This window comes from Globicephala melas, chromosome 15 (assembly GCF_963455315.2).
Source record: "Globicephala melas chromosome 15, mGloMel1.2, whole genome shotgun sequence".
In the NCBI taxonomy this organism is placed as follows: domain Eukaryota; kingdom Metazoa; phylum Chordata; class Mammalia; order Artiodactyla; family Delphinidae; genus Globicephala; species Globicephala melas.
Window position 1 is genome coordinate 852,838 of NC_083328.1, and position 135,120 is coordinate 987,957.

At 63.6% G+C, this 135,120-nt stretch overlaps 5 protein-coding genes and 1 long non-coding RNA gene across 12 annotated transcripts in view; 2 read left to right on the plus strand and 4 right to left on the minus strand.

The window, feature by feature from the left end:
- Window positions 1–6,572: 6,572 nt before the first annotated feature.
- Window positions 6,573–10,877, plus strand: LOC132593519 (uncharacterized). The gene is made up of 2 exons (XR_009559118.1): window positions 6,573–6,699; window positions 10,591–10,877. It is a non-coding gene; the product is annotated as an uncharacterized lncRNA (long non-coding RNA).
- A 19,297-nt stretch (window positions 10,878–30,174) lies between these two features.
- Window positions 30,175–50,733, minus strand: MICALL2 (MICAL like 2). 3 transcript variants are annotated; one of them, XM_030849586.2, is made up of 17 exons: window positions 50,395–50,733; window positions 42,562–42,610; window positions 40,290–40,431; window positions 39,263–39,420; window positions 38,490–38,602; window positions 37,518–38,291; window positions 35,613–35,878; window positions 34,644–34,737; window positions 33,641–33,795; window positions 33,053–33,217; window positions 32,427–32,491; window positions 32,218–32,317; window positions 31,998–32,088; window positions 31,811–31,884; window positions 31,146–31,260; window positions 30,729–30,775; window positions 30,175–30,376 (listed from the first exon to the last, which is right to left on the minus strand). In XM_030849586.2, the coding sequence occupies exons 1-17, from the start codon at window positions 50,535–50,537 to the stop codon at window positions 30,282–30,284; spliced, it is 2,646 nt and encodes an 881-aa protein (XP_030705446.1). In that variant the 5' UTR covers window positions 50,538–50,733; the 3' UTR covers window positions 30,175–30,281. The 3 variants fall into 3 exon arrangements, with proteins under 3 accessions (XP_030705446.1, XP_030705445.1, XP_060141193.1); XM_030849585.3 differs by having other exon boundaries at window positions 32,218–32,341; window positions 50,395–50,732; XM_060285210.2 differs by lacking the exon at window positions 50,395–50,733 and adding an exon at window positions 47,360–47,490 and having other exon boundaries at window positions 32,218–32,341.
- Window positions 50,734–59,890: 9,157 nt separating this feature from the next.
- Window positions 59,891–88,671, minus strand: INTS1 (integrator complex subunit 1). Of its 3 annotated transcripts, none has more exons than XM_030849584.2 (47): window positions 88,322–88,671; window positions 87,450–87,740; window positions 85,011–85,207; window positions 84,785–84,922; window positions 84,378–84,537; window positions 84,127–84,232; window positions 83,843–84,029; window positions 83,613–83,758; window positions 83,375–83,516; window positions 82,942–83,118; window positions 82,269–82,377; window positions 81,567–81,687; window positions 81,066–81,143; window positions 80,305–80,462; window positions 79,573–79,669; window positions 77,226–77,317; window positions 76,987–77,047; window positions 75,733–75,930; window positions 75,343–75,472; window positions 74,907–75,086; window positions 74,672–74,821; window positions 74,105–74,284; window positions 73,923–74,027; window positions 72,744–72,911; window positions 72,556–72,667; window positions 71,495–71,656; window positions 70,648–70,794; window positions 70,250–70,348; window positions 69,881–70,005; window positions 69,259–69,513; window positions 68,628–68,787; window positions 68,247–68,387; window positions 67,907–68,081; window positions 67,691–67,817; window positions 66,835–66,965; window positions 66,254–66,341; window positions 65,935–66,161; window positions 65,593–65,716; window positions 64,518–64,651; window positions 63,938–64,130; window positions 63,292–63,419; window positions 62,899–63,011; window positions 62,077–62,190; window positions 61,136–61,206; window positions 60,678–60,769; window positions 60,406–60,515; window positions 59,891–60,227 (listed from the first exon to the last, which is right to left on the minus strand). In XM_030849584.2, exons 1-47 carry the CDS (start codon window positions 88,377–88,379, stop codon window positions 60,112–60,114), a joined length of 6,573 nt encoding a protein of 2,190 aa, XP_030705444.1. In that variant the 5' UTR covers window positions 88,380–88,671; the 3' UTR covers window positions 59,891–60,111. The 3 variants fall into 3 exon arrangements, with proteins under 3 accessions (XP_030705444.1, XP_060140776.1, XP_060140775.1); XM_060284793.1 differs by having other exon boundaries at window positions 69,929–70,005; window positions 83,843–84,034; window positions 84,126–84,232; XM_060284792.1 differs by having other exon boundaries at window positions 83,843–84,034; window positions 84,126–84,232.
- A 16,505-nt stretch (window positions 88,672–105,176) lies between these two features.
- Window positions 105,177–116,498, plus strand: MAFK (MAF bZIP transcription factor K). Of its 2 annotated transcripts, none has more exons than XM_030849598.2 (3): window positions 105,177–105,317; window positions 113,054–113,133; window positions 113,970–116,498. In XM_030849598.2, the coding sequence occupies exons 2-3, from the start codon at window positions 113,098–113,100 to the stop codon at window positions 114,402–114,404; spliced, it is 471 nt and encodes a 156-aa protein (XP_030705458.1). In that variant the 5' UTR covers window positions 105,177–105,317; window positions 113,054–113,097; the 3' UTR covers window positions 114,405–116,498. The 2 variants fall into 2 exon arrangements, with proteins under 2 accessions (XP_030705458.1, XP_030705459.1); XM_030849599.2 differs by lacking the exon at window positions 105,177–105,317 and adding an exon at window positions 108,103–112,403.
- Window positions 116,499–118,854: 2,356 nt separating this feature from the next.
- TMEM184A (transmembrane protein 184A) lies at window positions 118,855–127,710 on the minus strand. Its single transcript, XM_060285019.2, has 10 exons — window positions 127,689–127,710; window positions 126,651–126,870; window positions 125,813–126,100; window positions 123,103–123,268; window positions 122,503–122,593; window positions 122,321–122,396; window positions 122,121–122,212; window positions 121,197–121,366; window positions 120,528–120,725; window positions 118,855–119,800 (listed from the first exon to the last, which is right to left on the minus strand). Exons 3-10 carry the CDS (start codon window positions 126,020–126,022, stop codon window positions 119,541–119,543), a joined length of 1,263 nt encoding a protein of 420 aa, XP_060141002.1. The 5' UTR covers window positions 126,023–126,100; window positions 126,651–126,870; window positions 127,689–127,710; the 3' UTR covers window positions 118,855–119,540.
- Window positions 127,711–134,694: 6,984 nt separating this feature from the next.
- Window positions 134,695–135,120, minus strand: part of PSMG3 (proteasome assembly chaperone 3) — a 1,977-nt gene continuing 1,551 nt past the window's right edge. For both annotated transcript variants that reach the window (XM_060284673.2, XM_060284672.1), the window contains exon 3: window positions 134,695–135,120. This exon is cut by the window's right edge and continues 70 nt beyond it. In XM_060284673.2, the coding sequence (XP_060140656.1) occupies window positions 135,038–135,120 (83 nt within the window). In that variant the 3' untranslated portion in view covers window positions 134,695–135,037.

Here is a 135,120-nt window from a genome sequence, read left to right on the forward strand (position 1 = left end):
TAAAAGGAGAGAAGAAGCCAATGGCTCTATACGAGGTTTTCATAATCACCGGAAACTGGAAACAACCAAACGTCCGTGTGCAGGAGGATGGATAAATAAGCCGTGGGGTATTCGTGCCATGGAATACTACGCGGCAGTGAAAAAGACCACGGCTGCCCACGCCCGATGGACGGGTGTCACCGCACAGCTCTGAGGGAAGCAACCTCACAGGCATTCCATGCAGGGGGTCCCAGGACAGGCCACGTTTGGTGGATTCACTGAGCTGCTCACCCGGGAAGCAGACACTTTGTGGGATGTGGCTTTTTTGGGCTTTTTTTTAAGCAGAGAAGGGTTTACAGAGAAAAGATTTCCTCTCACTCTGTCCCCAGCCACCCAGTTCCCCTCTCGCAGACAGTTAATGTCGACACTGCCCTAGGGGTCCTTCCAGAAACGTCCCGTACACGTAAGAGCACGTATGGCTCTGCAGGTGATCGTAATGACGACTGAGTCCTAGAGCAGCCAAGACCCCCGCAGCTGCCCACGCTTTAGGGAGTCGCGGCCCCCTTCACTAGGGACCTTCGCACGTCTGTGAAGGCTTACAGAACAACGCACAAATATAAATGCACACAATTGGTCCGGGACAAAAGTATAAAGTTGAGCACACATGTTCATTCTGTCAGATTCAGCCAGCACCAGTCTGGTGCACTAACGGCCCCGAATGGATGCAGCAGGTGTCACTTAAAGGACCTGGGAAATGCAAATCATAACCTCGGTGGGATGCCGCCTCGCCCATCACTAAGGTGGCTAAAGTCAAAAAGATAATAACAGATGTCCGTGAGGATGTGGAGAAAGTGGCGGGAATGTAAAATGCTGCAGCTGTTCCTTAAGATGTTGAACACGGAGTTACCGCACCACCCAGTACTCCACTCCCAGGTGTATTGAACTGAAGCCACACATCCACACGAAAGCTAGTATATGAATGTTCATAACGGCCCAAGAGTGGAAATAACCCAAATGTCCGTCAGCTGATGATGGATAAACATGACGTAGCGCCTCCGTGCAATGGAGTATTACTCAGCCATAAAAAAGAACGCGGCTCTGACACCTGCTACACCGGGAGGAACCTTGAAATCACGATGCTCAGTGAAAGAAGCCAGCACAAAAGGTACATGTTGTGTGATTCCATTTATAGGAAAGGTCCAGGATCGACAAATCCATAGAGACGGGAAGTAGATTAGTGTTTCCAGGGCCTGGGACGGGGGATGGGGGCGAGTGGGAACTGCCTGCAATGAGGATGGGGTTTCCCTTAGGGGAGACAAATATGTTTTGAAATCACACAGCGGTGAGGATTGCAGCGCTCTGGGAATGTACTAGAAACCTCTGAACGGTACACTTTAGAAGGTGAATGGCATGTGAATTACACCTCCAAGCTGTTCAGAGATGCCAAAGAAGGACCCGGCTCTTGGGCTGCAGGCGCCAGGTGGGGTGAAGGCTCCGCTCCGGAGCAGGCGCTGGGACCACCCTGAGCTGGGGCACCAGCACAACGGCTCAGTCCTGAGTCCCTGCAACAAGCCCCCCGGAAGCACGTCCTCCTCGGGGGACCCCCTTTACAGTGGGGTCTGAGGCCCTGGGAGCCGGGGTAAACTGAGTCAAGGAGAAAAGGCGCAGACGGGGTTTCCAAGAGGCAGGCCGTCTGGGGCAGTGAATTTTGCACCTTCGGGAGGAAATGGCAGCGAGCAGGGCCTGGGCGAGGGGGGTCGTCCTTGAGGGGCCCGACGAAGAAACACTTTCCATTATTCATGGATTTTCCAGAAAACCTGAAAGTCCCGCTGTGGGTCGTCCATGACAAACTGTCTCCAGAAACGTCTCCCAGAATCCAGCGTGACTGGCGGAGCCCGGAGAGAAACGAAGAAGCAGGTCTCTTGTCCGAAAGCAGGAAAAGGCGACGCTGGAGGGCCAGCAGCCACGGCTGCTCGACATTCCACGGCCTCCCTCCTACTCGTCAGAAACGCTCACGATGATGCAAAGAGATGTCAGAACATTTTTATTGTAGTAAAATACACACAGCCTACAATTTCCCACCTTAACCTTCTAAGTGTGGAGTTCAGGGGCACTAAGCACATTCACGTGGTTGTGTGGCCGTCACCACCGTCCACCTCCAGAACTTTCTCATCTTCCCAAACTGAGACTCTGTCCCCGTTACGCACTCACTCCCCCTCCCCCTCCCCCAGCCCCTGGCACCCACCCCTCTGCTTTCTGTCTCTGTGACCCTGACTGCTCCAGGGACCTCGTAGAAGTGGGATCGCACAATGTCTGTCCTTCTGTGTCTGGCTTATTTCACAGAGCATCACGTCCTCAAAGTTCATCCACGCTGTAGCAGGTGTCAGTTTCCTTCCTTTTTAAGGCTGAGTGATATTCCATCGTGTGATGGGCCATGTCTTGTTTATCCATTCACCCACTGATGGACACTTGGGTCACTTCCACCTTTGGGCTGCTATGAAGATAGGCACAGAAGTATCTCTTCAAGTCCCTGCTTTAAGTTCTTTGGGGTGTGGACCCCAAAGTGGAATTGCTGCCTCATATGGTGATCCTATGGTTAATATTTTGAGGAATCGTCGTACCGTGTTCCACTGTGGCTGCACTGTTTTACATTCCCGCCAGCAAGTGCTCCAACCTCTCTGCATCCTCATCCACACTTGTTATTTTCAATTTTATTTATGTTTTTTACAGCCATCCTAACAGGTGGAAGGCGGTACCTCACTGTAGTTTTGATTTGCGTTTCTCTAACGATTAGTCATCCTGAGCAGCTTTTCATGTACTTTTGTCAATTTGTGTATTTTCTTTGGAGAAATGTCTATTCAAGTCATTGAATAAGAATATGAAATTTTCTATTGCTCATGTGTTAATTGGGTTGAGTTTTCTGTTGCTGTTGTTGAGTTATAGTTTTTTATGTATTTCTGGATATTAACCTCTTATCAGATACGATTTTTCAAACACTGTCTCCCTTCTGTGGGAGCTCTTCATTCTACTCATGTTCTTTGATGTACAGAATGTTTTCATTTTGATGAATTCCAACTTGCCTACTTTTCCTTTTGTTGCCTGTGCTTTTGGTGTCATCCCCAAGAAATCATGGCCAAAAAGGTATTCCCATTTGCTTTCTTCTAAGAGTTTTATAGTTTTGCTGTTCTGTCCAGGTCTTTGATCCACCTTGAGTTAAGGTTTGTACATGGTGTGAGGCAAGGGTTAGACTTACCCTTACCGCAGGCTTTGGTGTGTGGATCTCCAGTTTTCCCAGCACCGTTTGTTGAAAAGACTGAAAGACTGTCTGTCCTTTGCCAGTTGAATGGTCTTGGTACCATCGTGGGTTTTATTTGTTATTTAACGTCATTCTAGGTAAAAAAAAAAAAATCTTTTTAGATTTCAGTTATTATCATGAATTTTGTCACTCACCTTTATATTGCACAATGTCAATTTTAAATGCAAACATAAGGACATTTAACTCATATGCAAAACCACCACATAACACAATTCGTATTTCCTCGCTCATACATCATGCGTGTTCTTACCTGAACAGTGGGCTGCGTTCGTTTGCCCAGGATGGCTGCCGTCCCCATGCTCTCCCAGAACCTTCCCGGTCAAGTGGCCGAGTCCATGTCCCCTCCCGTTGAACCTGTGTGGACCTCAGTGGCCGCTCGGCCAGCACCACAGCGACTTCCGAGGGAAGGTCATAAAAATGCCGAGCGCTGCCACCTTGCTCTCTTCAAAGCCAATCACCGTGCTGGGAAGGAGCCCTGACATGGAGAAGAACCAAGAGCCCCGCCCACACCTCACATGTGAGGGCAAAGTAAACATCTGTTACTGTGTGAAGCCACTAAGTTTGGGGATGGCTTGTTACACAGCAATGCGTAACTGATGTACCCACCAAGGACTAGGCCCTGGGACACTCCGGCATTGCAGCCACTGCTGTCCCAACAGAGGCCAGGGCGGGGTGGGGTGTGGTGGGGGATACCAGGAAGAAGTGGGAGGATTCAGGACAAGCTTAGGAGTAGGGTCACCAGAATGGGTGGGATCGAACACGGGAAGGTGGGCAAGCTGCAGTCCTGGAGGGCTGTGAGCTGGGCGGCGGTGGCAGGGCTATTGACTGAGCTGTGGCGTGCTGGGGGAGGACAGGCTGGGGACGGGGCATCTGGGATGCACTTTGGGACACCCCGAGGGGCAGCCAGCTGGCCATGTGGGTCTAGGGTCTGTGCCTGGGAGGTAAAGGTACGAGTCAGGGTAACTGAAGCTGTGTGTGTGGGCGAGACCCTGTCCTTCCCAGGCAGTTACGGGCTGAACTGTGTTCCCCTCCCCCTAATTCATGTTGAGGCCCTAACCCCCCAAACCAGAGACTGTGACCTTATTTGGAAATAGGGTCCTTGCCAATGTAAGTAGTTAAGATGAGGTCCCACTGCACTGGAGTGGGGGTGGTCTCCGATGCAATGACCAGTGTCCTTAGCAAAGGGGACATCTGGACACAGACATGCACTGGGAGAGGCCATGTCAGGGGAAGACAGAGATGGAGCGACGCATCCACAAGCTGAGGAACATTCGAGATGGTGGGTCCAGCAGCAGCAGCAAGGGGAGAGCAGAATGTCCAGGAGGAGCCCGGCCCGCAGACATCTCCATCTCAGACTTCAGCCTCCAGAACTGAGAGACGACACATTTCCGTTGTTCTAAGCCGCCAGATTTGTGGTTCTTGGTTCCAGCAGGAACGATCCTGGCCTCAGGGTCCCATCTGTCGCCTGGGGGCCGGGGAAGGAGCTGCGCGGTGGAAGCTGGCCTGGTATATCCCCAGCGGAGGCCCTCGGTGGGGCTGCTAGGCCCGTCTCAGCACCTTGAGCCTGGAGCACAGCCGTGTGTCCAAGCAGCACCCTCCCCTCCCCCCAGCAGACAGCACAGCAGCCCTGCTGAGCGCCAAGCTTCCAGGGGCAGACTAACGTTGAGTGCTTCACACATGCTTCCAACATGACGACACACAAACTTCTATTCATCCTTCAAAACCCAGCTCAGGAGTCACCTCCTCCACAAAGCCTTCCCTTCCCAAACTTTGGGAGTTTGGCAGCAACTCTCAAAGAGAGGGGAAGACCCCCAGCCTGCACGACCCACCTCTTACTTCCCACTGTTGGCCCCTAAACAAAGGGACAGAGCAACGGAAGGTCTTCCCAAGCGGCTGTGAGCCCCCAAGAATCTTGTTCATCTCTGTGTCCCAGCACTTGACACAGGACCTTGCACACAGTAGGTGCTTAATAAATGCTTGTTGGATGAATGAATGGACAGATGTTTGGTCCAGTGAAACTGGACTGAGTCTCTTACTCTTAAGGAGACGAACAAGTCCTCACTTTGCTAAATACAAGGAGAACGTGGCTGGCTGGCACCCTGCTATGGGCACCTGCTGTCCACCAGAATCTCAGGGGGAATCCAGGAGGGCTTCCCGGAGGACGCGACACCTGAGACCACTCTTTGAAGCACAGGTTTGCCCTGCCTGAGATGAGGAAAGGGAGTGAGGTGGTGGGCGACGAGACTGGCAAGGGGAAGCAGGGGCTGCCCAGCGCCCCCATGACGCCCCACACTGGCAGATGCCACACCCCACGTTGCAGTCCTCACCCTCCCACAGGCCCCATCCTCAAAACCCTGGAGGGTCACCTTTGTGTACAGCGAACAGGGGCCTCTGGGAGACAGAGGGCTGTGAGTGTGGGCAGGGGGCCTCTGGGCCTCCCGCCAGTCACCCTAGATGGGGCTGCTCTCCTGCGTGACCCTGAGCTTGGATGTCCCCAAGCTCCCCTGCGACCTCGGGTGACCCCTCTCCCAGCTCTGGGCCTCAGCTCACCGCCCCCCTGCCCCCAGGCCCCATCAACACAGGTCACACCTACACCCTGGTCACTTCCCCCAGCTCAACCTCTCCACCCCCAGCAGGTTTGCCCTCACTGCCCTCCTTGCCCCCAGGCCTGCAGCCTCCGTCCACCCGGAACACAGCATCAGGTGGGCGGGAGACGGCATCCCGGCTCCTCCGCAGAGTCTGTTTGTTTTCATAACCAATTCAATATTTAAGACGCGGCGAGCCGCTGACTGAGCTCGCGGGCTCCCCCTTCCTTTGTCTCCACTCCCCTCCGCCCCTGCACCTCCTGACAAACCTAGCGGTTCTGATGGAAAATTCATTAGTGGTCGGCCGCCCCCCCTCCCCCCCCCCCGCCCTCCCGCGTTCCCAGGCAGCTCCGCGCCTGATGTGTCAGCCTCTCCATCCTGATTATCTAGAGACGCCAATTTCAAAGAGACATCTTAATAGTGATGTCAACGAATTAATTAGATGTGTTAATGAGCTAAAAGCAACCCAAATTAAATTAATGCAGTAATAAGCGCAGACAGCAAAATTAGCTCCAATTTCTCTAAATGATTCTGAACTGTACACAACACCTCATCTCGCTAGAACATTACCATCCCCCAAAGCTAATCAAGAACCCGGCGCAATTAACTGCGTAATTACAAACAGGCGCGTGCACGGGCAGGCGCACACGCACACACATGCGTACGCGCGCACACACACACGCGCGCGCGCGCGCGGAGGATTCCGCCTGGGCCGGCCTGGGGGTGGTGAGGGCTGTAGATCCCCCCCAAATAGCCCAGGTCACCATCCCCACCCCCATCCTTCATGGATCTGGGAGGCTCAGCCTTTCCAACGCGGAGGTGAGTGCTGTGGACAGTGTCAGGTGTCTGGACCAGGCCAGGCAGGGAGAAGGGACAGCTGGAGGGCTCCCCCAGCGCCCCTGGGCATCTGCCTGGTGGTGGGGGGGGGGTTGGCCAAGGTGGAGGAGGGGCAGGGGAGGGAGGGAAGAGGGAGGAGGGGGCCGTGTCGGAGGCAGAGGAGCAGGGGAGGGGCAGCACGAGCTGAGTTGTTTATTGCTTGCATCAGAATCTGAGTTGCAACTATAAAGCTAATTGTCCAGCCCGGCTGATTTCCCACCGGGCAGGAAGAGCTGCTAATAGCTTCCAAGCCGCTCAGGTACCTGATTAGCTGTAATTGCTGCTGGATACGGGAGAGGGGTGAGGACAGAAGTGGAGAAGGCGGCAGGGAGGGGGAGACAGGGTGTGGGTGCGGAGTGAGGCCAGATGGAGGGCGGGGCCGGGTGGGAGGGGCCAGGCAGGTGCAGGGGGAGGGCCGTGGCCAGAGGAGGTGAGGGAAGAGGCAGAGGTGACTTGGGAAGGGCCGGCCCCCCAGCAGCCTCTCTGAGGACCACCCCCATGCACACACCACGTGTGGGCCCAGGACCCAGAGCGGGGGATCGGAGCAGGCCCAGAGCTGTACACAGTCGGTGCCAACAGGCGGGGGCTGGAGCAGCTGCCCCCACGGGCACGGGCTGGCAGGCGGCTCAAGCAGGACCCCCACCCATCTCCCACCCTCCCGCCTTTTAGAAGGGGGAGTTCAGTCTCCTTAGCCAGGGAGCTTCTTGTTCATTTCTGACCGACCTGGGGAACAGCGAAGAGCTGATTGATTAGCCCCGCCCATCACCGCCCAGCTCCCCCCACCCCGGCACCCCGCCCCCTGGAGAATGGCTCTCCCCAGAGCAGGGCAGCGGCGGGGTCCCCAGGAGGACCGCACATAGGGGTCGGGGCAGGGGGCCGAGAAGCCCTATTGGCCTACAGGCCGCCTCTTCCCCGGGCAGGAACCCTCCTCTCCCTCCCGCCCTGTCCTTCCCTCCTCATTTCCTGGGTGTTTTTCGCTCACGCATTTGTTTGTTTTTCAGCTTATTGATTCACTTAAAATATTTTCATCTTGCTCCAAACTAGAAGGAAGGTGACATCACCTCATTAACCCCCCGGCGGCCACAAACTGCGCCCCCCCGTGGTGGCACCCCCCCCCCGGGGGACCAAGGTGACTGTCACTCCCCTGCCCTGGCTGAGCCCCTGACATGCGCACTGTTGATGGAGCGCCCTAGGGGAGCCTGCGCACCTGAGGGCAGAGGACAGGCCCCGGGAGGTGGCTTCTGGGGGAGGGTGTGGGTTAGTGGGGTGCCAGGCATGCATGGCAGGACAATGGGGGGCTGCCGGGGCTCCTCATGAGTCCCAGAGCCAGGCCTCACCCCCTTGGCCTCCGCTTTCAAACCTGCAAAATGGGGGCATCACAGCCGTGCTTTCCAGGAGCAAAAAGGCTCAGGGTCTTCAGGGCCAGAAGACACGGCTGCCACCCGAGGCCACCCGGGCCACATGTCCGCGGATGAGGCGTTGCGAAGCACTCATGAGGGCAGGTGGGTCCGTGCCCACCTGGCGTCGGAGTGTGTGGCCCCCACGGGTCCAAATTCCCAGCTGGGGCCTCGCTCCATTCTACAGGTGGGGAGAGTGAGGCTGGGGGCCGGGTGGGTATTGCTCAAGGTCACACGGGCCCTCGGCACGTCCCCCTCCAGGGCTGAGTGGTCACCTTTGGCGGTTGTTTGAGGATTTTATTTCCCAGCAGCAAGAAAGGATTGTTTTGCTCGGCAAGAGTTCCAATGCGTTTTCCCCTCTCTGGGCAGGGGTGAGTCCCAGAGCCCGCCCCGGGGTGAGGACATCAGGGGTGGGAGGGGCTGTGGGCAGGTGATGGAGAAGGGGCGGGGCCACATATCGGCCAGTCAGGTGGCTGGAAGTGGCAGCCGCATGGCCACGCTTTAGCCTCCATCCTCTGACACGGGCAAGTGGGCTGGGGGCTTCTGTGGACGGGGAGAGTCCTGTCGCATCGCCCAGGTGCAGACAGGTGCATGTGTGGGCCGGCCGGCGGGCCTCGGGGAGCCTGGCGTTGGCGTGTCGGTCACACACCTGGAGGCCGCCCAGGCTCCCACAGCCCACGCCAATTAGGAACTCACTTTACATTATTTTAATTTGTCTCTGGGGCCCTGGAAGGAAAGTCATGCGATTATTATTATTATTATATTTTGGCTGGAAATTGCAGCCACCGTTATATAAATTACATATAGTTGAATCCACCAGTTTCTTTTAAACCACCATGTTTTCCCCTCCCCAGCAACGGGCAGCTTCTCCTCACCACTCGCCTCCGTGCCCCTGGTGAGAACTTTCTGGCCCTGGGAGGAGGGGGGAGGCCTGCAGACCACCCGACCGCCTCACCCACAGGGGACAGGGGGCTTTGAAATCCAGCCCTTGTGGGTCTGCCCCTGCGGCACCACTGCTCGCTGTGTGACCTCGAGCTAGGTGCCTACCCTCTCTGAGCCTCAGTTTTCTCATCTGTGACAGCCTCTGCCTCAGAGGGCTGGCGTGAGGTTTAAAGGCAATAATGTCTAGAACGCCCTCGGGGTGGTGCCCACGGGCAGGATCCTGCTGGGAGAACTCGGTGTCCAGCCACCCAGCCCGCAGCACGGGCACCTATTACTGGGGTCTGTTTTATCAGGCGTGGGGGACACACAGACTCAGAAATGATTGTCCTGAAAGAAGAAGTTCGTGTTATGATCACAGAGTCCCCTGGAAACAAGAGGCCGCACACAGAGGGCCACGCCAGGAAGCTCCAGGGTCAGGCAGGAGGCAGAGGCAAGGGCACTTCGGGCCAGGGGCTGTGTCCCGGGTTGTCGGGGAGCTGCCCGGAGATGAGGGCAGGTGGACCGTGGCCGGGAGGGTGCCACCCTGTGGGGAAGGGGGTGGGGCAGGCTCTGCATTAGGTGTTTGCATCTGAAAACACACTCTGGCCGGTGAGTCCTAACAGTGTCTAGGACTTGGCTGACCCCGGGGAGGGCTTAGCAAGGCCCCGATGTCAGCGCACCAAACATACAGAAAATAAGAAAACACAGTTAGCACGATGGCATGAAAGTGATGCCAGTGACTGATCCCTCTGTGAGGGCTGAGAGAGGAGGCTGCCCCAGAGCACAGGCGGGCACGCCGGGGCCCGGGGGAAGCCACGTGCTTCAGGCCACCCAGGGAACGGGGCAGGGCCCGGCGAAGACCAGCCTGGGGTGGCCTCAACCTCCTTGGGCTTCGGGCTGTTGGGAGAGAGACGGGGGAGCCTGCTGGTGGGTTGGATGTGGGTGGACGCAGGCCGTGTTGGTCTGCGTCAGGGTCCCACGAGGCCGTATCTGTGGCACACGGGTGCATAGCCAGGGCTCCATGAGCACTCATTCTCTGGGTGACCTTGGACAAGCCCCTGCCCCCTCCAGCCCTGTCTCCCTGTCCACACTGCGGGGGATGCCATGTTGGGTCAGGGGCTAGTCTCTCAGATGGCATGTGCCCCTCACCCTGGCACCCTTGCTTCTGGGAACGTATCCCACGATGCTCTCGGACACGGGGCCCAGGTGGTGCCCCAGCTGATCCCCGCACACCCCGTCTGGCGGTAACCGCCTGGAAACGACTCACAGAGGGGCTGGTGGGCTGGGGCTACAGACAGGACCCTGTGCCGGCCGGCAAGACGCAGGACGGACGCTGTCACCGTGGGGAAAGGGGGAGGTCAGCTTTATTCCTCATACAACCACAGGGTGCTTCTGGGTACAAGAGACCGCGGGCGGGCCTGGGATCCGCAGCGAAAGGGAAACTTACTTGTCAGCCCGTCCCTTCTGTGCCCGAGATTGTTTTTCACCATGTACCTGTGTTACTTTCTTTTTAAAGAAATTTCAAGCACTTCTAAGTGTACATCCAAGAAAATTGAGAACATTTGTCCATGCAAAGATCTGCACACGGGTGTTCAAAGAAGTGTGACTTACAATAGCCAAAAGGTGGAGACAGCGCAAACGCCCATCACAGGATGAGTGGGTAAACAAATGTGGTCCATCGACACCGGGGAATGTGATTCAGCCTCAGAAAGGAAGGAAGCACTGACCCCGCTACAACATGGATGAACCGTGAAGACGCATACACAAAAGTGAAAGAAGCCAACACAAAAGGACACATAACGCCACTTACCAAAAAAGTGTCCAGGGCTTCCCTGGTGGCGCAGTGGTTGAGAGTCCGCCTGCCGATGCAGGGGACATGGGTTCGTGCCCGGGTCCGGGAAGATCCCACATGCCGTGGAGCGGCTGGGCCCGTGAGCCATGGCCGCTGGGCCTGCGCGTCCGGAGCCTGTGCTCCGCAACGGGAGGGGCCACAGCAGTGAGAGGACCGCGTACCGCAAAAAAAGAAAAAAAAGAAGTGTCCAGAATAAGCAAATCTACGTAAACAGAGAGGGCTGGGGGCTGGGGAGGAAGGGGAGCGGGGCTTCTTTCGGGGGGGCTGTGACGGTGTTCTGGGGTCAGGTGGTGATGGCCACACTGCTGTGTGCGCACTGAAAACGCTGAACTATACGCTTTAGAGAAGAGGGTTGTACCGTACAGTGTGTGAGTTTCCCAGGGCTGCTGTAACAAGCACCGCAAACTAGGTGACCTGAAACCACAGGTGCTGGAGGCCAGAAGCCTGAGCTCAAGGTGTCGGCAGGGCCAGCCTCCCTCCACACACTCGAGGGGAGGGTCCCGACTTGCCTGCTTGCCTCCTGGGGGGCAGGGGGCATCCTCGGCTAGTGGCCGCATGGCTCCAATCTCTGCCTGTGTGTTCCCGTGGCTTCCCCGCTTCCTGGAAGGACACCAGTCACCGTGTTTTAGGGCCCACCCTAAAGACCTCATCTCAGCTGGATTACCTCTGCAAAGACCTTATTTCCAGGCAAGGTCCCATTTACAGGTACTGGAGGTTAGGACTTCAGCATGTCTTTCAGGGGTCACAGTTCACCCCACCACGTGATTTGTATCTCAATAAAGCTGTTATTTCTTCTAGAAAGTTTTAAACAATAGAATATAAAAAGAGAGAGAAGAAATATATCCCAGTGTAGGGGCACGGAGCCTGAATCAGTGGGGAGGTGACCTCACAGGGCAGACGGGACACCCCGCCAGGGAGACCTCTGCCACCCTGGGCTCTGTGATAATCTCTTGAATAACTTTCCTGAGAACAGCAGCAGTGATAACCGCATCCCTGGCCTGCGTCTTGGTCCCGCCTCCTCCTCTGCCCTGAATCACCAGGCCTTCCTCTAAGGTCCGCCCCTGCCCTGCCCTTGAGCTCTGGCCCCACCCACCCCTCCTGGCTCTTCCCTCCCCTCCCCCCCCCGCAGGCCTGTCAGGCGCCTATGTCCCCAACTTGTAAAGTAACAACCTGTCACACGCACAACCTCTTTGCACCCAAAATGTTCTCTGATCTGTGTAAACTGCAATTGAAGCTGCAGCACTTGATATTAATATCTTTTGTTTGTGTGTCAGGTTCTGCAGAATCTAATTAAGGCGTGTTCTCTGCGTATCCGGGGTGTTGGAACAAGTCCATGGAGTAGACAATGCAAGCTGTTGACCTGCAAGATAAACTGTGCTTGCGGAGGATTTGGGGGTGGCGGGCAGGGGGCACACGGCTGTTCTTTTCTGCTGGGGCACCAGCCTCCCTGCCTACGGGTCACCCCTGTGTGTGGGTGGCAGAGGCATCTTCACTGGGGGGCGTTTATCACAGCAGCGGTTTTCTGTGTGTACTTCTGTGTATACACACGTGCACATGCACAGGTGCACGCGCATATGGGAGCTAGGCCTCCCTGGCCGGGCAACTCCTATCTCAACAGCCCTCTCCCTGCGGTGTCTGCGAGGTGCGAGTACTGACCCATTACACAGATGGGGAAGCCGAGGCCTGTGATGCATGTGTTCGGGTGGGAGCTCGGCTGACTGAGCAGCCACTGGTGCCAGAGCAAACCCACGTCTGGGAGGGCTGGGCCTGGGCTTGGACCAGGTCAGGTGAAGACACCCAGCCCACCCTCCAGCACAGGCCCAGGTGAAACTGTCATCCCTCCTGGACAGACGGGGAAACCGAGGCCCAGAGAGGGCAGGGGCTTGCCCATGACACACAGCAAGCTGGTGGCAGAGCTGGGCCCTTCCTGACCGTGCGGCCCACAGCCTGGAGGCTGAACATAAGTGTCCATCAGTTCGAGGGCAGCTTTGGGACCCCTGGACCTGAGGCCCTGACCCCATGTGCGGTGACCTTGGCCAGCGCCCGGCCCACTGCGACTTCAGTTACCCCTCAAGGGGTAGGAAGGGGTGAGGAGAGCATCACAGCAACGCGGCCTGCCCGCCAGCCTGCCCAGGCGGCGCCCAGCGGGGGTGAGTGCTTGGAGCTGCCGTCATCACTGCTCCTGTCCCAGCTCAGGACCTGCCTGCCCGCCGGTGCGCCAGATAGAGTTGTTCGCACCAGGTTGGGGTGGGGGGCATTCTTTGGGCTTTCCTCTCCCCGTCTGCAAGATGTACAGGGGATCCCAGACTCTGAGTGCCCCGAACAGAGAAAACCAGAGGCCAGGTCTGCTGAAGTCCGGGGGGGAAAGACTCCAGGACCCGGGATGCAGGTGGAGGAGGCCACCCCGACGGGGCACACGGTGAGGACAAAGGCCTGCAGACAGCCTGAGCTCGGGATTCAGGCCAGAGCAGGTGTTTGGGTGAGAAAACCAGTGTGACCGTGCGCTGCGCGGGTCTGCGCCCGTGTGTGCATGTGTGTAATGCATGGACAGGCACGCGGCTTACGTGTGCATGCAATCGGGTGCACGCAGCACCCGTGTACCTCGTGTCCGGCCGTGCACGAGGAATACCTGCGTCGCGGACCCGGCAGGGCCTCGCCGCCCGCGTCCCTTAGGAAACGCCGCAGCGCCACCTGCCGGCCGCGCTCCGGCCCGCACAGAGGGCGCGAGGCCCCGCCCACCCGAGGCCCCGCCCCCACCAGGCCACACCTCCCGGTGTCCCGCCCCTGGGGACGAGGCTCAGGAGGCGGCTCTGGGACCCTGACCCACTGGTGCCTCGGAGAGGCGGGCGCCTGGGTCTGGGCTTTTGAGGTCCCGGCTGAAGTGGGGACAACTGCGAGGATTAAACGCGCACCAGGGGGACAGTGAGCGCACCGCCCCGCTATGGCCCCATTTCACAGATGCGGAAAACGTCACCCGCCAAGGTCCCACGGGGGACGAGGCCGAGCGGGCTTTGAGCCGGCAGCCTGGGTGCAGTGTGCATTCAGCCACGACCAGCAAACTGAGATGTATTTGTTAACTATTAACTGTTAATGAACCCATTCGCCCTCACACCGCTTTGTAGAGGTATATGCTGGCAGCCGCTTCGGGAGTGAGGTGCTGAGAATTGCCTGTATCCGGAAGTGACCTGGCAAGACTCACCCCGCCTTCTGGGCAGCCTCCAGTACCTGACGTGGGCAGGAATTTGGGGAGCGGGCGGGAACAGTAGGATTTCAGAGCAAAGTCAGTAGCGCTTGACCCCCTATAGGCCTCGGTTTCCACACTGTACAGTGGGGTGGGTACGGGGAGCTAGAATAGATATTTTCTCAGGTTCTGTCCCTGCGGCTCGCCCCCCACCCCCAAGGCAGTGCAGGAGGCAGGAATCCATGAAGGACTGCGCTGGTGCGGGGACTGGGGGTTCAGGCGGTCTATCCCCTGGCCCAGCCCCCCGAGGGGTCCCTCCCGACGCCCATGGCTGTCCCTGACGGGAAGTTTGAGCGCCTCTGCGGGCACCTCCTGCCCAGGGCCCCACCCCCTCCAGCCCCCTCCAAGGAGGAGGCATCTCCGAGGGTACGGGGCTGCCAGGGGCAGGTGGCGTCGCCCCGGTGCCAGCCCAGCTGAGGTCGCCAGAGGAGCCGGCAGAGCCTGCCGCCCCAGAAAACCTCTTCCGAGTGCATGGGCGAGCCCTGCACAGGGCGGGGCGGGGGGCGGGAGGTCATGCTGGGGAGACCCTGAGGGGGGGGCGGGGCAGCTGCCGGCCTGGCTCAGCAATGTCCCTGACAGGCTTGACCTTGGGCAAGGCCCTCTGCCTGGCCTCCTCCTTTCCTGGGCCCCAGGCCCGTTAGCCGAACTCCCGCCCACCAGCTACCGTGTCACTCGGGGCCCCAGTCACACACACCTCCATTCACACCACAACTCGCTGTGTGGCCTTAGGCAGGTCGCCTCACTGCTCTGAGCCTCAATGGCCTCATCTGGAAAATGCGCTGACACCTGGGCTGGCTCTGGCCAGGGTGTGGGCCCAGAACCAGAGCCTGGAGCAGAGGAGGGCAGTTCTGCAGCCCCGGGTCTGACTACAGCAGGTCTCAGGAGGCCCCACCGTGCACTGGTGCAGCATCGGATGCAGGTCACTGCTGTCCACTCCGTCCTCACAACTGGCCCAAGAGTCAGGCCAGAGGGCCTTCATTCTACAGGCGGGAAAATGGAGGCTCAGGTGCTGCGACTTTCGCAAGGAAGTGACGAGTCAGCTGTAAGCGGGACTCGAAGTGGATCACTGCACCCCATCCTCAGGCCCAGGGATCCCCCAGTCTCACATCTGGCCTGGCCCGGGTACTGGACTCTGGGACTCCTGGAGAGAGGAAGTCCACACAGTTTGCAGACGCTTGGAACGTGGCTCCTCCTCCCAGACAGGGGCGCAGCTGAGCCCTTCAGCCCATTTTATGACAGGCAGCCCAAGGCTGAGGCAGAGCTGCGGGGGAGCCCAAAGTGTGCGTGCCTCTGAAGACCACCGCCGTCTGGACACAGCATGGGCGGCACGGCCACCCGGCCCCGCTAGCACCCAGCACGTGGCACACGCGGCCCCTTTCACCACGGTCACATCCCCACACCGACGCACAGGCCCCTCTGGGGCCCCAGAGAACAGGAGGAGCGGAGAGGTCGGGCACCTGCTTTCCTCCATCCTTGGGTTCAATCCCCAGCCTGCTCAGGGCAAGGAGGCCTGACACCAAGGGCTCAGAACTAATGTCCCTCCAGGCTGTAACCATTTGCCCAATCCCCCTCACACACACACGTGCACACACATATGCACACAGGTGTGCCCAGCTCACACCTGCCCACCCACCCACCACACGTGTGCCTGCTAGGCTGAGCTAAGTCAGGTACCTACTTTTGTACGTTCAGACACTGGGCAGCCAATATAACCCTACAAACACCCACTGCAGTTGCTGGATGGATGGAAGGATAGATGGGGCAGGAGGGACAGACAGATGGACAAATGGAAGAGTGGCTGGTGGGTAGAGAGACTAAAACTAAGAGCGACCGAGTACACTGCTCACACCCCCTTGTTTCCCGGTGGAGATGGGTTACTCGGAGGCCTGCTATGAGCCCATTTCGTAGATGAGGCAACAGAGGCAGGAGGTAGGAAGTGACTGGCACAGGGTCATACAGCGAGCTCTCAGTGACGCCCAGGACCTGGTCCTCAGGGAGGCACCTGCCTGGCCTAAGTGGCACAGGTGGTGTCAGCACCACAGCCACGCAGATCCCCTGAGACCACAGATGGGCACCCACTCTGGCACCTCCGGCAGTCCTGTCCCGGCGGGCCACCTCCTCCCGTGGGCCTGCATGTCGGGCCTCAGTGACCTGAGGACCTGCCCCACCCACGTCTCTAGAGCCCCTCTCACAACATGGGCCAGACACGAGGGGCTCAGAATCAGAGCACGGTGGGCTGAAGCCCGGGAGCTCTGCCTGCCCACGGCAATCACAGCTCAGCGTTACGCGGGAGCTGGTAACTAAACACTTGGGCGTCGTCAGACACCCCAGCACCGTGCCTGATGAATTAATTACGGGAACACTACACCCCCCACTTCTCAGCCTCCCCACTGAGTGTGGAGTGGTAGCCCTGAGCTCTCAAGTGGGGGAGACATTCTAGGACAGCAGATCCCACCCTCACGTCCTCCACAGCCCTCCGCAGGCCCCCTCCCGCCCCCAGCTCCATCAGCCACCCACGCCCATCCCAGCGCCCAGGCCAGAAACCGAGGTCCTCCTGGCCCCGCTCCCCATCTGCTCCAGACTCAGCTCCGGAGCCGCCCACCTGCCCCTCCCCTCACCGTCCTCTGGCCACCCCAGCCCCTCTCCCCGTCCCCTCCCGCGCCCGAGTCCCGTCCACCCCACCCTAAAGGGCCGGGACGCAGCCGCTGCCCGCACTGGCTTCCTGCTCTCCCCCACACCTCCTCCCCAGACAGCCAGACTCATGTTCTCAAAGCCCAGATCTGATGGTGGGAACCTTCCTCCAGAAACCCAGAGCCGCAGTCTAACCACGGGAAAATAGACAAACCCAGATCGAGGGGCGCCCTGAAAAATACCCGACTAGCACCCCTCAAACCTGCCAAGGTCCTCAAAAGCAACGACAGTCACAAAACAAAGGAGGCCAAGGAGACGTGAGGACGAGATGCACGTGGGACCCTGGAATAGAAAAGGGATTAGCGAAAACGAGGAAACCTAAGTAGAGCGTGGGATTAGCTACCAGGAAGGTACCAGCCTGTGTGTCTCAGCGCTGGCACCCACCGGAGTGACGCAAGGTGTTAACATGAGGGGGAATGGCGTGCGCGTGCGCAGGGACCCTCCGTGCTGTCTTTGCAACTGCTCTGTAAATCTAAACTATTGTAAAATAAAAATTTGTTTCAAAATGAGAGAGTGTACGTACAAGGGATCTGATTAAAGTGAGGTGAAGTGTTCACAGTTGTTTAATCTTGGGGTTGGGTCAATAAGGATCTATTGTTTCCGTGTGCTTGAAATGTCTCATAATCAAACATGTAAGAAAAAACAAACCCAGATCCAATCTGTCACCCTGGCCTGACACCCTCCAAAGTCTCCCTTGAACTTTAGGATTAAGTGCAAAATTCTTAATCCCGCCCACAAGACAGACCAGGACCCTCCCGTCCGCCACTCTGCCCCTGACATCACACAGGGCCTGGCCAGTCCCAGTGTCTGGCCACCTGAGGTCATGCGGGACCCGGTGCCTTCCCTTCCGCCCAGTTCTGGCCCCTGGACCAGGCTCCCCATCTACAACTCTGGCAGGTTCAGCCTTGGCAGGGAGAGGTCACCTCACTGGACATCACTGGTTGAGGTTCACGAAGCCCTCCCCACCCCCAGGCCTGGGTCTGGGGGCCACCTGTGAGGCAGGCATCGTTCTCCCATTTCACAGATGGGGAAGCTGAGGCTGCCCAGTGATCAGAGGGATGTGGGCTAGAGTCCAGAGTCTGTCCCCCGGACCAGGGCTCTCCACCACACTACCCTCCCGACGTGGTTTCCCACCTGTGAAATGTTCCAGGGGCCATGAACACAGCCTCCCGCCCAGCCTGGGTGGAAGAAATTGTCGGGCCCTCGTGTTCTGGGCCCTGTTAACCTCTCCCCTCTCGGGTGAAGGACACCGTATTAATCAATCGATCCATCAACTGATTAATTAAGCAAAAACTTCCTGCGCACCTAGTATGGGCCCAGCCCTGGGGATACGGCAGCAGCAGATCAAGGCCCTGCCATCGCAGGCCTTGTGTTCTGTGTCAGGGCGGCGGGGGACAGTATGCAAGCACGCACATGATGTACTGACTGGAGGAGTGTGACCGGACACAGGAGGGAGAGGGGATGCGACGTCATGGGAGGGTTCCTGGGAGACCCCCCCGAAAAACCAAGACCTCCCTGGGGAGGTGAGGGAGCCAAGCAACGACTCCAGGAGGGACATCCCAGGCTGGCAAGAGCAGATGCAAAGGCCCTGAGGCAGGAGCTCACCTGCCCTCGCTGAGAACAGCAGAGAGGCTGGAGCTGCTGGAGCAGAATGAGGGGACACGAGGAGAGTGGTGAGGGCGGCTACTAACCCCAGGGCCTCCTGGGTGAAAAGCCCCCCAGGAGGACAGCGGTGGTCACAGGCCACAAAAGACCAGGCTGCTGGAGTCTAAGGACTGGCCAGCTGGTGAACCCTGGGTGTCATGGGCACCAGCCGCACCAGGCCCATCCACCAACTTCAGAGGTGCCTCTGGTCTGGTGAATGTCCCCCCCTCCACCAACCCCACCACAGGACTGGCAGGGAAATGGAGGCCGGCAGGGGTGGGACAGGAGGGGCGGCCAATAGTCTTCAGAGTCTGCACAGCCCAACTCCCGTCGTACCAAAGGGAAACCGAGGCCCAGAGGCATAAGACCTGGCTCAGATCCCTCAGAAACTCAGAACAAGCTGCTGGGACTAGCTCTTGGGTCCCCTGCTTCCTTGGCCAGGTGTGTACAGGTTGGTAGGCAGGTGCGTGGCTTACCTGGTGGGCGGGTGTCCCAAGGCACAGCAGAGTGTTTTGGTGGGAGAACTTGGCCCTGTGAGGCCAGCTGGGCCCACCTTGAAGCCACTTGGCTTCAAGAAAGGGACACTGAGACCCCAAGAGGGCCTGCCCCTTCCTAAGATGCTCCAGTGCACCTGGGTCAGCTGGTCCCCCATCTTCCTGCTCTACCGCCCGGGCCTGGGGCTGCGGCCCACCCTGGATTCACCCTGCCCCGGCCTCCAAGGAACAATTTACCTTTCAGAGCCAGTCCAAGATATTAATTAAGATAAATCTACCTCAATTTTGAGATTCTCTTATCATGTAATTTATCAAAATTATGTTAATTATTTCTGTAGGGCAGCAAAATTATTACCTCTTTTGTGTCTGATTTGTATTAATATTCATAATTTAATAATTCAGCATCCTGGCCATCTGGTCCTGGAGCAGCTCCCTCCCCTCCCTCAGTCCCAGTCGAAGGGTCCCCACCGCACCCGCCCAGTGTCCCTGGGGCTAGACCTGCCCCTCCCCGCGCCTTCCGCCTCCAGCCCGGTGGCCACTGCCCCCCCACGCACACTGCCCCCGGCCCGCCCGCCCCCAGCGCCCGCAGGTTGGAGCGCAGGTACTGCGCACACGCCGCCACCCTCGCCTGGCAGGTGAGCCAAGCTGAATTGACATTTTCCACACTTTGTGAGTTTTACACTGTAATTTGACATAATTAATGCCTACATTACTGCTGATAATTTAGCTAGTTAATTAAACTCGGAGGAGATAATTAAGGAAAGGCCACTGCTTGGATTGCTAATTGTTTTTGTCATTATTTCAGGGGCCGACAGCTGCCGGCTGAGTCATCCTGTTTTGTCAGCTGACGGGTCATGTGACACAGGGGTCCCCGGGGGGACCCCACTTCCAGGGGAGGGAGGCACGCAGCCGGCTACCTGGCTGCTGCCTGGAGCCCCGCCAAGCACTGCTGGCCAGTCCCGCCCCTCCCCCTCCCCCTTCCCCTCCTCCCCTCCCCCTTCCCCCCTCCTCCCCTCCCCCTTCCCTCTCCTCCCCCCTTCCACCTCCCCCCTCCCTCTTCCCCCCTCCCCCGCTCCTGTCGGTAGTGACAGCCACCCCCCACACCGAGCCCCTGCCTGAGAGCTGGCCTGGGGTCACTCGAAGGTCAGCCTGAGCAAGCCGGAGGAGGTTGGGGGGACCCCTCGCAGCCCCACATCCGAGCCCAAGGGCTGAAGTGGCCCTGGCAGCACCCCAGCCTTCTGCAATGGTCAGATAGGAGGTAGGACTTCCTGGGCCCACTGGAAGTCAGAGTAGATTATCCCACATGGCAGAGAATGACGGGGGATTGTGGGAGCAGGGGAGGGGGAGAGAGGACGGTGGGGAGGGGCTGTGAGCCCAGCTCTTTGACATTGATGGGGTGGACGGAGCTGGGTCTGGAGAAGTTCTCTGACTCTGCTCCAACCCTCCCAAGGCCCCATGCCACCCACCCACCTGGTGGCAGGTAGGTCTGAGACCAGAGGAAAGGGGGAGCTGCTGAGCTCCCCACCCCGCCACGGGCCACACTCCCTGGGACCAGCCGACAGCACCTCCTGCATACGGTCACCTGCACACAGAACAGCATGGGGTGTATCACTGTCACCCGGGGTCTCCATTTTCCAGGGAAGCCAGGGCCCTGCTCGAGGCCACACCACAGACCAGATACGGGCCCTGTGGAGGGCGGGAAGCAGGACAGACATCGAGTCCAGAACCACACTGTCCCGGATGGGCTGGGACAGCAGCTCTGCCGCCTGAGCGGGCCCTGAGGGAGTGTGTGAGTGTGCATTCAGGACCAGGTCCTCATCTTCCCGGGCTCACAGTCTGGGTGGGAGCACACACACGCAAGGGGAAAGGGCAGCTCCACGCAGCTGGGCACCCCTAGGGTGCTCAACTTGGCTATCAGAACATGCAAGACAGAGGCTCAAACAATCCTGGTTTATTATCCCTCAGAACAAGAAGTCTACACGTAAGAAGGTTCTAGATTGGCTAATTCAGGGCTCAGCGACAGCCACGGGACGTCAGCTAAGACCCAGGACGCTTCCCTGTTTCTGCCCTGCCAGTCCCTGCTTGGTGGCCATATCTTCCCGCATGGTCCCAAGCTGGCTGCTGTGGCAGCGTGAACCTCAAGTCCCACCACGGCGCCCCACATCCCAGAAGACATCCAGCAAAGATGGGAGGGGAGCAGTGTCCCCTCCCTAAGATGCTCCAGTGCACCTGGGTCAGGTGCCCACCCTGGGTCAGGAGGCCCATTAAGACAATGATTTGTCTCTTAATTGCGGAGAGGCCTAGACACTCGAGGTTTTCTGCTGAGCCTCCTACTTCCTTTCCGCTATTGGCAAGAGCTGTAACTTGGACCAAAGGAACTGGCTTTCCTCTCACAGCGAAGCTCCTCTGTGCAATGCTTAAGCAGTTTAGACGCCTCGCCTTGGACAGAAGTGCTCTTTTAGCAAATCCAGAACATCCTCCCTTCGCTTTCAGGTTGGCCGCCTTCACCCCAAACTCACCTCTCTCGTATGACTTACCAAAAGCCACAAGAAGTAGTCCATTAATACCGATATTCTGAATATTTTCCTCCTATTTTCACAGCCTTGATGAATTTGTGGTCTGGGATCCAAGGTACCACAGGTAACAGCTGTATCTAATTTTACGTGAGACCATCACCACGATCACCAGCTTCCCAACCGGCACAGGAGCCTCACTGCCCGGTGTGCGCTGGCCCTCCCTTAGACAATTCCACATTTGAGGTTCTGTTAGTTGTCACACCCCCACTCCTGGAAACAAATTCCAAATCATCCACAAATATCAGAAAATCTGAGTAAAAGTTTAAACAGAAAGGGGATTATTTTCCCATATGTGGTGGGTTGAATGGTGCCCCACCCCCCGCAAAACATCATGTCCACCCAGGACCTCAAAATGTGACTTTATTTGGAAACGGGGTCATTAGGGCACACCCTATGCATTGTGACGGGTGTCCTTGTGAAAAGGAGGCATCTGGACTCAGATGCAGACGGGCTGACGGCCACAAGAAGCAACTGGAGGGAGACAGCCACAAACGAAGAACACCAAGGATTGCTGGCAACACCAGGAGCTGAAGAGAGGCCTGGGACAGACTCTCCCTCACAGCCTTGGAAGGAGCCAACCCCACCGACACCTTGGTTTCAGACTTCTAGCCTCCAGGGCTGCAAGAAAATTAATTTCTGGGTTTTTCTGGCCGTGCCGCACGGCTCGTGGGATCTTAGTTCCCCGACCAGGGATCGAACCCGGGCCCTCGGCAGTGGAAGTGCAGAGTCCTAACCACAGGACAGCTGGGGAATCCCCAAATTTCTGTTTTTTTAAGCTACCAAGTTTGGGGTATCTTGTTTTGGCAGCCCTAGGAAATTCATACACCATAAGAAATCCAGAGGTAGGGAGGTTCTAGGACTAGCTAATTCAATGATGTCGTGAAAGACCCAGGTGTCTTCAATGTTTCTGCCCTGTCATCCTCAACATATCAGCCATGTTCCCCCTCATGGTCACAAAACAGCTGCTGTAGCACCATGCATCCAGACAGGTATCATCCAGCAAAAAAGAGGGTGTGTCCTCCTGGTGGTGCCTCCTTTACTGGGGATGAGAAGGGCCGTGATTGGCTTGTATTAAATATGATTCATTTCCTAGGGTTGGGGAGGGGGCCATTTCTCCTGAGCCTACAGGACGGGGTGGGGTTGGGGGAATGACATCCAAACAATATAGGGAAAACCAGCAATGTCTGCCATCATGCACACCCAGGGTCCTGGGAGTGAGTGGCAGACGAGACTGCAGCACACAGAGGCAGGAGGGGAATGTTGTGGGGTCTCTGGGGGGTGGGGAGAAGGGGGTAGAAATAGGTCCCCTGTGGGTGACTGGGCAGCAGACCCTCAGCCCTGCCCACTGCAGCCTAGTCAGAGCTCGGCTTTGGGCACTGGCCACCCTCGCCGCCAGACAGCGTGGCCCCTGGACCCCCGGCACCATCACTCACACCCGCCCGAGGGAACCACGAAATCATCCGTGTGTGTCTCTGGCTCACCTTCAGGACTCAGGGCCCATCTGGGTCCCACAACTGCCCCCGGGTGCCGGAGAAGGCGGGGAGGGCCTGTGGCCTCAGCAAGCCTGGAAATTATCCTGTTAGGGGTTGCCTCGCCTCCCAAAAGATATGCTGAAGTCCCAACCCCCACAAGCTATGAAATGGGGTCTTTGCAGGTGTGATTGCTCAAGATGGGCACACGCTGGACGGGGCTGGGCTGCAGTCCGATGACCGGGGTCCTTAGAAGAAGAGGGGAGTCTGGACGCAGACCCACAGGGAGAAGAGGGCCGCGCGAGGACACAGGCGGGCGGGAGCGAGGTGGCCGTGAGCCCTCAGGCAGAGGCAGCCCTGCCCACACCTCAACCCTGGACTCCTGGCCCCCAGAACTGGGAAAGGATAAACTTTCCCTCTTGTAAGCCCCCCAGCCTAGGGTGCTTGGTTACAGCTGCCCCCCACCCCGGGACACTCAGAATCCCAGGACCCTGCGGCCTGCGTGGAGGCCTGGATGCAGACGACACTCCCCAGTGCCTTTGCAGCCCGGTGCGGCCACGCCGCGAAATTCTGAGTAGAGAGCACGTCACGCTGAGCAGCCCTGGGTGGGGTGGGGGTGACCGGAGCTGCCCCCACGTGTTCCCCCTTTCGCTGATCACGGGGTTCCCACCTAAAACTGCTCCCCAGCCAAATCTGAGCTGCAGCCTGAACCCCGCTCCTGACCCAGGGCCCCGCACAGCTGCCGCCGCATCCGTCCCAACCCCACTCACCCTGCTCGCCTCTCCTGGGCTGTCCTTTCCCGCAGAGCCCCCTCTGGGACTGCAGCTCCCCGAGCTCGCCCTCCGTGCGCCGAGCCCTCAAGGCAGGAGCTGGCCTCTGGTCTGCGGGTGAAGCCCGGTGCACGGACGGACGTGCCCGTGACCTGCTGCTGGATGAGCAGGGCATGGCGGCGCGAGCCCCACACGGAGTCTCCCCCGCAGCAGGCGGAGGTTTCTCCCCCCGGGGCGGGGGTCTCGGCACGAGGGTGGACTCCCTGGAGGGTAGCGGGGAGACCCCGAGGGTTTCAGCATCTGGGGCAAGCTGGGAGCGCGGGGAGACGCCCAGAGGACCAGGGGAGAAGAAAGCTCAGAGTCGGGACACATTTTGAGAGAAAATGGACAGGGAGTGGACAGAGCGGGGTGGGGGCGGGGGCGATGGCAGCGCCCACACCCCCAGAAGCGATGAGGAATGAGGGGACACGGAGCTGGCACAGGCGGACACCCCAAAACTGGCAAACAAGATCGTGATGAGCCGCTGACGTGGTCAGTAGCCCTGCCCACCAGAGAGAGAATGCAAGCCACGATCGCAAGGGCCGTGTGTATGATTTTGAATTTTCTAGTAGTTGCATTTAAAAGAAAAGTAAGAGGGACTTCCCTGGTGGTCCAGTAGCTAAGACTCCACGCTCCCAATGCAGGGGGCCCAGGTTGGATCCCTGGTCAGGGAACTAGATCCCACATGCCGCAACTAAGGATCCTGCGTGTAGCCAACCAAATAAATAAAAAAAAAATGAGACGAGATTAGTCTTGATGACATACCTTAGCGAACCCGATATATGTGAAACGTGTCCATCTCAACATGTGATCAATATATGATTCTACAAGCGCGCTGTCACATCCTTTCTGGGGGCTCAGTGTTGGAAAGCCGCGTATCCCCCACTCTGAGGACGCGTCTTACCTCGGACCGGCCGCACCGCAGGTGCCCGATGGCCACACGTGTTGCGCCCGCTGTCACCATCCCCCAGGGCCATCTGAACGCCGCCTCTTCCACGGACTGACAGGGAGGGGCTCTGGCGGACCTCAAGGCTGCAGCAGAGCATCTTCTGCTCCCAGGAAGCCCAGCAGACCAGGCCCCGTCCTCAACGTCACACCTATGTTCGCCCACCAGCCCACCCTCTGTCCCCCAGCCCTGGGGACCTTCCTTCCTGGACTTCTGCCCTCCTCCCTGTGCCCTCGCTGGCCCCTCGGCTTGTCCCTCACTGTGCCACCGATTCCTGCATCTTCCCACCCCCCGCCCCCGTCCTAGACACAGCATTTTACAGCTAAAACTGCCCCCATCCCGAGCGGAGCCTCGGGCCCTGACCCCAGCCCCCCTCACACCCGCCACGCGCTCACAGAGGGTGTGGGTCCACCCCAGGCGCTGGCCCCAGAGCCTGACGCCTCCGCGCACCCGTCCTATCACCTCATTCCAGAAAGTTCTCCCTCATCAATAAATGAGAATAGAAATGGCCCATATGGAAATATTGTCAAAACCACTGATTAAGTTTCACACAACCAGTGCGAGAGCAAACGAAAAGGTTTAACTTTTTCATTTAAGGAAAGAGGAATCTGATATAATTTCAATTTGTGATGAGATAAGATGTCCTCGAGTCTGTGTTTCGATTGGAGTTTACATCCTCGCGGACTCCGTGAAGTGTCAGCTGCAGGTGAAGGTGGGGGGACGCTCGTTATTAACAGCGTAACGGGCCGGGCGTTCACGCCATCGCCTTCATCGGCATCTCCTGGGCCCACCCGAGAGACCTCGTTAGCGCAGAGCCTGAAACTCCGGCCTGGGACGGGAGGGCTTGGGGAGGCACCTAGGTGGACCCGCAGAGGGGCTCTCAGGACCTGCCCCGGCCACCTGGGCACAGGCCGCTGCTGGGGGGGAAGGTAGGGGGCGGAGGCCCAGGGTAGGGGGAGCCCAGAAATCAGAGCTCCTGACTTGGGGGTGGGTGGGAGCTGAAGCACCCTGGGGGGTGGGGGGAGGTCCCAGTTTGCAGAGGCAGCGCGCAGGAGGGCGGGGTCTGCAGCGCAAGCCTGGTAGGAGGAGGGGCTGGGAGCCCTGTCCTCTGGCTGCACCCCTCCCGGGGGGTTGGGGGCCTGCTGGGCCGAGGGGATGCAACCACCCCGAGCTCACGTCCACCACCCACTGCACAGCTCCGGGTACGCGGGCTCCAGAATGCCGTGACCTGACCGCACGGCCCCAACGCCCCCTTTGGGGCTTCATGAGCCCCCAACCACTTGTGTGCACGCCCCTGGGCCTACCCCGCGTCCACCACGGGCAGGGACGTCCCTCCCAGGGCAGGACAGGCCCAGCTCGACCCCTGGGCGCCCTCTGTGGTTCGGCTAGGAAGGCACAGCAGCCCTGGGCTCAGTGGCCCAGGAGGGACCTGGTGGGTGGGAGGAAGCCGGGTCACACCTCGATGTGTCACGTAGAGACCTGGGCAGCCCTTTCTTTCCGGGCCCCCGAGAGATGCTGGGATGTGAAGACATAAGACCACACAGAGATTCTGTTTGTGGGGCGACTGTGGCTCCCGCCCGCACTCAGCCACACAGGGCTCCTCCCCTGGGGAGCTCCCAAACGGGAGGGGGCCCTCGCTGGGGGAGTCCAGGCTCTGCTCCCCGCACCTCCCAGACGGAGGCCAATGACACCAAAACCCAGGCCCCGCCCATGCCCCTGCTTCCCGGGGGGCCAACCCCTGCACCCCCAACCCAGTGGCCCCCCTCTGCCAGCTCTACCCAGCCAAGGACAGCCCTGCTGTCCCCTCCTCCTCCTGCATCTGTCCTTTGTGCTGTGTGACCCAGGGAAGGCCCTTGCCCTCTCTGGGCCTCAACCCTTTCCTCTGGGAAAGGAGGGGAGTTGGCTGGAGTGTGGGCACAGGGAGCTCAGGTGCCATCCATGGGAAGGGCCAGGCCAGCCTCAGTTGTCACAGACCGAGACCACTGCCCTGTGCACACCCCCTGGCCTCCCCCCAGGCCCTGGCTGAGGGGGGAGGCTGGGACCAGCCAGTGGGGGATGCAGGGGTGAAGGAGGCAGGTGGGGACACCCCCCGGGGTCTCACAATTACTTACAGCCGCTGGGGCCTCCTGTGCCCGCTAATCCCCGCTCCTGGCCAGGGGCCGTGTCAGATGGGGGTCGCCTAAGGGAGCCCCTCTCTCTGACGCTCTGGGGGTGGGGGCCCACAGGCTGTGCAGACCCCTGCACAGGTGCGGGGTTGACAGCAGGTGGAAACTGAGGCCGGGGACGGGGTCGCGGCATCCCGCGGGCCAAGCTCCCTCTGGGCCTGGGAGGCAGGGCCACCAGCTTTGAGATGTCCCAGAAAGCCCCGGAGCTCTTGAACCCCTTCCCGCATCCTTCCCGTCTCTCTCAGGTCCAAGCGGGGTGGGAGGGGCCTGCTGTGTGCCCTCCCACACCCCGTGGGCGCTCTGCCCACCTGAGCCCACGTACTTCTCCAGCCCCGGTGGGCCGCAACCACAGCAGGTCTGCGCCCGGCCCGGGGTTCAGGCAGGCTCTGTCCCCGGGGTCTATGAACACCCAGCAGCATCGCTATCCCCCTTCCCAGGTGAGAAAACTCGCGGCCGGAAAGGCCGGCCAAGTGGTCCAGCGTCACAGCTTGAGATGCAGGGTTTCATTCATTCACTCAGTCACTCGCCGGACAGTGTGCTGAGCTCCACCGCGTGCCAGGCCCCGTCCCGCGAGTGGGGGACACAGCCCAGCTCCCTGACTGGGGGACGTGGGGTATCCATCTCCAAAGACAAAACCCCAAAATTCCGAAGGTGACCTCCAAGTGCTGCAAGCGGCCCAGGCGACGGGCAGTCCGGGGCTCAGGGGAGCCTCTCCGAGGACAGGCCTGTCTAAGGAGCCAGGCTTGTGGACGGCGGGGTTCCAGGCGGAGGGGCAGCGAGGGCAGGGCCTGTGGCACGTCTTCCTGGACCGCGGTGGGCCGCAGAGCAGAGGCAGCAGTGGGAGGCCAGGGTGGAGGGACGGCGGGAAGCCGGCCAGCTTCCCCGGGGCAGCCAGGAGCCCCTGCTGGGTCACCCCCCACCCTGAGTTCCCAGCAGCCCAGACCCTCCACACGGCCAGGCCTTAGTCCGAGGGTCGCCTCTGCCCTGAATGTCCTTCAGTTCAGGCCCCAGGCCCTCGGGGCTGCAGGGTGTGTGTGGGCGTGAGGGGCGCTGCCCAGGGAACGGCCCTCCCTGAACCCCCGCCCGGACCCCGTCCACAGATGGGAACATGGCTCCTCTGGGCCATGTCTGGGGAAAGGCCCTGATACATATTAAGCACCACCTGTGCGCACAGGCGGGCTCTCAAAGCCCCAGGAACCACTCAGCAGACAGGGGCTTGCGTCCGGCCGGGCCCCCACTCGGTGCTGTGCCCTGCTGTGCCCGGCACCCCTCTGGGGTGTGGACCCCCTTGCAGTTGTCGGGGTCCCTGGGGTGGGTGAGCACTGGCTGATTCTCTTCCAAGTTGGGGGGCAGCAGTGAAGCCAGGCCCCACCTGTACCCTCAAGGGTGGTCCCATGGTCCCCCCTGCCCTGCCCCCTGGCTGAATGGACGTTGCACGACCTGGGAACTCCCCTGCCCCTGAGGACACCTCCGTGCTTGTCTTGCCATGACAGGGTTGTACGGGGCGTGAAGGCGCTGGGCCCCCGGTGGACAGCAAGGACACCCTGCTGGCGGCTTGGGGCCTGAGGATGTGACCCCCAGAAGGGGCTCTGCTACCCTAAGCCCACCCAGCACCCCCGGGGCGGCCTCTGGGGTCTCAGGGAGCAGCCGTGATGGAGGGCAGCGTGCGTGTCCCCAGCAGGACCAGCCCCAGTTGCCCACAGCCTAATGGGCTGGACAATACACGGTCGGTGGCATCCTCCCTGCCCTGTCTTTAAGATGCCTCGCACACCCCAGCCCACCCGGGCTCCCAGGACCACGTGGAGGGCGCAGCCCTGGGAGTGCTGCAGGCGGCCTCGTGCTCCAGTCCCATGCCACAGCTAACTTGCTGTGTGACTCCAAGGGGGTTGCCTTGCCTCTCTGAGCCTCAGTTTCCTGATCAGTAAAATGGAGCTCCTTTCCTTAGTGGCCCTCTGCTTCCCCCTGGTGGTGAAGAGGCCACATTGCCGCAGGTCCCAGGTGGGGCATGCCTGGAAGGACAGCGTGTGGTGGGGGGCCGGGGTCTCAGCTAAAGGGTCAGGCAGGCTGGTCCAGGCCGCCCTCCACGGCCCTCCTCCTAACACGCAAGTCCCACCAGGGCCTCTGCTCAGAACCGCCTGAGGAAGGAAGCCAAGCTGCCCCACCTGGCCAAGTCCCTGCACGGTCCAGGCCCCCTGACCACTCAGGGCCACCCATCTCCCTCTATCACCCCACCCTCTGGGGGGGGGCTCACTGTGATGGAGGGCAGCAGGCAGTTTCTGAGCTCCTCCACCATCACTGCTGGTCCAGACACAGCCACGTGACCCCATCAACCTCACAGGCAACAAGCAACCCACCGGTCACCAAAGGCTCAGAGAGGGCAGGGCCCTAGCCCAAGGCCACACAGCCGAGCAGCACAGCCATGACTGTGAATCCATCCCCACGCCAGGCAGCTGCCCTCCTTGCCCCAGATCACATCCTGACCTCAAGTTCCAAAAATCCCCACCTGAGCCCCTCCAACACCCAGTAAAGGAAGCAGGAGTAGTGAGAGCTCCTGGGGCCCAACACACTCGGCCAGGACCTCCCAGCTCTGTCCCTAGCAGGCCCCCCGGGTCAGGACCCAACGGGACCACCACGAAGGGCTCTGCAGTGCAGGCAGCACAGGAAGACACAGCGACAGCCGCCGTACACAGGTGAGGAAGCTGGCGCCCGGAGGGGAGATTACTCTGCAGGTCTCCCGAGGGTGGGGGGCAGCGCTGCTGAGGACTCAGGGCTGGGCCGCAAGGAGACTCTGCTCCCTCAGTCCTTCCCTGCACGGCTGTGGGCCCCCACCAGAAGTCGGGAAGGGCGGTGGGCCCCATTCCCTTGCTGGACGCCAGGAACTCGGTCCCAGGGCCCAGCTGGCCTCCGTCCTAAAGGTCAAAGTCACAGATCTTGACTGCGATCCCCACATGGGGGCAGGGCCAGCACCGACTGCAGCTTCCACAGACCCGCCCTGTCCCAGTTCCTGGAAGGCTCATGTCCAGCCTGTCCATGCAGCCAGGTCAGGAACGGCTAAAATGCCCGTGTCGGAGGGCCCGAGCCAAGCCCAGAGAGTCAGCGTCTTCTCAAGGCCATGGGCACATCCACGCTGGTGCAGAAATGGAACGTGGCCAAGACCCCTGGGCTGCCCAGGAGCACGTGACCACATGGGAGAGGGAACCCAGGCCACATGGTCAGTTTCTTTATTGAGGCTGCTCTGACCCCACAGAGAGGGTGGTGCAGGTCCCACCACCCACATTCCTACCCCACCCGCGTGAGGGTCCTGGAGCCCCACCAGGCAGCTACTCGGGGGTCCTGCTTCTGCTCTTCGGGGCCCAGATGCTGGACAAGCGGAACCTGGGCTTCTTCCTCTGCTCCCCACCACTCCTCTGCAGGTCTGGGGGACAGACACAGATGGGTCACTCGCCCACCTGATGGCCAGTGCCCTGCGGCCTTCCCTGCCACCCACAGAGCCTCCCGGGCCCCAGCAGAGCCCAACCCTCTGCCCTCCCCGGGGGAACCACCGTGCGCCTGCCCTTAGAGTGTCCACTGGGCTGGGCACGGCTGGAGAGCAAAGCAGTCCCCTCACCCTGACCACAGGGCCATCCGTGCTTCTTGGATCCCTCAAGCAATGGGGAACTCACTCCCCTAGGGTGAGCCTGCCATGTGGGTCCCAGCACCCACTCCTACAGGAGGCCCAACTCCCCCGGGGTCCAGCCCAGCCCCGACCTCCCACGCCACCCAGTCACCCATCTTCCGGATCATGTTCTGCAGCATCTCGTCCTCCTGCTGCTCCCTGAAAGAGAACGGGCCGTGAGGACCACGCCCGCGGTGGGCCTGAGCCCACCCAACACCGGGGCACCTGCCCGCTCACCCGCCCATGAGCCACACACTGGCACCACCCTCTCCCCTCCCAGGGCAGGTGCCTGCCCCCTCGGGGCCCAGCCCCTCAGCAGTGGCCTAGGGACAGGAGGGGACTGGGTGCACAAGAGGCTGCCGGGCAGGGCCTGCCCTCGGCCTCTGGCCCCACCTGCAAGGTGTACGTGGCGGGGAACCCCCCTCCCGATGGGCTCCGCCCTCCCCTGGGCCCCAAGGCCCTGCCCTCCCCCGGGCTCCGCCCTCCCCTGGGCCCCAAGGCCCTGCCCTCCCCTGGGCTCCACCCTCACCTGAGCCGGTCCTCATCCAGGAGGTCGATGATGTCACTGCGGTCATTGACGGTGTTCACGTACTGGTTCAGCAGGTCCTGCTCCCGCTGCCGATCCTGGGGGGACTTCAGAGCCTCTGCGGGGACAGCTGGCATCAGCCGGAGCCCTGCTGTCCCCACCCTGCTCAGGGACACAGTGACCCCACTCCCCAAGGGTCAGGCTCCTCCACTGGAGGAGGGGGTGGGGTCTTGGGGCCTATGGTGGGCTCTTGGCAACGCCGGTTGAATGAATAAGTGAATGTATGAATAAGTGAGTGAATGAATGAATGAGTGAGTAAACGAACAGCCGTATCAGAGACTGGGCACTCACTACCCGCCCCCTGCACACATTAACTCAGTCCTCACAACAGCTGAAGGAGGCGGCGCTAGAACTGCCCCCCCTTTGCAGGGATGAAACCCAAGCACAGAGAGGTTGAGTGACTCAGCCAAGGACACACAGCCAGGAAGTGGAGGAGCTGAAACTCCACCGCGGCTCGAGAGAGTGTGCCATGATCGCCTCCTCCTGGCAGCCACCCGTGAGAGGGCCTTGGAAAGCCGCACCCGTACCCGCCTCCTGGGACTGAGCCCCCCTCACACTCCCTCCCACCTCCGCCGGCCTGGGCTCCACACTGGGTGCGGGGGACGCACCCGGCTTGGCCATCAGCCGGCGCAGCTCCCCCTCGATGTCCAGCTGCTGCTCCTCCAGGCGCTGGTCCCTGGCCCTGCCGAGGTGACACGGATGTGAGCCCGGCCCGGCCCGGCCACTGGCCTCCCCGCGCCAGACAGGCCCATGCGGGGAGGAGCGCTTTCCGGAGGCCTCAGGGGAACCACTCACTTGTACATCAGCTCAGACTCCAGCCTCAGCAGCAGCTGCTTCTCGTGGATGAGCCGGAACCAGTCCACCATGAGGGCGTCCTCCGAGGCGTCTGCGGAGAGGGGCTGGCTGGGCACGGGGGGGGGGGGGGGGGGGGGGGGGCGGGCCTGCGCGGGGGCGGGGCCGGGCCCAGGGTGGAGCTGGCAGAGGGGTTTGCGGAGGGGGCCCGCCCGGGGCTCACCCTCCTCGGCCGCACGCAGGCGCTTCTCCAGCTCCACACCCCGGAGCTCCAGGGCATCCAGCTGCCTCTCGATGTCCTGCACCTGCCGCTGGATCTCCTCCTGGGGCACGTAGTCAGGGTGCAGCTGGGGATGAGGGCGTGGTGAGGGGGTGGGGGCGGGGGGCCCCCGGGGCTGAGCCCCTCACCCACCTGCACCCTAGCCTACTCACCCTGACCGGGGAGGGCACTGACTTGCCAGGCGGAACAGGGATGCCGGCCGGGCCCGAGGGCCTCCCTGGAGAAGGGGCAGGACAGGCCTCTTCAGGCACCGGGCCCAAAGTGACCCAGGCGTGGTCTGGAAGGGGGCCCGACCCCCCACCCAGCCCCATCCTCCCGAGACAGCCCCTGCACCCCGGCTCCCCTGCTGCACCCGGCAGGCCCCTGGGCAGCCCCGGCTGGTGTCCAAGGGGCGAGAGCCCACAGACAGACCCAGGCCCCGTCCCCGAAGTCCCTGTGCCCACCTGGGCCCCTGCCCTCCTCCAGGTCACAGCATCGGACACCCTGCCAGCACCCAGGCCACCCTTCCCACCAGCTGCCCGGAGCAAATGCGCCATCGTCGCCGAGCGGCTGCGGACTCGGGCACCCGGAGGCGGGTGAGGCCTCTGCTCACCCTGAAAGGGCCCGGGGCGCAGCCTCCTCCAGGTGTGCGAGGCTGCTCGCCCCCAGGCTCGTCTTCCCTCCATTCTAGGCTCCGTGGGCTCCTATACATCCTGCAAATCCCCGCCGGGCACATCCTCCTAGAGGAGCCCCCTTCATCTGCACTCCAAGCAGGAACCGGGTGGCGTGCTGGGCTGACCTGGTTCACCCTGGGGAGGGGCTTTCTCCTCCTTCTTCCGGCTCCAGGCAGGGGCTTCCTTCCCCGAGGGCTCCGGCTGAAGCCAGCTGCCAGAAACGTCTAGGCTGGCAGGGACCGCCAGCTTCCTGCGGTGGGATGGGGACTGGAAGGGGGAGGGGGATGCAGCTGCCCACGGGTGGGGGACAGAGTCACATGTCAGGTCAGCAGGCCCGGCGCCCTCCCCCCACTGCTTCCCTGAGCTGGGCCCCCCCAGAGGGGCACCAACACGGGGGTCAGCCCTCACAGCCACATCCTGCCCGACGGGAGGGGTCACGTCCACGGGCAGGGGAAGGGGCAGAATCCTGACCCTCAACAGCACACGGGGAAACGAGCCCAGTAGGTTGGTGACCTGTGCAAGGACGGCTGAGTGCTAAGAACAGACACGCACAGTCACGCACGTGCACAGGCATGCACACACGCATTACACACACCCACCCGCCAGGACCACCAGCTCCCCTGGCCAAGCAGGGCCACTGCCCCCAAGGAGAGGACCACCTAGACCCGGGCTGTCTGGCTGGGGACGGCTGGGGGGCTTCTGTCTGGCATTACCTAGGAGGCTGGCCCCGGCCGGGCCTGGTGTCCTGTCCACTCGCACAGGTGTCAGGGTGATGTGGACGCCCCCCTCGGAGCTCCCAGAGACCTTCTGGGGTGCATGACCCGCCCTCGGCTCTCCCAGGACCTGAGGCTCCTTCAGCTCCAGAGCCCTGAATGGAAGGCAAGAGGTCGGGGGAGGGGGGACAGGCCGCCCAGCACCCCGGCGCAGACAAGCCTGGGGGACGCATGCCAGCCCGAAGGAGGGGCCTCGTGGTGCCCCTCGGGCTCATGTCCCTGACTCTCCCACCTCCTGGAGCACAGGTGCATGTTGACAGATGCACCTACATCACAGGGTGAGCATGTGTTCAGGTACCCACAGCCGATGCACACATGGGCACCGGCCCCACCCCCGCCTGGGACCCTGCGCATGCGTGACGGACCCCCGCGGGGCACACAGGGCAGCCGCCACGCACAGCGGACCCGGACCAACGTGGGCTCAGTCGCCTGTGTGACCCCAGCGGCTGTGACCTCATCCACGGAAGGCTGCAGTGGCCTTCTCTCCCTCTCCATCCTGAGCTTTCTGTGGGGGCTGTCCCCTCCCCACAGCGAATGGGGGTCCCAGCCCAGCACCGGGGTCAGGCCTCGTGGGCGCACACCAGCGAACGTGCTCGCATTCCCCAGGGCCTCCAGACTGGTTCAGAGCAAGGATACCGAGGGTCCTGATGGACCCTCCCTGACTTGCAAGTCCAGCTACACGAGGGCGCTTGGCCTGGGTCACTCAGGCCGGCACGAGCTGGTTTCTGCTTCTACAGCTGACACGCACGGCGAGACGGGCACACAGCCCTGCTGTGGATGTCAGTTGGTGGGGGTGTGTGTGTGTGTGCTGTCACTCACCTGCAAGCACGTGTGAAGCGCCTACTGTGCCAGGCCCTGTGCTTGCCCCGGACACAGGCTCCTGTGTGTACCAACCCACGGCACGGGCATAGGTCCAGCGCCCAGCAGACCACCCACCGCTCACCTCTCAGCGGGGCTTTTCTTCTCCACGGGCTTCAGGCGGGCCCTCCATCCTGCTGGCCCGTCCTCCTGGCCCTCCTGGGGGCTGGCACTCGGGCCTGGGTGGGGGTGAGGGGGGGGTGGTCTGCTGGGAAAGGCTGCACCTCCCCCACCCCTTCTTCCTGCTGCCATCCCACCCTCAGGTACCCCTGTGGCCAGCCCGGCTCCCGGGAAGGAGCCACTGGCTGAGCTGGGGACAGGACTCCCCGCTGTGCTGTGTGTGCCTGGGGGATTCAATTCACTGTCCCTCTCTGGGCCCCAACGTCCCCTGCTGCCAAACAGGCAAGGGTACGGCGGTGAGCCCCAGGGATGCAGACCAGCTGTGTGTGGGGCGGTGACGACCTGCAGGCCTCCCTGGCGCAGGGGAGAGTGGCCTCCAGGCTGGAGGCTCAGCCACGGGAGAGCGGGAAGAACGCTTTGCGTGCTGCGTGCTGCCAGCTCGGTGATGCCACGGGTGCCCCTAAGAGACAGCCCCAGCACCCAGCAAGGACCAACTCTGCAGTTCCTCAGAAAGTGTCCGAAACAGCCCAGGGCCCAAGGCCAGGGCAGTCAGGGGGCTTCAGGGCCTTCAGAGCACAGGGCCACCGTCGCCAGGACAGGGCAGTGACGACAGACGCACACGGACAGCGGCGGCAAACCCCGCAGGAGAGGGGGGACTCCACAGAGTGCGGCAAAGCGGGAGGGCAGCACGCGTGGGCACCGGCCCCACCCCTACCGGGCGCCGTCACCAGGGAACAGCGGCGTGGCAGGGGCCGGGCCACGGGGCGTCCGGCGGGCGGGTGATGGTGACACAGGGTGACGCATCCCCAGGCGGGACCCCGGGAGCCAGACTGTGCGACAGCAAACCGCAGGCCGGGGAGCAGAGCGGCCGCGACGCACGGCGACAGCCTGGGTGCGGTGACCCCAGCTCCGCCCGTGACGTGGGGGCCCTTACCCTCGGCCCGCGGGGCCTCCGGCTTCAGCCTGGAGCCAGCACCTGCCCCGACGGCCCCTGAGGGTGCACAGGCTTTCCTGCCCGCCTGGGGCGGCGCCGACACCCGCGAGATGCTGCCTGCGCTCCGGGGGGCCGGCGGCGCGCTCCTCGCGGCGGGGCTAAGGGCCTGCGGAGACGCCGACTGTGGCCGCGTGGCTGCTGGACTTGCTCCTGGCCCTTCGGACCTGGGATGGGAGTTGGGCGCAGGGCCGGTGGCGAGGGAGGGCCTGTGGGTGAGGGCGCAGGTGTCGGGCATGGCTGCATCCGGAAGCCCCCCCACGACCCCCAGGCAGAAGCCCCTCGGCCTCCCCTGGCAACTGCTCCCCAGTGCCCACCCTCCCCTCCCGGGGGATGAGACGGGCTGTAGGCAGACGTCACCCTCCTGTTCAAGCCCAGTATCGGCTGACATTAACACCCCCCCAGACCCACCGCGCCCAGGGCGCTGCCGTGGGGTCTGCCCCCCGGGGCCTCCCTCCTCCACCCACCCGCCTGCCCAGGAGCAGCTGGGCCTTCAGCATGGAGGCCGAGCTCCATCCTGAGCCACATCCAGGAGGCCCGCACACGGCCACCCTGCGTCCCCCCACGTGCACACGGCCACCCTGCGTCCCCCCACGTGCACAGGTGCAGGAAGTAAGGCTGTCAACAGGGCCCCCGGGCACCTCCGCAAGCCAGGGCAGCTCCTCCGGGTGCCCCGGGCCCCTTATGCGACCAAGTTCTCTCCCCCTGCTCCTCCCCCATTCCAGGCTGGGCTCCTAGGAGGGGCTGGACTCCCAGGGGGAGCTGGGCCAGATGCGCCCCCAGGGAGCACTCCCAGCAGAGTCCTTACACACCCTCACTCCCGACAGCCTCGGACAGCCCTCAGCGCTGGGGTGGCAGGCGGGCCCGCTGTCCCCCGCCCTGTGCCCTCCCTGGGAGCCCCTGGCACCACCCGCTGGCCCGGCAGGGGTCACAGCATCAGCAGCTCCTCGCCGGGAGGCCCCCCACAGGACAGGCAGCACGAGGCAGCGGGCGCAGCCCTGTCGCCAGCCCGGTGTGGAAACGTGCTGGGCGACTGTAGCAGGGCCAGTGGTGTCCCCCCAGATTCCCACCCCCCGGAAGCTCAGGGTGTGACCTGATCTGGAAGCAGGCTCTTGGCAGGTAAAATCAAGTTAGGACGAGGTCACCCTGGACTAGGGAGGCCCTGACACCGGAAACAAGCACGAAAAGGAGAGGACAGACGCACAGAGAGGAGGCCGTGAAGACAGAGGAGACGCGAGTCGAGGGCCGCGGGCGCCCCCAGGAGCTGGAAGAGGCAGAGGGAGCCCCCGCGGGCCTGCGGAGGGAGTGGCCCTGCCCACAACTGGAGCTCCGACTTTGGGCCTCCAGCTCTGTGAAGGAATAAGGTCCGCTGTTCCAGCCACCCAGGCTCCGTGCTGTGTCCGGCAGCCCCAGGACAGCAGCACGGCGACCCGCCTTCACCCCGTCACCCCGTCAGCTCCGTGTCCATTGTGCAGAAGGCACGAGGCCCTGGGCAGCCCCACCTGGGGGGCTCGGCCCACCCCCAGCCTCAGTTTCCTCATCTGTGAAATGTGTCCTCACGTAGGACTGGGTGTGGCCAGGCCCCGGGCGGCAGCGTCACTGCACCCGTGCCCCCAAGCACGTCAGGCCGGCTCTACAGTGTACAGCCGTGTCCCCGTCCTGCCGGCCACCTGGCACTCCGCTCCCTTGTCTACGTCGCCACATCTCCCAGATGAGGACACTGTGGCAGGGCACAGGCAGCCCCGCCGTCACACAGCCCCGCAGGGCCAGAGCCCAGAAGCCCTCCCCGGCCGCCCCAGCCCCTCTGGCCTCCGGGCTCGCACCCCCTGCCCCTCCTTCTCCACCCACCTGCCGGGCGCCTGAGCGCCAGCTGCCCCCAGCTCGTGGAGGGCCTTGCGGAGGAGGGTCAGTGCCTGTTCCTTGCTGCCGTCCCTGGAAGGAGCGTCCGCCACAGCTGGGGCCCCGCCAGCCGGGCCAGCGCGGGGGGCGGCTCCAGGCGTCTGGAAGAACCTCTCCCGGGCCTGCTGCGTCCTGGAGGACGATGGGGTCCAGGCCGGGGCGCTCGCTGGGACTGGAGACGCTGGCCCTGAGCTGAGCTTGGTCTGAGGGGCTGCCCCTCGGGGGGCTACCCGGCCTTGTGGTGTGGCCGGGCGAGAGTCCCGGGTACTCGGGGTCACGGCGGAACGAGGGCTGCCTGCCGGCGACGACCACCCCGTCGGAGAGCTGTTGGTCACGTGAGTGCTGGCCTTGCCACCCACGGGGCCCACCGAGAGCCTGGCCCCGGCTGGGCTCCCCGCGTGGACGTGGGAGCAGGCGGTGGCTGGAGGGTCAGCTGCAGCCAGCGGGTAACCTTTGGCAGCCGGGCTGCCCACCGCGGGCTCCCACGCGGGCGGCCTGGCCTTTGGCCCTGCGTCTCTCTGCCCGCTCGCCTCCTGGGCCTTCTTCGGGGAGCCAGGGGTCTTGGAGTCCATGGACAGGGCTCCAGGCCGCCTGGGGGCCAAGCCCGGCAACGTGGGGCCAGCAGAGGCGGTTCCAGGGTCGTGGCTGGAGCAGACGAAGACGCCGGGCTCTGCTGTGGCCTTGTAGGCCCCCGAGTGCAGCGTGTTGGAGCACTGCTTACACCTGGGGTGGGCGGGGAAACCGGAGGGGCTCCAGCCACAGGCATGTTCACTCCCGCCTCCCCAGGGCAGGCACATGCGGATCCCGGGTGCCCTCGTGCGGGTGGCGCTCACTCAACGAACACCTCTTGTCCCAGGCTCCCCCGGGGCCCTCGTCAGGGCTGCTCAGCCCATCAGCGCGCGCACGCACACACGGGCCCACCTGAAGCAGCTCCGGTGGTACAGCCTCCCATCTGCCAGGTGCCGCTGCACAAGGTGCACGTGCTGCCCGCAGACGCCACAGGTGCTGCTGACGGAGCCGACCGCGGCCTGGCCCTGCCGGGGGGAGCCATTGACAGGCCTGCCGCACCTTCCCTCCTCACAGCCACCCCGTCAGATTCCACCGTACGGACCGGAGAGCGTTGGTCCCAGAGGAGGCCCGTGCCCAGGCCGCCGGACTCTGCGTGCAGGGTCTCCAGCCTGGCCCAAGGGCAGGGGGCTGGGGGCTGACTTTGGGGGTCTCCGGGGGCCAGGAGACAGATCCTGGCCCCTCCTATTCCCACCCCAAGGTGCAGAAATCCTACCCAATCCCCAGCGCCCCGCCCCAAGTCATCACCCTGTCCCATCTCCACCTCTGAAAAGTGGGGCAACCGTACCTCATTTTGCAGGGCTGGCCTGGGAGTGAAAGACATGCCCACATGCTCTCCTGGCCCTACGGGGTGGGGGGTGGCCTAGGCAAGACACCCGCTCGGGGCCCTACTTGGCCTTCGGGGCCTCCCTGGCCTCGGTTTACCTGTCTGTACAACGGGGATCATATCCTGACCACCACTTGGGGAGCCAGTCCAGGGGGCAGCTGAGGCTGTGTCTGGGACCCGAGGGGACCCCACCCCACCCTGGGCACTGTGGGTTAGGGACACACTCAGGCCCAAGAGCCCCACTCAGTAGAAGCTGGTGGAAAACCCAAGAACCAGAGGGAGGGCGGGCCAGGGCGCTTACAGCCTTCCGCTGGACGGTGGGGTTTGTGCTGACCGGAGACAGCGGCTGCCCCCGGGCTGGGGTGGGCGAAGGCCTGGCAGGTTGGGACGGGGCCTTCTTTCCAGACGGTTCCTCACTGGCGTCTGACAGGGGCCTCTTCACGCCGGCCATGCCCCCAACTGGCACGAGACATACAGGGTCAGGGGCCCCGGCCCCGCAGGCTGGCTCTGAAAGACTCGGGGGCCACCCCTGGTCCAGGTTCCCTGGAGGCGCCAGTGCCCAGCCTGGGACCTGGAGCAGGGGGTGGGTATGGGCGGCCCCTGCTCTCTGGGGTCCGGGGAGGGGGGAGGGGTAGCCCCAGCGAGCATCCATTCCCAGCAGGGGCCTGGCCTGCCCCACCTCCTCCCGTCCCCTCCCCTCCCATCCCCTCCCCTCCCCTCCCCTCCCCTCCCCTCCCCTCCCCTCCCCTCCCCTCCCCTCCCCTCCGAGAGCCCTGATCAGAGGTCAGGGAAAAGGCACTTTGTTTCTCCACCAAGTAGGGCTCTAAGGCAGGCTGGCCGTGTGCCCAGAGCGATTCCGGGGATTTCTAAGCCCGGGTGAGGCGTGTTGGGCCGGGGCGGGGGGCTGGCGCTCAGCTGCTGGTACACAAAGTGGCTGGAATGATGAAGCCAGGCCGGCCCCTCCCCTGCCCGGCCTGCTCTCAGCCACACCCCGCCAGGGCCAGCTGACCGTCAGCACCACGTGGGGGCCCCTGTGGCAGGGCCTGGGAGCCCACACGGGTCAGCCACGCCGCCCGAGGCAAGAGCTGTGCGCACAGAGAGGGAAAGGCGGGGAGCTGGCTGTCTGCCCAGCGGACAGGGAGGCGGACGGCTGAGCCTGCTCCAGCGGGGGCAATGGGAGGCCTGGGGCCTGGACCCCGCTTTTCACTTGCAGCTTTTCACCTGCAGCAGGACGTGGAGGAGGTGGCGGTACCCGGCACCCGGGGCAGTGCTGGGTGCGGGCTGGAGGGCCGGGCGCGGACCGAGAGGGAGGGCCATGCAGGACTCACTGGGGGAGCGCCCGTGGAAGTAGTTGTAGTACTGGGACACGTAGGTCAGGATGCTCAGCCGGTCGGGCACCTTCAGGGCCACCATGTCCTCGGCGTCCAGCAAGGCCGGGATGCCCAGCTGCTCCTCAGCCACGCGGAAGGCCTGGGGGGGCGTGGTCAGCGGGTGGGCTGGGAGGCCCCTCCCCACCTCGGCCAGGCCACCAGCTCCCACCCCACCCCCGGAGGGAAGGTGGGAGGGGCCCGAGGCAACAGAGCCACTTGGAGCCCAGAAAGGTCTGGGTTCAAGGTTCGAGTTCTGCTCGGCCCGCATGGCCTCCCTGACCTCGGTTTACCCGTCTGTACCACGGAGAGTACAGCCCAATCACAGGACTGAAGGAGCTCTGGGGCCCGTCCCGGTGGGTCCTCGGTAACAGCAGCTGAGGCCGCGGCCCGGTCCTGAGGGGGCCTTGCCCAGCTCGGGCTATTTGCTCTGGGACTTCGGCCCCAGGTCACCGTGGAGACCCCCTCAATGGCCCCCACACCCGTAAATCTGTATGGCCCCGGCCGACACCGACCTTACAGGTCAGGGGGCAGCTTTCTCCATGGGAGGAGCCTTCCCCAGCCCAGGGGGACACCTGTGTCCTAGGAGACAAAGCCCGGCGAGGGACACTCACTGGGCAGGGGGTGGGGGTGGGGGCGGGGGTGGGCTCCCCGCCCCAGGGGAGGATGCAGATCTCTGCTGCTGCTTCTTCCCCGCCCCCGCCACAGCTGATTCCTCTGCCCCGACTCTGCAGTGGCCTGTGGAGGCTCCTCCCCGCTCCCCTCCCTCCCTCCCCTCCCTCCCACCCATCCCCTCCCTTCCCTCCCTCCCTCCTCCCCTCCTCTCCCTCTCTCCCCTCCTCTCCCCTCCCCTCCCTCCCCTCCCCTCCTCTCCCTCCCTCCCCGCCCCTCCCCCCCGTCCCCTGCCCTGCCAGCCCAGCAGGGCTCCTGCCTTCACACTCTAGCCCTCCGCTAAACTACCACGACCCCCACCTCAATCTTTGTGCGTCTAAGACGAGGCCCCTGGGCTCCCAGACCCGCAGGCCCCAGCAGTGACCACCCCGCCACACTAGGATCAAAGCCCTCCTATTGCCTCTGACTCCTTCAAAATATCGACTTGGCCAAAAAGTTCGTTTGGGCTTTTCTGTAGGATCTTATAGTAAAACCTGAACGAACTTTTCGGCCAACGCAATATACCCAGAAGCTGGCCCCTCCGGCTGCCAGCGCCGGCCCCCTAACCCCACCCTGCTCTCTGCACAGAGCCTGTGGAACCGGAGCGCTCCTATAGCACAGCAGCCTTCAGAGAAGAAACCAAGTCCCCCCACACCCCAGCCTCCTCTCTCTGTCCCAGCCTCCCCCCCCCGCCCATCCACCCTCTGTCCCAGCCTCCACCCCAGCCACCCGCCCCTCTGCTCCTGCCGCACCCACAAGCTTGGTGCCCTCCAGCCCGAGGCTTCACCCCTGCAGCCCCCTCTCCTTGTCTTCACCCAGCGTCCCTGCCCCTCACCACGCCCCCACCCCACCTCTTCCCTGCGGCTCCCGTTCCTGCCCACACGCTAGCCGTGCTCAGCGTGGTCCGACGACCCTGTCACGGTGGACGCATCCTACTCTGAGCCATCCACGCATGGCTCGCGAGTGCCTGAAACGCGGCCAGTGCAGCTGCGGAACTGAATGTGTCATTTTATTTCATCTCAGTTAAGTTAAATTGAACTTCCACTCGTCAGCGCGGCGGGTGCTGCCCCCAGACTCGCAGACCTGACGGGGGTGGGCATCCTGCTCACGGCTGCACCCCAGCAGGGACCACAACGGAAGCGCAGAGAACACGGGCCAAGTTTCTGGGCATCAGCCCCGTGGGGTCATGGAGCTCATTTTGCAGGGAAGCAGGGGCCGACTAGGACTTGAACCCAGCCAGCCTGAGAGCGGGTCCATCCCAGGACCCACCCGGGGGCCCTGCCGCAGAGCCACCTCTGAGCCTGCTCTGCCTTGGGTGGGAAGGAGGGTCCGGCCCTCCCCTCCCCTCCCCACCGAGAGAAAGAGGGACCAGGAGGCCTGGCTACGAGATCTGGGGCTATTCTGGGGAGCTGGGGTTGCCCAGCTCGGGACAGGCTGTAGAGCCCAGCGGCGAGTGCCCGGCCTCCCCCTGCCCATCTGTGGGCAGCAGTGACTCCGCGGCTACCCCGGGGGAGGTTGTGCCCACTCGGGTCCCTGGGACACGGGCTGGGGATGGCGCAAACCGGGCTGAGAAGGCACTCACCAGTTTGTTGTTCTCGTAAATGTTTTCCTTCCTGAGGGCATCGAAGTTTCTGGAAAATTAAAATACAAGTGTTCAAAGTAGCTCAGGGTCCAAGAAGGGAGGGGCCACAAGGGCCTCAGAGGTCATCTTGCCCAAAGGGGGAAACCGAGGCCAGGGGTGGAGCAGTGAAGGTACGAGGTCACACAACGACCAAGAGGAGGGTAGGGCTGGGCACCAGGCCTCAGGTTCTGGCCTGGCTCTGGGCCCGGGGATGCCGTCCAGCACCTCCCGAGACCTGGACCCCAACGGCCCCCACAGGCCCCCAGCTGCAGACTCCACCCCTCGCCCTGCAGAGGCCGAGCCCCACCTCTGCGCCGCCCAGTTAGGTGTAGCTGGAAGCAGGCCCTGGGTGGCCAGCTCAGGGTGGGCTGCTTCCCCCTGGGCAGCTCACGGGCCTGGTGGGTCACGGGAGGCCGACGTCCTGGGGTTGAGGGGCTCCTGTGGGCGGAGCTCCACGCTGCCCACCGGTCAGGGCGAGCCGGGCCCTCGTTCCACTTCCTGGTTCCCACTACTTGCTTTATTTACATGAGGCGCTGCTGTGCTCAGCTCCTTAAAGATACCAACTCGCACCCGCGGGCGCCGTCAACGCCCGCCTCTCGCAGATGAGGCGATGTGGCACAGAGAGGCTCCGTGACTTGCCTGAGGCCACACGGTGGGAAAACAGGCCCAGAGCAGGGCCTCGGCCCCAGCGTCCAGGCGTTTGGGGGTCGAACGTGCCCACCAGGTGCCCAGCCGTCCTCCCGAGGGGGCAGACCCTCAAGGCTGAGAATATTAGAGCCCCCGGTGCCTCCCACACACGCTTGGCCATAGGGGTGCAGGGGCCCCCGGCCCGGCCAGAATGGTAGGCCTCCCCGGAGAGGCCAGGAGCACAGCGATCGTTCCGAAAGGAGGAGAAGCCCAGCGCCAGCTCCAGGCCGGTCCCGGCACTCCACACACACGCCCCGCACAGCACACCCTGGAGGACGCTCTGACCGGAAAACACAGCCAGACCCCAGCAGGCGGCCGGCTCGGCGCGGGACGTTCGGCTACACGGCCCAACGCCTTCGGGTGGGCTGGTTAGATACAGATCTGTCTGTCTGTTCATGTGCTGGGCGGCAGCCTTGCCGCTTTGGGGTCAACTGGCTTGTTCCGGAAGCCACGTGAGACAGGAGAGAGCTGGGGGCGGGGCAGGGGGGCCACATCCGACTCAGCCCGGCCGTGCTGTCTGACCCGGGCGGGCCCCCTCTTCTCTTGGGGCCTCAGGGGCCCCGTCTTACGAGGGTGACCACAGCTTCTCGTGGTGAACTCGAGGGCGCTGGCTCAAGGCCGGGCAGGTGGCAGGCAGAGGGGGAAGGGGAGACCTTGCGGCCACCTGGCCTAGGATGGCCCGGCTCCCAGCCCTGACCGTGCACTGACCCCACCTCCCTGACCCTGCGACACCCCCGGGAGGCCTATTACACAGATGAGCAAACTGAGGCTGGGGCAGCGGCTGGCCCCTGGCCACACATTGGGGGTGGGAGGAGGACAGGGGCTGCGGTTTGCCCACCTCCCGCCTCAGGGGCCCCATCGGCCTCCAGCTGCTGTCCATCAACCTGCCCAGCTCTTCGGGAAACCTCCCAGTTTCCGCCTGGACCACCTCCCAGGTAACGTGTTCCAGATGTGAGACCACCCCAGGAGAACAGAGGGCGCTTTGTGCCCGGGACAGGACGGCGGACAGACCCGTCTGCGGGGGACAAATGACCGGAGGAGTGGGCGGGTGGGCGTGGCAGCCCGACACCCAGCGACGGCCATGGGCACGTGGAGTGGCTGGGCTCCGTCCGCCGCCCCGGGGGCTCTCAGCCGTGCAGGCCCCTCCCTCCTCAGCGACTGGGGTCTCGGGAGCGCCTCTCCCTCCCTCCCCCACCACCCCTTTGAAAGCTCAATCTCTTCTCCAGACCTGCCCAGGGTCACTGACCGCAACGGCCGTGTCCTCAGCAAGATGCCGGCGCTGGAGGGCAGGATAACAAGGTCTGTTTTGTCTCCAAACAAGGAGGAGAAGGAAGCCCTCTGCCCCCCGCGGTGGCCTCGGTCCCCCCGGGGGCCGCAAGATCTTGCGATCTGGGGCAGCCAGCTGCCCCCAGCGCCCTCTCCGCCTGCAGACCCCAGCCCCCCGAGCAGGGTCACAGGCACGATGGCCAGAGGGTGCAGAACTGCCCTGCCACTCAAGTTCAAGGAACACAACCCTTAGCACCAAAGCCAAGCCGCCTCCCAGGACCCGCAAGGCGCCACGGCTGGGCCGGGCTGCCCTGGCCGGTCCCAGGACTACCACGCCCCTCCCAGCCTGAGCTCCCCCCGCGCGCCCCGGGGCCTTGGCTCGCTGCTCCCTGTGCCCAGAGTGGCCCTGCCCATCTCCCGAGGCCGGAGCTCGGAGGCCAGCGGAGACGGGCGAGGGGTCAGAGCTGCCTGGCAAATCCCTTCTGAGCGCCAAGGAGGGGCCCGCCCGTCCCCGTCAGGAAGTCCACAGGACCAGGTTTCCGCCAGCAGGCGACCCCCCGGTGGGATGGGCTGAAGTGTCCCCCAAAAGAGGCCCGATGGAGTCCTAACCCCCACGACCTCAGGACGTGACCTTATTTGGAAACAGGGACTTTACAGGATCAAGTTAAAGTGGGCCACTGGGGGGCCCTAATCCAAAATGACTGGTGTCCTCACACACAGGGGAAATTTGGACGCAGAGATGTGCAGAGAGAGAGGACGAGGCAGAGGCCTGGGGAGCAGGCAGCGTCTGCACACCCAGGGCGGAGGCCCCAGAAGGAACCAGCCCTGCTGACACCCGCCCTGGGCTCCTGGACGGAACGGGTGGAAGACTCCTTCTGTCGTCTCAGATGCCCATTTGCAGGACCGTGATCAGCAGGCCTCGCGGGCTGACACCTCGGGCTGACCTCAGGGAGGTGGCCGGCTTGCGTTTAAGGCCTCGCGGGATCAAACTGCGTCAGCACCTTCGTCCAAGAACCTGCGCACCGGCGGGCGGGGACCCCGGGCACCTGCCCCAGGTAGATCATTTTTTTAGGTGAACTCCTGTATTTAAAATCAGGTGTGCTCTGCTCCGACCCCACGGTACCTGCCTGGGCCAGGCACACGGCTGGCACTCGGAACGCTGCTGAGGAGGTAGTCTGTCCAGGGCTTGCTGAGTGGGGGGCCGTCGGGTCCATCTGTTTACCCTTTCGGCACCGGCCTAATGAATGAGCTCACTGGGTCTGTGCGCCCTGCCCTGGCCGGCGCCGGGCCTGGCTGACAGAGCCCGAGGCACGCACGGCCCCTCCCGGCCTGCTTCCCGCCGGCCACAGCTGACCAGGGCTGCTGACCTCCTCCTGCCCCCAGCGCCTCGGGGGCTCTTGGGAATGTGTACCCCCTTCCAAATTCCTGGAGAGCTGACCTCACGCTGTTTATTTCCTGGAACTAAATGCAACTACATGGGGGTGGGTGCTGGGACTGGGGGCGAGTGGGGTGCGGGGGGAGATGACAGAAGCCCAGCCTCTTTTCCGGGCATCCCCAGCACATCTGGAGTTAATCCCACCGGGAAGGGCAGCAGAGAGGGAGAGTGAGAGACAGACAGACAGACAGAGAGGCTGAAATACAGATGGAGGGAGACATGGGTACCAAAGTGCCCAGAGATGAGACGGGAGAGCCCACAGGGCAGAAGTGCGAGGGCGACGGGGGGGGGGGGAGGCGGGGCTCAGGGACAGAGACACCAAGGCAGACACCCTGCAAGAGGCCAGGGGAGAGGGAGGACAGAGCCAGGGAGGAGTGGACGGAGGAGGTACCCGAGGCGAGGCGGGGAGGAAAGGGCCCCCCTGCTGTAGGCCTTCCTCAGGCTGGCGCAGACCCCGACCCCGACCCCAGGGCCCAGCCAGGAGGGGTCAGCCCGGGGCTCCTGCCGTGGCCTAAGGGGGAGTCATGGGGGCACCGGGCCCGAGCCCCTTCGCAGCCACAGGCCCTCAGGCCAAGAACAGAGGCCTCTGTCCCCAGGCGGCTTCCTGCTGGCCACGAAGCCAGCGTCGGGGGGAGGCCAGCCTGTGCCTGGGGCCCAGCCCCCTCTGCTCTGGCCCAGAAAGCAGCTTCTGGGTGCGGGCCTCCGGGGGTGAGTCTCCCACGACGGGTGCGTCTCCAAGAGCTGCCAGGGAGCCACCCCCAACTTGTGGCCCAGCCTGGCGGGGGCCCCAGAGCTGCAGGGAAAGGTCAGGTCACCCCCCACGGGACTGAGGAGTGGGGGAGGCCCAGCGAGTTTACACAGAACCCACTTCCTAAGCCCCGACCCCTCCGCGGCTCCCACAGAGGGCCGGGCTCCAGCACCCCTCCCGCCCCAACGGCCCTGGAGAAGGAAGCCCAGCCCCTGCCTCTGGGAAGGGCTGCGGCCCTGGCCCTGGCGTCTGGCCTGCCCACCCTCCTCCCACCCTCCCGGCCTCCTGGAGCTTCAGTCCCTCCTGGTCTGGCTAGAGGGGAAGGAACACTCCAGCCCCACAGGTTTACTGCCGGGAGCAGGAAGGCTGTGTTTGTTTCGAGCGGTTCCTGCTCTCACCTGGCTGCTGGGCTGCTCAGGCGGATGTGGCGTCACTGGGGAACCAGACCCTGCGGGCGGGTGGGCCCCTCCAGGCCCATCTGAGAAACCCACAGCTCTGGGGTGGGCCTGGCGGGCCGGCCAGGGGCGGGGATGGGCCCCTACAGCTCTGGGGTGGGCCTGGCGGGCCGGCCAGGGGCGGGGATGGGCCAGGCGGATCCCTGGGTGAGCCTGAGACCCGCACACCTGTTCGTGTCCCCGGTGGTGTGGGGCAGGGGGGGCGACCACTGCAGGGCGCAGGTGAACTCGCAGATCCCGGTGGACAGAGCCATTAGGAGGACAGCCAGGCAGCTGGAGCTCCCACCCGGCGGGCTCAGCGCCCAGCTCTTCCTTTCACGGCCGCTCCCCTCCACTGGGGGCCAGGAGGAAACAGGCTCACAGGAGCAGAGAAAGGGAAGGACTTCCTGGTGGCGAAGCTAGGAGACAGGGAGACAGGATGTCCACTTTCCTGCTGCCGGAGGGTCTTCACAGGATGGGGGGGTGGGGTGAGTGTCGCCGGGTCTGAGCTCGGGGGCTCCCCCGGGAGCACGGCCACCCCACGAGGTTCCTGCGTGTTTCCTCCCCCCGCGCAGCACTGGGGGCCGGTGGGGTGGCTCAGGCTTCTCGGTGCGACCACCCCTCCCCCAGCCACCAACTTGCCCAGAGGCATCGCCGGGACCAGAGGTGGCGGAGGGGTATCTAAGGCATAGACACAGGCCCGTGACATGGGCCCACACGCACGGGATTCGATCAGCCAGCATCTGAGGAGCCCCTTCTGGGCCCCGCCACGTATGGGAGCCTGACTGGTTCTCCGCAAACTGAGCGCCTTAGAATAACAGACGTTTATTCTGTCCCTCCCAGCCTGGAGACCAGAAGTCTGACATCAAGGTGTGAGCAGGGCCAAGCTCCCTGCGGAAGCTCAGGGGCAGACTGTGTTCCTTGTCCCTCCCAGCCTCTGGTGGCCTTCCCTGACTGTGGCCACGTGCCTCCATGTCCGCCCCCGTGGCCTCCTCCTCCCCTTGCCTGCCGCTCCCAGGCACCTGCAGAGCCCTCACCTGGCAGCAGCGGCCGTACTTGCTGGGCCCCAAGCAGACCTCCCTTATCCACAGACCTCCGACTGCGTGCTGTCAACTACCGAGCACTTGTCACGAGCCAGACGTCATCCAGGCACCGGGGACACAGCAGTGAACAAAGCAGGCAGACATCCCCACCCTCTGGAGCCGAAAGTCCAGTGGGGGCAGGTGACCAATGGCCAAGCCGGCAGTGAGTGCGATAGCTCACTGCCGTGTGCGAGGGTGCGGCCGCCTCCTCCCGAGTCTTCCCTGCCCAGCCTTCACCACCTCGGGAGCTGCCTGGAGCTTCTGTTCCTTCATCTGTTTGCTGTCTGTACCCAAAGCGTCACTCCCTGAGGCAGGGGCCAAGGCCACCTGGTACAGCACACAGTGCTGCGTATACAGCAGGCACTCAATAATGGTTATGTGAACTGCTGTAAGACACCAGCTTGTGCCAACATGTGGACACACCCACATGTGCGTGCCTGTGATCACCCGCGGGCAGTGCGTGCTGGGACAGGTGCGCGCGCGCACACACACACACACACACACACACGCCTCTAACCCCAGCACAGCTGGGAACAGATGGAAGCTCCCAGGGCTCGGAAAGGCCCCAAATCTCCACTTACACCCGCGCGGCGTCCCGAGGTGCTGGCCTGGCAGAGGGCGGCACCCTCCTTCCCGCCCACGGCAGGCTTCTCCCGCTGACCCGGTGCGGGCTGCCTGGGGTCAGCCACCAGCCAGCCTCCCGGGGACCCTGCCTGCCCCAGGCTCCGCTGCCAGTCCGTCTCCCAGTCTCCATGACCCCGCGCCCCGGCCCCCCACAATCAAAGCTCAGCTTCGGGTGTCCAGAGGGGAAGCGCGTGCTGCCCCGACATCTGGCTCTGAGGGCAGCTGAGGCGAATCGAGGCAGGGAGCAGAGAGGGCTCCCCACATACATTTCACCACCCCAGGCGGGAGGAGGAGAACCCTGCAGGCCTCTTTCTTAAGACTAGCTTCCCCGTAGAGGGCGGCGCTTGGGGACGGTCCCTGGGGGTACAGCGGACATCTGGGTGCAGGGGAGGAGCCCCATGTGCCAGCCCTGGCTCTGCCGGACATGCTCTGTGTCCTGAACAAGGCTGTCTCCTCTCTGGGCCTCAGTTTCCCCGTCTGTACAGCAAGAGGCCCAAGGGCAGCATTGAGAAGGTGCTGCCTCTGGCTGCTCCCAGCCAAAGCCCTCCCTGGCAAACACGCTCCACCCACCCCTGGTTCCAGCCAGGACTTCTCAGGGGAACACTTTTAACATTTAACAAACAGCATACTTTTTCCAGGAGGCGTCTTCCAAGGACACCCTTCCTGAGCGTCCATCCGCCCAGCCCAGGCACCCTCCCTGGCAGCTTTACTCATTGTGAATTCTCACGAGGCAGGGGTGCCAGGGCCTCACAGCACAGAGCTGTCCCAGCAAGCCGGGTCCCAGTCACAGCCAAAGAGCGTTTGCTGAGTGAATAACAGACGGAGCGGGTCCAGGGCGGGGACAAGATCTGGCAACAAGGCAGGGCCAAGCTCCCAGCCTCGACCCCTAGACCCTCCGGGGGGAGACGACCTAGCCCCCTCCCCTCCCCACCTCCCAAGGCTCCCATCTTATGCCCCATCACCCTAGGGTAAGGAGGCCCGGCCAAGAGGACCTGGGGGGTGGGTGTCTCAAGCTTCCTGCTCTGCATTGGCCCCTCCCCCACAGTGACCCTGGGCTGCATTCCTAAAGGTGCCGGAACAGGCTGGGGAACGGCCAGTAAGTACCACACAGTAAGACCCGCGTGCCCCCCAGCCCCTGATCTGGCAGGAGGTCCCAGGACCTCCTGGGGATCTCAGAGGGCCCAGAATATGCTGGCCCTTTCCCAGGGAGACCGACGGGGAGGGCTGGCTGTGGCCGGAGCCCAGGACGCTGGCCTGAGTCATGGACTGACTAAGCCAGCGGGGGCGGCCGGACGTCCTGGCTCCGGCCCAGCTCCACTTGGTGGCCGGGCAAACTGAGGCCCTGCAGGGGCCACGGGGCGGGCGTGCCTGCAGGGTCCGGCTCCGCTCGGCCCCGGAGCGTCCCACCAGGCCCGGGCCGGGAGTTCTGACCGCGGCCCATTGCCCCGCCCCCCGTCCGAGCAGCCCGGCCTCAGTTTCCCCGCCGGAGGCCGGCGCGCGGGGAGCGGGCGCACTCACATGAGGTCGGGCCGGTGGCGGTGCAGGATGGCGCAGAAGGCCAGGCCGTCGCGGAACGACGTGGTCATGTTGGTGATGCTCACGTCCCGGTAGCCCTCGCACTGCTGCCGGCACCACTGCTGCAGCGCTGTGATGGCCGCCATGAGGGCAGCGGCGTCCGCCCGGCCGGCGCCGGCGCTCCGAAAGTGCGCCCGGGGGCTGCGGCCCGGCCCGAGCCCGGGACAGACGAGGAGCCCGCCTCAGAGCGCCGGGAGGACTACGAGCCGGCGTGAGCGCGCCGGGAGTCAGCCCGCCAGCCCCTGCCCCCGGCAAGGCCGCGCCTCCGCCACCGCAAGGCCCCGCCCTCCAGGCGCCGCTCCTCCCTGCCACGCCCCCGCCACACAAGGCCCCGCCCCATCAGGTCCCACTCCTCCTGGCCAGGCTCCGCCCCGGAAAGGCCCCGCTCCCGAGCCAGGGCCGGCCCAGGCCCCACCAGGCCAGGGGAAGGCTCCCGCCTCGAACAGGCCCCGCCCCCTATAGACCACGCCCAAGGCCCCGCCCGCCACTCGCCTCCCTCCCTCCCAGGGGTCCGCGGGAGGCTTCAAGACTGACTTTCTTTTCAAAGCCTGCGCCACCCCACCCTCCTGGAGCAGTGCGGTCAAGGCCACTTTACAGACGGGGAAACTGAGATCTGCCCGAGGTGCAGCCGGGCAGGCCGGCCGGTGGCCCCCACCCCCGCCCGGAGCGCAGCAGTAACGCCCGTCGCATTTCTGGGCTTTGAAAGGACTTTCCCATCCGCCCTCTCTTGCCGGCGGGCATGTGAATCTCCCGGATTCACGGAAGAGGCGGCGGAGGCTGGGGAAGGGGCACGGTGCCCGAGGTGGCCCTGCGGCTGGGGCAACTCCCTCCAGGAGTCTCCCCGCCTGCGGCCTGTGCGCACGGGCTGCTCCCTGGGCCTGAGGCCCCTCGTGGTTCTTGGTGTCCCGATCTGTTCCCGTTTTCCACTTCGAGCATGTGACCCAAGTCATTACAGAAGAGTACCTCTTGTGGGAACCCCAGTTATTGGGCTGCTCCCCTCCACATTCTCGGGGAAACCTGTCTGTGGGCATGGGACAGACAGCCAGAAACACTGACACCAGACAAGTGAAGTGACCCCGCCCACCCGGCCGCAGGCGCAGGGCTTGTCCAGACAGGGCCTGGCAGGAGGGAAGGTGGGCCTGGCAGGCGACAGGGTGGCTTCTGTGCCCACTCGCAGGAGCGGAGACAGTCTTCCAGTCCAGAGCCAGCCAGCTCTTTCCTGCAGCTGGACCCTGTGGTGGCGAGCCCCCCGTCACAGGGGGCAAGCAGGTGCTAGACAGGGAGCCGCTGTGACCTGGGACTGTCACTGGATGCTGCCCTGACCTGCTGGGGTTTCCCGGCTAGAGGACAAAGGGCAATGTCCTGCCAGGCCGGTTGGACTGGTGGCTAGTCCCAGAACCAGGAGCCAAGTGGGTTTTCCTGACCCCCAGGGCAGCATTTAGGAGAACTGGAAAAGCTGGTGAGGTCGGGTAAGGCCAAGGTCAAGAAGGGTGGGGGGGGTCGGTGGTCACAGGGCTGGACGAGAGGCAGACAGGGCGGGGGGCTCAGAGTGGAGAGGACGAGGTGGCCAGAGCTCTGATTCTGAGGAGTTTAAGCTGCACGCTTGCCCCCACTGGCCACCACGTGGCCACCTCTGGGGACAGTGACTTGGAAGGCGGCATTTGTGGTGATGTCCCCATCAGCACCTCACACATAGCACATCCTCTGCCGGCCCTGCTCCTCTCCAGGGCCCCCCAATCCAGGACACCCCCAGCCTGCCCACTTCTCCCCACTGCGGCCACCAACGTCTTGCCCCTGGCCACTGGCCAGTCTCCCTCGGCTCCCTCCTGCCCTCTGACCACCAGAGTCCACCCCTCCCCAGCAGCCAAGGGATCTTTCTAGAAAGCCAGTTGGACAAGCCCTTCCTTGCTTGGCCTCTGCAGCGCTCTGAATGAAGTCGTCTGGGCCCCTTATCACATCTCCAGCTGCTCCCTGGCCTGCCCTGCCCTGCTGGCCTCAGAGCCTCCACCCCTCTTGCCGCCTGCACTCAGCCACTCCTGGTCCTCCCAGACCTCCAACCAGCCCCACCCACAGCCGGCCCATGGCATCCTGCCAGCTGCTGGGGCCACAAGCCTGGGCAAGCTCCTTGGCCCATGTCCTCTCACTGCCCACATCCCATCCTGCAGGAAGCTGACCACTGCCACCACCTCCACAGCCACCAGCTGCTGTGAGCCTGGGTTTCTACAGGAATCTTCTAACCATGGCTCTGCCTCTGGCTTGCCACCTGCAGTCTATTCTCAACACAAAATCTTTGATGACCACGGGAGCCAGAACTTGCCCTGCCACTTCTCCAGCCCCTCCTCCTCACAAGGAAAGCACTGTCCTCAGCATGGGCCATTGTTACCTCTCCCATCTCCCCTCCTATGGCCGCCCCAGGACCTCAGCACTCGCCATTTCCTATGCCTGGTCCGATGTTTCCAGCCTCCCTTGCAGGTCAGTGGGGCTGTTGTGGCTGAGTTCTGGCCAATGGAGGTGACGGATGCACCTCACACTCTAAATCTTCCCCGGTCTGCTGGCCGGAGGCAAAGGACCTACTAGATGATGGGGCCACAGGTGGACGAGCTTGGACACTGCAGGGTCAGGCAGAAGGTCATCACTGACCGGGGACATCCAGATTGGCCTCTGGGTGAGTGAGAAATGCAGGCTGGGTCCAGTTGCTGGAACTTTGGGACCTGTTTGTTACAGCAGCTAGCATTCTTACCCTGACTGATACACATATACAGATAAACGCAAAATTGCCCCTGTGACAGTGCTCCAAGGGGCACGCCATGCCATTAGATGGTGAAGAAGGGGCCCTTGTCTTGGTCCAGAGGCCGGAGATGGCTTCCCTGGGGAGGGGACATGAGAACTGAGACCTGAAGGGTAAGTGGGAATTGGCTTGTCACAGAGGAAAGGGAAGAGTGTCCCAGGCAGAGGCCCTGCAGCAGGAGTATCCGAGGAATGGAGGAACTGGGCAGGAGGCGGGGTGCGGCTGGAGAAAGGGTCGGGAGGGCTTCTAGCATTTTCACACCCATTTTCTCACTTAATGCTTAAAGCCACTCTTTAAAAGTGGGTTGACGCTACCCATTCTGCAACTCAAAAAATGAGGTTCTGAGGAGAGAGGAGACCAGTGGATCAGCCAGGCAGAGCTGGGACCTAGGACCCGGCATGGTGGAGGGCCCGAGAAACCCGGGTCAGCCGTGGGCCGCTGCCCTGCCCGAGTGGCTGCCGTTGTCTGGGTCAGAGCTTCCAGGCCGGGTGGTCTCAATTTCCCCCGCTCCTGCTTTCCAGCACGTGTTCAGACCCCTCGGTGATGATGGGGGCCCCTCCCCGGGAGGAAGGCTGGCAAGGACATTGCTGGGGACCCAAGGGAGGATCCAGACCAGGGCAGCACTGATTTGCATCCAAAAAGCCAGCTCCTGGAGGATGCGCCGCCTACTGGGCCCCTAGGATGGTTCTTGGTGGTGGGAATGGGCACGACACCTTGGAGTGGTGGGGTGGGGTCTGTAGACCCTTCAACTGGTAGACTGAACCCCAAGTAACAGATTTGACCAAGGCTGATGGCCTGAGCTGGAACATAATCGGAGGCGCTTGTCCAAACACAGCAGACCTGGCGGTGCCCTGAGCCTTCAAGGCAGAGCAGGGAAACCAGGAGAGGCAGTGGGGGGGGGGGGGCGAGAGAAAGAAGTGGGGAGGCATCCACCCATGCGGCCCTTCCCACAGGACTTCTCAGAGCCCTCATGCCCTCCCGTGCACCGTGACTCCCAAGGGAGCGGCCACGCTACACAGGGGTTCCCAAACTGACTTGCCCACCTCTGCAGAACCTCTGCTGCGGGGGTGTCTCGGGAAACGAGTGCCACACAGAACAGAACCGGAAGCCCTGGCTTGTGCAAAAGACATGCTCGGACTCCAGCGGGCAGGTCCGGGTTGGCAGCCTCGCTCAGCAGCTTCGCCCTGTCACCCTCACTTCTCTGAGCCTTCACAGCAAGGTGGGGGCCCTCATCCCCAGCAGCACCAGGCTGAGCTGTGGAAAGGCGGCTCCCTGCCGCAGTAACAGTGTTACCTAGCCAGGTAATTGGGATCGATGCCGCCTGTCTTTACATTGATTGGTCTGGACCAGTTAAGGATATCATTCACGTCCCCATCGCACCCTGAGCACCTCACCTTTAATAAGTAAGGGGAAAAGGTAAATAGTGCTATCTACGTTTGGTTTTCCTCAAGCTCTATCCATGAAAAACAATTAATTTTCATGGCCACTGTGGTTGTGAGAGGCGGATGCTGGAGGGTGGTAAGCAGAGCCCCCCTGAGGGATGCCAGCCCCTTGCCGCCTGCAGCGGAACCAACTTGGGGGGTCACGCTGGCTTCACAGCAGAGCATACGAGGGGTGTCCCCTCATTCCCCGGTTCCCAAGGCCATGGTTGGGTCAGCCAACGGCTCACGCAGGCGGCTGTGGGCGCCCGCACCGCAGGCAGGAGGGAGCTGGGAGCTGCGACGCCCCATTTTAAGGGGCCACCCGTTAATTAATTAGGCCCAATGAATAATGCATGCCGCCTCGTGCATATGTATACGGCGCGCTATGGATGGTATACGTTCTAGTCCGAACACCTCACAAATAATTCACAACCCACCCCTTCCCCGGGCTCCGGGGGAGCCTGGCCGGTGCTTCGGCTGGGGCTCGTGGGTTGCTTCCAACAGCCAAATTTTACCTTTCATTATAAATGGCTTTGCTGGGCATGTCGGTAACTTTTACATTTCCATCCACTTTATTATTAATGGCTTTCCCGGACTGTAGCAGCCCAACGCTGCACGCAAGGCGTTATAAATATTTGATCCGGCATCTATAGTCGGCCATTTATCATTTATAACGGGTTACAGAAACATTATAAAACATTTACTGCACACTTACAGATCATTTTCGGCTACCATGACGATGTGTTACAAATACATTATTAATCCTTCTCACGCCATTTATAGGAACCTTTGTAATGGGGCCTGGCCCTCCTGTCCCATTACCAGCGCGCAGGGGCTGGCAGGGGCGCCAGGGAGCAGGACCAGGGCGGAAGGAAGCCTGGCCCTGCCTCCAGTAGCTGTGTGTCCTTGGCCAGATCACAGCACCTCTCTGTTCATAAAGCAGGTCACGTGACAGGCACCCTTCACTGAGCACTTCCTCCGTGCTCACGGTCCCCTGAGACTCAGGCGTTATTTTCACACCCCTTTTACAGATATGGAAGCAGAGGCGAGTGGTTTGCCCAAGGCCACAGTCAGGGAGCACTGAGCTGGCCTCAGAGCCCTGGGGTGCCTCCAGAGTTACCTGCCCCAGGTCCGGGGGTGAGAGGTCGGTCAAGGCTGCCCCTGGCCTTGAAAGGAGCAGGACTGGCAGCCTCCAGGGGTGGAACACAGAGACTCGGGGTGAGGGCACCCGGAGTGGGAGGACCCAGGGTGGGTGGCCTGGGGCGGGGGGACCTGCGCTCTGGCCTCTGACCTGGTAGCTCCCCAGCTCCTGCCGCCACGTGCTTTGCCATCCCAAAGGTTCTCCTGGCTCCCGCTCTAGCCTGTGGGCGCCTGGAGCGGCGTCTGTGATGTGGACCCGGGATGAAGGGGTCCAGGGGGTCTTTGGGACCCAGCGTCTCGGGAGGCCCCCAGGAGTCTGGCCCAGATGTGCCAAGCAGCTGGCAGTCAGCAGCTGCTTCCTCCATCACAGGGGTCAGTGGGGCCCTGGGCTCTGCAGCCAGGAGTCCCGCCCCATCCCACTCCTCTCCCTGCATGTGGCCTGTGACCACTCACTGGACAAACGGCCGCTGAGCCCCCCAGTCCCCTCCAGGCCACACTTTATACCCAGAGGGCACAGACAGGAGACCGGGGCTGTGGGCCCACCACCCACACGTGATGAGAGCCCTGGGCCCCGACGTAAGCTGACAAGCTGAGTCCTCACCTGGAAAACTCCTGCTCACCCTCCAGCTCCTCCTCGATCCTCCACCTTCTTGAAATAGCCCTTCCCAACTCCCCCAGGCACGAGCCTTGTAGGGTCTGACCTCTGGTCCCCCTGGGGGCCCAGCCTGGGCCTGGACTGGGGAGAGGGCTCCAGGGTGAGACCCGGACTCCAGTTCTGTCCACCTGTCCTCCTTCCCCAGGGAGGGATGGGGCGGGCAGGCTCTGGGAGAGCCCTCAAGCCACACCTCTGCCTGCCAAGACACCCGAAGTAACCCCACCGCGGCCTGGGTCAGAGTTTTAAGTGGCTCTGAGGGAGGAAACCGGGGAGAGGGGATGGTCCTGGTTCAGGACCCCTGGGCAGTTCTACCCTATGTGACCTTGGACAACTAACTGGGCCTTACTGCCTTCATCTGTGAATTGGGGCCATAAGCCAGCCCTCCCAGGGCGAACGTGGGGGCCCTGGTGCTGGGAACCCTCATGGGGAGACCTGGGGGCCCTGGGGCCCCAGCTGCCCACGCCTCTCTGGCCCTCTGCCCGGCTGCTGGCTGTCTGGCCTGTTTGAAGGTCAGGGTTCACCCCTTCCCAGGACTGAAAGTGAAGGAAACAGGCGCGCTCATCACCATGGCAACGCCGCACCTGGTCCCACCCTTCCCCACCTGCTGACACTGGTTGACGGGGTGCCCTCTGATCCTCCCTGGGGGGCCTCCCCTCCCCCAGAGCAAAGGGGACTGTGGGGTCCGGGCGGGACGCCTCGTTTTGTCAGTGGGTGAGCGCAGTCCCTCTTAACAAGAGGGAGGCTGAGGCCCAGAGAGGGGAGCTCGGCTGCCAGGGTCACGTGCCAGGACAGGAGCCTAGGTGGGCTCCGCCCCGCCCCCTCCACCTGTCCTCCTTCCTGACACTCAAGGAGCCCCTTCCCCAACCTGACCTTGGACGGGTCAACTTCCCAGGCCTCGCAGGCTGTGAGCCAGGCGAGAGCAGCCCCTGTGGAGAGCCTGGGGCTGGGGGCTGGGGAGGGACACACGGCTGACCTCACGTCTTCGCCCCGGCCCCCCCACCCGACCCCACCCCGCTCCCGCCAGGTCCGGGGCTTTGGGCTCCTGGAGATTGGACTTCGCTTCCTCCCTCGCCTGCTCTGCACACCCCAGGCCAGGCAGACCCCGGCTGGATTGACAACTCCAACCTCCCAGCGTGGCATAGAGCGACAAACTGAGAACACACAGCGCCTGCGGGGAGAAGGCACCTGACCCTGGGTGCCAGAAGCTTCCTGGAGGAGGTGCCACAGGAGCTGAGAGCCGAGGGAGTGGGAGCTGGCACAGGGGGCAGGGAGGGGGGAGAGCAAAGACCCTGTGCAAAGGCCCTGTGGCAGGAGAGAAGTGGCAAGCTTGGGCTTCGCAGTGGACGTGGCTGGGTGCTGAGCTGAGGCAGAAGAGTTGGGATCCAGAAGGTTCTACCTGCTGTGCTCCTGTACCTTGGGCCTCCCCGCCCAGCAGCCCAGCCCCACTGCGCTCTGCGGGGCACAGGCTCCGGGTCAGGCCCACACAGGGAGCTGGCACTCCAGCTCCCCACTCACGCTGTATAGACAGGAGCAGGTCAGGTGGCCTTGACCCCGAGGGGGCTCACCCGGCCTCCACAAGCCCACACTCACCCCACACACATGCACACCCACGCCCCTGCCCGCCATCCACTGGGCCCCCTGGGCCCCTTCTCTCCGAGGCCCTGGGCTGGGCGCACCTGTGTAAGATGGAGCCGGCCGGATGGTGTTCACGGCAACGGACACCATCCGAGGAGCGCTGCCCTGCACGCCCGCTCTGCCCGCGCCCTCCACGCACCACCGCCCATTCCCACGGGCCGTCCCCAAGGGTCCCGCTGCGTCCCCCCACCTGCCTGGCAATGCTGCAGCGCCCAGGCTGGCAAGGGCGGGTTCCGTGGGTACCGCCCGCAGCCCTGCCAGGATGTCTGCCTTTGCCCGCAGAAAGGTGGAGGGTGGTTGGCATCCCCGCTCCCCCAGAGCCAGGCCGCGGCCCACCCCCAGGTTCCCCCAGGCCTCGGCCCTGACACGGGTGGGACTGGGCAGGAAGGTGGTCCAAGGGCTCTCCCAGAGCCTGCCTCTCTGCCTGCTGGGCCCTCACACAGCCCAGTGTCACGGGTGAACTGCCCCAGCCCCCAGCCTCCCAAACCCCAGGGGGCTTGTGCGCCCCTAGCTCTGGGTGAGGCAGTGGCACTTTGGGGCATGCGGGTGTCCCAACAGCTGTCACCCAAGCCCAGATGGGCAGGGCCGTGGCTTCCTACGAGTGGCATAGCACTTCCTGGTAGGGCACCCAGGGCAGGAGGCAGGAGGGGGCCCTTCGGCTGCACGTCCCTCTCTGCAGGGACTGCAGTGGGGCAGGAGGTGCCAAAGGCCAGTTCCACGTGCCCCTGAGCAGGAGCCACACGACGGGGGCCAAGAAACAAGCCAGGCGGGACAGGAGGGCCTGGGGCTCCACCACGGAACCGGCAGGATCTGGGTACCGAAGGGCTGTCGTGCGCGCAGCGGCGTGGTGGCCGACCCGTCGGGCTCAGGGGAGCAGGGAGGCTGGCAAGGCCGGGGCCGACCAGGGGCCTGTGGGGCTAGGGGCACAGCGCTGCCCCTGGTGGGCATGGAAGCAGTGACCACCCCCCACCCAAGGGTCTGTCCAGCCTCAAGCAGGCGGGACTGAAGAGCCTGGGTCTGTCTTTAGCCTCAGCGCCCCCTGGTGGCCCCAGCTGAGGAGCCGGGTAGACAGGGACCCTGCGGGGGGGAGGGGGGGCGCGCACGGGAACCCGGGCGCCAACGGGAGCAACGGGAGGGAGGGGTGGGATGCCATCTGCATCCAGCCTGGATGGGGCTGGGACGGCATTGCCCCGAGAGACGAGGACACTGGCCTGGAGAAACCAGTGCCGCCTGGGGGGACCCCGGGGCCCTCACTGGAGGGAGCACTGCCCCCTGCCCTCCGAGTCCCCAGGCCAAGTTCTGGGGCAGAGCCCCGCCCCTGTCCCCTGCCCCAGCACCGCAGCTCCGCGGGGGATGCGCCCCTCGGTGGCTGCACTGAGCCAGCCCTCACCCCGCGGCCAGCACGCGGGGGGCTTCCTGGAGCGATGCCCGAAGCTGAGGGTCTCGGGGAGCTGAGGTCCTTTCTGACTGCTCTGCCGACACCCAGCGAGCCCCGCTCCCTTCGGGAGTTGACGAGGCCGAGCCCGTGGGCAGAGAACTCAAGGGCAGGGGGCACCCGGGCACTGTCAGCTCTCCCCCAACCCCGATGCTGCCTGAAAGTGGGGAGCTGGGTGGAGGGCAGGGAGGAAAGGCCGAGACTGTGCCCAGCAGGCGGGCGCCCTCCTGTCTCCAGATGGACACTGCCACATGCCTGCCCAGGAGCAGGCAGGCTGGCCGGGCCCTGGGGGCAGGGCTCCAAGCTCCCAGGTCCCACTCACTCCCGGGGTCTCCAAGGAGGCAAACCACACAGGCAGCAGCATCGCGGAGTTCAAAACGTTTCATTTAAACCCAGCCCCTCGTCTCGACCCGCTAGGATGTCAACATCCCCTCCCAGCTGGTCTGTGCCCCCCGTCACTCCACAGGTGGGACAGCTTCTGGGGCAGACGGCGCCCACACTGCTGGCCGGGGTGGCTGGGCGTGGGCTCTGAGTACTGGCCCTGCCTGCCTTGGTGCTCCCGGAGGAGACCACCAGTGGACCCGGCTCACATCACAGCCTCCATGTGCAGGATCCTCAGGGCCTCAGAGATCTGGGCGCTGGTGTCCATCTGGCCATACATGCCCACCAGGAAGGCCCGGTGCAGCAGCACGGCTGCGTGCTCTGGGGACAGACGAAGACCCTGTCAGGCTGTGCTGCCCTGACATCCTGGCCGCGGCGGCCAGGTCGTCAGGCAGCTCTCAGAAGTGGAGCCTCTGGTCTTTCCCCAAGAGCCCGGCCCCGGGTACCGAGGCCTCCGGGGGCACCGGGGCCTGGGTGGGTGGGGTCGGGGCAGACTCACCCTGGCAGAGGAGGGTGTACTCCGGCAGGTTCCGGAGGGCCGTCTGCGCTACTTCGAAGTCCCGGCTGCCCAGGCAGTACATGAATGTGGGCAGGAAGTCGGCTGCGATGCTGGAAGAGCCACGTGCTCAGGTTGGCACCTCCCCCCGTGCCAAGACGGCCAAGGCCCCGACGCCTCCCCAGAGCCCCGCACCGGGCCCCACCGGACAGGAGGAGTGGGAGGCCTGGCCCAGGGCACCAGGCGGCCCGTGGTGGCAGGTGACGCCGGCTCACCTGGGGTTGCTCTGGATGGAGCGCAGGGCCAGGCTGAAGGCCAGGCTGCGGCAGGACTCCTCAGCTGAGCTCATCAGCCGCTGCAGACTGGTCTGCGGGGGCGGGGGCGGTGTCAGCAGGGCCACCCTCCCGTCAGGGGACCCCGCTCCCTAAGCCTCCAGCCCCCTCAACACCCCCGTCGCTGGGCCCTGGGACCTCGGGACCCATGAAGCACACAGGAGGCCCAGCGCAGAGCGGAGGAGCGGCCGCCTCAGTTCTGGGCGGGACTGAGCATCTGGGACGGGGCCGCAGTCAGACGTGGCACCCGCCCCAAAGCCCAGCCGCTGCGGGCTGAGCTGGGTGCCCAGCAGGAAGGAGTGTGGGGGCGGCGTCCCTGTTCGGGGCCCAGCATGCCTTTGCCCTCCCGCCCCAGCCCGACACGTGTCCCAGTTCCTCCGGGCACATGGCAGCTCCCGCACCGAGAAGAAGCCCAGGATCTCGGGTCTCCGCCGGGACATCTCGTCCACGTCGCTCAGAACCTCCAACAGATCTAAGACGGGTAGAAAGCGTGTTGTTGAGGGCCGGGCTGCAGCTGCTGGGCTCGGGGGTGAACCTGTCCCCCACACAGCCCAGAGGTAGGAGTGGTGGAGTCCTGGGGCCAGAGCCCGCTGCCCCACAGCACACCTGCCGGGCAGGGACCCTGGCCCGGCCTCAGCACAGGCTCTGGTGGAGGGACCTGGTTCTACAGGTGTAGCACGGCTGCTTGTAACGTCAGCGCCACTGCCTCCTGGAGCTTCCACAGCATCCCTAGTGCTTGCTCAGGCCAGGGGGCCCCCAGCACCTTGGGACAGAAATCACTGGGGGTTCCGCTGCCTTCCCAACTACCGAGCCAGCGACCCCAAACCGGAGGTGCTGGTCGACCAGGCTTTCAGAGGTTTCTGAGGGGCCCAGGGATCTGCATCTGCACCACGCTCCCCGGATGTCTGCCCCGGCTGCCCCGAAGCCACACTGCAGAAACATGGCCCTGCCCCTCCCCGCAGGTGGCCACCCAGGCCCTCGGCTCCCCCGTAGGGGACCAGGGGCTGTCGGCCAGCTCCCCGCCAGGCCCCTCTTCCTCGGTATCTACGGGGACTCCAGGGGGCTCCCCAGCGCCAATGGCCAGCAGAGGAGCCGCCCCCAGTCTCCAGCCCCGCTTCTCCCTCCGACCCCCTCTCTACCCACCCCTATTCCCACTCTGAGGAAAGAGTCCAGCCCCTCCCGGGACCTGGCAGGGGCCCTGCTGTCTTCTGGATGCCCCCCCACCCCCAGGAGAAGCCTGGACGGCCAAGGGCCGCTGTGGGACCCAGGATGCTGCAGGGACAGAAAGGGAGGCCACCACCCACCGCGGGGCCGACGGGGGGAGCCAAACCCCCAGACTTACCCTCGACCGTCTGGCCCCGGGAAAGCCTCTTCACATAGGGGGCCACTTCAGCTGCGGTCAGAGGGGTGAAGAGGGAGACGCTGAGCAGAGGCAGGGGGCCAGCCGAGCCCTCGTCTGCAAGACAGGAGGCCAGTGCTGTCGGGTGGAGACGAGGACGGCCCGCCCCAGGCCACCGTCCAGAGGGCCCCAGAGCCCCGGACACACTCGACACCGAGGCCGTGGGATCCATGTGCGTAAGCGAGGGGCAGCCTCGCTGAGCAGCGCCCGGAATCATACCAGACCCCCGAAGATGCGGCCCCTGCCCTGGGCTGAGCACGGTGCCTGGTACACAACGGGCGCTCAATAAATGTGCTGGAACGACGAGCTGCTGGGAGCTGCCCGGGAGGCGCGGCACTGCTTGCTCGAGCCTCTCACCCACCACACGGCGTGTGGCCTTCCCTGCTGCCCCGGCACACGGCAGGTGCTCAATAAAGGCGCCTGCGTGCCGAGCGCTGTGCTAGGCGCGTCCGTGGACGGCCCAGAGTCACACTCGACGCCAGCGACTTGGCAAAAGCAGGGCGAATGGCCGTGAAGGGCCCTGGGCCCCGGGCACTCGGCCCGCTCACAATCCACCGCACGCCCGCTAGACACAATGCTGCAGGGGCCCCCGGGTGGGCACGGGGACAGAGAGCAGAGGGGCCTGGTTGGTCCCACAGAGGGCAGGTGCTGTAGGTCTCGCTGGCCACAACACGACTCGGTGCTTTGTGCGTGTCACGGCCCCAGGGCCAACGATGCCCGAGGGACGCCCAGGGCAGTGCAGCCCGCAGCCCCGGCCCCACTCACCCTCGCCCTCTTCGTCCAGGCCGCGGTCGGCCCTGCCGTCCCTGCTGGGAAGGCTCAGCCCCGCCAGGAGCGACTTGAGCATCACCAGGTCACTGCTGTCGAAGGACAGGTCACTGGGGGAGCAAGGTTCTCCGTGAGCACCATGCCACAGGTGGGAGGCAGGCAGGGCCCCGTGGGCAGGGGCTCAGGAGGTGCCCCGGGGGCCGAGGGAGGAGGAAGCCAGCCCAGAATGACCCCGGCGCAGACCCAGCATCAACAGCCCTGCTGCCCCGGGCCCCGGCGCCGTGGGCAGTGTCCACCCCCGCCAGCACGCCCCTTGGGAGCTCTCAGCCCTGAGCACCGCCACGACGGGACCCTGGCCGGAGAGGAGCCGTGCCAGACGTGCACACTCACTGGAGCGCGTCGGAGTGTTTCTGCAGGAAGGCGATGGCGGCCGGGGCATTGCAGGTGATGTACTTGTGGGTGAACTGCACGAACTTGCTGATGAAGGGGGCCAGGTGGCGGGAGGACTTCCTGTAGTTCTGCAAAGGGAAGCGCGAGGGGGAAAGCATCCAGGGCCTGAAGCATCCCGTCTTGCCCACGTCGCTCCCCCTGGAGCCCCACAGTACACCCTGGACACCGCCAGCACGCCGCCCTCGCCGGGCGCATGTTAAGGTCCCTAAGGGTCAGGAGCGGCCTTGTCCCTCCTGAACCCTGAGGAGCGTGGGGTCTCCCCAGGCACGTGAGCAGCTGGGGGCCTTCCCCGGGTGAAGGTACCAGACAGGCAGGTGGCCTGGCCGTGCCCGATGCAGCCAAGGGCTGTGCCCTCACCCAGCCGCCTCAGGTGGACAAGGGGACGGACCCTCAGTCCTGGTCAGGAAGACCGGGGCTGCCAAAGTCGTGGGACCAGAAGGGGCACGAGCTGAATGGGGAGAGCTCAGAATGGTGGAGGGAGCAGGCAGGGCGAGCAGGGGCACCGGCTGACAGGGGCACAGGGAGAGGGACCGGGCACCCGACCCCTGGGGACGCCCGGGTCCCCGAGGGTGGGTGGGGCACCCACCAGCAGCAGGCGGAGAAAGGAGAGCAGGCAGTCCCATAGCGCCCCCTGGTGCTCGCTCTGGAACACGTGCGGCTGCAGCAGCTCCAGGATGCCCAGCACGTGCAGGAAGAAGGTCAGGTGGCTCTGCTGCCGGAACTCCTGGAAGTTGAGGTGGCTGCGGCCGTGCAGGAGGGCGGCGATCATGGGCAGGTGCCTGGGGGCGACGTGTGCGCTCGGTGGTCCTGGGCCATCTCCCCCGGCCCCCCTCCCCGCCCCCCGCTCCAAGGGCCGACATCAACTTGCACTTGGAGACCACCCGGAGCCCGCTAACCGCCACCGTGATGTCCTGGGCCACTCACCTGACCCACCCTCTCCCGCGTCCACCAGGCCCCTACCCCCGAGACTCAGCTCAGTCAGGAAGCAGCCGAGGCCCTGGTTGCCCGTGGCGACACCACCACGGTGTCCGTCCACCCGCTCTTAGCCGCAGAGCCTGCCTTACAGGAACGCCTGGTGTGGGAGCCGCTCCAGGCTGGGGCGGGGAGGGCACCCTGACAGCGAGCTGTGCCCACTCGGGCTGCAAGTGGGACAGGCCAGGCGGTACCTGAGCAACAGGATGGGGTGGGCCACAGCCAGCTTCCGACAGGCCACGTTGGCATCGGCCACTCGGTTCTCGGCCGCCCGGGAGTCACTGGTGTCCGCGAGGAGGGTGACGAAGCGGTGAATGAGGCCGTCCAGCTGGGAGGGACGGGGGTGGTCAGAGCCGGGGCCGCCTGCAGCCCTCGCACCCTACCTGTCCGCCCCCCGCCGAGTCCGCCGCCCACCGCCGCATGGGCTACGATGGGGCTCCCCGGGCAGTGTGCGGGCACCTGCTCCAAGGCCCCCGGACCCCAAGGCCCTGGTGTGGCCCCTAAGGACCTGTGCAGCGACCCAGAGTGTTCCCCCAGTGCCTTCTGCTGCTCCTGGGGCTCAAGAGGCTGTGGCCAGAGCTCCCAGCCAAGCTCAGCACGTGGTGTGTGAGGTCACCCTCTCCACACAAACAGGATAAAAGCCCCGTGTTAGCTTGGACGAGAAAAACCAACCTTACTGATATAGCATAATTCCAGGTGTGCAAAACAAGTAACACACGAAAGTGGAAGGAAGCACAACTGGAAAAACATCAACTTCCCTCCCCGTCCCGGGAAGCAGGGCAGGCGGCAGATCCGACTCCAGGGTCCAGCCCAGGGAACACGGGCAGGGGGCCCACCAGACCCCCCTTCCCCCGCCATCACCCAAGGGAGGTGAAGGCAGATGCCACGCAGACCCGCGCACGGAGGCCCCACGCTGGGCCAAAGGCCAGCGCCACGGCAGGCAGCCAGGAAGGGATGGGGGTGCTGGGCCGCATGCAACACCGTCACACACGCACCACGCGGCCTGCTGTAGTCAACGGTCCCTTATTAGGGAACGCGGGGGGACACCCACTCTCCTCTGCTCCACACCCAGAGAACTTCTTGGAGCAGGAAAAGATCGTTTCCAGACCCTTCGAGAGGTCGGACAGGCGAGGGTGGCAGGGCAGGCTCTGCCCTCAGACGTGCCATCGGCACTCACCAGGGGCCTCTTCTGTCTTTCGATCCGAGAAAAGGCATTTCTACCTCCCAGTGAAGGACAAAGGCGGCCCCAATGACCCCGTAGGGCTTTACCCTGCAGACGCTGCTGCCGGCGGCCCCTTCGCTGTGCAGCAGGACGTCAGGCACAGGCACCCGGAGGTCTGGCCGCTGCAGGTAGAGGTGCACGAGCAGGTCTCGGCAACGCCTGCCCAGCACGCTGCGAGAGACCAGAGACCAGACTCGGGGTGGCTGCGGGACCGGGGAGCCGCTGTAGCCACTGCGTGCAGAGCTGGCGTGCCAGGCCCCTCAGCCCTACCGCACCCCCACTGGCGGCCTGGGCTCGCTCCCACGGTGCTCACGTCTGAGCCGCGGCCTCCCACCACAAGGGCAAGGGGACGGGCGGGGGCCCCGGAGCCCGGCGTCCAGCACCCTCACCTGTCAGCCCACTGCGGGATGCAGCTCGTCAGGTGCGCCGTCACCTTCCTGACGCCCTCATCGTCACCGCGGCAGCAGCTGAGCAGCAGGGGCAGCCGGGCCTGGAGAAGGCTGCAGGCGCTGGCATCCCCGTCCTGGCTCCTGGCCTCTGCCTCCGCCAGGATCAGCTCCGCCAGGCCGATGAGCTCCGGGGCCTGGACGCGCAGCACCAACTCCTCCCGCCGCTTCTGCAGCCGCACACCGCCAGTCAGGCCCGGGCGCGTCTCGCCACGCCCGCCCGCCACCCCACCCTGCGGGCAGGGGACGCCCCAACACCTGCCTGAGGGGTGCGCTGGTCCCTGCCCTGCCAGATGCGAGGCATGTGGATGCAGGCCCAGAGAAAGTCCAGGGAGGCCGAGGGGTCGAACCTGGAGGCGGCGGGGCGGCCTGGCTGAGCACCAGGCGCGTCTCCAGGCGGGGGGGGGGGGGGTGGGGGGGTGCCCAGGTCAGCCGTCAGGGGACGCGGGCCGCCCCACCCGACCTCTCTGCAGCTCACAGTGGCAAAGCTAAGGTTGGCCCCGCCCCGCCCCACGCTTGCAGCCGCGCACAGAGGCCCCTGGCACCCCCGCAGCACAGCACGGACGCCAGCCATTCACACGACCGGAGGACAGTGAAGCCGACTGTCTGCCTGCTGGTCACCCGGGGAAGGGACACCGGGCCAGGCAGGAGGGCCTCGGTCCCTGAGGACGCCGGGGGAAGGCTGCTGGATCAGAGCCCCCCACCGAGGCCCCCGACACTGCCCTCCAAACTCGGCTCCCGGAGGAGTCTGGGCAGGGCGGCTGCCGCGGGGCACCCCAAGGCCCACGCTGCCTGTGGCAGGAACAGACCTGCCGGTGGGGGACAGAGGTCTGGGGGACTCACCTCTGCTCCCGGTTCTTGCCCAGAAGGATGTGGATACACTGGTGCAGCGTGGACCAGTTGGACTGGTGCGTGAGCAGGGCTAAGAGGTAGGGTCGGAAAGACGGCACCTGCGGGCCAGGATGGCCTTTGCCCTGGGAAGGGAGGAAACCTGGGATGGTCCCCGCCGGGCTGACGGCTCTGCCAGGTAGCGTCAGCAGGTGACAGCCCACGTGTGCCAGCACAGAGCAGAGGAAGGTGTCCGTTTCGGGGCAGATCCGAGGCTCCCGCCCGGGAAGCCACCCAGCCCGGCCGGTCACTCTGCAGATTAAGCACGGGCTGAACCGAATCCACTCCTCAGAGACCAGGAGACACGCGAGCAAAACCCTGGGTGTGGGAACACCTGGGCAGGAGGGGGGCGCGGGAGCGTGACCGCCGCTCTCAGAAGCGCAGACCCACCAGCGTGCGGCGGGACCACGGGCAGGGGACGCCCAGCCCCTCCCCGGCCATCTGGTCAGTGTTTCCTCACCTTCCCCGCGGCCAGATGAGCTGGGGGACCCCGCCACCCCCGCAGAGCCCTGACATGGGCTCCAACCCCTCTGAGGACCCCACCCCCCGTCAGGGGGTGCTGAGCTCCACTCCCCCCACCGCCTCGTGCCCTGTGAGGACCTGAGCCCACAAAGGACCCATCCACCCACCCCCCGCCCGCCTCCGTGGCCAGATCTGGCCAGCTGTGGTGACCCACTCAGAGAAAACATGGGACCCGTCTGGCCACTGAGACTCCGGCATCGGATCTGCTGGAACTGACAGAGAGCCAGCCCCACCCTGGGGCTGCCGGGCGGACTGTGGGCCCAGGGCGCCGTGCGCGAACGAGGCCCACCTTGCTGCTCTGGGAGAACAGCAGCCGCTGCTGCAGGTCAGGGCAGCTGCTGATCACCTCGGGGTCCAGCATCTCCAGCCAGTCGACAAGGAGCCCCGAGCAGGGTCCCAGCCACACAGCCTCCAGGCTGCAGGGAAGGTGGGGTGGGCTCAGACGCGGCCGGCCAGGGCCGCCCCCCGCTCCCCCTCCCAGCCGGCCCCCGCCCCGCCGGCTCACCTGCAGCCGTCAGAGTCCTGCTTCCCCAGGGCCGGGGGCTCCCCCTTCTCCTGCAGCAGCAGTGAGCTCACCACGGACACGGGCCCCGAGGCCGGGAAGGCGGAGGCAGCGGAGAAGATCGCGGCCAGCAGCTCCTCCAGGTGAGGCGACCTCATGGCAACCAGACCCCGGAGGACTGAGGGTGGGGCAGAGAGGGCCCCTGTGTCACTCCAGCTCGGGGGGCCACCGGACGTGAGGACAGAGAGCCCCGCCCCTGGGCCCTGTTCTGGGGGCGCCCAGGAGAGGGACCTGCGTGCGAGGCAGCGAGGCGGGGTCTTTGTGGCGCCCGGGGCCCAAGTACCTTTGCTGATAAGCTCGGGCTCCACGTCACACCCCTCCCCAGACTTGAGGGTGGCCGCGATGGCGCGGATGGTGGAGCTGACCACTTCCGGGTCCCCGCGGAACGTCAGGGCCTCTGCCAGGTGCAGGAACCCGCTCCGCACTGCAGGGGAGCGCTGTGTGACCCACGGGACTCCTGCCAGGGGTGCCGGGCAGGCGACTCCCCTCGGTTCCCACACGTACGCTCCCCCCTGGGGGGCCTTCCCAGTGCCCCGACCCCCAAACCGCTGGGCCCCACTCACCCTGACGCCACCCGGGGCCCATCTGGGAACAAGGCCCCGGTCCCCCCGACGCGATGGCAGAGAGCCCAGGACCCCCGCCGGCACCATTGACCCTGCCTCACCATCGCTGATCCGGCGCCGTGCCGAGTACTGGGCGGCAAACAGCTTGAGCTGGGCCTGCAGAGGCCCGGCCTCCACGGCGGGGCTGTCCAGCCACTGCAGGGTCTGCACGAGCACTTTGAGGAAGCGCGACGAGAAGCCGGTGTCCTGGGGCACACAGCGCTGGGGACAGCGCAGCACAGCTCAGACAGGGCCAGGGCCGGGCGGAACCATCCCGCCTGCCACAGCGGGGGCCCCTCCAGCGCCCATACCCACAGCCCATGAGGGGTCTGCTGTCGCCTGTCCTCACAGGGCTCAGAGAGAAACGACCAAGGAGGTAGCACACACGTGGGCACGCACGGGGGCAAGTAAGGCGAATGTGGCAAAACTACCGAAACCAGGTGGCGGACGTGCTGAAAGCCCAGCACGCTCCTGCCCTGCTCCCGGGAAGCTTCTGTCACAGAAGCGGGGGACGTACCCCCAGCTCCGCAGCAAAAGCTGCGTCTCTTCACTTAGGGGCAAGAGCCGGGGCCCGAGCAGGCCTGGCCACAGGAGCCCCGAGCCTGGGGGGCGGGACGGGGGCCTTGGCCACGCGAGGCAGAGCCCGGGCGCGGGGACTCGGGGAGTGAGGCGCAGGGCTGTGTCGGGGCCTACCTGGTACTGGCAGAGCTGGCGCATCAGAGGGCAGGCGAGGAAGTGGTTCTGGTGCATGACCATGACCAGGGCGCCGCCGTGCGGGGAGTTCAGCAGGGTGGCGAGGGCCTGCAGGAGGCGCACCGCGACGCCTGGCACCTCGGGGCTCCCCTGGCGGACTCGGGCCAGCTCCCGGCCCAGGGCCTGCTGCAGCGCCAGGGCTACAGGGCGCGCACTGGAGCTCTGCCACCGCGGGCTGGGGCTCAGCGGGAAGATCTGGAGAAAGGCATCCATCAGGACCACGCGGCTGGCAGGTGGGGCCTTCCCCAGAGCCCACACCCCGACCCCACAGAGGCTGCCGGCAGTTGGCACTGGCGTGCCCGGTCCCCAGCAGACTCTCCAGAGGGGCGTGGGGTGGGGGCCAAGGACTGGGACGAGGCCCGTGGCAACAGGCCCAGGAAAGAGCGCGTGGACCTGTGCACACACGTGCGCATACGGGCGTGTAAGCGTGAAGATGGAAACCGTGCACCGCTGCTCTGCAGCGCCTGTCACTGTGAGGAGGGGGCGAGAACACACGTGCCCAGGGAACCCCTGGCCATGGATTCCAGGCGGGAGGAGGGACCAGGGAGGAGGGGGGCCGTACCTGCAGGAGCATGCTGGCCAGGTCGTCCTCGGGGCCCAGAACCCGCACCTGTGTCACGGCCCGGGGCCTGCCCTGGCCCGGTGGCTGCTCTGGGCTGCTTTTGGGTTTCGGCGCCTCCGTGCTGTCTGCAGGGAAGGAGGAGCAGGGCGGCTGAGAGGCCATCACGGCCAGCTGTGGCGGGGACCATGCCGACCACGGCCAGGCTCGCCCGGCGGCCCACTGCCCAGAGAGGAGTGGGCTCCCAGGCCCTGCAGAGGGCTCTCTCCCCGGGACCCCCAGCCTCGCCCGTGGGCCCATAAACAGAAGCCCGGACGCCGGGCAGAAGCAAACGCTTCCCGAGTGGCCGTGCGAGCCAGGATGGGTGGGTACCTCGCCGGGCGGGCAGGGAGGCTGTGAGCAGGGAGTGGAAAGTCTGGCCTCCGGACGCCCCTCGCTCGTGCTGGACCTCGACCAGGTGAGCCATGTAATCTGCAGGGAGGCAGCCACGGGTAAACACGAGCCCCCAGGGAGGAGGGAAGCCCTCCGCATGGTGCCCACAGAGCTCCAAGCCTCCCCAGGACCCGGGAAGCTGGGCGACAGGGCCTTTCTGCAGAGAATCAGGCAGCGCCCGCAGCTCCCTCCACCCTCCAACCCGAGGGGTGGACGCAGCTCCACCTTCCTGCTCGCAGCCCCTGCCCTGGGGCTGTTCCACTCCACCCCCAGCCTGGCTCCCCAACCGCAGCCGCACGGCGGGCCCGGGGTGCTCGGGCGAGGACCCCGGCTCTCACTCTTGTCCATGATGTTCTGCTCCAGGGTCTGGGGGTCGTGGGCCACCGCCTGGTCCAGATACTGGAGAAGTTTGCTCATGCTGGACACCGGGATGCCGAAGGACTGCACGAACAGCAGCAGCTGCTGGGGCTCCAGGTCCTGCAGGGCTGAGGGTGGCTCTCACTCAGCCACTGCCACCCGGTGACCCCGGCCCGTGGGGCCTGGCGGGGCCCAGGGCCCAGAGGGCAGCTCCAAGTGTGGCTGCTGGGTCCTCAGGACCCCACCCTGCGTCCTGAGGCTGCGGGCCAGCCCTGCGCTCCCTCCAGCTCAGAGTCAAGGCTCCCCTGAATGTGTCCTGCTGCGCTTCCCCAGCCAAGCCACCCCCCAAACTGCCCGGCCTGCCACCTCTGCTGGATACCACGCTGACCACGGGCGGGTGCCCGAGGCCACTCTGCACCCCAGAACCAGCTCGGAGGCCCCAGCCCCTCCTCCTCCCCTCCGAATCCCTGGACCACTTGGTCTTTTTCGTTCCTCCTCCAGCACTTCTCACTGGAGGCTCTCAGCCTCCCCGCCTGACCACAAGGGCCTGCGGGCACCTGTCAGGGCACTGACAGCTCCACAAACGTCTGCTGAATAACAGACGCCCCGGAACCCCCCCGAGGCCCCCGAGCTGTCCTCTCTCACAGGCCACAACTAGAACACACCCAGGCCCACAGCAGGGGGCAAGGCCTGGTCCCCCCCACCCCCGGCCCCGCTCGAGCCGCGCCCAGGCCGTACCAGCGTCCACCAGGCGAGGGAAGAACACACACCAGGCCCACAGCAGGGGCAAGGCCTGGTCCTCCCCCTCGAGCCGCGCCCGGGTCGTACCAGCGTCCACGAGGCGCGGGACCTCCGAGCGGATCATGCGCAGCTTCAGCCAGTCGGGCAGCAGCAGCGCCTCTTCCGACGTGTCCACCAAGAAGGCCGTGGGCAGGGGCTTCTTTTCTGGGAACCAGATGTCCAGCAGCGCCTGGAACTCGCCGTCACCAGCTTCGGGAGAGACAACAGGGCAAGCACCAGGGCCGGCTCAGCGAGGCCTTCCCAGACCTCGCCACCCTAGGAGCTCCGGCCGCACTGAAGGCTGAAGGCCAAGGCCAGCGTGTCCTCGGTTTACAGGTGCGAACAGGGGCTTCAGAGGACGGAGAAGAATCTACCCAGAGCTGAGCGCGGCCCAGCGGCAGAGGCTCTGCACAGCTGACTTGTGTAATCCTCACAATCGCGGCGCCGCCCCGCCCCAGTTGAGGAAACGGAAGTGCAGAGCTGGCCAGGCTGCCCAGGGGACGGTGTGAGGCTGGGGCCAGCAGGCTCTCTGGGCTCTGTGGGCTTGGCCAAACCGGCTCCTTCCAGGGCTCAGGCTGCACAAAGCCCCGGGCAGCCAGTAGGCCAGGCCAGCACAAGGCCAGCCTCCCCTGGACACAAGTAAGTGGCAGAGCAGCCCACAGCGTCAGCCACGGAGGAGGGAAGGAGAGGCTGCCAGGCAGAGAGGTTCCAGGAGGCCAGAGGATCAGCCGGCTCTGGACACAGCCCACGGCCAGCGAGCCGAGGGCCACACCCCAGGCCTGTGGAGAGGACCTGGGGCTCACTGCTCTGGGCACCAGCGTCCCCTCGGCTGGAGAGCCCCATGCGGACACCTCCACCTCCAGAAACCACAGTGCAAAGAGCAGCAGGAACAGAGGTGCCCAGCAACACCCGCGTGCATCTCACGACGACAGGACAGCGTGTGAGCGGAGGCGGCGAGGAGTCTGGAAACCCCCAGCCTGTGGATCGGAAGCGTCGGCGGTGCACGGGGTCCCGCCACGTGGGGCTCTCGCGTGTGCGCCCCCAGGACGGGCAGGGAAGGGGGTCCACCTCCACGGGAGACCCAGCCCCACCGCCCGCGGGCTGCTCACCGCGGGGCGGCCCCAGCGTCAGGAGGATGACCATGGCATGGACCACCAGGATGTGCATGGTGGCCGTCTCCCCACTAGTCCAGCGCAGGAAGACCTGGTCTTGCGACTCCGACTGGAGGGAGAGGAGCGGGGTGAGCGGGCCGAGGCGAGGGCCGCGGGGCCGGGCCCAGGGCACCCGCCTGCCTTACCCAGCTGTAGACCTCCTCGCCCTCCTTGCTCTTGCGCATGCGCTGCACGTAGCGGGAGAAGATGGAGAGCAGGGCGGCCAGCACGGCGTCCGACTCGGCGCTGCAGGAGCGCTTGGAGAACAGGTGGGACATGATGGTGGAGCGCTCCACGATGAGCCGGGCCACGTCCTGGGGGAGCACGGCGTCAGAGGGCGTGGGGCCCCCCTCCAGTCGTGCCTGGCCAGCAGCCCCGTCCCCTCGGAAGGCCGCCCCGATGCCACGTCCGCTCTGCACAACCACCCCCCGCCACCGGGCAGCAGGCCGATGACGGACGGAAGGGCCCCACACGCAGAGAGCCCCGCAGCCGCGCAGGGTTGTCAACTGCCGAGCGGGCGCAAGAGGCAGCAAGAGGTGACAGGCTCCCTGGAGAGGGCCGGCCGCTCGCTCGGAGAGGAGAGCGAGGCGTGGGGCACGGCGCCATCTGCCCTCGAGCGGCAGCAACGCACGCTCCTCGAGACCCGAAGGGAAAGGCCGCCTGCAAACAGCCGGACACCACGTTTACGTGAAACCTGCAGCAGTGACGCGGGGCACGCACCCTCTGAGCCCTGTGAGGACAGTCTGGCCCCTGGACCAGACTCAGAAGGGCGAGGCCTCCAGCCCCACACTTTAATTATTACTGTCCAGCCCCTCGACGAGGAACCCGGGCTTGGACAGAATCCCCCTGCCCACCGACCTCTGTCTTCAGCCCGTTCCCTCACTCCGTCCACTCACTCATTCTACAAAGACCCAGGGCCTCCAGAACCTCCATCACTGTCAGCTGACACGCTAACAGGGGAGCAAGGTCAGAAGAAAGACGGCCAGAAAAGAGGAAGACGAAGCAGAAAACGGGCATGTGCTCAGCTCACAGGGCCTCCCCAGCAGGGAGCGGGATGCGGGCCCCAGCCGCAGACTCCTGGGCTGGCCTCCTGCCCCTTGGCCTCCTGGGTTGGCCAAGCCACGCCTCCCCCAGCCCAGAGCCACAGAGGCGACCAGGCCTGGATGATCACAAGGGCACTGGGGGCTCCTGCCCTCGATCCCTGCTCCGGACAGAGGGTCACCGGCAAGGCAGCTGGGCGCTCAGAGCCCAGAGCCGAGGTGTGGCCCTGCTGGCCCTGCAGCCCGACTGGGCTGGTCGGTGTCCCCCAGCCCCGCCCCCCTCACCAGGGCCAGGTCGCTGTGCTGGCTCTGCTCCTCCACGGGCGTGTGCTGGGACAGGTAGACCAGGTAGGCACTGATGGTCTGCGGGTCCGTCTCCATGTGGATGGCCTGGGGAGTGGGGGGGAGGGAGGGCGTGTGAGCGCATGCCCGGCAGTGCAGCCCGCCGCCCGCCTGCGGCCCCTCACCTGCTGCAGCGCCAGGGCGGTGGTGGTCCTGACGCTGTCGAACAGAGGCAGCCTGGGCAGGTCTCGCAGCAGCCACTGGTAGCCCTGCAGCGCGTCCGTGTCGCCCAAGTCCTCCTCCGTGGGGGGCTCCTTCTCCTCCCCGTCACGCAGGCTGCCCTCCGAGAGCACCAGGGACAGGCCCTGCAAGCAGACACGCGCTGGTCTCGGGGCCACCACTCCCTCAGGGCCACGCGCGAGGGCCGCTTCCCGGCAGAGGCGTGGTGCGCCCGGAGCGCCCTCGCCTGGGGCGGAAGGGGCGCGGTCCGGCTCCCCTGGAAAACCGCCGCCAGTGCCTCGGGAAACACGGCAGGCGGCCACTGAGCTGCTCTCGGGACGCTTCCCAGTACCACCCGGGGAGGGGGCCCACACGGGGGAGAAAGATCTGAGCCCTGCGCAGCTCGTGACTGCAGCCCTTCTGTGCCCAGGACTCAGCTAGAATACAAGTCTGCGTGAGCAAAAACTCCCATCTTAACAAAAACGGGGCGAGCAGGGGTGCGCGGGGAGGAGCGGGCCAGACGGCCGCCTCACCTTCGTGGCCAGCACCCGGGAAGCCACCTGGGAGGAGCCGAGGCGCCGCAGGAAGTAGTCCAGCACCTCACACGTGGTCTGCTCGTCGGCCCTGGGGCCCAGCAGCAGGTCCTGCAGGCGGCCCAGCAGCTGCTGCTGCTTCTGCTGCCTCTGCAGGGACAGGGGGCCCTCAGGGTGGGTCTCCAGGGCCGGGGGCGGGGGGGTGCTGGGGCGGGGCTGGGGGCGGGGCGCCCACCTGCCGCTTCTTGGCCTTCTGCTCTCTGCTCTCGCCCTCCTCCTCCTCCTCCCCGGAGGCGGGCTCGTCGGCAGCGTCGTGCAGCAGGAACTCGCACAGGCACTGCACGGGCAGCACGTCCAGGGAGCCCTCGCTGGACTGCACCAGGTCGGCCAGCCAGGGCATGGACTGGGAGGAAGCCTGGGCGGGGCGGCAGCCACACGGCTCCTTCCGGCTAAGCCTGCCGTGGCCCCCCGACCCACCTGCCCGCCCCCAGCGGGGATTCCCGAGGTGGCCCTGTGTGTGCCCAGGAGCCCGTCGCCATGTAGCCCTGTCTCCGGGTGTGCCCTCTTGTGGCCACGGTCTCATCTAACGCCGCAGCGCACTGACGCCCCTAGAAGGTTCCCCGCCCGCCCGCCTGCACCAGCCTCCTCTGCCGGACCACAGCGGGACTCACCTGCCTCTGGATGATGTTGAGGAGGAAGTCCGGGTTCCGGCTCCGACACAGCAGGTGCCCGAGGCGGAGGGACTGGTTGAGGCCTTTCACCTGATCCAGGACGTGAGGGGGAGGCCTCCGGGGCGGCCCTCTGAAAGTTCCACATGACCCAAGCGTGTCGAAGCCGCAAGCGCACTGCTCCCCAGTCGACAGTGCCGGGTGAGGGCGGGGCCGCCTGCCTCCCACCTGTGGGCAGCTGTCCGTCTTCCCTGAGGCCCGCGGTCCCTCCCCTCCCAGCCCAGCCACGGGGGGCTCTCGGCTTCACCATCGCCAGCCGCGCGGAGAACCAGGACAGCGGCCCCGCCCGCCCCTGCCAGCCCAGGCCCGGCCCGAGCTCCACGCAGTGCATACTGGGGCTCAAGGCTGGTGAGCTGGGACAGGAGCAGGCTGCTGCTCTCAGTGATGGTCTGCTTGGTGGATGCAGCGGCCAGGTGCCCCTCGAACGCCAGGATCTCCTGCTTCTCCCGCTGCGAGACCTGCAGCTCTCGGGTGACCATCTCAGTCCGGGTCTCCTCGTCCGTCAGGGTGCACGGTGGGTATGAGTAATTGCTGGGGACCAAGCAGGAGGAACCTGTCGCCGGGCCACCAGAGGCTGGCTGCCACCAGGCGGCGCTCAGGGTGGGGGGTCAGAACTTAGGACGGCATCCCTCGCCCAGGCCCAGCTCGAGCCGTCAGGCTGCGGAAGGGACCCGGGGGGGCGCGTCGGCAACATGGTCACAGTCAGACCCCCATGAGGGAGCTGGGCAGCCCTCAGAGCCCACAGCCGGCCACCCTCTCTTCCCACACAGCCGAGTGCTGGCGCCTCCAAAATCAGCCAACGTGTGTCAGGATCCTGGACCCGAGCGGCGTCTGTCCGGGATGGCCACACGGGACCCCTGGACCCTTTCCAACAGGCCAGGTGGCCCGGGGCGCACAGGGCACCCCAGGCCGACTCACGGCTTCAAAGACACACGCGGCTTTCTGGGGGCACGAACAGCTGGACTCCTGTCCGTGTTCAAAATCTAACCTAGCTTCCTGAGACAGCCACAGGACGGCCCTGCCACCCAGACCCCACGGGTGCACCCAGACCCCACAGTTCCGACACCCCACGGCCTCGGGCTCCGCTCCACCTCAGCCAGTGTCCCGCAGCGACCCTCGCTGCCCCCGAGTGCGCCGGCAGGCTGCACCCATCCCCGCTGCAGGAGCACAGCACACACACGCCACCCGCCCAGGCGCCCACACCGCTTCCTCAGCTCGTGGCTCGCAGCGAGCATGGTCACAGCGGCCCTGGCATCTGCTGCCCGCCGCGTCCAGAGGCAGTCCCCTGCTGCTGACCCCGTCTCCATCCCGCCGCACCCTCTGGCTCTGGACCCCTCCGCTCTACGCCTCCCATGTCACAGCATCATCAGCCTGACCGTCCCCACGCCCATGGCAACACGCGTGCCGCCCAGGAGGGCCCAGGGCCCCACAGCACATGGCGTCGCTTGATCCCACTGCCCCAGTCCAGCGAGGGGGCAGCCCCGCAGAGTAGGGAGACCGCAGAGCAGTGGGAGGCCCAGCGCGCCCCGCTCCCAGCGCAGCACCGGTGGGCCCACCCTCCCGGTCCCAGAGCGGCGAGCCACTTACTTGGTCATCACCATCTCCATGAGCATCTTCAGTGTGGGGTACTCCTCCCAGGCGGCCAGGCCTAGGGAGCAAGGCGACAGCAGGTGGTAGCTGGGACTCCCGGCCGAAGACCCACCCCCTCCCACGCCCATCCTCCATGCCCAGCCAGGCTCTGCTCCAGGTCCTGACGTGCAGGATGCCCAGAAGAGGGAAAGGCCAACACCGGCCCAGGGGACCACGGCTGGCCAGGGGGGGCTCACCAATGTTTTCTGGGTTGAACGCGGCGACGACCAGCAGTAGGGGCCACGCCTTCCAGTAGAGGGTGGAGATGGCGAGGTTCGGAGGCTGGTACCTGGGACATAAGGTGTCAACGGCTCAGCCTCGGGCCATGAGGTCCTGGACGGGAACGGGTCCAGGCCATGGCGGCAGCCGCTTCACAGACCCGAACACCAGCACTGGAGCCTCAGTAACTCCTCTCTGGGACTTGCACCCCCAGGATGTGCATGGCTGTATCCAGCACACCGCTCAGGCCCACACCCCAGCTCTGGGCTCCGGGACATGTGCCCTACTTCCCTCAGCCTTGGCCTCCCACCCTACAGCACGGGAACAGGGAGAAGGTAACAAACACTCGACAGTGTTAACTACTGTTGTCATTCTCTGCATCAGAAAACCAGAAAACACCCCGGTATCGGTCGACGTGTAACCGTAACTTTCAAAAGTCACACATCGTGCTGTCGTAATAACAGTCCTTTCAGATGACGCAACAGAAAGCAGCTAACAAGCTGTTAGGAAAAATGAAATAAATCTGACGTGATGACTTGGCAACACTCCCCAAACTCGTCTACAGCTTGGACGCAGTCCCCCCACAATCCCGGGTGGCTTTTTTGTGGAAATTGACCAGATGACCCTAAAATTCACATGGAAATGCGAGGACCCAGAAAAGCCAAAATAATGTTGAAAAAGAATAAAACTGGAGGACTCACACCTCCCAACTTCAAAACCCAGCACAGAGTTACAGTAATGAAGACAGAAGTGTGGGCGTGAGGACAGGCATCTAGGCCAATGGAACAGAACTGAGGACCCAGAAATAAACCCGTATGTCAACTGATTACCCACAAAGGACAACGGTCCATCCGCATGAAACAACGAAGCCACAGCCGCACCTCACACCATACGCAGAAATAAATTCACACTGGGTAACGGACCTACACGTTAAGGCTAAAACTATAAAACCCTTAGGAGAAAACACAGGAATAGATCTTTGACGCCTTAGATGAGGCAATGGTTTCTTACGCGTGACGCGCAGACCCAAGAAACCAAAGAAAAATAAACTGCACCTTATCAAGATTAAAAAGCTTTTGTGTCTCAAACGGCACCAAGAAGGGAAATATCTACAAATCACAGGTGTGTGAAGGGTCTCCCTCCAGAACCCATAAAGAACCCTCACCATCCAACAACAAATACTCAAACAACCCAGCTTAAAACTGGGCCAAGGACTCAGACAGACATCTCTCCAAAGAAGGCGTTCAAACAGCCACAAGCACGTGAACAGCTGCTCAACGTCACTAGCGATTACAGAAATGGAATCAAAGCCAAAATGAGGGACTTCCCTGGCGGTCCAGTGGTTAGGGCTCTGCACTTCCACTGCAGGGGGCACAGGTCTGATCCCTGGTCAGGGAACCAAGACCCCACATGCTGCGGCCAAAAAAAAAAAGCCAAAGTGAGATGCTACTTCACACCCACTAAAACGACTAAAATAAAAAGATGGACCCTCGGTCTCAGCAAAGATGTGGAGAAACAGGAACCCTCGGACCCTCTGCTGGGAAAGTGAAACGGTGCAGCCGCCGTGGGAAAGTCTGGTGGTTCCACAAAAGGTTAAACACGTGACCCAGCAATTCTACGCCTGGGTATCCTCGCGAGAATTGAAGACATACATCCTCACAGAAACGTATCCGTGGAGTTGCCAGCAGCATGGTTAACAACAGTGGAAACAACCTAAGTGGGCGTCAACCAGCAGACAGATCAACAAAACGCAGTGCCTGCGCTTGGCCACAGGGAGGGACAGAGCACAGGCGCAAACTAAAGGTCGGAGGGACCCCGCACACGTGGCGCTCAGTGGAAGGAGCCAGCCACACAGGACCACGCGCTTTATGACTCTGTTTACATAAAGTGTCTGAAAACGTCCAATCCACAGGGACAGAGTTGATTCGTGGGGTCTAAGGCCTGTGGGTTTGGGGGCGGGGGGACGGGGAGCCACAGTTGGCGGGAACAGGTTCCTTAAGGGGACGTGGTTCTAAAGTTAGGCTGGCAATGGCTGCACAACCCCACGAACGTACTGAAAGCACCAAGTCACAAGCTTCAGATGAGTGAAGCATATGAGAAACGAGAACCGTGTCTCAGTCAAGTGGCTTCAGGAAACAGAGCACGAGCTCATGCTGTCTAGAAAACACCGTGAATGTGTTCACACACAGGGAACAAGCATCTAAGTGACAAAGACCAAAAAGGGAGCAGGTCAGAGACCCAGGCGACGGCAGTCAACCAGGCCTCGGGGTCGTTCGCCGCGGCCCAGCCTCATGGGTGTCTGTGGACGGGCCCCTGGAGCCTTACCCAGGCGGGAGCTGGATGTTCTCCGGGTGATGGTAGGTGCACAGGTTCAGAACAGCGTCGATCAGCTGGATCCTCTCCACCTTCAGCACTTCCACGTCTGAAACCCAGAAAGCACACACGGCTCACTCGGTGGATGTCCAGGCCCAGACTCAGGCTGTGGACATCAGAGAGCGAGGAGACGGGGCAGGGGGGGCCGGGGACGACACGGGCACAGGGCAGGATGCAATGACACGCAGCCAGCGTGAGCTGGCCTGGGGAGCCGGAGCATGTCTCCACCACGTGGCACCCGAGCTGGAGGGGAGCAGGCAGGACTGGGGACAGCACAGCGCAGCTGGGCTCGGGGCAGGGCCGAGACGTGACCACGCCCGTTTCTGGAGCAGAAGCGCTAGGGCAGAGCCCCCGGGGAGGCAGCGAGCCCCGCCACACTGAAGGGTCAGCTCCAGGCCCATCGGCAACGGGACACACGTACGCTCTGGAACAGGGACTGCTCTGCACAAGGCCACCGCAGTGGCCCGTTAAAGACGCGAGAGACACACACTCCTGACGAAGTTCAACCACACGGGAATGGGCACAAGTCCAGGGTGAGCTCCAGAATTAGCCTAAGGACTAGGTTGCCGTCCAAGACACATGCGCAGCCTGATGCCCGATGCCCATGAGGTCAGCAGCGGGGGTGGAGCCCAGTGGCAGGAGGCCATCACCCACAGGGGGCGGGACAAAGCCTGAGGCCCTCACCGTCGGCCTGCACGGCTGCAGCCCGCTTCACCAGGTGGTCGGCCAGCTCCATGGCATCGGCGGGGCCCAGTGGAAGCTCCCGTGACAGCCCGATGACCAGGATGCGCATCAGCGTGTCCTCCAGGATGGGAACCTCTGAGCAGAGGCGGAGGAAGAAGCTGCGGGCACAGCAGGGAGAGGCTGGGCTGGCGGGAGCCCACCCCAAACCCGCCGGGGCCGCCCACCCCCACGGCGGGCGAGGAGGGAGCAGCCGCCCACCCTCCCCGTGGCCACTTGTGCCCGATGCCCCTGTGGACCACACCCCGCCGTCCCGAGAAGGAATGTGAGGGGAGCCCAGCCTCGTCCCGCAGCCCCCGAGCTGTGACACGAGACGGGCATGGAGCACAGGCGGGTGTGAGATGAGCACGCTGACCGGGCCCACAGTGGGGACAGATGGGAGCGGCCTGTCAGCACAGGGCAGGGTGTCCCCAGGCTCAGGGGACAGAGCACGACACTGGCTGAGGGAGGAAACATGCGTGTGCAGCTGCTTGGAAGCGAGGAGGGGCAGGGAGCTGGGGAGTCCCGGGGCACAGGCACCGGCTGAGTCCCCGGGAGGGTTGCAGGTGACGTAGCAGAGACACCACACCCTTGGGAAAAGCGGCACAGGGTGTGCGAAGCGGGACAGGGACGGTGACCCTGACCAAGACCAGACAGTCTCTGGGCTGCTTCAGTGAGCCTGGCCTGGGCAGCCCTCGTGGCGCAGGGCCGGAAGGCATGCTCACTTGCGGTCACTCTCGGGTGGCCAGTTGTCCCATTTGTAGTAGGTCTCGGGCTGCTCTGTGAAGAGCACCTTGTGGAGGCTGCAGGGTGGAGAGAGCCATCAGGGTTGGAGTAGACAGGGCCCCCCACCAACCCTGTCAGCCCCCACGGGCTGCGAAGCTGCACGTGCGGAGGGGCCGCCCGATTCTGGAGCTCGGCAACCCCATGGCCTCTGCAGGGCCTCCAGCCACCCCCCAATAAGGCCTGGGGGGCTGGCAGGTGACAGAGCCCCCAGCAGGGGGCTCCCAACCCTGGTCAGACGGGACCCCACCTCCCCTTGTAAGAGAAGGCTCTGCCCGAGGCCCTGACACCACACAAGGGTCGGCTGCTGCCCACCGGCCCCTCTGGTTCCTAAGAGGCTAGTGCCAGCCGGTGACCTGCCACCTATGTGTGAGCCCTGTCACTCGTCACCGGTCAGACCAGGGAGTGGCTGCTCATCCCGCGCAGAAGAGCAGCGGCCGCACCAGTGCACGTAGTCCTTGGGGGCCAGCTTGCTGATGGAGGGGACGACGGTGTGCAGCCACCAGACGGCGTCCCGCTGGATTGCGGCGATCTGGTTCTGGAAGGAGCGCAGCACCTCCAGGTCTGTGGGTACAAGACAGTTACAGAGCCCGCACGGCAGCCAGAGGGTCTAGTTCAAGGCCAGGCGCAGCACAAGCATCCTGCACTGTCTGCAGGTTAGGAAGGCGGACCTGAGATGGAGTGGGGAACTCGGCTAGGATAAGGTTCAGCGAACACCTGACCGTCCTCACAGGCCCAGGGCAACTCGGGGAACTGAAACCCTCGGTTCCAAGTGTCCTTCCAGCCAATCGCTTAAGTGGCCTGTGCAGCCAGGCCTCCCCAGGATCAGCCGCGACCCAAAGCCGGCTGGCCCAAACACCACCGCCCTGCTTCCCCACCTACCCCGGCCCAAGGGCCACAAGCCCGAAACGCCTTCACAGCGGCACCAGGACCCACGTGAACCAACCATCCAAGCAGACAACGGGCCTGGACCAGGAGCTGGTGTTCTCAGCCCACATGGGAGGAACAGGAACCAGCAGGTTCCACAAGCTCCCTCGGTCTCCAGGAGCTGTGCCGTGGGGGCGCCCCTTCCCGCCCCCTGCCTGGGCCTCGGGGACAGCCTGCAGCCACGGAAGCACCCACCACTGCCAGGCCGGGAGCCTTACTCTTTTTCTCTCCTTTGTCCCAGGCGATGCCAGCCTCCTTCACCTGGGCCGTGATGCCCAGCATCATGGACACGGCCAGCACGTCTGTGATGTGCACCACGAAGCGCTCCTGCAAGCACAGCCCGGCTCAGCGGGGTCTGCGTCCCTTGCCCAGGCCCTGGGCACACGAGCCGCCGGGACAGGAGGACGCTGGACGGAAGGAGGCCTTGGGACCAAGGACCGGCCAGCGGCAAGGCCAGGCCGGGCCACAGGGAGGAGGCTCAGACAACAGAGCTGGACGAAGCCCGCCCTCCCGAGAAGAGGCCCTCCACCCCCGGCCCCAAGTCCTGCTCTCCAGCGGCACCTCCCGCTGCCCCCAAACACCCCAAAATCTGCGGCCCTCTGTGCACCATCTGCGTCGCCCTGGCTGCTCACGCCGTGCCCTGGCCTCCCCAGCCCCGCCGGCTACAGCTCTGCCCACCTCCACACCCAGCCCCGAGGTCACCGGCTCCCCTGGGGGCACCCGGCCAGTCCCTCCTTGGACCTCGCAGGATGCAGCCTCCGCTGCCTCCGGGCTGGGCCACCATGCACACGGGGCACCAATCCCAGCCAGGTGCACTCCAGACGGCACAGGGGAAACCGCTGGGCGGGACCCGAGCACTAGGCAGCCCGCGCGGGCCTGGGGGCTGCCCACCTTGAACTCCATGTCCAGGTACTGGGGCTCCTTGCGCTCCTGCATGAGCCCCAGGCAGAAGGCCTGGAAGTTGATCTCGTGCTTCGTCTGCTTGATGATCTCGCGCAGCAGGGCCCGCGAGGCCCGCAGGTAGTCGTCCTTGTTGGTCAGCAGGTCCTGGAACACCATGGCCAGGAACTGGGGGACAGAGAGCGCCAGCAGCTGCCGGGGCTGCCCACCAGCTTCCGTCCTCACCAGGCTGCAGGAGGTCTTCCCAGAGCCCCCGGACGAGGCCCCCGCCAGCTCCCGCTGCACGCCCAGGCCCGGCCCCTGGGCCCCCCACCCCCGAGCCTCTCACACACGGCTTGGCACCACGCCAGCCGCCGCCGTGCCCTCGTCTCCAGCCTGGGCGCGGGGCGGGGGTCGCGGGCGTGAGGCCACGCCGGGCTCCCACCTTGGGTGCCAGTGCGGAGCTGTGCTGCAGCACGGCGTAGAGGGTCTGCATGTTGTTGGGGTTCCGTGCGTTGGAGAGCTCGTTGAAGATCACGAACTTGATGGTGGTGCCCAGGTTGTCCTTGTGCGCGTTCAGCAGCTCCCTGGACGTGGGCCGAGCACCGGAGTGGCTGGGCTGCCCCCGCCTGCCGCCCCCCCGCCCCGCGTCCCCCCACCCCGCTTCCCCCCGCCGGGCGCACCTGACGCAGAGCATGTAGTGGTTGAGCAGGACCTTGGGCTTCAGGCGGATCTTGATCAGGTGGGAGATGACGTCCATGTCCTCGGGGCCGTGCGTGCCGCAGTTCATGCACACGGACATGAGCAGGTCCTGGGCCGGCCGGGTCAGCTGTGGGGCGGCCGGGGCGGGGGCAACGAGTCAGCCCCGTGGCCTGGCCCGCCGGCGGGGCCCCGCGCGCACGGCGCCCCTCACCTTGGGGTTCTGCAGCCACATCTCCAGCTTCTGCACCGCCATCAGCCGCACCTCCTTGTAGCCGCAGGTGGAGGTGAGAAGCCGCAGCAGGTTCCGCGAGACGTTGTCAATGGGCTGCCGCCGGGTGAGCTGGTCGCGCAGCACGTCGAGGACGTACTCCTCCACGCTCTCCGCCAGCTCCTCGTACCTAGGCCAGAGGGGGGAAGGCAGGCGGGCGGGAAGGCGGGCGCGCGGGCTCTCCGGGGGGCGGGGCCTGGCAGGGCAGGGCCGCGCAGCGCACCTACCTGGGCATGGGCTGGCCCTCCTGATCGGGGCTGAGCTTCTCCTCCGCGATCAGCAGCTCCGTCTGGCTGTCCTCCTCCTCGGTGAGGGAGGGGTGGGGGCTGCTCCCTGCACACGAGCGCCTCGTGGATACGTGCGCCCAGCCGGCCCTCGGGCACCCACGCCCCCGGTGGTGCCTGGCACCGTGGAGGGAGGCGAACCGCCCCGGCCCCTCCCGCGGGGGACCCCGGTCCGGCCGCCCAGCCTCTCTCACCGGCACTGAGTTCCCCTCCGCTGCGCCCCGCCTCCCCCTGCAGGAGCACGCTCTTGGGGGGCATCTTGGTGTTAAAGGCCGTCTGGATGTTGTCCACAAAGGTCTTGCAGTGTGGGCTGTCCACCCAGATCCGCTCCCCCAGGGAGTCTTCAATGTACACCTGTGAGGACAAGGCCTGCACCTCCTGCCTGCCCTCTGCCACGTCCCAGCGGCGCCACGGGAACGAGCGAGCCGGGTGCTTCCCCAGGGCCCCAGCGGACAGGAGCTGGGCCGCCAGACACAGCCCTCCAGGAAGAACGCGTTCAATTGCCCCTCTCTCGCCCCAGGGCTCCAGCGGCGCAGCCCACCTCCCACGGCCCTCTGCCCCCTTCACCGCAGCAGCGGCCTCCTGGGAGAGGCCCACTCACCTTGACAAAGATCTCGGGCCAGTTCTCATCCTCCTCGTACGCGGCCATGAGGAGGCTGCAGGCCAGCACGGACACCAGGCTGTTCCCCTTGGCCTTGAAGTTGATGGAGGCGTCCCGCCGCAGGAGGCTGCACAGAGCCTGCAAGAGACGGCGTGGTGCCCGGGGAGGCCCGTCTTGCCTCCACCTGCCCCTTCCCAGGACGGAGGAGGGGACGCCCGGCCCTCACCTCGATGACCCCCTCCGTGGCGAAGATGTTGGGCTTGATCTTGGCCAGGTACATGAGGCTCAGGTACAGGGTGCTGTCCGGCTTGGCCCGCGTGACCTTCAGCTGCTTCACGGCCCCGCACAGCACTCCCTCCAGCCTGTCGTCGTTGCCCTCCAGCTCGGCCGCCTCGATCTCGTCCAGCAGCACCGCAGGCGGGACTGGCGGGGGAGACGGGGCCCTGTCAGGCAGGCAGCTCCGAGCAGAGGCTCGCGGGGGCCCCAGGCCACGGGCTGACTGGGCCAACCACCAGAGACCAGCCGGCGAGGGTCTCAGGGCTGAGCCGGTCTCCCAGGAGGCCGACGCCGGGCAGATGCTGCCCCGACCCGCGGGAACGACCAAGACCACGAAGGGTCGGCCTTAGCCAGGTGCCACCACGGCCCTCTCGCCACACCCACACGGCTACCCCAGGGTGATCTGTTCTTGCAACGCCTACTTTCCTACAAGTTGGACATTTTTTCTAAGCTTTTAAGTTAGCCAGCACGACGCACCCGCAGCCTTCCTTCTCTTCTGTCGTGGCCGCTTCTTTGCCGTCCCTCCCTGGGTCTGTCCCGCAGAGGCTTTTCTGCTCTGTCTTTGCAAGGAACCCACTGGGGGCTTCGAGCCTCTTCCTACACAGCTGCCCTCTGCTCTGCTCTCCACTCCTTTCCTCTTCACTTCCTTGCGTGCGTCCTGTCCCCCACCTTCCTTCTCCGACGGGAACCGCAGCTCCGGCACAGCCCCTGCCCGCACTTGAGTCCCCGCTCCTCTGAGGGTCCCTCTCGGCCGGGCTTCGGCTCCAACCCATGTTTGCTCTGCGCTGCGTTTGGGACTGTTCCGTTCTACCTATTCTCTCACTTCCCAAGGGGTTTTTTAGGATTGTGTTTTTAGATACCCAAACAATGGAAGGAGGCGTTGTTGCTGATTTCTAACTTAACTGCACTGAACACAGAGAATTCAACAGGAGCCCCTGAGCGCCTTCTATGTGCCAGGGAAAATGACAGATAGGCAGGAAACATGGACCAGAGCTACGGAACGTCCTGGCCGTGGAGATGTCCCAAGCACCACGTGCTATAAGTAGCTCAGTCAGCCTTTTCTCCGTTCTGCTGAAGGTGTTTGTAAAATACGCTATCGTTCTGGACGTGCTCTTCAGAATCGCATTCCATCCAACCTTCAGAGCCACCTTTCTGAGAGTCACGCAACGGTAAAACAATACCGAAGCACAGCCAGCCGCGCAGAGGGCCGTGGCCTGAGTCAGGACTCGGCCCCGCCAGCGCTTCCAGGCCTGACGGGCACCAGCCGCCAGGGGAGGGCCCTGAACCGAAGGTCTGACTCAGCTCCCAAAGCACTGCTCCAGCCCCGTCCTCCGCCTCGGCTCTGGCCACTGCGTGCCCTGTTCCCCAAGCACAGGTCCCGCTCCAGGACGCGGACCTCCCCTCAGTGGTTTCTCCTCCAACAGCCTGCACTGCCTGTTAAGATCCCATCCAGCCTTTCAGGCTCAATTTCACGCTACAGTTCCCTGATGGGCCTTCCCTCTCCGGAGGCTGTCCCGTGAGCACCTGTACGCTCAACACCTGGGACTGGTATGATGTTTAACAGACCTGATCTACAGGGCATCGTGGGGCCACTAGAAATAATCAACGAAAAGATGGTACAGAAAAGTAAGGGAACATTAGGGGCACACAAAATTAAAAGCTCTCGTGTAAACAGCGGGCTTGTGGATCAGCCATAATCTGTCTTTAACGCTGTCGTATGACCTTTCCAGCTAGGAGAATAAGAGCAGGGAGGTAAGGCCTTCATTGTCAGGAGCCAGGAGAAAGGAGGAGGCAACACAAACCTCCTTATCCCGGGGGGAGAGGGGTCCTCACGAGACGCACAGGCTACGAGAACAGCACCTGTCTGCATGTGCTGCCCTGTACCCCCCATGCTCAGAGCAGAGCCTGTCACAGTGGAGCGAGCCCGTTCCCAGAGGGCAGGCGCTGGCGGCCCCCAGGAGTGCATCAGTCTCACATCAGCTCCGCCCCTGGAGCTGGGACAATGGAAATCCGTACAAGGCTTTCCAATCCAGGAGGCCCTGGCACATGCCCTGTCTGCTTCAGAGAGAAGGCCACCGAGATGCGCGCCGTCAACGCTGCTCCCGCTACGTGGCAGCAGCCCATTCGGGCCCCAGACCTCCTGTGCCGTCTTGCCCTGAGCGACACAAGCACTTCCCATCGCTGTCACAGAATCTGAAGCACAGTGGGGTGAAGGCACCCTTACGAGAGGTGCTTTGAAAAACAAACTTGCAGATGACTCCTGTCCTCCATGCTCCAAAGGACCTACACTCCACCTACAGGGCTAAGCCGGAAGTGGCCGTTCCAAACCCCTGGTGCACAGACAAGGCGTGGGCTACATTCTCTGGGGGACGTCAGGGGCTGACTTTACCTTCAATCGGGACCACAGACGGCTCCTTAATCGAGGGAGAGATAGCACGTTTCTCTGCCACTGCGGCCTCAGCCAGGCGTCCCAGGGCACTCAGAGGGGGTGTGGAGGAGAGTTTCGGGCGCTTGGTGAGCCCGGTCAGGGCCGAGGCGCCCGCCAGAGCAGCCGCAGCATCCCGCTTGCGCTCCGAGGGCAGGCTGGAAGGGGCAGGCTTCAGCAGGGTGGATGCCGCTTTCGATTCAGTGGCCTGACCCTTCGAGCCCAGAGCAATGAAGTCTCCTGGAGGAGGATGCCCTGCAGAGAAGAGACATGGAGAAACGGGCACCTTCACACAGTGGCCGAGGTGGAAGGGGTGTCCGAGACCAACTCCAACCTCCTGTGATTTCCGAGGGGATTAAACAAGGGCTGGGGGAGGCAAGAAACCAGTCACCCAGCAAGTCCACGGCAGAGCTGGGACCGTATGACGGGAGCAACGACAGCCAGCCACACGGAGCTTACTACAGACCAGGCCACCTCTTGTGGACGAGTGTCAGTCCCCTTAACCCTCAACGAGTTTCTGGAACAGGCAGCATTACTCTCACTTTACAGGTGAGGACAGCCAGGCACAGAGAGATTAAGTAACGTGCCCAAGGCCACACAGCTTGGAGTGGCAAAGCGCGGGGCTGAGGCCAGTCTGGCTCCAGCCTGCTTTTAGCCACTGTGTTTGTGCTGCCCCCTCCTCCCGGCTCGCGACTCCCAGAGCCGCCGGGACCAAGGGCTGCCCTTCGAGACCCCATTCCTGGAAACCGCGTTCGGCTCGGAGTAACGAAGCCGCGACCCGACAGAGGAGCCAGGCCGGAAGCCCCGAAGCCGCGCCGCCGGGAGAGGTCGCGCACCCGAAGGCTTGGCCGCAGCGCTGGGCCTGCGGACGGTGGTGGGCTTGGCCCGGTTCATTCTGTCCCCGTCCCTTCGCCGCTGCTCGCTGCCGACGCCTCACTCGGGAGAAGACCAGCGCACAAGTCAGTCGTCCACCGTTCGCCCATTCATTCGGATCCACCGTCCGGGGTTGGGGTTCGGGGCGAACGGCCAGCCCCGCCGCGCGCAGCCACTCCCGAAGGGGCCGCGCGACCCCGCCTCCCCGCCTCGGACCCCGGGAGGGTCTGTCTCGCCGGCAGCCGCTGCCCAATCACTTCTAGCGATGGCCCATCGCACCGGCTCCCCGCCACCGCCACGGCCGCCCCGGAACCGGAAGCTGCCCTCGGAGCCCGACTTCCGGAACACCCGGCAGCAAAACAGCGCGGCGGGGGTTGGGGGGAACGGCGAGGAAGCGAGAGGGTCCGCGGGGCCTGCAGCGCTCTCTGGCGGCGGGAGGCCGGCGGGGCCTCGCAGCCGCTGATCTCTACCTGGCGAGGCGGACGCTGTCACCCCCTCCTGCAGGTGAGGCTGACCTTAGAAAGTGACGTGCCCAAGGACAGACAGCCAGGAAGGGTGGCCTCGGATGCTAACCCCTACGTGCTGGAACTTTAGAGTCCTCTCCCATTTGTGGGTAAAAGGGCAGGTTCTGGGTCCCCTGGTGGGGTCCAGGAGGGAGCCCAGCAGCCGCGAGCGGGCAAAGCCGGCAGAAGGGCGGGGGCCCAGGTGAGGCTAGGCCCTCATCAGAGCAGCGCGGAGGGCATCCATCAGCCTCGGTTTGCCGGCCTGCGCAGTGGGTCACGGTGATATTCACCAGGTCTGCTCAGTGGCAGAGGATTTGGGGTCCATGCTCAGACCCTCGCGTCCTCCTCTTACTGGGGGTCTTCATGCCGTCCCGGGGCTCTGCACCCCGCCACTTGCAGCGGGCAGCCTCCCTCGAGGGCAGCCCTGATGGGTCCCTGCAGAGCGGAGCGGGGTCCCTGCGCGAAGGGCAAGGTGCTCCTCACAGAGCAAGTGCGTCAGAAAGGCAGCATCGCAGACAAACGAAGCCGGACGTGGGCCAAAGCTGTGAAATGGATTTTACTCAGTAACGACTGAGGCGGGGAAAGCGCTGCGTTTTAAAGGGAGAAGGAGGGGGTGGGCCCAGGTGAAAACTTGCAGCGGGTGACGTGATGTCTGGGCGTGACGCTCGCGGGCCAGAGGCCACCGGAGGCTTTAGGGCAGGCGGCCTCACCGACTTCCAGCCACTGAGACTCGGCCCAAGAGCTCAGGCCATGCTTGCCTGCAGCCTGGCGTGCAGAAGGGCCCGACTTCGGGAATGTGTTCCTCGTTCTCTCTCCACCCTGAAGCCCCCACCAGCCACCAGCCAGGATAGCGCGCCATCTTGGAAGCTCTCCCACCCATCGCAGCGTGGAGCAGAGACAGCCCTGCCCAAATTGCAGACGAGCAAAACCGCGATTGTTATTATTGTAGGTCACTAAGGTTTAAAAAACCTTTTGGGGACATAATTTCAAACTTATGGAAAATTTGCAAGAATAGTACAAAGAATTCCCATATATCCTTCACCCTGTACCCTAAAGGTTAACATCTTACTATCTTTGATTTATTCATTTCTCTCCGTTCGGATTTTTTTCCCTGAATTATTTAAGAATTGCAGAAGAGTCCCCTTAACTCCTAAATTCTTGAGTGTATATTTTCTAAAAATAAGACATTCTGTTATGTAACAACAACAGTACAATTATCAAATCAAGAAATTAACATCAAAACAATACTCTTCATTATGCTAAGGCCTTATTAAGACTTTGTCGGGACTTCCCTCGTGGCACAGCGGGTAAGACTCCATGCTCCCAATGCAGGGGGCCCAGGTTTGACCCTTGGTCAGGGAACGCGATCCCGTGTGCTGCAACTAAGAGTTTGTGTGCTGCAACTAAGGAGCTGGCGAGCCATAACAAGGTGCCTGCCTGCCACAAGTAAGACCTGGTGCAACCAAATAAATAAATACATTTTTTTTTAAGAAAAGATTTTGTCAGTTGCTCCTATAATACCCCTATGGTGGGAGGCCATCCAGGACCCTGCAGTGCACGTCCCAGAGACCCTTTCGTCTACAGCAGTCCCTGAGTCCTCCTTGGTCGTTCGCGACCTTGACAGGCCTCCTCGTCCAGGACTGCTATTCTGCAGAATTCCCCTCAATTCGGGTTTGTCCAGTGCGGCCTCGTGAATAGGTCCAGGTTACGCACTTTTGGCAGGAATGTCGTGGTGATGCTAAATTCTTCTCTGTACATCTTATCAGGAGCTACATGATGTTAATTAAGCCCATTACTGGCAAAGTTAATTGGATTACTTGGTTAAGGTGGTGCCTGCTGGATTTCTCCTTTGTCAAGTTACCACTTTGCCTTTGTAACAAAGAAGTGCGTGAGAGATAAGTGGGGCAGGCCTTGAGACTGGACAGCTGTCTTCCTCCCCCTCAAACTTCCACCAGCTCAGTTTCAGCGCCCTGGGTGGCTTGAGCCAGAATCAGTGATGATGATGGTGGTGATGGTGATGGTGATGGTGATGGTGATGGTGATGGTGATGGTGGTGTGTGATGATGAGGATGATGGTGATGGAGATGGTGATGATGATGCTGATGATGGTGATGGTGATGGTGGTTTGTGATGATGAGGATGATGGTGATGGAGATGGTGGTGATGGTGGTGATGATGTTGGTGCTGACCGGGAAGAGGTGCTCTTCTTTCCCTTATTCCTTCTGCATTCCTGAGCTGGCATTCTAATGTCAGGAAGAGCTGTCCTGTCTTCTCCATTTATTCACTTATTTTTCCCATCGGTTTGGACGCTTGGCTTCTCTATTCAGCAGATCATAATCCTTTACTCTTACTATTTATTTGATGCTCAGATTGGCCGAGGTTTGGTCAGCGGGGGCCTCACCCAGCAGGTTCCTGCCTTCTTTTGATGGGACTCTTGAAACACTGCCTTGCTTCCCTCCCTTTCTTCCTTTTCAAAGCCACTAAGTTTTGAGGTTGTTTGTTACACAGGAATGAATAACTGATATAGATGGCTCAGAGGGAGAATGGAAAGAGTGAAGGATAGATGAAGGATGGAGCAAGGGAGGTGACACTCAGTGAGTGAAGAATGGTACCCGCCACCTGAGAGGGGAAGACAGGTGGGGGGAGGACGGGTGGGGGGAGGAGCACAGGGGTGGGCGGACCGCTAGGGGCTGAGTTTGGGTGGATGCGTCAAGAAATGCCCCCTCTGCATCAGCCTCCTGGCGGCCTCCCCAACCTGCCCCATCGAGGCTGCCCCTGGTGGCTCTGGAGAGACCCTCCTTTCAAACCTTCGAGTGGGAGCTGGTCTGTGGCTGCTGCAGACAGCTGAGTTCTAGAAAGACTGTCAAAGAGAGCCATCAAACCAGGGCCAGGTTCCAGCAGACACTCTGCCCAGTGCCGGCCTTCCTCCGGGGGGCGTGCAGCTGGCCCCCATGCTGTGTGAACTCACGACCATCATGGGGAGGGGGGGACGTCTAATGAGAGGCTCCATTCTGTGAGCCGTGCCCAACCTCTGACCCAGCCACCATTCCTAGGATTGACCCCAACTGTGCAGAAATGTAGGCACCAGGTTGATCTTCTGGGAGATCCAGTGTCCAGCCACCTGGACTGATCAGTGCAGCCGTGGGGCGTCCCGACAACACACTTCTCAGAAGCTTCTGCAGAAGGACCACATGGACCCTTCTGTGATGGCACAGCCCAATCGGTGGTGAAGAGAAAGAAGCCATTCGTGCACCAGCATGTAGGAAGTGACCACATCCATCTGAAAGTGGGAAAAGTCTGGAACGAAACACACCCAGTGGTCCCCATGGTTACAGGGATGGGCGGGGCAGCCATGCAAGCCGTCCTCTCTGTGTGGTTCATTTTTGCAATTATGTGAATGTCCCAGAAAAAGAAGTTTCCATTAGGGAATGAAGAGCAGTGTGCTTGCCCTGTGGGATCCTCCCGCAGGGGCTGCTCAGGCCCCAGCCTCCCTCTCTGTCCCAGGACGGGACAGGCATGGTCCAGGCTGGCATTTACGGTGCGGGTCCTCCCCGGAATGCTTCCTCCATCCTCTTTCTCATCGGACACAACCTCTTCTTCCTTCCAAACCCAGCCTCCCAGCTCAGTCGCTTCCTCCGTGAAGTCCTCAGGGGTTCCCCTGCCAGGGCAGGTGGCGGCCACTCTCCTGCTGGCACCTTCCCACAGCGATTCGCATGCCTGTGCGGCTGTGCTCGAGCAGTGCCCCCGAGGAACAGCGCCTGGCCCTTGCAGAATGCAGCCTGCCTGCCTGCCTGAATGTTCTGGACAAGCCCCGAGGCTGGGGTCGGGGTCACGGAGGTCAGAGGTCAAGGGGTAGATGGAGGGATCTTTCCCTTGGGAGATTCTGGGGCAGCAGCAGGCCAGGGACTCAGATGCACAAGCGGCATCGGAGGACTGTCCCCCACGACGCCGCCCGTCCACCCGGAGGATCGACCACGCCTGGTCCGGGAGAAAGGAAGACGCTGCAGAGGGGCAGCGAGGGGCCGCCAAGCAGCCCACCCAGGATTCTGAGTCCCGCGGGGCCCAGGAATCTGCGCTCCACAGTCTCCCTGAAGATGCAGGGTCCCCAGACCTCCCTGAGACCCCACTGCGTTAGCTTCCTGGGGAAGCACCTCAGGCTGAGAGGCAGAACCACAGACACTTCCTCGCGCAGTCCTGGAGGCTGGCCGTCGAGATCAGGTGTCCCAGGGCCACGCTCCCACCCAAGGTCTGGGGGAGGGTCCCTCCGGCCTCTTCCAGCTCCTGGGGGCCCTAGGCTCCTGAACTCGGGCCGCGTCCTCCGTCTCTGCTGCCGACTTCCCAGGCCTCCCCTCTCTGCATGTGTCCTTTTCTCTCCGTGGATTTAGGGCCACGCTAACCCAGGATGAGCTCAGCTCGAGATCTTTACCCAAATTATAGCCACAAAGACCCTATTTCCCAACAAGGTCCGTTCTGAGGGTCCTGGTGGCGTGTGTTTTGGGGCCTCCTTCCCACCGACAGCAGCTGCAGGACCCCGGTCTGCATGGCCAGCCGCTCCCCCTTCCATCCCACCCAGCACCCCCGCCTTCTCGCCGTCTCTGGGACACACCAGGCTCCTGTCTCAGGGCCTCTGCTCGGGCCCTTTCTATGTCAGGAAGCCCAGGTGCTGCCATCCTAGCTCCCAGAACCACAGCCCAGCCCCCTATGGGAACTGCTGCGCCCAAAAGCTCCCTTTAGAACACTGGCCGCCCCCGAGATCCTATGACTTACCTACCGTCTCATTTTTAAGGCCTGCTTCCCACCTGACTCAGCCCCCAGCAGCACCTGGCCTGTGTGTCCCCTGCCCGGTGCAGGGCTGCAGGCCACACTCAGTCATCGTGGGCGGGGTGAGTGCACCAGGTGTGCAAAGCCCCAGAGCAGAGGGAGACCCTAAGCAGAGAAGCCACCACGGTCGGGAGCTGGGTGCAGCCTGGAGGGACACGTCCGGCGGGCAAGCCCAGGCCTCTGACCCCTGCAGTCCCAGGTCATCTGTACTGTGACCCGGAGCCACGCAAGAGCCTTGCCCCCCAGGCTCCGGACCTAGCGACCGCGTGAGGGGCACACATGTCTGCCGGGCCCCCCATGGCTCCATGGGGGGAAGGAACCCACCAGCGCCAGGGCTGGGGTTGCCGCAGGTGGGCATCAGAAGTGAGAGGGACCAGCCCAGGCCCCCGGGGGGGGCGGTGCGGAGGGCAGGGCTGCAGCTGTGTGTGTCTAACGGCCTCTGGGCAGGAAGCAGCTGCTCCCGGCTGGGGACCTGGGCCCCAAGCTGGGCTCCAGCCCGGGCGGTGTCTCCGGGCTTAGGTCTCCTTGCCCGGGTCAGGGGTCCCCAGCCCAGCCAGGCCCGGCCCTTCCCAGCACTCACGGTGGGGGGAGTGGGATCTGGGTACCCCCTGGAGCGGCCACAGGGGGGCGGGGGGCTGCTCGGCTCCCAGCTACCTGGTCTCCCAAATTTAGAAACTGCCTCACCCGCACTGGAAGCCCCGTCAGCCTGGTGCCTGGGTTTCAAAGACATGAGTCAGTGTTTGTGGGGACTCAGACACCCGCGGCTGGGCAGGGGCAGCGGGTGCCCATCTGCTCTCACGTGGAGCGTTCGGGAATTTCCTCCGGGAATGAACAGTCCTGTCCAGAGCGCGTAGCCCTGGATCTGCCCATGTGATGCCGCTGCAGGGGTGCCGGGCCGGGAAGACGGGCGCCCCGGGCGCCCCCGGCCTGAAGCCGGCTCTGGGGGCCAAGAGCTGGGACTGTGCCGGGCAGATCCTGGCCGGGAGCGGAAGCCCCAGGGGCCGCCTCTGGCCGGAGGTGGGGAAGCGCTTTCCAACAATTGTCTGAAAATAGAACGGGCTGGCTCCCGAGGAAAGGAGTCCCTGCCCCGGGAAGGGAGCACATGGGAGCAGGAAGCCTGCCGAGCAGGGAGGGGCTGCCCGCCTCCCACCCGGGGAGGCCCCGAGGCCTCGGTTTCTCGCTTGGGGAAGTGGAGCTGAGGAAGCAGGCCTGGGGTGCAGCCCGCCCCCCGCCCCATGCGTGGCGCAGAGGGCGCGCTTCCTGCCAGGCCCCAGCTGTGTCGCTGCTTTGCCCCCTCATCCAGTGAGGGCCGGAGGCCTGGCACACTCTGCGGAGTTCAGCAGTCCCCCCACCCGAGCACCCAGGCCCCCAGGAGCAGGCTGGGCACTCCCGGGACGAGGCTGAGCCCAGGGCCCACTTCTGCTGCGAAAGCAGATCCACCTCGGCACACAGTCCACCTCGGGACACGCTGTTTCCACGCCTTCCAGAGACCGCGACGGGGCAGGAGGCTCGTGGCACCCACAGAGAGCAGGGCACAGAGGAGCCAGCTGCCCCGAATGGGGGCGCGGGAGTGCAGAACCCTGGGGTTCCAGGGAGCACAGTTGGAGAACCAGTGCAAGGGGACTAAGGAGTAGGGACCCCCAGGCCCAGCCCCGCGTTCTCTTCCATCCTAAGGCTGCTGCAGCAGGATAGAGGGCACCGCGACAATGACTGCATCCCTCCGGCCTGTCCGGGGCAGCCCGGATTTCACCTCTTACGTCTCACCGTCCCAACACGCCCTCAAACTCTCCCCAACACCGCCAGTGGGGTGGCGATGCAGGATTTAGTTTCCTTGTTTGCGTTTGTCAAGTTTCCTGCAAAGAGCATATATTAGGTTTGAAATCAGAAAAACACCCTCAAGCACTTTTTTAAAAATAAATTTATTTATTTATTTATTAATTTTTGTCTGCGTTGGGTTTTCGTTGCTGCAGGCGGGCTTTCTCTAGTTGCGGTGAGCGGGGGCTACTCTTCCTTGTGCTGCACGGGCTTCTCATTGCAGTGGCTACTCTTGTGGCGGAGCACGGGCTCTAGGCACATGGGCTCAGTAGTTGTGGCTCGCAGGCTCTAGAGCGCAGGCTCAGTAGTTGTGGCGCATGGGCTTAGTTGCTCTGCAGCATGTGGGATCTTCCCGGACCAAGGCTCGAACCCGTGTCCCCTGCATTGGCAGGCACATTCTTAACCACTGCGCCACCAGGGAAGCCCTCATGCACTTTTCTTAAAAGCAAATACATATATAAATAAAAGTCCCAGAGATTCTAACACACATCCCAGTCCCACTTTTCCCTGTCGACACTTTTCTTCGAGAAGCACCGCCACAAACTTATACTATGTCATGTGTTCAAACTTTGGCTCAGAAATTAGGGACAGATGTTCCTAGGTCGTCTTGGCCCACCATGACGTTCTCAAGCTGAGGAAACGCCTGCCAATGGAGGGAGAGGAGGCCCAGCCTCCAGGTGGGTGACTTCCAGACTGCGTTGGTCATGGGAGGGATTATTCACATCCCGGGTTATTATCTCTCCCGGTCCAGGGCTAACTGGGCTCAGCTGGGCAGTTCTTGTGTGTGTGCATGGTGGGGGGAGAGGCAGGTGCAGACGTGGGCCGCAGGTGTCCGCGTTTCGTCTGGCCGCAGCTGGGACCTTCGCGGTGGCACCTGTGCGTGGCTTGGGCTTCCTGACTGCGTGGCACAGCGTTTCCAGGTCAGGAGGTCTGAGAGGCAGAGCCAGGCAACACGATAGTAAGACCAATGTGCTTGGTCTTCTTCCAGCACTCCTGGCACAGAGCTCAAAGCCCTTGGAATTTCCTGAGGGACAGGGCTGTCTTTGGTTATTCCTAACAAGCCCCTTTGGACCACACCTGAGTTTATGCTAATGCGGCGACTCAGGATGGGGCCCCTAGCCAGCTGCTGGTGGAACCCACCCTGTGATGAGAGGGTCGGAACTTTCAGCTGCACCCCACCCACCCCTGACTCCAAGGAGGGGAGGGGCACTGGAGATGGAGTTCAATGGCCAATGGCCGGTGGCTGGATCGATCTTGTGTATGTAAAAATACTTGATGAAAACTCTAGAAGGAGAGATCCTAGGAGCGTCCGGGTTGGCGTACACAAGGTGTGCGGGGAGGGCGGCTGCTCCAGGAGGGTGTGGGGCTCTGCGCACGCCTTGCCGTGTGCGCCCCGTCCATTGCGCTCTTCCTGAGCTGAAGCCTCTGCGGTGCACCTGTCCTGAGAATAATGATTTCCCACGTTCTGTGCTTTGTTCACATAGTGAATTATTGAACCTGAGGTCAGGTTCATGGGAACCCCTGAATCTGTAGTCAGCCAGGTAGACTGGAGGGAGCCTGGGGACCCGGGGCTCAGAACAGGCCCCTGAAATTGTGGGGGGACCTCTTGGGACCGAGCCCTCACCCAGAGGAGTTACTGGTGGAGTTGAATCGAGCCGTAGGATGCCCCGTTGGTGTCGGAGAGTCACAGGATTGGTTGGTGTTTGGAAAAACCAAGCAGTCCCTTTTATGACCGACCTGCCTGGACGGTACAGCACTTCCGCCGTCCTCTGTGGGTCAAAGCTGTCACGAAGGCCTGGCCCGGTTTCCGGGGAGAGGACACCCGCTCCACTAGTTGGAGGATTTTGTTTCCGGGGCCGTCTCGGGGCACACGGCGCTACAGTCGTGAAATCGTGACTTGGCGATTGGCCCGCTGCGGACCACGGCATCCGGTCACGAGGCGTGCCCGCGGGTTGGTGGACGCGTGGGCTGTTTCAGTTTGGGGAGGTTACAAACAAGGCCAGAATAGACACCCGTGCACAGGCCTGTCACGTGGACCGACTTCACTGCACCCAAATACCCAGGCGTGGTCCTCTGTCCTCCTTAACTTGGAGGTGACAAAGCTGTCTTGCTGGGTTCCTCAGCGGGGGTTGCGGGGCGGGGGGTGGCTAATGAATACAGCTAAGTGCCTCACCCTGTGTCTGGGGCAGAAAAGGACTCAAAGCGCAGCTATTAATATCCTTGCTGTTGTGGGAGGGTGGGGAGAGACAGGTGACTTGCATCTCCCCCGAGCAGTTCCGTCACATTTTGTATCGGATAATTCTTTGTTTTCTGGGGCCATCCTGTGCCTTGTAGGACGCTTAGCGGCATCCCTGGCCTCGACCCACTAGGTGCCAGTAGCAATTTTTTTTCTTGGTAGAACAGGGGGAAGAACCATTCAGAATTTACTCTTAAATAGCCCACAGCATCTGCAGGGAAAACTACAGGCGTTTCTCCGCAGATCGCACATACACAAGGCATTATTGGCTTCACAGGTGAGAGAGCCTCTGGTGTGTTCTCTGTAACAAAATCCACATCACCGTGTAAACAGGTACCATTGTCGTGTTCACTTACGATTCCAGAAGGAAAGGCACGATTTGGCAAAAAATAATAATAATAATAATAATTTTGTTTTTGGATCCTAAAGTCAAGTGCAATTATTGAGAGATGCACTTCTGGCAACAGTCTTCTGTCACTTCTCCAAGCTGTGACAGCCAAGAATACAAAAATGTGTCCTGTCTCGGCCAAGTGTCCCCCAGGCCAAATCATCCTGGATGAGAACCCCTGCCCTCCAGCGTCTCTAAATTCCAAGGGCAGGAAAGGCTCTTTATTTGCAGAATAAAAGGCACGTCTCCTGGGGTGAGGGAGGGAACGCAGCTCGGCTCTCCCTGCCCCAAGGGTACCTGGTTAGAACCTGGTATCAGAGCCGTGGTCACTGCTGGCCCCCCCCTTTGTAATTCACAGGCCCTAAGACAAGGGAACGAGCAAGTTCAGTGACACACTGGTGGCCACGAGCACAAGTTTGCCATCACCTGGGTCTCAGGTGTCCCGCCTGGAAAATGGGACCAAGTTGCATCTGTGTAGCCGTCAGTACCAGTTTGAGGAGTGGCTGCAGACCCCAAGAGCAGCCAGTATGTCCTCGCCAACTGGCCGCCGGCAGTTGACGGGCTGGAAATACTAGGGGGAACCCCACCCGGAGGTGTGGCGCTTTGCAGAGGACAGGGCTGTCACCGGCAGTCGGGCAGGGGGTTGCAGGGGGAAGGGAGGTTAGGAATCTTGACAGAACTGTTCTCAAATTGTGACTGGGAATCGGCTATATTATTTAATAATACATGAACACACAGTAATCATAATCATGATAACGGGAGTCTTTTCCTCTGAGAACAGTTGGCCTTCTACAAAGAGCTCCCCTCCCCCCATGTGATCCTCCAAGTCAATCCTATTCCCAGTTCAAGGGTGCAGAGACAGGCCCAGACGTGACCACACAGAGGAGCCTTTGGAAGCCAAACTCTGCTGCTTCCCTCTCCGGGGCCCCTTGCTCCCCTCCTAGATTTGAGATGCCCAGGGGCCCCTTTCCCCTTGGCTAGGGGAGGAGGAGACCCTTTCAGGACTCAGGGCTCCAGACCGCTCCTGCCCACCACCTCCTTCACCCCAGAAGCCAGGAGGGGATAAGCGGTCAGGCTCACAGCCGCCCCCCAACCCCTGCCACAGCCCTGCCCCCCGGCAGAGGTCCGGGCTGCAGGAGGCACTCCCAGGAGGGGCCTTGGCCTTGGGGAAGCTTTCTGGAGGGAGGGACAGGGACGGCTGCAGCCCAGCAGGGCCCTGAGAGCAGGTGCGTTGGTGGCACAGTGGAAGGCCAAGGAGGGGACCTGGGCTCTGCCTGGCCAGTGCCCTCCTCCCCGAGCCTCAGGTCCCTCATCCTCAAAGGGCAGCCGTGGTCAGCGCTGGGCAAGGGGAGGGCACCGCTGGCTGGGCCGAGGGCAGGAGTCATTTGTTCTTGGGTCAGCAAACATCCCCCCGCAAAGGCAGCCCCGTCACAGGCGTGGGGTGCCAATACCAGCCCTTCAGTTCCTAGAGAGCCCCACTGGCCTGCCTGTGGAGGGGTGGGGCCTGCAGCAGGTGCCCCATGGTCCGGCGCATCCAAGGTTCCAGCCCCCTACCTTTCTGGGGTCCGGGACTCTGGGGACACCTGTGAGGATCCTGAGGGGTAGTAAGTGCTGGGAGCCCCTCGAGGCTAGAGCTGCCCCTCACCTCCCTGCTGAGTAATTGATCTCGGGGCCTCAGTGTCCCTCAGTTTCCCTGGACCTTGGCCAGGGCCCCCTGAGTCTGCCCACGGCACGCCCGACCTCCAGCTCTCCGGAAGAAGGGGGCGGGGTGGACCCTGGGCCGGGAGGGGGGGCCCAGGCTCCTCCCTAAGAACCAGCTCTGCCCAGCTGGGCGATGGGCAGGTCTGTCTACCCCAGGCGTGGGCCGTGATGGCCACAGGGCTCTTCCCAGGGCAAAGAGGAGCAGTGTATCTGGGTAAGCAGCGCTGTCTCTGCCATAAAGCCGTCATCAAATCACCATTTATTAAGGCCAACGAGGGACCGGTGCTGTGCGAAGGTCTTCACGGCCATCTAGAAACTGCACTCTCACACCAGTCCTGTGAGGTCGGCATAGTTCCCTCCATTTTATTTCATTTTTAATTTGATTCTGTAGTTTTGAATAGCTAATACATTTCACGGTCTGGCAGTCAGAATGACATAAGGAAGTTGACACAGCAATCTCGTTTCTATCCGCGCCCCATCGTCCCCCAACGGCCAAAGGCAACCCTTTTCCTTAGTTTCCTTTTTATCCTCCCAGGCTTCCTTCTGCAGGTACAGACATGAATACAGTCGCTGGCCCTCCACGGATACCGAACTCTGAGGGTGCTCAGGCCCGTTACATAAAATAACACAGTATTTGCATGAAACCTGTGCACATACACTTGCAATCACCTCTAGATTACTTATAACATACAATACAATGTAAAAGCCATGTAAATAGTTGCCAGTGTGTTGCAAACTCGAGTTTTTGCTTTTTGGAACTTTCCAGAATTTTTTCCCGCAAATATTTTCAGTTTGAGATTGGTTGCATCCCGGGACACGGAACCCAAAGGTACAGAGGACTGACAGTATACATTTTTATAACCCTCCCTTCCTTACGCTAAAGGTAGCACATCACACCCCCAGTTCTGCACCTTGATTTCTCATTTACAACAGACCCCGAGGTCTTCAGTATCAGTGTACGGGGATCTCCTGCATTCCTTTTGCATGGCTGTGTACTACTCTGTCACACAGGTGTCCCACAGTTTATTTAGCTGGTCCCTTGATGAGGACAGCTTGGTGGTCTCCCCTCTTCCTTTATTATAGCCGCTGCCCCAATGCTGAGCTCGTACACCCCAAATTTCACATTTGACCAGGTGCGTGTGTGGCCCAGATTTCCAGGAGTGAGATGGCTGGCTCAGAGGACAAGTAAGGTCCAAGGTAAGTATGGAAGACGCTGCCAGATGCCCCTCCTGCGCCCTCCCCAGCAGTGTACTTGAGGGCCCGTTCGCCCAGCCCTGCCATCAGAGGAAGTGGTCTGACTCTTGGATTCTGACACATGAGCGATGGCGTTGCAACGCCATTATCACGTGTGTTTTCTCTTATGCCAAACATCTTTCCTGTGTTTGTCATTTAGATGTCCTTTTCTATGAAGGATCCCTTTGTATCCTTGTTCCTTTTTAATATTTATTTATTTCGGCCGCACCAGGTCTTAGTTGCAGCACACGAGATCTTCGTTGCGGCATGCAGACTTCTTAGTTGTGGCATGTGGGATCTAGTTCCCCAACCAGGGATTGAACCCCGGCCCCCTGCATTGGGAGCGCGGAGTCTTACCCACTGGGCCACTAGGGAAATCTCTCCTTTGCTCCTTTTTGTTTGTCTTTTTCTCTTACATTTCTAGGAGCCCTCTGTACATGAGGAAGACAGTCGCAGTCTATACTTTGTGTTGTGACTTGCTTATGGTGATTTTTGCCTCAAACCACTTTTATGTGTCTGGATTTTTCATCATGATTAGAAAAAACTTTCCCGCTGCAAAGTTTGAAAGGAAGTCACTCACGTATTCTTCAATATTTTAATGCTTTTTTAATCTTATTCTTCTTATTGTGGTGACGCACACATAACGTGATATTCACTATTTTAACCATTTTCAGTGTTTCAGTTCAGGGGCATCCAGTATGTTCTCATTGCTGTGCAACCACCGCCCTCCATTTCCAGAACCTTTTCATCATTTCATGGTTTCTTTTTAAAAATGTTAATTCTTTGATCCATTCAAAATGTATAATACTGCTGTACCGTGTGGGTAAACCGTGGACCCAACTTTATGTTTTACTAAATGGTTATCATGTTGTCTCAACATCATTTATTTAAAAAGCCCATCTTCATTTCATTTTATCAAGCCCATTTTATTTTTGTATTTATTAAAAATTTTTTTTTATTTTGTATTGAAGTAAGTAGAGTTTTTTTATTTATTTACTTATTTTTGGCTGCGTTGGGTGTTCGTTGCTGTGCACGGGCTTTCTCTAGTTGTGGTGAGAGGGGCCTGCTCTTCATTGCAGAGCACAGGCTCTAGGCGTGTGGGCTTCAGTAGTTGTGGCTCATTGGCTCAGTAGTTGTAGCTCGTGGGCTCTAGAGTGCAGGCTCAGTAGTTGTGGTGCACGGGCTTAGTTGCTCCACGGCATGTGAGATTTTCCTGGACCAGGGATCAAACCCGTGTCCCCTAAATTGGCAGGCGGATTCTTAACCACTGCTCCACCAGGGAAGCCCCAGAGTAAGTAGAGTTGATTAACAATGTTGTGTTGGTTTCAGGTGTACAGAAAAGTGATTCAGTTATACATACACATGTATCCTTTCTTCAAATTCTCTTCCCATTTAGGTTATTACAGAGTACTGAGCAGAGTTCCATGTGCTGTACAGTAGGTCCCTGTTGGTTGTCTATTTTATTTTTCAAAATATTTGTTTAGTTGGCTGTGCTGGACCTTAGTTGCAGCATGCAGGATCTAGTTCCCTGACCAGGGATTGAACCCAGGCACCCTGCATTGGGAGCACAGAGTCTTAACCACTGGACCACCACAGAAGTCCCTGGTTATCTATTTTATTTTATTTTTTAATACATTTTTTAAAAGTTACTTTGTTTTTGGCTGTGTTGGGTCTTTGTTGCTGCACGCGGGCTTTCTCTAGTTGCGGTGAGCGGGGGCTACTCTTCGTTGTGGTGCACAGGCTTCTCATTGGGGTGGCTTCTCATTGCGGAGCACAAGCTCTAGGCGCGTGGGCTTCAGTAGTTGTGGCACGGGCTCAGTAGTTGTGGCTCACGGGCTCTAGAGCACAGGCTCAGTAGTTGTGGCGCACCGGCTTAGTTGCTCCGCGGCATGTGGGATCTTCCAGACCAGGGATCAAACCCGTGTCCCCTGCATTGGCAGGCAGATTCTTAACCACTGCACCACCAGGGAAGCCCCTGGTTATCTATTTTATTTTTGTTTTCTTTATTTTTATTTATTTATTTATTTTGCAGTACGCGGGCCTCTCACTGCTGTGGCTTCTCCCGCCGCGGAGCACAGGCCCCGGATGCGCAGGCCCAGCGGCCATGGCCCACGGGCCCAGCCGCTTCGCGGCATGTGGGATCCTCCCGGACCAGGGCACGAACCCGCGTCCCCTGCATCGGCAGGCGGACTCTCAACCACTGTGCCACCTGGGAAGCCCCTGGTTATCTATTTTAAATATAGCAGTGTGTACACGTCAATCCCAAAGTCCCAATCATTCCCTCCCCAGCTCCTTCCCCGACGCCCCCCCGCCCCCCACCCCCATAACCATAAGTTCCTTCTCTAAGTCTGTGAGTCTGTTTCTGTTTTGTAAATAAGTTTGTTTACCAAGCCCATTTTACAGTCGAGGAAACTAAGACCCAGAAGTGAACCGATGCGAACGGCTCCAGCACAGGTGTGATCTCTCTCTCCCAGGTCCACCTGATGCAGCCTCTCCAGGCCCTGCTTTCATGGTGTTGATGAAAGTGCTCTTAGTTTAGACAGTGCTCTTAGTAACCAAAGGTTACATGAAGAGACTGCGGTCCAGTTAGGGAAATGAGAACAGTGAGGAGAGAGTCAGTTACACTGATCACTCACTGCGGTGTCCTGCTGAGAGGGCCACAAAGCAACAGCCTCTGAGGACAGAGGGTGTGGGCTAAGGGAAGGGGAAACACCTTTCAAATTCCGGCTCTGAAAACATCCTGGAGAGATGGGCTGCTGCTGCTGCCGCTGTGTTTATTGGTAGCTGTTCCTGTTGAGGCCGGCAGCAAACTCCAGTGGGCCTGGCTGCCCCACGAGGCCAGGGCGCCCCAGCAGAGCAGGTCACTCAGAAGGAAGCCCACCCGTGGTACCGACTGCAAACCTCTCAGCACTTTCTCCCGTTCCCTGAGCAGCCTGAGATGGTGGGAGGCCTGCCCCCCTCTCCCAGAGCCTTGGCATTTCTCCCTGTTCTCTACTCAGAACTCAGACTTGTGGCCTCATTATTATTTCTGAGAAGGATCCAGAAACCGTCCAGGGGCTTGGCCTCCCATCCAAGTGCTGGGGAGGGGGTAGTGGGCCAGGCCGTGTGACTGGACGGGTCACCTCCCCAGCTTTGTCCTCCATCTGCAGCACGCGGAGGCTCTCCTCTCCTGGGGTGGCCCTGACCTGAGGCCGGGGAAGCATCCTGGTTCTGCCTTTGCAGAACCTGCAGGGTCTGTTTTCCCATGGCAACCATCAGCTGGGCCTTAGGTGGGCACTGTTCCAAGGGTCTTGGACCCCTAGACATAGAGGTTATGGGTTGAAGCCATTTATCACCATTTTATGTTGTTCTCTTTCCAATAGAAGAGAAGTAGTTCTCTTTACGCACATCTTGGTCAAGACGGGAAATCAAAAGAAAGATAGGGGCGCCTATCAGGAGGGGACGCCAGGTGCCCTTTCCTCATTTGTGGGGCCGGCCTACCCCACAGACAGGGAGGTGTGTGTGTCCCTGGACCCATCTCCTCTTGTGATAAGACCACTAGACCGTCCCCAGACACGGGCTTCCGCTGCGATCACTCCTGGGGAGGGCGGGGTCTCCGAGGGCCCTGGTGAGGCTAAGGGATGCGCGGGGGTGGGCGGTGGGGTGTTCAGGGTTAGGGTTAGGGGAGGCCAACTGGAGAATACGAATGTGGAGTCCAAACAGGAGCCTGCCCTTCCCCCGAGCTGAGAGAGGGCGAGCTCGAGGGAGAATGGGGGTGCTCCCGGCTCGGTTCGACGTGTGGGGACGACTGCCGCCACGTGTGGGGCGCAGGGCACGCCGGGGCCGCCACCACGCAGCGCGCGCTGCACCTGCGGTCATAGGTACCGCCCGCCCGCCTTGCACAGGTGGGCGCGGGGGCGGAGCCTCTGGGTGGTAGGAACCTTGGGGCGGGGCGTCGGCGCGCGGCGGCGGGCGGTGCCTCGGGTGGGCGGTGCGCTGGCGCGCGCGCGGCGGGTGGGCGGGCGCGGTGCGCGCGGTGGGCGGTGCGGCGTGACGCGCGCCGACGCCGATCCCGGAAGCGGTGTCAGATGCTGGGGAGCCGGGCGGGCGGGCTGGCGGCGGGCGGTGGGCGGCGGGGGGGACTTGTTGTTCTTCGCGAAGTCCGAGCCGGAGCGCGCGGCGGAGGCGGTGGCCGACGGGGAGCGCGAGAGTGAGCGCGAGCGCGAGGAGAGCGCGTGCCCGCGAGGAGCCGCCGCGCGCCCGCGCCCCCCGCGCGACGCCAGGTGAGGATCTGCCGGGCAGGGCTGGGCCAGGGGCCTGGGGCCGGGGGACCGGGCGGGGGGCGCCAGCCGCTGAGTCACGGCCCCCTCAGACCCGTGACCAAATTGGGCCGGACCCTGGGACTCCGACCCGGCCGGCGCACCTGCCGTCAGGTGTCCCGTCCCGAGCGCGCCGCGCGGGCTGGGGGCCTTCCTTCTGGGGAGGGGAGCGCGCCCCCGACCCCGGACCCCAACCCCGTGTCCGGAGGCGGCGGGCGCAGGGCGGGCCGGGAGAGGGCCGAGTGGGGAGCGCGGCGTTCCGGCGGGCCCGGTGCCCCCTCCCGGCTCGCCCCACCTGTTTTGCTCTCAGGCCCCGGAGATAAGCTCCGGGGGAAGCGGGGGCCACGTGCCGGGGAGCGCGTGGCGACCGGGGCGACTCGGGCCTCGCGCACCTGGGCGCTGCCCGGCTCGGCCGCGCGGTCCCGCCCCGGCGGCGCTCAGGCCCGGCCTGCGCTGCCCGCGCCCGGGTCCCCGCCGCGCCGAGGGTGGCCAGGGCGAAGAGAAGGGGCCTCGCCGACCGGGTCGCGGTCCGAGCAGCCGACCTGCCGGGGCTCACGGAGGGAGGCCTCGGTGTGGGAGCTTGGGGTGGGGAGGGGGACGGCGAACGCGTCACTTCCCGAACCCCATGGCTCGCGGCTCATTTTTCTCCTCTGTGAATGGGGTGTCTCCATCCCTTCTCACTGGAAATGCGGGTCCTTCGGTGCCTTTTCCGAGTTCAGGACACAGGCGATGTGTCAGTAGTCTGCCTGCTTCCACACACCTTCTCCGGAACCCGGGAGGGAGGGAAGTGTTGGGCTATGGCCCCGGGTCTGCGTTGGAAAAGCACATCGCTTTGCCCTCCGTCTCCTGTCTCCCGTTGTAGTATCCTCACGCGCCACGTGTCCTGGAGTCTTCACCCAAGCGGCACTTGCCCACATTCTGCCCACATTCCCGGAGCACTCGGTTCGGGTTGCTGGAAGTCCCCTGATCTCTTTCGTGTGTTAATGATTACGCTCTTGTTTACCTTCCCCACGGCCTTGGTAGCCCAGGCAGAAGGGAGCTCTTCCCCTAACAGTTCATTCAGAGTTGACCAGCACTCATCACCCCCTTGCCAGGTGCCTGGCCTCACTCGGGGAGCTCCCGCGACTCGCGTGCCCACACCCAGCCCATAGTGACAGATCAGTGGCTCCCCCGCAGTGTGGCTTGGCGGCCCCGCTGCCCTCCCCTTGCCCCTTTATTGGCATTGGCGAGGTTTTCCCGCACAGCGGTTGCTGCACAGGTGTCTTAATGAAGTACGGCTGTGTGCCATGTGTGCTGTCTCTGGAGCCCGGTCTCGAAGACTCATGTCTTCAGGGGGATGGCGCTTTTTAAAAAAGCATTTGTCTAAGCGGGGCGGGGGGGGGGGGCCTGGGAAGCTGAAGGTGGGCTGTGCCGTGGGTGGGGCACACCTGCAGCTTGTTGCATCCTGGATGGTTGACACCTTTCGGAGAACTTCTCTCCCTGGGTCCAGTAGGAATGTTTGAGTCTGAGCTCGGTAGAGGGTGTCTGCTTTTATGACTTAAAGCTAGACGTCTCGCTCTTCCAAAATAAAACATTTATTAACTCAGAACCACAAGTGAGGCTTCTCCCCAGAGCGCCTTTGCCTCTTGTGCTCGAGCATAGCTGGCCTTTAAGGGCTGGCTTCCAAGTTCAGCATCGCTCACTTTCAAGGTGGTTGCTAAAAATGGGAGTTGAATCGAGGCTACTGGGGAAGTCGGCTCCGGGGCTTGCTGCGTCCCAGCCCTTTTTCCAGCCCTGCAGCTGAGGCTGCCTCGGAGCCAGGTCGTTTTCCGGACCATTCTTTGTCCCCCGCGGTGCATTCTTTCACTCTCTGGCTCTGCCGTCGCTGCGGAGTTTGTTTACAATCTCGGGCAACCTAGAATTCCTGCCCGTGTCCTGGCTGTTCCCGAGTCTAAAGGTTTCTGGACGGACTTTCTGGATGTCGGGTCCAGTCCACACGGGAAATGGAGCCCCGGCCAGCTGGGAGCGTCCTCTGTGTGGCCGCTCCTCAGAGCAGTAAACAGTGACTCACCCTCCCCTCTGCTCCCCGCCCCCTGTTCTCTGCTAATGGAAGATGCATTGCTCCGCTGTTTACTTTTGCTTTTTATAAGTCACAGACTCGTCATGTTTCCTCTTTCTTACAGTGTCAGGAAATTGAAAGTGTCATCTTAAAATTGTAGGATTCTAGAGCAGGTAGAGATGAACCTGTGTGGTCTTAGTCCACACACACACACACACACACACACACACACACACACACACTCCATTTTATGTGAGGAAACTGAGCCCCGAGCCTCCTCGCCGGCCTGTGGGGCGGGGTCCCGTGTCCGGGGTCTGTGCAGCACCTGCCTGCCTTTCTGCGCTGCCTGTCTGGGTGCCCTGGGCCAGGGGGCAGAGAGGAGACGGGGTGGAAGCCGCCCCAGGCCCCCTCCCTTCAGCGCAGTGCTCACACACTTGCTTATGCAGCAGACCTCTCACCTGCCAGGAGTGGGGGGAGCAGGTAGGTAGGAGGGTCCGCTGCTCTCCATCCAGCGAGGGAGGCAGGGCTTGGACACAAGGACCAGGTCTTGGGCTCAGCCGTCGACGTGTGCTCAGGAGGGGGCACCCCCCTAACCACAGGGAAGGCAGGGGAGTCTTTCTGGTGATGCCAGGGTTGGGGGAGGGGAGGGCAGGGGGCTCAGAAGTGGGAGGGTACCCAGCACAGATTTGGGGGGGGCTGGCATGGTGACAGGTGGTCAGGAGAGAGGCGGGCTCAGGAGGGACTCTGACCAGGGAGGCTCCCTCTGCCTACTTGGAGGGGCTGCATTTCAGGGACCGAGATAGGAATACAGACGAGACGCAGGGGGCCTGGGCCCAGGCGGTGCTGTAGGGCCGGAGCGTCTACAGGGTGATGCAGGCCGAGCCTAGCAGGTGGGCATGGAAGGAGGGGTGAGGCCTGGGGGGCCATCATCACCTGAGCTGGAGACCCAGGAGGAGGGCAGGTGTGGAGAGAGGGTGAGCTCCGGGGCCCGTGCAGGCATCCCTGGCTGGACTTGGAGGTTGGGCTGGTTGGAGCCCTGCATGGCACAGCTGGGCTGGGGGAGAGCAGAAGCCAGAAGGGGACCCCCCGGGGGCTTGAGGGGATCAGGGCCTGGCCTGAAGCTCCGTGGCAGGAGCAGAGGGTCACGGGGCGTGGCGGGTGCGGGGCGGCGGTCCGCCTGCTGTCAGCCCGGCAGCTGCCTGAGTCACCTCTGGACGTAGCCAGGATGACACAGCTTCCTTGGGCTGCAAAGGCAAGGTGACCAGACGTCCTCCGAGGCAGGCAGACAGTCACGTCTTGCCGGAGGGCGGCCAGCCAGGGCCAGCCTGGAGGCTGGGTGCAGGCCGGGCTGGTGGGGTGCGCGTAGAGGTGCGGCAGGACACACACCCCGTCTTGCGGAGCTGGGGCTGGGCGGTGGGAGCCCTTCTGGTCCTGGGACCTGTCTTCAGCTCGTTCGTTCGTGGGATGAGTCGATGTGTGCTTGTTTGGGAGATGGGTGCCCGCTGTGCGGCCAGAGCGGGGGCCGCCGCCGCACGGTGGCTTCTGGCTTTGGGGTCCGCTCTCGGCTGCGGGAGTGGGAACCTGCCCTCCCTCCTCCTCCCCCTCCTCTGACCTGACACCCTCGAGGCCTGGGAATGGCAGGGCTGCTCCGTCCGCTTGTCTTGGGCTGAGGGGCACAGGCACGGGCCGCACAGGAGCAGTGTTTCGAGGGCCCACCCTGCTCGGTATCAGAGACGCGGCTTCTCACGCGCAGGCTCACGATCTGGGCAGGCGGGCTAGTCGTCCAGTCTAGGCGCGAATCTGAAACTCTAGAACCTCCCTTGCTCCTAGGTAATCCAAACCCGGGGCTGTTCGGGTGGGTCAGTGCTCCTGTCAGCCACTGGCTCCCCTGATGGAGAAAATGTCCCCCGGGCCCTGGACCCCGACCCAGCCCCTCGAGGGCCGGAGCACACGGGGGACGGCCAGGCCATGAGTCACCTCAGGAGCTAGGTCACAACTGAGGAAGGGGTTTGTGAGAGGGAAGGTAAGAAGTGGTCCTGGCCCAGGCCCACCTGCCTTCCGGAAGAGCAATCCTGAACTGTCAGACCTGGCCGCCCTGCCCTGCCCTGTTCCTAATGGGCCCGGAAGGGGAGGGACGCCCCAGCCCCCGAAGGCCCTCCAGACCACGCGGTCACCTGAACTGCTCCATCTAGTCTGCTGGGGTTCCCTTTTCCTGGAGAGGAAGCCCTCTTCCGTGTTCAGCTGTACGTGAGAATGGAGTTTCCGGCTTTGGGTTGAAAACCAGCCTTAGTTAGGCTGACGGTCGCCTGGAAGGTGTTCTGGGGTAGAAGTGCTGGCTGCACGCTGTCTGGCCCAGCAGCTCCTTCAGGGCTTGGGGAGGGGGCGAGCGGAGGGCAGCCCCGCCATCCGGGCTCCCAGCCCAGCGCTGGCCACCGAGCTTCTGGGGTGAGCCCACCAGGACGAGCCCAAGGGCTCTCTGCACGCGTGTCACCATGTTCTGTTAGTTGGCGGCAGTGCCCGGGCGTCCTTCCTTGTACGGGGCTGTTGAAAAGACGTGTGGGGTGACCAGGCTCCGATGCGGCGGCGCTGGGCGCCCCTGCCCGTGCCCAGCTGCTGTCTCCCACCCCAGCCGGTTCCAGCCGAGTCCCAGAAAGCAGTTCGTCCTGTGTGAGCTCTGCTGGCCCATGAGGTTGCCTGATGTTCCGTGGTTCACAAATACCCTTTTAGGGCAGTTGTTTCAAAATCAGGTGTTTTATAAACTCTTCTTCACACCTACAAAACTCTTCTCCGAACCTCTTTCCAAGAGCGAGCTGTTGTTTTTCTGAAGTCAGAAGTGACGTGAGGTCGATACTTTGTGTGTTTTGGGTGTTGGGCGAGAGGCGAGTAACCGTGCCGCTCCTGTCCCTGTGCCGAGTCTGCGGAAGGGCCCTCTGCCCCTGGGCCTGACTTTGGTGTGAGCCCCTTGGGCAGGCACCGGGCCGGGAGGAGCAGGTCCCTGAGGAGGGGGCGGAAGCCAAGGCAGTGGAGGTCATGATGCTGAGCAGGGCGGTGGGTGTCTGCTCCCGCCCCGGACTTGCCACCTTTCCGCAGGGCCGGGGTGCTGGTACAGGCCCTGCAGCCCGGGGGGTTGAGAGCGCGGCCCTCGGCCGGAGTGTCTCTCACGGCGTCACCTGCGTGGCCCAGCTGAGGACATTTGGCACTGGGGCCCTTGGTTCTGATCCCCTCATTTTTCAGAAGGGACGATCGAGACCCACAGAGAGAAGGGGGTCTGCTCCATCACCCCCAGAGGGAGACCAGCCCCTCGGCTCCATATTTGCACACATTCGCGCCATCTGCTTGGACACAGAAGGCCTGAGGACTGAGGAAAGGTCCCTGAGGTCAGACCCCGGCTGGGACCCCAGCCGGACCACTCTCTCCCGTCTCTGCCGGGGCTCCTCGCCCGTGGTCCTGGGCCCCAGTAGCCCAGGTGGTGGACGAGGTGGGCTCAGAGCCGGTGGACGTAGCCTGAGGGTCTGCCTGGGCGACCTTGACCTGGTGGACAAGGGCGCCTAACGCTCGTGGGACCTGTGCAGAGGGCAGGGGGCCGAGCCCACGGGGTGCTGAGGCCCAGGCCTATGCACATCCTGGGAATGGGCGACCCACCAGGCAATGTCACGGTGGGCAGGTCCCCAGGGGAGGCGTCCCTGCCCTGAAGGTGCCCGGGTCCTGGCCAGGCCGGTACGTTACTGAGGGTCTGCTCGGGGTCCGAGCGTAGCCCCCCCTGCCCCCCCCTTCCTTTTCCCACCGGGTGGGAGCTGGTCCGGGTGGGTGCGCGGGGCCTCAGGCTGTGGGAATGTGAGCCCAGCTCTGTAAACAGCTGGTGACTCACCGCCCAGCTATGCCCTGGCGTGCTGAGAGCGAGCTGGAATGATAGCCGCTCGTCCTGGAGAAGTTTCTCATGGCCTCCCAGCCGCCTGGCCCACCAGCCCTCCTAGTGGCTTCTCCAGCCCAGCGTTGACCCCTGCACCGGAGGGAGGGGCGGCCCGTGGGGCACTCTTGGGTCCCCCCAGATGCCAGGGGTCAAGCCACAGTCAGGAAGCAGCTCTTACTTCCCTACTAGGATTGCCCCAGGAGCGGCTGCATGTCTGTCTCGAGCACACATGTAGCTGCGAGGAGAACAGAGGGGCACGGCTCCCCCCGGAGGCCACACTGGCCCTGCTGCCGTCCTGCTCTCCCGCACCAGCGCCCGGGAGAGTGGCTGTGCTGCCGGGGCCGACCAGGGGTCCAGAGACCTGGGTGCTGAGACCCTCTGGTGGAGAAGGGTGGCGGGCCGCGGAGGCAGGGTGGATGGGTGGAGGGTCCAGGCAGTGCTACAGCGAGGGTCTCAGGGCTGCGGGAGAAGGCCGTCCCCAGGTCTCCCTCACCTTGAGATGGAGGCTTTGCTGTGGCTCCATCTCTGGCCCCAAGACCCTCCTTGGGTGTTTCTCTGCCGTTCTCTCTGCTCAGTTCACCTCATCCGGCGTTCGGAACTCGGGGGGCAGACCCCGACCCTGTAAGCTGGAGACACGGCGCACCAGCGAGTCGGGCCGGTCCTCCGCAGGCCTCCCCCAGCCGCAGGCATGAGGGGCCTGCTTCCTGCCCCACAACCTGCGCTGTCTGCTCGGCCTGCCCCAAGCCATTGTTGCTGTGGGCTTCTCTGTTTCCATGACGACCATGGGGGGTTGGCTACTTCCCAAGGTCGCCATGGCAACTATCAGAGGGGAATCATGCTTGGGATGCTTTGGCTGGCTTTTTCATGAATGATTAGAATGTGTGACACAATGCAGACGCGAAAACGAGAAGGGCGGGGCGGGCGGCCGGGACTGGCGGGCGGCAGAGACGGCTCCCGCCAGACGGTCAGTGAGCTCTGGAGGTCCCTGGTCGCAGGCTGGCTGGCGTAGGGAGCCCCCGCCCACGCTCTGGGCCTCAGGTCATGGCTGTGGGGCAGCCTAGGTGAAGGTGGTGATGTCACAGCTGCAGTGCCCTTGGTGGAGGTAGGTCTGTTGGGGAGGGTGGGGCCTGGCCAGGGCGGGCACGGGGCTCCCCCCAACCCGTAATTACGGTGAGCTCAGCAAGCCAGGGGCTCCCCACCTGGCCTCTCGGGGGGCCAGGTGGGCCCAGAGTGATGGGGTCTTGCCAGGGCAGGGGCTGTCCCTGGGGCCAGTGGCGATTCACAGGGGCTAGGTGTGGCCTTTCTGGAGGGGGCTTTGCTACGGCGCACTTGGACCCCTGAACATGGCGTCCTGCCACAGGTGCAGACGTCTAGCTTGGGGCCGGAGGCAGAGCAGGAAGCGGCCGCTGCTTCTGCCCGGTGCCAGCCCGCGGCGCTGGCGCTCATGGCCCGGGCCCAGTGGGCGGGGGCAGTGTGGGACAGCCGTGGCTGCCAGGCCCCAGACAAAGTGCACGCAGGCCGCTCTCGGGCCGCTGCTGGAGTTGGGGGTGTGGGCAGGTGTCCTCCCGGGCCCCCTGGGCAGTGGCTCAGGACCCCCAGGATGCCCCTGCTTGCAGGGTGCCGTGACTGGACAGTGCAGAGCGGGGAGCTGAGCCTCCTCGGGGCATCCCTGCAGGGGGTCGTCCCTGCTTTGGGTCACCTGTGCCCAGTCAGGAACTCATCACACTCGCTTCTGTGCTCTGTGATTTTCAGTTACCATTTCCAAGCGGTTCTGTCCGGGTGACTGTACCCAGGTTATGACGACTAATCCCAAAGCGAACAAGGCGTTGAAGGTAAGGGGGTGGGATGGGCACAGGCCCGGGAAGGTCCCTCCCGGCCCCCGAAGCCCCTGTCCCAGGACCGCCCTAGAGTTGAGGAAGGAAGCCTGTCACCGGGCGTGGGGAGGGGCCGTGGGCTGGAGGAAGTACCTTTGGGAGAAGTGATGCTAGAGTCGCGGGCTGTGGCTTCGGGAGACGCCGGCCCTGGCACCTGGGGGTGGAGGGGTGGGTGCCTGCCGGCCAAGACGTACTTGTCAGCCCAGCCCCGGACGTGGGCAGGGTGGCGTCTGGTTCCGCAGAGCCCCTGGTGGGGTGCCCGTGAGCGGGTGCTGCAGCTCCGAGCCTGGTGCCGTGGGTCCGCGCCAGGCGCTGCCTCCCTGGGGCTGGCCGTTTCCCTGCTTAGGAGCAGAGCTGGGTCTGGCCGGAGTCAGCTCTCTGTGCGTCTGTGGGCTGTGCCCTTCCAGGCGCCTCCTGGGGTCCCGCTGGGTCCACGTAGCCTTGTCCCACCGGCCTTGGCGGGACCTAACGGGCCTGAGGGGTGCAGAGGGAGGGGTTGCCGCCAGCCCCGCACCAGGCACTGGAGAGTCCCGGGGCAGCACAGCCGGGCCGCGGCCTCGTGGGGTTTGGGCGACAGAGGGCGACCGGCTCTCGGCCGGGCATGGCCGACAGCATCCCTCAGGGGACACCCTGCCCCGTACCGCGTGCACGATGCCGGGCGACCCCACGGCGCCCGTCCCCGTTCCGGGGTGGAGGCCGGGCCGGCCTGGGGCGCAGAGGGGAAAGGGGCCGAGCCCTGGCGCCCGTGGCATGTGTTCCGGTCCCCGCCCCGACCACGAGCTGCGGCCCCACAGGTCAAGAAGGAGGCGGGCGAGAACGCCCCGGTGCTCGGCGACGATGAGCTGGTGTCCATGTCGGTGCGGGAGCTGAACCAGCATCTGCGCGGCCTCACCAAGGAGGAGGTGGTCCGCCTGAAGCAGCGGCGCCGCACGCTCAAGAACCGCGGCTACGCGGCCAGCTGCCGCATCAAGCGCGTGACCCAGAAGGAGGAGCTGGAGCGCCAGCGGCTGGAGCTGCAGCGGGAGGTGGAGAAGCTGGCCCGCGAGAACAGCAGCATGAGGCTCGAGCTGGACGCCCTGCGCTCCAAGTACGAGGCCCTGCAGACCTTCGCCCGCACCGTGGCCCGCGGCCCCGTCACGCCCACCAGGGTGGCCACCACCAGCGTCATCACCATCGTCAAGTCCGCCGAGCTCGCCTCCGCCTCCGTGCCCTTCTCGGCCGCCTCCTAGTGCCCGGCGGGGGGCGCGGGGTGCTGGTCGAGGGCCCCACGGGGAGCGGACCCCTTCACGCCGGAGTCAGATCGCGGACCTGTGCCGGGCTCGGGCCGGGGCTGGAAAAGAGTAGGTTCCCGGGGGCCCGAGTGCCACCTGCTCTGCACACGCACGCGCCCACGCGGCCCGCCTTCCCCCGGGCCCTGCTGCCTCGCTCAGGGCCGTTTCCAGGGCTCTGTCTTACACTGGGGGAGTTGGGATGTGTGGAGGGAAGGTCCTTGGGAGGTTCGCGGCCCAGACGTCTTCCGCCCCTCCCACGAGCAGCGCGTCCGTCCCCCGCTCGGCCCCCCGGCCGGTGCAGGACCCCCTCACCGCCCTGGGTGCCCCAGGAGGAACCGTGCCCCAAGGGGTCCGAACACCCGGGATCCTGTGCCCCGTGAGCGGGTGGAGGAAGGGCTGCACGTGCATGAGAGCGTGTGCGAGCCTGTACACACGAGTGCGTGCAAGCGCATGTGCACGTGTACCCGTCCTCCCGTCAGCGTGCCAGTAGCGCCGGGGACCTTGGGGAGCGGCTCGTTAATGGGGCTCGGGTGAGCCTTGGGCTTTCCCCTCTGTGTTGGGTGACCTAGGGCAGGTCCCCATCGCGGAGCAGCAGCCGCCTGGCCGGGGAGGCGGAGCCCTGTGTTCCGTGTGGAACAGGTGTGAAGGCGGCGGCGGCAGCCTCAGGCACGGGCCACGGAGCTGGGCAGCGGCGCCCGTGGTCCTGCCCGTGGGTCCTGCTGCTGGAGGAGGTGAGAGCAGGGAGGAGGGTGGGGTTGGAGAAAGAGGAGTGTGGACGGTGGGGGGAGGTGACGATGGGGGCGGCGCTGGGCTGGAAAGGTGGCAAGGACCAGCTGCCGGGAGTGCTCGGACGGTGTGTCGGCAGAGGACACGGGGACTCTGCAACCTTGGTGCTTAATCATCGCCTGGACCCTTCACCCGCTCTTCCTTTCTGGCACTCGGAGCCACTGATGACTGGGGGGCCTTTGCTGGGGTGTCCTTTCCCAGAGAGCCGCTGCGGGGCTTCCCGCGTGGCTAGGCAGGGGCCGCCCCTTCCTGCCCCACCTGGGAAGATGCCGGGGCCGAGGGGTGGGCGGCGAGCCCCGAGCCCCCCACCACAGGCCAGAAGCCCTGGGCCCCAGCTCGTGGTTTCCTCTTGGCTTGCCTCCGCGCAGGGTGCCAGCCGTCCCGGGAGGAGTGGGGGGAGGGGGAGGGCCCCAAGGGCTACAGCCAGAAAGCGCGCCCCTGTCCTGGGAGAGGGCGCGGGGTCTGGGGCGTCTGGGTCCTTCCGGAGCCACGGCCGGTGTGTAAAGAAGCTGTTGATACCATAGCCATGGTAGGTAATCCACATTGGATGTCAGTAAGGACCACGGGGATATTTAAAAGAGAGAGAAGTATATATATATATAAAATTATATACATCTTATCGTACAGATTTTCATACCTTTTCTTCCTATTTGATACTGTAAGCCTCTCTAGGGCAGAGCTGCCTGGGAGTGTGGGTGGGAGCGGGGCCACCACCCGCGCCTGGCTTCTTAAGCTGGCCGCGCTCGCCGCCCACCGCTGCCCTTGGGCCGCGCCCCGGCCGGGTGCCCCGCGGGGAGGGCGGGCGGCCCGGGCTCTCCGAGGAGCACCCGATCCCGCAGCCTCCACTCCCCGGGACCAGGCCTGGGAGACCAGCGTGATCCCTCCCCCTCCTCTCAGAGCGTTGAAATTTCATTGTCACAGTTTTAATATATGGATGTTTTAATTTAAGAAAACAGGCCCGGCCCCCTGGCCGGGGGGGCTGGTTTCCCGTCCCCCGTGCTTCCGGTTCGCTCCCCCGGGCGACAGGGCCCTGCCTAGCCCCGCTCCTGTTTCCCGCACCTCTGGCCTCTCAGCAGTTTCATTTCAATATTTATTTTTGTGCTGCTTTCATCATGGTATAAATTATTGAGAAGAGCCCCTGTGTCGTGGCCCTGTGGTGTGGCGTGCGGCCGCGCCCGCGCGTCCCCTCCCGGCCACACCTAATTTATTGCTGTACCTCTCCGCGTGACGCTTTTGTACCTTTCAATAAAGAGTTTTCTGGTTTCACGTTGTCTTGCTGCACGGTTGGCGCTTTGGGCCAACCCTCCCTCCTTCCCTGGCCCGGGGGGGGCGCTGTGGACCGCTGCCTGCGCCGCCCCCCATCCCGGCCCCCGTGGCTGGAGCCCCCCCGGGGGTGGGGTCGCCGTCAGATGCTGCTTGTGAGTGGGTCTCCAGGGCTGCGCGCGGAGGGCTCAGGCAGGTGGAGGCAGGCGGGCTCCCTTTCTAGGTGGTGGGTGGAGTTCTCAAGGCCCCTACTGCCCTGACGAGGAGCCCCTGTCGGTGGACGCGGCCCCCCTTCCCAGGCGGGGGCTCTAAGGTGAGCTCGCAGTGGGTGGGAGAGATGGGGTCTGCCTGGGGCTGAGGGCAAAGCCAGTAAGCGGACTCCCCTGAAAGCCAGAGCCGGGGGCCCGGCCAACTGGGCCTGCTGGCGGGGGAGCGGGCGCCCTGTCCTCGGGATGCTGCCCCCTCCTTACCCCCCTGACCTTGGAGGGTCAGGTGGGTCAGCACTTGGTCTTGACCTCTGAAGGAGGGTCAAGCTTGCCAGGAGATCTGCTGCTCGTTGGGGTTTCTGAACACGGGCAGCCCTCCCGCCCCCCCCCCCCCCGCCGGGCTGACTGGGGTGGCACCTCGTAACCAAGGGACTGTGCTTCAGCGCCAGCCACTGGGCTTGAGCCCCACCCGCAGCTTCCGTGTGGCCTCCGCCGGCTCCTTCCCCGCCAGCCCCCGAGCTCCCTTCTGCGGAATCAGGTGCGGGGATGGACGCGCTCGGCACAGTGCGGTCGCTGTCTTCCCCCAGCTGAGCAGACCCCCGTAGCAGCCCCGGGAGAGCCCGCACCCCAGCCTGCTGCTCCCGGGAGCCCCCTGGGTGTGTCCCTGAGACCAGAGCTGGCAGCAGCCTCTGGGTGCAGGCTGGGGAGTCACGACCCCGCCCGGCGCTGGGCTCCAGGGAGGTTGTTAAAGGGTTCCTGCCTCCAGGCCGCCCAGCTGCTCTGGGGGCCGCCACCCTGTGGCGTGGACCGCTAGGGCCATTTCACAGGTGAGAACACCGAGGCCAGAGCATGTGGGTGAGACAACCGGCCTCCGTGGCCACCCCTGGCCCCACGCAGTGCGGCCTGGAATCGGGAACCGGGTTTTCGTCAGAGATGGAGAGGTGGCCCGCGGTCCCCTCGGAGCACCCATGCTTCCCCGTCAGCAGGGCCAGGCCCGTGAGGCCGGCAGCCCCTCTGACCTGCTCTGAGGCTCTGTCCCACCTGCAGGTGTGTCGTCCTCACTGCTTGACTTTGTTATGTCGGAAGCGCCTGGCCACGGGCAGAGGGGCCTGTGGGGCTGGGACCGGTGGGCAAGCAGCCCCTCTTGCCAGCTCCGTGACCGCAGGCAAGTGGTTCCACCTCCCTGGGCCTCGGCCACCCGCCCGGGGCCGTCGTGAGGACCGCGCGTGTGACAGTGCCGGCCCGGCTCTTGGCACACGGCGGGTGCTCCCAGAGCGCCAGGCCTGCCTGAGAGCACCCCAGGACCGCACGCTGTGTCGGGGTCTCCAGAAGGCGGCCCTGGCCCACATGCCCTCTGGGTACACAGCCTTGGGCAACTCAGGCCCCAAAGCAGGGCCCCTCGGGCAGCACCGCCTCCCCTGGCTCACCGCAGGGCCTCTGCCCCGCAGCCTCCAGAAAACCTCCCTCCTGGGTCAGCGGGTCTCTGGGGGCCCCGTGGCCACTCGCAAACCAGCTGTCAGACGTGGGGGCCCGAGCTGGGCCTGCCAGCCGCAGAGGGCGCGGTAAGGCAGATGGGGGGCCTCCCAGCTGGCGGCAGGGAGGAGGCCAGCCTATCTTATCAGGCAGCCGGGCTGGGCCCTGGGAGAGGCCGCTGGCCTTGAGTCCCGTGCCCCAGGCCCAGGGAACAGGGGGACAGGGGTGACCCCACTCTGCCCTGGAAACCGTACGCTGGTTCCTGCCCCGCTCAGTCTCTCTGAGACCCTCGGTGCCTTTCCCTCGCTCCCTGGGTGACGTGGGAGCCGGCGGCCGGGAGGTGTGGGAGGTCGTGGCTGGGTGGTGCCCAGGCCTTCCTGCTGCAGCGCTGCCAGCTCTGCACGCCTGCCCGCGGGCGCACCACCCCGGCTCCCGCCTCACCCTACTGAGCGCCCCAGACACACTGGACGGACCAAGGCTCACAACCCGCTGCCGCCCCTCCCCACGCGGGGCCCGGCGTCCAGGGCCCACCCTCACTCCCCCGTCCTGTTCCGCCTCCTGGGCCCCAGGCCCCCCGGGCACCAGCCCCCTCCTCGAGCAGGGCTGGCACGGGGCCTTGAACTGGGGAAGCCAAGGCTCCGGACCGCACAGCCGTGCGCACGGCGGGGCAGGCCATCCCGGCTCTAGTCTGAGCTCGTTGCCTGCCTGCTCTGAGCTGCTACTGTGGCCCGCAGCCCCAGAGTGGACGGGGACCCTCCCCGCTGCACCCAGACTTCGCACGATGGGTCTCATCTGTCCGCCTCACTGTGGTCCATTCGTTAGAGCACTGACCCTGCAGGAACACAGGCCACTAGAGTCACTAGAAAACCCAGGCTGTTTATGCATAAATAAGTGCAGTTCACCGGGAAGCCGGAGCCCTCCACCCGTGGCCCCAGCCCCTCCCAGACGCCCAGCAGCCACACCGGCCCTTCCTCCACGGGGCCACCCCGCCTCCTGCACTCAGTGTGGAGCCCTCCTGCCTGTAAGGCCCGCAGCTCCGGGGTGCCCGGCCCTGCCCGGGAGCTGTCCATCCAGGGAGGCCACCCGAACCGATGGCCAGGTGAGCCCGGCAGGTCCCTGGGCTTGTCAGGTAGGCTCAGGTGCCCTCTTCTGAGGCCGAGGGCCCACCAGGCGATGGTGCGGCCCCGGGGCGCCTGGCAGGGCTACCAAGCGACCTGCTCCACTGGCCAGAGGTGGGATGGGCAGTGGGCTCCACGGGCCTAGCAGGAGGCTCCTAGGAGAGGCCTGACCTTTGGCAAGACGGTCGGTGGGTGAGGGGCCCTGTCCTTTCCCAGCGGCCTGGAGGCGGCTGCTGACCCCGGGGCCCCTACAGCTCCTCCGCGGGGATCAGCATCCTCTTCTCCATGTTGCGGCTCTTCCTGCCCCTGCTGGAGCCAACATCTGTGCCAGGGTGGGTGCTGGGCAAGGGGTCCCTGCCCTGGCCGGGTCCCGGGGCCTCGTGTGTGGCCTGCTGCGTGTACTGCTGGTAGGCGGGCGAGAAGTTGTGGATGGCGTCCTGCACGATGTCCTGCGGGCTCACGGTCTCCTTGAGGCCGCTGGAGATGCTCTGCATGGGTGCCGTGGGGGCTGGCAACAGGCAGCGGGTGGGCTGGGGTGCTCCCTGCGCCCCATCATCTTCCCCCGTGCACCCGGACCCCAGGACCTGACCTGTTCCCCACCAGCCTCGGGGCTGCCTGGGCCAGGGCTCCTGCATCTCCAGGCCCTGGCTTTGGCCAGCAGAGGGTGGCTCCTAGGACCCAGAATCCCAGCCCAACTTCTCCACCCCAGCCCAGCACTGGGGCTGTCCCAGCCCAGACCCCCTGCCAGAGGTGGCAGAGAGAGACCGCCGTGAGCTGGCCCCCATCCTCTCTCTGCCCTGGTGTGAACCCTTCACACCCTCGGCCACTCCAGGCTGAGCGGTCCAGGCTCAGGCCACCCCTACCCAAACGGGCCATTCTTTAGGGACACCAGCACCAGCCAGCCCTTGGCCTCTCTGGTCAGGCTGGTCCAGGCACCTGGGTATGGTTGCCGGAGCGCCCAGGCTCAGGCGCTGCGCCAACCCCCTATCACCGAGGGACCCTTGGGGGCCCAAACATCAGGTCCAGCCCATCTCACTCAGTGTTCAGCCCGCCTGCTCGCCGGCCTGCCTGGGCTCTTCCCCTGGACCACGTGCCGGTGAGGCACCTGTCTGGAGCTTGGGTCCTCCATGGGGCCATCTCCTTGCACATCAAGTCGACATTCCCAGGGCCCGTGGGCAAGACGGGGGACAGAGACATGGCGCTGGGGGGCCCGGGGCTGGCGGGGCCCCGGCTACCTGGCGAGCGCTCCTTCTTCTCCGAGTACACCTGGCAGGTGAAGGCGTAGCGCAGGGCGATGGAGGCAAAGAGCATCTCGATACAGATGATGAGGTTCTGGTAGCCGGCGGCTACCGTGCCGGCCCGCACACTGCTCCCATCGATGATCTGGGCCTCAGGGATGACCCCACACCGCTCCAGGATGGCCAGCAGCATCCCTGGGGGACGGTGATGGCCACTCAGGTGCCTGCCCCGGACAGGAGACTGGACTGCAGCCGCCCCCAGCCAGGAGTCCCCCTGAGGCCGGCCTCATGGGCTTGGCGGCGGTCTGCCGGGTCTGAGGTCCAGAGGGGCTGGGAGCCTCCAAAGCCGGGGCCTTGGCACAGCGGACGTCCAAGAACTCCCCGAGCGCCTGTCCTGACCTCTCCCTGGCCCCACCCCTCACCGTCCCCTGAGAAGTGGGGTCTGGCGGTGCCCAGAGCCTGGCCCAGGGCCCGCTGAGGACAAGGCTCCACCGCCCCCGCATGGCCTCTCCCCCACACATTGGGCCAGACCTGCCGGGTGGGGAGCCCACCATCTCCCCCGTGCCGGGGGCTTGGTGGCCTCCCACTGAGAGGGCCGCCTGCTGAGCCGGCTACAGCTGGGGCATCTCTCTGGGCTCCAGCCCCTGCCTCGGGAGCCCCACCCACCCTGCCAGAAAGAGAGGAAGATGACGGCCTTGATGGTGAGGAACTTGAGGACAGGCTCAAAGGGCCGCAGGAGCTCCCTGGTGGCGAAGTAGAAGAGGAACAGGGCGTAGAGGGCCAGGCTCACGGAGGCGTTGTAGATGAGGGTGACGTAGAGGTAACCGCTGTGGATGCTGGGGGCCAGAGCCGGGGCCGGTGGTGAGGGTGGGCCCGCGCCCCCATGCCCTCCCTCACCCTGCCAGCTGCGCCATTGGCCTGGGCCCCCAGCCTGGGCACCGGCAGTGGCTCAGACCTGGACCCTCCCTCCAGGGCCTGCAGATGGCACCCTAGGGGAGCGGCAGAGGAGCTGGTTGCAGGGAGTCGTCTCCAGGTCCTGCCCCCTTCCAGGCAAGAGCCCTGCTGCCCCTCCCCTCTCTACCCTCCCAGGCACGGGAACGGCCCCCACGTCGTGGACCCACCATCGTGCGTGGGCGCTTCGTGTGCATGTCAGCTGTATGAGCGTGTGCACATGCTCATTGTGTGTTCCCATGTGAGAGCACGTGTCTGCACATGTGCATGTGTGTGAGGGTGAGTGCGCATGCGCGTGAGGAGTTCGTGTGGACCCAGGGCAGGGGCACGGGCCAGCGCAGAGCTTGGCTCTCTGGGCCCAAGCGCCCTTAAACCCACGCTCGCCCTCCAGTGGCCCTGCTGTGGGGTAGCGCCGGGGAAGGAGCCCATCGCTGCCTGGGCCGCGAAGCCCCGGAGCCCCCAGGGCATGTGTGTGACAAGGGTCTGTTTGCCACGGCCTTGCCCCCGGCCCTTTCCCAGGAGGAGGAGGGGGAGGGGATTTGGCCCCTGCTGAGCCCTCTGCTGAGCCCTGCCTACCTCCCCTGTGCCCCCCAGGCCGGGCCCGCCCACCCCTCCCTGCGCGCGCCAGCCCGGCCTCACTTGAAGTCCCCGTCGTGGTATTTGCCGAACACCTGCAGGATGATGGTGACCAAGGCCATGATGGGCTTCACAATGCAGAACTGCAGTGTGGCCTGGGGGTGGGGGAGGAGAGTGAGGGGACGGGGGAGGGGCCGAGGACCCCCAGCACACTGGGCGGTCAGGGGCGGTCAGGGGGCGGCTGGGAAGGGCCGGGCACTCACCTGCTTACAGAAGCGCAGAAACCCGATGGAGTAGGACATGCCCCGAAGGCAGCAGGTGCCGTAGAAGCAGCTGGGCCTGGTGTGAGGGAGTCCCTGAGGTGTGTCCGAGGACACACCCCAGACTGGCCTGGCTGCCCACCCTGGGCGTAGGGGTGCCCGGCGGGCTCTGGGGAGATGCTCACCGGATGGGTTTTCCCCGAATCTCAGCCATGATGCCACTCTCACCCCCCAGGTACTGGAAACAGAGGCTCAGGAAGCTGTAAATGACAAAGGCTGCAGGACAGGGGTGTCGGCAGTGAGCCCGGGCGGTCCACGAGGGCACCCGGCCTGCACGAAGGCTCCCTGGCCGCTCAGCACTCCTTGGCGCCCATTGCCCAGAAGACAGCTGGGGTTCAGCTCGCGCAGCAGGACCCACTCCTCACGGGGGCTCCCGGCCGGGTTCTGGGACCACATGCCATCCCTGGTGGGGGTGGGGCCTGCAGCAGTCACGGCAGCTCTGACGCCCCCCCACCCCATCTAGGGCCCATTCCATTCCACCCCCAGGCTCTGGGCAGGCCCAGCTGCAGTCTCGCCCCCAGCTTGGGAGCCTGGGAGTCTTGTATCGTGAGCACCACTAATCCCGACCGTCCTGCAGGGGCCTCGCTAAGCCAGACTCAGGCCTGGAGGGTGGGGCGCCCCGGGGCAGGCGGGGGGAGTGCAGGCGCCTGGGAGCCCCTCACTCGGCTCCGCCTGCCAGCCCAGCTTGGGGCCGCTCTGGGGCCCGGGGAGCTAGCTGTGCTCACCTTCGTAGCAATCCCGCACGGAGTCAAAGTAGACGTAGTGCTGGTGGCCCCCCAGGAGGAGAAGGCTGAGCCAGGAGTCGAAGGCGTAGATGGGGACGATGAAGAGCAGGCGGATGATGTAGCGCTGCTCGTCGGGGACGGTGTAGGAGCGCAGGTGCAGGTAGATCTGGGGGGGCAAGGCAGGCCTGGGGACACGGCCCCCCACCGCCACGCGGGAGGAAGCAAGGCGGACCTCCCTGGGCCCTGCCCTTAGCGGACTCTGCGCTGGGAACGTGCATTCACTCACGCGCCCATTCATTCATTCATTCATTCAACGAGCATTTCCCCGGGGGCGGGGCATGGGCGGCAGTCACGGCCCCCTCGTGGGCATGACTGGTCTGGGGAGCAGTTTGGCATTTTGACACGGAGGCATTCAAAGGGCTGATACCCTTTGACCCTTTCTAGGGATTTATCCCACGGAACAGATTTATTCAGAAACAAAAGTAGGATTTGCGTTCAAGGACGTTCATGGTAGGGACGCACACGAGGCTGAGCGCGGCGGTGGGGCCCGTGACCGAGATGCAGCCGCGCAGAGGGCTGCCCTGCAGCCCCGAGTCGCCAGCGTGGGGAGACGCTCCGACAGAACGCAATCGGTCACATCAGGATGACAAACCGAGCAGGACGCAGGTGTGTGAAAAAGCAGGGTAAAAATGAAGGGAAAGACATCCCTGGACAAAAGGAAAAGATGGGTGGTTCTCATGTTCATCTGTATACCTTCTTAGATGGTCCACATTTTCTACGAGGACAAAAAAAAAACAGTGACAGGGTCTTTGGAAGGAAGAGGCCCCGGGGAGCCAGCCAAACAGGTAGCTGGCTGTAGTCCCAAGCAACTCTGGGAGGCTTCCCGGAAGAGGTGCCATGAGAGGAGGTGGAGAGAGGGCAGGCAGAGGGCAGGCTGTGTGCAGAGACCCAGCTTCTCAGGGCCCAGCACGGGGAGTGGCGGGGGCAGCCTGGCGTCAGTCAGGCTCCTTATCAGCCACTCCCTCCCCAGCTGGTGCGGCGGGAGGGCACGGCCTGCGCGGCTATCAGGAGATGGACTTCTGCTCCTGGGCTGGCACTGCCTGGCTGAGGGCCTTGGCAAGCCGCTGTTCTCTCCGTCCTTGGTTCCCCGTCTTTAAAGTGAGGGTCCAGTCTCTCTGTCCCATTGAGCTCTGGATGGGTGGGGAGGGTGGGACTCCTCCATGGGAGTGCGGGTGGGGGCGGGGAGGAGGGTGGGGCCTGGGAAGTACCACCCACGGGGTCTCCATCAGCACTGTCCAGGCCGTGGGGCCCCAGGACGCTGGGCTCCAAACACACGTGCCCAGCTGGCACCCAGGATTACAAAAGGTCAGGGCAGGAGACAGAGGACCAAGCCAAGGCCCAGACTGTGGCTGGAACTGGCCCAGACCCAGGGCGTTGGGTGCCCGTCCCCCTTCCTGCTCCTTGTCCCACAAATCACAGCCGACACCAGACCTAAAGCCATTCTGCCACCAGGGAGGAAGGCATGGCTTCCCTGCAGAGGCAAATGCACCACCCTCCTGTCCGGTCTACCTGTCCAGATGCTCCAGGGCAGCTTGGTAAGACTCAGGACAAATGCTGCCTCCTCCAGGAAGGCCTCCCGGATGGTCCCAACCTCTTCCGGCCGCTCTCAGCTGCACCCGGCCCACTAATACATTTGCCGTGTCCCCCTTTTATTCTGGTTATTTGAGGCTACACCTGGACACGCACCACACAGCAGGCAGCTCTCACTGAGAGGGTACCGCCCTGCCTTGGAGGCCTCTGGCCACCTGCTTCCCTGCCAGCCAGTCTCCTGGCTCACCCCTCCAACCCCGTCCCTATGGCAATGCCAGCCAAGTCATGCCAGCAGCTCTGCTCTCAGCTCCCCGCAACGACAGCCTCCCCTGGCTCCAGCACCCCCGGGCTGAAAGCCAAACTCCCACATGATGCCGGAGGCCCCTCCTACAGGTCCCGGGTGCCTCCAGCCCAGGCAGCCCTCTCCCTCCCAGCTCTGCTCGTGGCTCTCTGGCGCAGTCCTGGGCTCCCGAGACCCTCCGCTGCCTGAGATGCTCGGGACCCCTCTGCCCAGCCCTGCACTCGGGCACCACCTCCTGTCACCCGCTCCCTGGCTCTCGCTGCCAGGCCTGGCACCGCTGCATCTCCCCAGCTCTGGGCCCCTCCAGCCAAGCTCTGACCCTGCTTCCACCCCCAGAGCCTGGTCTCACTCCTTACAGAGCCACGTCCCAGCCTCACCAGCTTTGCGGGGGTGCCACACCTCTGGAGGGGAAGGACCTTTCTGCTCCGGGCTACGTGAGCCTAGGAAAGACCGCGGCCTCTCCCAGCCTCAGTCTTCTCATCCGTGAAAGGGGACAGTACTGCTGACCTCAGTGAACAGGCTGAGGGGCCGACGAAATGCCCCGGGGGAAGGGCCCGGCACCTGGCTGGAGCTCTTCCCTCTGCCTGGAAGAGGCCGCCCACCTTCGGGCCCAGATCTCTCCCTCCCCTGCCCCCTCCCCTGGCCCGATGCTGCCTCCGCGAGCCCCTGGGCGCTGCCCCTCTGGCCCGAAGGCCTCCGAGGTCTGCACCCAGGCCATTGCGCTCGTGGACCCACAGCCCCAGTAGGGCCGGCCAGGGCCAGGCTGAGCTGTGGCTCACGGAGAGTGGTTCCCAAGGGAGCACGCAGGGGAGGGCTCACCTGGTGGCCGGTGAGCACCAGGGCGGTCCACACAAAGACGCCCGAGATGCCACGGGCCAGCGCCGTGGTGAGGAAGAGCTGGGAGGTGCCCTGGGAGCTGTTCCCCACGCGGTCCACCTGCAGCCCGGTGGGCACGGCCAGCGGGGGGCTGGACTGCGGCCCGGTTGCCCACATCAGGGCGTCTCCCAGGAGCCCTGAGGCATTAGTCATCTGCAGAGGCGAGGGAGGACACAGACGGGGAGGAGGGAGGGCGAAGGTGCCCGCAGACGCCGGAAGCAGCCCCGGTGCCTGTGGGGGGAGAGAGTGGGCAGGGACGGCGAGGCTGTGCTGAGCGGGCATGCTGGGCTCGGCCACCATCCCTCCCGGGGGCGTTCTGGTCCGACCCTCCTGTCCTCTTGCCTGGGCTCTGGGCAGCCCTCTGTGTGCAGAGACCCAGGTCCAAGGCCCGGGCCTGGGCGCCCTCTTCCCTGGGGTCAGCCACCTGGGTGCAGACACCAGCTGCCTGACTGTGTCCCGGGGCGATCGGTCCCCACCTCTGGTGTCCCGGGCTTGTGGGGAGCCTGCTTTTCAGGGGCCAAAGACATCTGAGAAAGTCGGGGGGCCCTGGTGCCCTGCCTACCAGGGGTGGAGTCCGGGAAGCAGGCCAGACGGGGTGGGGAGGCGCCCTGCACCCACAGGGCCTGCCCGACCATCTGGTGCCCAGCTCGGCCAGGGCCCCCGGCCACCCCAAGCCCGCTTGCTAGCCCTGGGCGCCCTGTTCCTCAGCTGCTCGTAACCCACCGGGGTGCCGGGCGCCTCCCCCCTCCCTCCAGACCTGGTCACAGGGTCCGGCACCTACCTCTCAGGCAGGAAGCTCCTGGGCCAGTCCTGGGAGGCCCGGCCTCCAGGGAAGCCTGGCTGGTCATTTGTGTGGCCACATGGCCCCCACGGGCGGCCCCCGCGGGGCTGGGACCAGGCTGCCTTCCGGAGGCTGGGCCAGGCCTGGGGACAGGCGGCCGGCCGGCACTCCACTCCTGTTGGCCCACCCGAGCCTCCGAGCCTCCGGCTGCGGGGAGGTGCTGGGCGGAGGGGAGGAGTGGAGGGCTGTCCCCTCCCCCTTTGACACTCTATCCCTCCCCCGGCTGTTTGCTCAAGGCAGCTGGCTCCCAGGAACCCGCCTGCGCCAGGTGCCCTCACCTGCCTGCGCCAGAAGGCCAGGCAGCTGCTGCCCGGGCCTGAGCTGGGGGAGGGGTCTGTGTGCGTAATGGGTACGGGCTTCCAGCTGGGGTGATGAAAGTTCTGGAAGGAGACAGAGGTGGCAGTTGCATGCCATCGAGGGTATATTAAGTGCCCCTCTGAAACGGGTAAATTTATCATGAGAATTTCCCCTTGGTTAGAAAGGCCCCCGGCCCCAGGAGGTGCATTGGAAGCATTTCTGGTTTTCTCTGCCAGGGGGTGGGGGGAGGGGAGGAGGGGGTGGGGGTGAGTCACAGACAGGCCACTGGGCCTGCCCTGTGGTCAGCCCTGGGCCAGTGGGAAGGGCTCACCCCCCTGAGCCCTTGGAGGCGCCGGCAGGGTGGGGGGCCTCAGCCGTCTACCACCCTGGGGACTAAGTGCCCACACGGTCCCATCCTTGGCGCCGCCTGACCCTCCCTGCGGCCCTGGATCGTGGGGTCAAGGGGTGGGAGTCAGGGACTCCCACGTGTCCAGGGTACAGGAGGGTCCGGGGGGAGGCTGCCAGCCCCTCGGACACACCACCCCGTTCCCCCACCCCTCCGCCCACGCTGCCCCCCGGGGGGTCCCCCAGACTCGCCCTGAGGCCCCCATCCTGACTCAGGTAGAGCCCCGGGACCTGGCCCGGCTCCCCTCATGGCCTCCTCCGGTGCCGACTCTCCACCTGCCGTCTCGGGTGTCACCTCCTCTCTCTCTTCACCTCTTCAACTTCCACAGGCGCGCCGGGAACCCCGCGCCTTGCCTAGCCCACGCCCTGGACACTGGTGTCCCGCGTGGGCTCCCACTTGGCCCGGCAGGGCTGGCCGGCGTGGTCTGGCCCTTCTCCAGCGGACATGAGTTCCTGCGAGCCCCGCGCCCGCCCCCGAGCCCCGCGTGCCCATGGCGCCCGGACCTGCGGCGCTGCCGCTCGGCTGCATTTTATAAACCCGGGGCTCCCCTTCCTTCTCTGGCTTCCTGACCCGGTCGCTCCAGAGGCAGCCCCTGCTCTCTGGCCACCTGGGCACGCCCCTTCGCCTCGCTGGGCCTCTGCTTTCTCGTCAGCAAAGGTGAGTTTAGGGTCTGCCAGCCCCTGCCTGGGGTATGGCATGCAGGTCCCTGCAATCCCTGGAGACCTGGGACAGCACCCCCTTGCCTTCCCCCTAGCCCCAGACCCCAGACCCCGAGCAGGGCCACATGCCAGGCACAGCCGGGAGCCACAGGGCCCCCGGGGTGGGTAAGGCGTGCTTCACCGGCTTAGAAGGCACGACTGACACGGGTACCGGGTCTGGGGGAGCAAGGGACTTGGCACCCCGGTCCCAGGAGGGGCCGGGGAGAGGCTGACCCTGCGGCCTCCCATGGGGCTCTCTGGCCGAACGAGGCCCCACCCCTGGCGGCTGCTCTCACAGCCAGCAGCCACTCGGGAGAGGCGGCCTGGCCGGCCTGGCCTGATTTCCCTGCCTGGGGCTGGACGCTGACCAAGCCTCTCGCAGGACAGACCTGCCGCCCAGACGCGGGCGGCTGACGCCTCTGACCGCTGTTTACCGTGACCAGGTGACTGGGGCCCTGGGCAGCTCCCGGCTCAGCTGTGGGGTGGCCGAGGAGCCTCGGGCCAGTCACAGACCTCAACACCCCCCTCCCCACGCCTGCCCTTCACCCCAGGGACCTAATGGCCTCATTGTGGCACCGAACCTCCTTCCGGGCTCCCCCGCTGTGCCAGCCCCCCTTCTAGGCCGGCCTGCCATTTCCAGTGGCACACGGCTCTCTCCCACGGGGGACAGGCTCTCCCCTCCTGCCTTCCCTGAGCCAGGCCCTTCCAGCTCTGAGCTGCCCACTCTGGGCTCCAGAGACGGGGCTGGAGGACAGGGTGGTGGGAGGCGTCCTGACACGCCCCCTTCCCCAGGCCGGCCCACCAGGGAGTGGCAGATGGGATTTGGCCCTGGGCTTTGGTGGCGGCCCACACAATGGCCACTGACTCAGCTAATGCCACCACAGCCTGGGCCGGGGTGACTGCAGAGGCCCCCAGCACACCCCTGCAGCCTGGGGACCCTGGAGCCACTCCGCCCCTTTCTCTGGGCCTCAGGGGCCGGGGGGCTGAGGGTCCTTCCAGCCCTAGTTTGGGGGCAATTTGGGAAGCTGTACCTCCCCGTGTCCAAGGTGCTGGCCCCTCTGGGCAGGGCACCGGGCCCCCAAAGCCGGGCAGGAGCAGGGCCCTGGGTCCGACACGAGGGCTGGGACCCTGGCCTGGCCTCTCACCGTGTCTGTGACTTAGGGCCAACCGTGGGCCTCTCTGAGCGTCAGTTTCCGCGGGTGACGGCCGGCCGTGTGCAGCAGGTCAGCCCTGGTAAGAGCGGGGACTCGGGAGGCTTTGCCCACTCCTCTCACAGGCTGCTGGCGCTGGGGGCTGGGCGCGGGGTCCCGCCAGCCTCGGGCACTTGGGTGGTCTCCCTCTACTTCTGGGCTGCCGGGCCGACCAGCCCTGCCCTGCAGCCCAGCGGGACCCACCTGGGGCCTCGGAGGCTTCTCTCTTCACCCCGTAGGCCTCCCGTCCTCTGTCCTGCCCAGGCCAGGCCGAGCCCCTCCCCAGGCCTGTTGCCTTGGTCCCCAGGGAGAGCCTGTGACTGCCCAGGGCCTGTCCGTACCTGCCCGCTGCCCCAGAGCGAGCTGCCCCAGCCCTGGGGGGCACCCTTCCGTGAGGACCTGGGGCAGGGGTGCCGACCTGGGCCTGGCCCTGCTGGGCTGGCCTGTGACCCTTTCTGGTCACCAGGTGGCATCCTGGGGCCTGGCAGGCGGCAGGGCCTCTGGGGTAGAGATGCGGTGGGGACGGAGCAGCTGTGAGTCTCAGAATTTCAGGGTGTGGGCGCTTCTCTCCAGGGGTGCACGGGGCCCCAGGCTGGACACCACACCTCTCTCATGGCTGTGCGTACACACACACACACACGTGTACACACAGGCACACACACGCACAGCTCACCTCCCTGGTGGCTCCCTTGGCCATCTGGCCAGACCCCAGGTCTGTCGCAGGTCTCCAGGCCTGAGGGGGCGACCAGGGTTGTCCGGCCCCGCCACCAGGCCTCCAGGTCTCTGCCGTCCCTCCTCACAGCAGCCTGGGTCAGTCTGATACGATTGCTACTGGCAAAGCGCTGGCCTTGTCCCAGACCCAGAAAACCCCTCCCTGCTGCCCGCCCCACCCGCCCTGCCAGGCCGGCCCTACCTGCCCGGGTAGCCCGGCCACACCCTCCACCATGCCCTGCCCAGATTCGGGACCAGCCGTCCCTCCCCGCACTGTCCAGCTGGCTGTCGAGTCTCCGACACCCAGGCGTGCATCTTTCCTGGACCACTGACCGGGTGTAGCTCTGGCTGCTTCATCTCCCTGGCCCATCTGTGTAGGTGGGGGGGCTCCCACGCCCACTTCAGAGGTGCAACGAGGGTTGCCTGCGGAAACTGCGGCTTTCTCGGCCTCTTTACCGGAGAATGTATCTCTCCTCCTGAATTACAGCACCTGGGAGCATCCGCCGCGCGTGGAGCTGGGATGTCCACCCCCCCACCCGCCCCGTTCACGCTGCTCCGTTTTCCTTTCTCTGGTCCCTTCGCCCCTTGATGCCCCACATCGGGGAGGGCCCTCCTGACTGTTCGCTCCCCCACCTCCCCCGTGCTCCGGCGCCCCCCATCTTCCCACAGTCCTTCTGGAATTTACGAGTCCCCACACAAGACCGGGGCTCCCCTCTGCTTCTGGCTGTGATTGCGGGGCCTCGACGACAACGCCCATGCCTGCTCTGAATTCGTTCTGATCCCGGCCATCACTCTCGTCAGCTACCCGGCACCTGCTCCTGACGTCCGATTTCACTGCAAGGCGCTACGCCAGTTTATCCAGCTGGGCCCCGCGGTCACTGCCTTATTCCGCGGGTTATTTGTCATAATTGGTTCAGGTGGATCCAGGGCTCTGTCAAACCCTGGATAAGCTGCTCAGACTGGTAACCATGGGCGGCCGCCCTCCTGGCCTCTCTTGACCGCCGAAGGTGCCCACTGGCCCGCCCCTGACTCTGAACTGTAGCCACAGGCCCATGTCCACTTAGGAAAAGGGAGCTAGAGGGAAGGGAACTTGGGGTTCTCTACTTGTAGCTCAGCAGGAAACCGTGTCGGGTGAATCATACCGCGTTGGTCCAAGGGCACGGCCTTGAAAAAGGGAAACTCATCCACCAGTCCATGCCGCAGGGGCTGGCAAATCAGCCCCACGTTCACTATTTACGTTTGGCCATAAATTGCTGGAAGTTGTAATTACAGTTTGATCGCTGGGCAAGCACCATATGCAGCCTTTCCATCTAGAGGAATAACGATTCCCACAAAGCCGACGGCTCTGCCTGCGGAAACTGCGGCTTTCTCGGCCTCTTTACCGGAGAATGTATCTCTCCTCCTGAATTACAGCACCTGGGAGCAGAGCAACGCGGAAAGCAAAGGGCCAAATGCCTTTTCATACGAGTCGCGTGCCTTGATTTCTAAGGCAGAGCAGAGCAGTGAGGCGCTGGCTTCCATGACGGAAGCCTTTGGTCTCAGCCCGTATTCTGTAATAGCTGCCAGACAGCCTCGGGCAGCTGCCAGTAAGTGCTACTCGGGAAGGCGCTGGGGACCCTGGTTTCAATTATACGTCAGTTGCCCCACCATGTTCTGGGCGGGCAACCGTGGGACTGTGCAAATGACAGGGGTTCAGGTGTGTTTGCATCCTGGGGCCACCACTGATCACCTGGGGGTCTGGGCGACCCGCCCTGTCCTGCTGAGCCTCGACTTTCTCCACGGCCTACCTGCCTCTTAAGGGCAGTCATGAGGACTAGATGGTGTGTGCACTGCCAGGGCCTGGCTCGCAGGAGGCCCCCGCACGGAGGCTGAATCAGAGCCAGGCAGAAGCACCGAGGCAAGCCTGCCTGCAGCGTGGACAAGGCGGTTGGCCCACGCCTCAGAGAGAAAGGGGTCCAAAATGAGTGTCAGCGAGGGCCCGGGTGGCAGGTGACCGGCGTGGACTCCAGGCTCTCCGCCCACGTGAAATCCCAGACCCGCTGCTCGGTGGCAGCCACGCCTCAGTTTCCTCATCTGACATGTAGACGAGAGCAGCGGCCTCGCGGGGTCGTCGTGAGGATTAAACGCGCTACCACGACTGCGTGAAGGGCTGACCCCAGACCTCACCAACAGGCAGTGTGGGCCAGTCCTGTCGTTGTGCACTTAGGGGCCAAATCAGAAAACTACAGCTGTGAATATGAACTTAGCCCCAAGCTGGAGCCCGGCCCACGGTTCAGGTTCCCCGCTGGTTAAGCGAGAGAAGCATGTTTCCACGGACAGACACATCTGATTGTTAGATGAGGGGTGGGCCTAATTACAGGCTGATTCTGAGCGAGGAGGCTCCGGCCCGGTTGTGCTCCAGTGTCATCGGACAGTGCCCTGCCCTTGCCCCTGGCCCAGGTGCCGGTTCTCCAGGGGTTGCCTGCCCACTGGACCTGCTGACGCCCCGCACATCTCCTTTACTCCAGTGCCTGTGTCCCCACACCTGCTATGAACTGTGTCGCCTTTGGGGTCCTCACACGTGGATGGACAGGGCCTTCCCTTCTTCTCCAGTTGGTCAGCTGCTTTCTGGCTTTTAAAACTAGTGTCCGTCCAGGCCCTCCCAGTGCAGACGCCAGGTGGGATCTTCTCAGGAGAGACTGGACTGAGAGCAAGCAGGGAGGGAGGTGCAAGGCTGTGGAGACGTCACACCGCAGTCCCTGAGCCGGATTTGGCCACCAAGGAGCCCTGTGTCTCCTGGGGTGGGTCTGCCTGTTTCCCTCGGTCGGGGGTCGGGCCCTGGGCCCCTCAGGCTCCCCGCACAGGAGCCCGCAAGGTGCCGAGCCTGCTCGGGCATCAGCGCCCGCTCTGGGAAGTCTGGCGGATCCCCGCGTGCGACTCCCTAGCCCTTCTGATGCTGAGGCCGCCTGGTCACCGCGTGAGCCTGGTGTGCACCTGTGGATTTACCCGACTGTCCCCAGAGGGGACGTGAGCTCTACAGGCTGATGGTCCCCCCCGGGAGGCTGCTGAAGGAATGAGCCCTTGAAGACAGCTTTCCTCCGTCCCACCTTCAACAAACTCACTAAGTTCTTTTCAAGTTGGACCAGCAGTGCAGCCTCTCCCATCACCTGTCCTCAGCAGGGGTTTCTAACATCAGACTCAGGGGCTTCCCTGGTGGCGCAGTGGTTGAGAGTCCGCCTGCCGATGCAGGGGACGCGGGTTCGTGCCCCGGTCCGGGAAGATCCCACATGCTGCGGAGCGGCTGGGCCCGTGAGCCATGGGAGAGGCCACAACAGTGAGAGGCCTGCGTACTGCAAAATAAATAAATAAATAAATAAATAAATAAATAAAATCAGACTCAGGATTCCAGAGGCTTTTGGTTCCAAGAAAACCAAATTAAAACATCCCTTTCTGATCTCATAAACACTCGGATCCACCCCCGGTGTTCCCCGGAAGGGCATCCTGGCTGCCCACTCCGTTTCAGGATCCCAGCTGGTCTCTGCTTCCAGACCCCGGCTCTCACCTCAACTCTCCTGCTGCCCCTCTTCTCTCACGAGACTAAGAGTCAAACGGCACAAAGATTTACCGATCTGGTCTCTAGTACGACCAGTGACTCAGGTCACCACATCTGGAGGGATGAGGGAGCCCAGGTGGGTCCCAGGCCTGGGCACCTACAGGCCGTCTTCTGTGGCAGACACGCTGTCCTGAAGGCAAGCCTCGCCTCGCGCTTCCACCAACCCTTGGGGTATCTCCAAAGGGCAAACCCAGCCTGACTTGGAAGCCTTCAGTAGCTCCTCGCAGCTCAGGATCAAGTCCCAAGGGCTCAGCAAACACAGAAGGCCCTGGCCACCTGTCCCCAGCCCTCGGGCTTCACGTTCAGCCGGCCCCCAACACCCTACAATCTGTGCTTCTCCCGCCCCCTGGCCTTTGCTAGAAACACCCTCCTCCCGCGTCAGGATCCCCTTGCTACACAGCCTTCCCTGGGCAGCGGGGCGCTGCCTGGTCTGCCCCACGCGGGCCCTCCCCAGCTGACCCTGTGCCCGTGGGGTGACGCACGTCTGCCCCCAGCCTTCAAGGACGTGGCTCCGGAGGCTAGGGTACCAGCACACAGTGAGAACTCGAGCAGCGTCTGTGGAACGGAAGGCTCAGAGAAGTCACGGGCAGAGGGGCAGGATGAGAGTGCGAGCAGAGCCGGATGCCGGGAGCCGAGTGTTCACCCAGCAGGTTCTCTTCCCCGCTGTGGCTCACCACAGTGAACGTACACGTGTGCCTGAAGGGTTCTCTTCCCCGCTGTGGTTCACTACAGTGAACGTACACTGTGCCTGAAGGGTTCTCTTCCCCGCTGTGGTTCACCACAGTGAGCGTACACTGTCCTGAAGGGCTCTCTGCCCCGCAGTGAATGTACACGTGTGCCTGAAGGGTTCTCTTCCCCGCTGTGGCTCACTACAGTGAACGTACACTGTCCTGAAGGGCTCTCTGCCCCGCTGTGGCTCACCACAGTGAACGTACCCGTGTGCCTGAAGGGTTCTCTTCCCCACAGTGAACGTACACTGTCCTGAAGGGCTCTCTTCCCCGCAGTGAGCGTACACTGTCCTGAAGGGCTCTCTGCCCCACAGTGAACGTACCCGTGTGCCTGAAGTTTGGCAGCGTTGTTAAGGACAGCGTTTTGGGATATACACATTTATTTTTAATAAAAAAAAATTTCCCCCAACAATTCGTCTGCACACTGAGGGCCATGACTCGTTCCGCCAATTCTCAAACATGTGCAACTGTGTGGACCCAGGGAGGACCGCTTACAACGCCCCAGGACACATTCCACGTCCTCCCTCCACAGGTGATGTCAGCCCCCAAACGAAAGTCGGCCCGAGACGTGATGTTTCTTCCAGCTTCAAGGACCAAAACCAGATAAAGGCACTCCTTCTGACTGAGGGAGGGGCTTCAAATCCTTGAGAGGGCGTCTGAGTTGCCACGTGGCCCTGCTGGACAGCAGGGGTGGTTACTCCGCGGTCACCACACCTGGCATGTCCGGATCTCCTCTTTCAAGGCCGTCACCCCCTCCATGCTCTTGTCCTTTACGGCTAGGGCGAGAA

Excerpts from the sequence above, each read along its gene's own strand:
- MICALL2 (XM_030849585.3), bottom strand. The coding sequence starts at position 50,537 with ATGGCGGCCATCACAGCGCTGCAGCAGTGGTGCCGGCAGCAGTGCGAG. Across the intron at positions 30,776-31,145 it reads CTGGATGAGGACCGGCTCAG|GGAGCAGCAGGAGGACGAGA; the intron begins GTGAGGGTGGAG and ends GTTCTCTTTCAG. Across the intron at positions 30,377-30,728 it reads GAACATGATCCGGAAGATGG|ACCTGCAGAGGAGTGGTGGG; the intron begins GTGACTGGGTGG and ends TCTGTCCCCCAG.
- INTS1 (XM_060284792.1), bottom strand. The coding sequence starts at position 88,379 with ATGAACCGGGCCAAGCCCACCACCGTCCGCAGGCCCAGCGCTGCGGCC. Across the intron at positions 85,208-87,449 it reads GTCTGTGGTCCCGATTGAAG|TCCCGCCTGCGGTGCTGCTG; the intron begins GTAAAGTCAGCC and ends CTCCCCCGCCAG. Across the intron at positions 80,463-81,065 it reads CCACCCGAGAGTGACCGCAA|CTTCTTCCTCCGCCTCTGCT; the intron begins GTGAGCATGCCT and ends CTGTGCCCGCAG.
- MAFK (XM_030849598.2), top strand. The coding sequence starts at position 113,098 with ATGACGACTAATCCCAAAGCGAACAAGGCGTTGAAG. Across the intron at positions 113,134-113,969 it reads AAGCGAACAAGGCGTTGAAG|GTCAAGAAGGAGGCGGGCGA; the intron begins GTAAGGGGGTGG and ends GCGGCCCCACAG.
- TMEM184A (XM_060285019.2), bottom strand. The coding sequence starts at position 126,022 with ATGACTAATGCCTCAGGGCTCCTGGGAGACGCCCTGATGTGGGCAACC. Across the intron at positions 122,594-123,102 it reads CGTGCGGGATTGCTACGAAG|CCTTTGTCATTTACAGCTTC; the intron begins GTGAGCACAGCT and ends CCTGTCCTGCAG. Across the intron at positions 119,801-120,527 it reads GAAGAAGGAGCGCTCGCCAG|CCCCCACGGCACCCATGCAG; the intron begins GTAGCCGGGGCC and ends GCCTGTTGCCAG.